Source organism: Dromiciops gliroides, chromosome 4 (assembly GCF_019393635.1).
Source record: "Dromiciops gliroides isolate mDroGli1 chromosome 4, mDroGli1.pri, whole genome shotgun sequence".
Taxonomy (NCBI): domain Eukaryota; kingdom Metazoa; phylum Chordata; class Mammalia; order Microbiotheria; family Microbiotheriidae; genus Dromiciops; species Dromiciops gliroides.
This window is the reverse complement of record NC_057864.1, coordinates 440,159,323-440,303,501: the sequence shown is the minus strand read 5'-3', so window position 1 is coordinate 440,303,501 and position 144,179 is coordinate 440,159,323. Positions and strand designations below refer to the sequence as shown.

At 41.1% G+C, this 144,179-nt stretch overlaps 1 protein-coding gene across 2 annotated transcripts; it reads right to left on the bottom strand.

Moving 5' to 3' along the window:
• Positions 1-25,939: 25,939 nt before the first annotated feature.
• On the bottom strand, positions 25,940-99,264 carry CTTNBP2NL (CTTNBP2 N-terminal like). Of its 2 annotated transcripts, none has more exons than XM_043963307.1 (5): positions 99,219-99,264; positions 72,074-72,181; positions 38,223-38,453; positions 31,833-31,940; positions 25,940-30,636 (listed from the first exon to the last, which is right to left on the bottom strand). In XM_043963307.1, the coding sequence occupies exons 2-5, from the start codon at positions 72,170-72,172 to the stop codon at positions 29,173-29,175; spliced, it is 1,902 nt and encodes a 633-aa protein (XP_043819242.1). In that variant the 5' UTR covers positions 72,173-72,181; positions 99,219-99,264; the 3' UTR covers positions 25,940-29,172. The 2 variants fall into 2 exon arrangements, with proteins under 2 accessions (XP_043819242.1, XP_043819243.1); XM_043963308.1 differs by lacking the exon at positions 99,219-99,264 and adding an exon at positions 80,520-80,635.
• Positions 99,265-144,179: the final 44,915 nt, after the last annotated feature.

Here is a 144,179-nt window from a genome sequence, read left to right as displayed (position 1 = left end):
AGTCTGGATCTCCACTCGAACTAGCGCGTGACTTAGTTATAGGGTTGTTTTCGTGAATCTCTACTATCCTCCTGGTGGTAGTCATTTTCTCTCCCATGATAAGTTGCTGCAGAGATTACCTTCTACCCAGGAGATCTGGAACTATTGAGCACATGAGATTAGAAACTTCCATCTCAGATCTCTGTGCTCAGAGAAAGAATCACAAAGAGGAAGAAGAAAGGGAGGAAGGAGGGGAAGGATCAATGGAAAGAAGGAAGGTAGGAGGGAGGGAGGAAGGAGGGAAAGAAGGAAGGCTGAAAGGAAGAAAGGGAAGGAGGAAGGAGGGAAAGAAGGAAGGGAGGGAGGAAGGAGGGAAGAAAGGAAGGAAGGAGGGAAGGAGGGAGAAAGAAGAAAGAAAAGTAGGGAGGAAGGAAAGAAAGAAAGGGAAAGAGGAAGGAAAGACAGAGAGAGGGAGGAAAGAAGAAAGTAATGGATGAAGGGAGGGAGGAAGCAAGAAAGGGAGGAAGGAAAGAAGGGAGGGAGGGAAGGAGGAAGGAAATAAGCCCTTATATAGTATTTATTACATTCCAGGCACCATAAGTGTTTTAATTATCTCATTTGATCCTAGCAATAACCCTGGGAAATAGGTGCTATTATTATCATCCCCATTTTACAGTTGAGGAAAGGGAGGCAAATAGTGGTTAAATGATTTTCCCAGGGTCACAAAGCTATCTGATGCTGGATTTCAATTCAGGTCTTCCTGATTCTGGACCCAGGGCTCTATCCACTGCACCACCTAGCTCCGGGGACTTTAGATCCACTCCCAGGCTCACTCAGACAAGCACACGTCCTTGCTGCCATGGGCAAGCAGTGATTGTACCTGATACTGATGGTGGGGATGGGAGGTGGAAGGGGAAATGAGAGTGAGGATGGGGGAAAAAGGTCTTATTTGAAGTTTGAGGGAGGAGATAGGCTCTTAATAGAGGAATAAAGCTCACCCTGCATTTCCCCACCACATGGCCATCCTCTCTATAGTGTGACATACCCTTTATGATGCTGTCTCTCAGAATACTGCAGCTCCTTCGGGGCTGAGTTCTAGCCCTGCCCGCATCTGAAATCACATAGCCCATAATGATCTCTCTGGCCCATTGAAGGTCAGGACCACTTGGTATAATCTGACATTGTAGAATTAGTTGTTTTTTATTTGTTTGTTTGTTTGAAGTGTACATTTTCTTTGCTCAACTGGACAGAGCTGGGTCTGATCTCCATGGAGTGACATAATCGAGATTGATTCTGTATCATTTAAAATTATTTGATTATTTTAATCAATTTATTTATTATAATTTATTCATTTATTATAGTGACTATAATTTATTATTTTATTACAGTTAATTGATTTTGTCCTGTATTCAAATCCAGCATCAGTTCTTTGTCTCTGAACTTAGTTCAGAAATTTAGCAGGCCTGTAGTGAGTTAAATCCAGTTCTCTTGCTAATTATTGTTCTATACTTGCCTTAAGGAATTCTGATATCCTTGGAGCATGTGGGTAGACCCCAGGGACCCTGCTCTGTTCTCTTTATACCACCAAGCCATCCTTCCAGGACAACTGGTTTGCTCTCCAAAGAGGCCTGGTCTACCATCTCTAACTCCCTCCTTCCATCCTGTTACTTAAGAAATGTTCAGGGGCAGAAGAAAGAAAAAAGAAAGAAATGTTCATTGTTTGAATCCAACTTCTAGGTTAGAGATGGTAGACCAGGCCTCTTTGGAGAGCAAACCAGTTGTCCTTGAAGGACCTATTCTTCTTCTTCTTTTTTTGCAGGGCAATGAGGGTTAAGTGACTTGCCCAGGGTCACACAGCTTGTAAGTGTCAAGTGTCTGAGGCTGGATTTGAACTCAGGTCCTCCTGAATCCAAGGCCAGTGCTCTATCCACTGCACCGCCTAGCTGCCCCTGAACATTTCTTAAGTAACAGGATGGAAGGAGGGAGTTATTGGTCACCCCTCCATTCCCAGTTTCCAACCAATCATATTGCTCCCTGTACCTCAGCTATGTATCCAATCATTTTGTCTTCAACTCCATGATGCTACCAACACTGTTCTCTTCTTTTTTTTTCTGTACCGCTCAAAACCTATAAAAGAAAATTATCCCCTCATTTAGGGTCTTAGCTTACCGGTGAAGCTGAGATCCAATTTATTGGAAAATTCATGCTTCACTAATAAAGTGATCACACTTGGAACTTTGTGTTTCAGTTTACCTCATTTTTTTATTACACTGGAACATCTTTTATTATACGTGGAGGAGTGGGATAGTCGGACACAGTTTAGCTGATTCCTATTTTGTTGGCAACACACAAAGCATCATATTCTGGAGCAAGTCAGACACAGGCCTTCTCCTCTTCACCAGGCCAGATCAGTGCGCTGACCTTGGCTACACTGATGTCATACAGCTTCTTTACTGATTTCTCGATCTGATGCTTTTTGGCCTTGACATCCACAATGAAGATAAGGGTTTTGTTGTCCTTGATCTTCTTTATAGCAAACTCCATAGTCAAAGGAAACTTAATGATGGCATAGTGGTCAAGCTTGTTTGTCTGAGGGGCACTTTCCTGAGGGTATTTGGGCTGCCTTGGAAGTCTTAGAGTCTTGGGTCGCCAGAAGGTGGGCGATGTTCAGATCTTCTTCTTTTTGTGGCTATGGACACCCTTCGATACTGCCTTCTTGGCCTTCAAGGTCTTGGACTTGACTTCTGTATTGGGGGAACAACCACTTACTTCTTCACCATAGGCACCATCTTGGGGGAAAGGAGTTTACCTTATTTTAAATGTTACACGGAGACATTTAATAACAACATTTTATGTAACACCTCCAGTTTCACAAAGCACTTTACACACCTTCTCCTTTGGTCCCTTCAACAACTCTGCAGGATAGATGCTACTATTAATCCCCATTTGATAGATAAGGAAACTGAGGCCAAGAGTGGCTTATCTAGCATCATCACACAGTAAGTATATGAAGTGAGATTTCACCCTAGGGCTCTCTGACTCCTGCTCTTTGCTTCTCTGGTCAAAGCAGTGGATAATGGTAGGCTGGAGACCTGCATTTGAATCTCTCCTCCCCGCCATCCTATCCAAATAGAAAAAAATAGATGAAGCCCTGATAATGAAGAAGTATAGTCAAGCAAATCTACAAATTAGCCATGTCCTAAAATGTAGATCTCCTGCACCTCGAGTTTCATCAACCCTCTGTCAAAGGGTGGGTATCTTGCTTCATCATCAGTCCTCAGGAGTTAGAGTTGGTCATGACATTTTTTTTGGGGGGGTGGCAATGAGGGTTAAGTGACTTGCCCAAGGTTACACAGCTAGTAAGTGTCAAGTGTCTGAGTCTGGATTTGAACTCAGGTCCTCCTGAATCCAGGGCTGGTGCTTTATCTACTGCACCACCTAGCTGCCCTCTTCATGACATTAATCAGAATTCTCAAGTCTTTCAAAATTATTTTTCTTTATGATGTTGTTATTGTACAAATTGTTCTCCTGGTTTAGCTCATGTCAGCCTGCATCAGTTCATATAAGTCTTCTGAGGTTCTCTGCAACTTTCCCTCTTGTCATTTCTTCCTGCAGAGCAATATTCCATTCCATCCATGTATCATAATTAGCTCAGTCATTCTCCAATTGATGGGTACCCCCCTTTTGTTTCTGGTTCTTTGCCACCACAAAAAGAGCTCCTATGAATATGTTTGTATGTATGTTTTCTTCTTTCTCTGATCTCTTTGGGGTATAGACCTAGTAATGGTATCATTAGATCAGTTGGCATGCATAGTTTAGTAAGTTTTTTGGGTATAGATCCAAACTGTTCTCTGGAATGACTATGCTCTACTTATCGCAGCTCTACCAACAGTGTACCAATGTACCTGTCTTCACCCTGCCCCTCCAACATTTGACATTTTCCCTTTTTGTGAGCTTTGCCTCTCCAAAGGATTTGTGCAGTAGAGTGGGAAAGTAAACAAGTGTCAAATTAGGTACTTACTATGTTCCAGGTCCTGTACTAAGGGCTGGGCATACAAATACAAGCAAAAATGACAATCTCTGTCTTTGAGGAACTCCTTTCTAATGCAGGAAGACAGAACACAAAATAGAGCTGAAAAGTTGGGAGGGATGAAGGCACCCAGCTTGGAGGCATATATTTGAAGCTGATTAAGCCACGAATAGGCCTGGAAGGGGAATGAGGACCAGCCACAAAATGGAGGATCCATGAGAAACTCACCAAATGGGAAAAGGGCTGGAGGAGGCGGGACTTCCATGCACCATGTTGAGAAAGGCTAGGGTACTTGGATGTACCAGGGTGAGGTGACTCCAGGAGATGATGGAAATTCCAGGAAGAGGCAGCATGGTTTGGAAATCTGGGAGTCCCAAATAGGGCTGGGAAGGGAATGATGAAACTTCAAAGTTACTTTAATTTACATTTTTCTAATTATTACTGCTTTGGAATATTTTTAAATGTGTCTCCAAATAGCCTGTATTTCTTCCTTTGAGACCTGCTTGTTCACATTCTTTGACTATCAATTGGAGAATGAGTCTTATTCTTATAAATTTGAATTGGTTCCTTGTATACTTAGAAATGAGACCTTTATCAGAGAAATTTGCTTCAATGATTTTTTTTTTCTTTGCAGCAGTTGGAAACAGTTAACTGTTTCTTTTCTAATCTTAGCTACATTGGATTTATTTGTGCAAAATCTTTTTAATTCAATGTAATCAAAATTGTCCCTTTTATTTTCTACGATCCTTTCTATCCCTTGTTTGGTCATGAACTCTTCTCCTTGGCTCTTCATTTTAAATAGCTACTATTTACCATATTAAGACATGATCTATTTATTCCTGTTTTTTTTTAATTAAAATTTTTTTAGAAACGGGTGTTCTTTTTTGTCAAATGCTTTTTCTGCACTTATTGATACATTCATGTGATTGTTACTGTTTTTGTTAACAATATGATCTGTTATGTTTATAGTCTCCCTGATTTTGAACTAACTTTTCATTTCTGGTATGAATCCAACCTACTTATAATGTGTAATCTTTCTGATATGTCGCTGTAGCCTCTTGCTAATATTTTATTTAAAATTTTTTGCATGAATATTCATTAGAGGACATGGATCTATAATTTTCTTTCTCTATTTTGTCTTTCTCTGATTTAGGTATCAAAGATATTTGTATTATAAAAGGAGTTTGGTAGGACTCCTACTTTTTGTATTTTTGCAAATTGTTTACATAATATTGTAACTAATTCTTCTTTAAATATTTAATAGAATTTACTTGTAAATCTCTCTGGTCCTGAGTTATTATTTTTTTTCTTTATGAGTTCATTTATGGCTTGTTCAGTTTCTTTTTTATGAGAATGGATTATTTAAATTTTCAATTTCTTGTTTGATTAATGTAGATATTTTATATTTTGGTAGCTATCCATCCACTTCATTTAGGTTGCAGTTTTTTTTGGTATATAATTGAGCAAAATAGCTACTTTTAAATTTCCTTTATTTCTTTTTTATTTGCTTTGAATTCTCCTTTAAAAATTTTGACACTAGCAATTTGAATTTTCCTTTTAAGGAGTCATATTCGCTCATAAGTTATCTGTTTATTATTTTCCCCTTAAACACCAAATTCCTAGTTTTATTGATCTATTAAATGACATTTTTAAAATGACAATTTGAACACCTCTTTTTTAAGTTTTGAAATTTCAATTTTGGTGTTTAATTGAAGTTTCTGATTTGTTGCTTTACTAGGTTTTTTTTTTTTTTTTTAGGTACGTGCCCAATTCATTATTCATTCCCTTCTATTTTCTGTTTGTGAACATTTTTACAGATATGTTTTTTCCCCTAAGAACTGCTTTGCCTGCATCCCGAACATTTTGGTTTGTTGACTTGTTGTTGTCAATTAGTTCTGGGATCTGTTCCTTTACTCACCAGTTCTTTAGCATTAAGTTATTTAGTCTCTAATTAATTTGTTTTTGGTGGAAATACTTATTTATTTTCTTCTTAAAAATTCAATTTCACTTTATTTCCAGTTCTAAATTCTTTCTCCCTCTTCCTCCTCCCCCAACTACTAAGAAACAAAGAGAACAAACACCATTACAAATATGTATAGTGATACAAAACAAATTTCCACATTAGTCATGTTCAAATAAAAAGAAAAAAGAAGAAAATATGCTTTAATCTGAACTCTGAGTTAATCAGTTCTCTATCTAGATGGAGACAGCATGCTTCATCAAGTGTATTTTGGATTGTTGTTGGTCATTGTATTTGAACAGAGTTAGTAATCTTTCAAAGTTTATTATCTTTACAATATGGCATTTATTATATAAATTGTTATCCTGGTTCTGCACACTTCACTTTGCATCAATTCATAAAAGTTGTTACAGGTTTGTCCGAAACCATCCTCTTTATCCTTTTCTTTTCTTTTTCTTTTTTTTTTGTGGGGGCAATGAAGGTTAAGTGACTTGCCCAGGGTCACACAGCTGGTAAGTGTTAAGTGTCTGAGGCCAGATTTGAACTCAGGTCCTCCTGAATCCAGGGCCAGTGCTTTATCCACTGTACTACCCAGCTGCCCCTCTTCATCATTTTCTACAGCACAATAGTATTCCATCACATTTATATACTATAACTTATTCAACCATTCCCCAGTTGAGACAATTCCCTCAGTTTTCAACTTTTTGCTATCACAAAAAGAACTGCTATAATTATTTTTGTACATTTGGGCCCTCTTCCTCTTTCTTTGATCTGTTTGGGGTATAGACCTAGCAGTGGTACCACTGGGTCAAAGGGTATGCACCCTTTAATAACTTTGGAGACATAGTTCCAAATTTTCCAGAAAGGTTGTGTTAGTTCATAGTTTTATCAATAGTCCACCTGTTTTCCCCATACTCTTATTCAACATTTCTCATTTTCTTTTCTGTCATCTTAGTCAATCTGATTGGTGTGAGGTAGTACCTCAGAGTTGTATAAATGCACATTTTTCTTTTTATTACTGATTTGAGAAATTTTTTCATATGGCTATTGATAGCTTGGATTTCTTTTTCTGAAAAATGCCTATTCATATCCTTTGAGTATTTATCAACTGGGAAATAAATAATTTTGACACAGTTCTCTATATATTTTAGAAATGAGACCTTTATCAGAGAAACTTGCTGAAAATATTTTTTTTCAGTTTCCTACTTCTCTTTTAATTTTAGCTGCAACAGTTTTGTTTGTACAAAAACATTTCAATTTTATGTACTCATAATTATCTATTTTACCTCCTGCAAACCTTTCTATCTTTTGTTTGGTCATAATTTCTCCCCCCATCCACGCTTCACTAATTTGCTTATGATGTTACCCTTCATGTCTAAATCATATAACGACTTTATTTTGGGGTATGGTGTGAATGCTGGTCCATATATAATTTCTACTGGCCTACTTTCCAGTTTTTCTGACAGCTTTTGTAGAATAATGAGTTCTTGCCCCACAGCCAGGATCTTTGGGTTGGTCAAACATTAGGTTACTTGTGTTTATTTGTTTCTGTATATTGTATACCTAATCGGTTCCACTGATCAACCCTTCTATTTCTTACCCAGCACCAAATTTTCTTTGATGATTACAACTTTGTAATATAGGTTGAGATTTAGTACTGCAAGGCCCTCTTCCTTACCCCATCTTTTTTTTTTTTTTTCATTCCCTTAATATTCCTGGCTTTTTTTGTTTCTCCAGATTAATTTTATTATTATTTTTTCTACCTCCGTAAAATAATTCTTTGGTAGTTTGATTGCTTTTGCACTAAATAAATAAATTAATTTAGATGGTGGTGTAATTTTTATTATATTGAATTGGCTTACCCATAAGCAGTTAATATGTCTCTAATTATTTAGATCTATCTTTATTTCTGTGAAATGTTTTGTAATTATGTTCATATAGTTCCTGTGTGTGTCTTGGTAGGTAGAATCTCAACATTTTATACTATCCGTGGTTATTTTAAATGGAATTTCTCTTTCTATCTTTTCCTGCTGGGTTTTGTTGGTAATTTACAGAAATGCTGATGATGTGTGTGGGTTTTTTAAATCCTGCAACTTTGCTAAACATTGCTGTTTCCATTAGTTTTAAAGTAGACTCCCTAAGTAAACCATTCTATTATCCACAAAAAAAATGATAGTTTTGTTTTCTCTTTGTCTATACCTATTCCTTCCATTTCTTTTACTTGTTTTACTGCTTTAGCTAGTATTTCTAGTACAATATTGGATAATAATGGTGATAATGAATATCTTTGCTAATCCCTAATCTTATTTGAAAGGTTTCTAGTTTATTCCCTTTACAGATAATGCAAGATCTTAATTTTAGGTAAACACTACTTAATGTTTTTGTTTGTTTGTTTGTTTTTGTTTTGTTTTGGTGAGGCAATTGGGGTTAAGTGACTTGCCAAGGGTCACACAGCTAGTAAGTGTCAAATGTCTGAGGCCGGATTTGAACTCAGGTCCTCCTGACTCCAGGGCTGGTGCTCTATCCACTGTACCGCCTAGCTGCCCCCCTACTTAATAAGAAAAGCGTATGTATTCCTCTGCTTTTTAGTGTTTTTAAAAGGAATAGATTTTTCATTTTGTCAAAAGCCTTTTCTGTGTCTATTGAAATAATTATATGATTTTTATTATTTTTGTTATTAATATGGTTGATTATGCTTATAGTTTTCCTAATATTGAGCTAGTTCTGCATTCCTGGCATAAATCCAGCCTAGTCATAGTATATGATCTTGTGATATATTGCTATAATCTCCTTGCTAGTGTTCTATTAAATTTTTTTTGTATCACTATTCATTAGGGAAACTGGTCTATAGTTTTCTTCCTCTGCACTCTCCCTGGTTTAGGTATCAAGACCATATTTGTATCTTAAAAGGAATTTATTAGCACTCCTTTCTCTTTTCACCCCAAATACTTAATGTAATATTGGAATTATTTATTGTTTAAATGTTTGGTAAATCCACTTGATTCTGTGGTTTTCTCCTTTGGAATTTCATTTATGACTTGTTCAAATACTTTTTCTAAGATAGGGCTATTTAAGTGTTCTATTTCCAATTCTGTTGTGGGGCAATGAGGGTTAAGTGACCTGCCCAGGGTCACACAGCTAGTAAGTGTCAAGTGTCTGAAGCTGGATTTGAATTTAAGGTCTCCTGAATCCAGGGCCTGTGCTTTATCCACTGTGCCACCTAGCTGTCCCCTCTTCCTTCTTTTAAAGAATAAAATTAGCTAATTGATTATCTATTTTATTGTTTTATCCCAAAAAACCAACTCCTAGTTTTATTCGTTAATTCAATTTTAAAAAATTTTCAGTTTTGTTAATCTCTTATTTGTCAGGATTTCTATTTTGGTGTTTAATTGGGGGATAATTTATTGATTTCCCAGGGTTGTTTTTTTTAGTTATATGCCCAATTTGTTGATTTTACTCTTTGGGCTGTATCTCACAAAGTTTGGTATGTTGTGTCATTGTTATTATCTTTAATGAAATTATTGATAATTTCTATGATTTATTCTTTGATCTACCCATTTTTATGATACAATTATTTAGTTTCTATTTAATTTTAAATATTTACTTCAAAGACCCTTAATGTAATTTTTATTGCACTATGGTTGGTAAAAGATTCACTTATTATTTCTGCTTTTTTCCATTTGTTTGTAAGGCTCCTATACCCTCTTACATGGTAATTTTTTTGTGAAAGTGTAATGTCAGTTGAGAATAAGTATATTCTTTTCTATTACCATTTAATATTCTCTGGAGAGCTATCATAACTAACTTTTCTAGAATTACCCTTAAGTTTTAAATTCTTTCTTGTTTATTTTTCAGCCTAGGTCTGCATAGGGGTAAACTGAGGCTGTCCCACTATAGTCTTACTGTTCATTTCTTCCTTTAATTCATTGAACTCTTCTTTTAAAAATTTAAAAGCCATGCCATTTGGCATATATATGTTTAGTATTGTTGTTAATTTACTGTTTAGGGTACCTGTGAGGGAAAAATTCATCCTCTTCTCAATAATTCTCAGGAACTCAGCATCAAAGTGACAAAGGCTTTATTTTCTTCTCATGAGAAGGAGGCACCCTAGTGTGCAGCTAGTGGGTGCCCAAAAAGGGGGCTCGCAGGCCCTGTTTTATACCCTAGTCCCTAACGCGAATGGACCTTCCCCTTTTTCATCACTGGTTGGGGTTACAATCTATGTGCAAAAACTAGCTAATCGGAACACAGTATTCCCACCCCTCTTCCTTGTATGGGCATAACTCAGGAGTGGACCTTATACTTCCTTATATGGACAGAACTCTGGAGAGGACCTGATTGAGACCAGGGCTCCTTGAACCATGTGACCTTGCTAACCTGAGGGGGAGGAGGGGATCTGAGACCTTTGTCCTACAAACAGGTCAGGAGAGTATGACTGACTGTTATATCCACATTGAGAGGAGACAATAACCCATTTCTCACAGTACCCTTTTTGAAAAATGTATTTTCGGGGCAGCTAGGTGGTGCAGTGGATAGAGCACCGGCCCTGGAGTCAGGAGTACCTGAGTTCAAATTCGGCCTTAGACATTTAACACTTACTAGCTGTGTGACCCTGGGCAAGTCACTTAACCCCAATTGCCTCACTAAAAAAAAAAGAAAAATGTATTTTCCCTGTTTATTTCTTTTTGCTTTGTTTGAGATTGTGATTGCTACCTCAGTGTTGTTTTTTTTTTTTAAACTTTAGTTGAAGCATAATAGAGTCTGCCCCAGTCCCTTATTTTAACTCTATTTCATATGTGCTTCTTGTAAACAACTATTGTTGGATTCTGGTTTCTAATTCATTCTGGCTATCCTCATTCATTTTATAGGTGAGTTTCTTCCATTCACAATTATGATTGCTACCTATATATTTCCCTTCATCCTGTTTTCTTATACTTATCTTTCCCTTTTTTCTTTACATACTCTTTAAGAGTCTGTTTTGCTGTTGACTAATGTTTCCCTTACTCTATCCTCATTCTTATTCTCCCCTTTTCCCTTAAATCTTTTCCTTCTTATTTACCTGTGGGGTAAGATATATTTCTATACCCAACTATGTGTTTATATATTCTTCCCTCCTTTTAACCAGTACAGATGAGAGTGAGGTTCAGATGTTAACTGCTTCTCCTCCCACTGCTTCCTTGTTGTATAAACTCTTCTTTGCACACTCCATTTATATGGATATTTTCCCTCATTCTTTCTCTCCCTTCCCCCTCTCCCAGTGCAATCCTCTCCCCACCCATTCCATTTTTCTTTTGAGATCATCCAAACACAACAGAATCACATCCAGGTTTTCTGGATTAGACTCCCTCTATGACTCATAGTGATGTAAAGTTCTGAAGGACTAAATGTATCATCTCTCCATTATAGAATATAAACAATTTAATTTTGCTTAGTTCCTTGTGATTTCTCATGCCTTTAATTTTTATGCTTCTCATGATTCCTAAGTCCAAACTTTCTACTCACCTCTGGTCTTTTCATCAGAGATGCTTAGAAGTATTTTATTTTTATAAAGTCCATTTCCTCCCTCTATAGGATTATACTCAGTTTTGCTGAGTAGATTATTTTTGGTTGTAAGCCTAAATCCTTTGCCTTTTTTAATGTATTCCAAACTCTCCATTTTTTATTTTGGTGGCCAGATTGTGGCTCTGCAGTACTTGAACTCTTTCTAGGTTTTTATGGTATTTTGAACTTGATCTGAGAGCTCTGTATTTTAGATATGGTATTCCTTAGTTTTCATTTTGGGTTTTTTTAGGAGGTGATCAATGGAATCTTTCAATTTTTACTTTGTCTTCTGGTTCTAAGATATTTGGATAGTTCCCTTTTATTCTCTCTTGAAATATGATGACTAACCTTTTTTAGTTCATGGCTGTCTTAAATTATCTCACCTCAATCTGTTTTCTAGCTCAGTTTTTTTTTTTCTTATGGGATATTTCAAAATTTTTTCTATTTTTCAGTCTTTCAAATTCATTATTTATTGTTGCATCATGGAACTATTACCTTCCATTTGACCAATTCTAATTTTCAAGGAATTATTTTTTTCCGTAAGGCTTTCTACCTATTTTTCCAAGCTGTTAATTCTCTTTTCATAACTTTCTACTCTAGCACTTGTCTCTTCTGTTTGCTTACTTTTTCTCAGAACTGGAATTTTATTTTATTTTATTTTTTTAGTGAGGCAATTGGGGTTAAGTAACTTGCCCAGGGTTACACAGCTAGTAAGTGTTAAGTATCTGAGGCTGGATTTGAACTCAGGTACTCCTGACTCCAGGGCCGGTGCTCTATCCACTGAGCCACCTAGCTGCCCCTGGAATTTTATTTTTGAAGAGGACATATACCTTTCTGGAAGAAATAGTGGGCTCTTGCTTGGTCTTAATATGTATTAACTGACCGAAGTTTAGGGTCATATTAATACTGACACAGGCTCCAGGTATCCCTAGTTAACTCCTGGTCCATGCTCTGGAAGTCTTCTGTGCAGTATTGATCTTGGATAAGATGCTCTAACAGGACTCTATTCCTAGGGTCTGCAGGGCTATCTCTGTGCAGATCTGGGGAGGAAAATATACTTACTGTGGGGTTTTTTGGATTTATTTAAAAAAATATTTTATTAATTTTAATCAACTAAGCTCTATTTGCTTGGGTAACATTTTTGACCTTTTGTGCCAAACTGTTTGTTCCATTTCCAATTTTTCTTCTATGGCTCTCATTTCTTTTCCATTTTATTCCTTAAGTTCTCTCATTCCATTTATTTGTTTTTGTTTTTGTTTTTGAGGGGCAATGGGGGTTAAGTGACTTGCCCAGGGTCACACAGCTAGTAAGTGTCAAGTGTCTGAGGCTGGATTTGAACTCAGGTACTCCTGAATCCAGGGCCGGTGCTTTATCCACTGCACCACCTAGCTGCCCCTCTCATTCCATTTATAAAAATATTTTTAACTCTTTTAAAAATGTTTATTTCATCTTTTCCAGGAATTTTAATTGAGTTTGTGCCCAAGCTGTGTTTTCTCTGAGACTTTGCTTGTAGATGTTTTGAAGTCATTCTCTTCTTTTTGTCTTGGAGTGTGCTTGCCATGATCCTAGCTCATTATGGTAGGGTTATTTTTTGTTTGTTTGTCCCTTCTTCCAGCCTACTTCCTGACTTTGGACTTGATCTTAGGGTTGGGCTCTGCCATGTTCTATAGGGAAGGTCTGGACTAATCCTATTGCTGCTTTTTTGGGGTATTGAGTGTTGTGTTGTTCAAGGATCTCAGGGAGAGGCTGGGGACCTGCAAGCTTTCAATGCTCCCAAGAGCAGTCTGATCTAGGGCAAAGTCTGATGGCTGCCCCCAACCCCCCATCTGATCTCTGCAAGTTCCTGACCTTGCCTGGGTTTGGATCTGTGTAAACAAGCTGCTGGACCCTGTCTTTATTGGCCATCTGGAAAGCTCTGTTGGTTCAAAGAGGGAGAACTGTAGGCTCCCATTTGCTCTGGGATTCCTGCCTTGGTTATTCCTCTGAAAGCTGAGCTAGATGCTGGAAGTGAGACCCTGCCCTGAGCTTGGGGTCTGAGCCACACTGCTGCTTCTGCTGATGTCTGAACCTTCTCCTTTGTACACAGCCCAAGGTTTCCTATCTGGGGATCCTATTCAACTACACAGGTGCCCTTCTCATTCCTCACTAGATCTGTAATATGGAACTGAGTAGTGGGCAAGAAAGCTACCACTTGTCACCTGTCTCCATCATGATGTCTAGTTATTGGTCTGGTGAAGGCCCAATATGGTCTGGCATTTTCTCATGTCTTGGTACATAGCCACTTCCTGGGTATAGGAATCCTCTACTTGTGGCATGCTTTTGGCCTGTTCTCAGTGTCCATAGATCTCCATGTCTGACTTCCTATGCCAAACTGGGCTAGACCAATGATTCAAGTGTGACCTTTTCTGGATTTCTCCATCAGAATTAGGTCAGATGCATTTCTGCCTCTTTTTCTTAGATTAAACGATCATTTTTGCTGGAGTAGTTATGTGAGAGTTGAGCTATTCTCCTGCCAGTAATTCCATCATTTTAGCCAGAACCCGCTACGTTTTTGCACTACCTTCCTTTCAGAGCAAAGGTGAGGATCCAATGAGGTAATTATGTAAAAGCAGTTTGTAAGCTGTAAAATACCTCACAAAGATCAGCCATTCTTTTTTTTTTTTTTTTTTTTTTTTTTTTTTGTGAGGCAATTGGGATTAAGTGACTTGCCCAGGGTCACACAGCTAGTTAAGTGTTAAGTGTCTGAGGCCAGTTTTGAACTCAGGTACTCCTGACTCCAGGGCCAGTGCTCTATCCACTGCGCCACCTAGCTGCCCAGCCATTCTTTTTTAAATTAGTGCTAGACATTTCCTTAGTGCTTTAAGATTTTGCACTGAATTGTCAAGCAAAATTTGTATGATAGAAGCAACATAAGTGAAATTATTAAAGATAAACCTGAAAAAAGATACCTTTGGCTAAAGTGAGGAATTACTGATGAATAATCCCTATGTTCCACTGGTACTCATGTTAGTCAGTCAATAAGCATTTATTAAGTGGCTACTTTGTGCCGGGCACTGTGCTAAGTGCTGGGGATACAAAAAAGAGGCAAAAGACAGTCCCTTCTCTCAGGGAGCTTACAGTCTAATAGGGAAGGCAACATGAAAAGAATTTTGTACCAACAAGCTAGATGCAGGATAATAAATAGCAAGAGAATTAGAGGGGGGTTTTCAGAATGCTAGCTAGGCAGGTCACCTGTGGTGGATTTATGAGATGACAAGGACAAGAATCATAGAGGGTAAGAAATTTTAGATGAGATTTTAGTAAAGTACTAACAGAAAGGGAGGTGAATATGAGAGTGGAAATGGGACACCTTTCCTGCCCAAGTTTGGAAGCAGTATGGCATTGTAGAAAGTGAAGAATAGGCGGTGGGAGGTCTCGCTAGCTCTATGACTTTGTGACTTAAGTTCTCTGTGGGTCAGTTTCCCCATCTACACAATGAAGGGATTGGGCTAAATGATCTCTGAGATCCATCGCCCTCAAGGGAGGGAATCTCTGATGAGTCAGATCCAAGTCTGTGCGGACTTTGATCCAGGGACTCAATTTCAAAGGATGGGCCACTAGGGGGCGCCGGTTCCTTAGATTTCGTTGGGACTAAATGTCCATTTCCATTGACATATACATGCCTACCTAGGTTGTAAGCAGAACCTAGAAAATCCACTGTGGACATGGAGTTCAGTCTCTCTTCCCATTTCTCCTCCCACTTTTAACTCCAAATTCGATTACATAATGAGCCAATTAGATTTTATTGAGAGCTCAGTCCTGAATACAACCTTTCTTACAGGTTCCGAGGTTTCGGACTCTTCCCTTCCTTGATTAGTACAAGTTATTTGATAGCTCCTCAGTCAAGCTGTTCTCTGCCACCTCCCATCCCCCATACCTTTATCCTTCCAAATCTCACCCATCTTCCAGATCCAGCCCTGGTCACAATTCTTCTTACAGAATTTCAGAGGTGGGAGGGAATCTACTTACTATGTCATGACATCAGTAATGTAATACAATGAAAAGAATGATAGATTTGGTGTTTAGAGGACCCAAGTTCAAATATTAATTCTTGTCAGCTGTCAAATTAATTTTTCTAAAGCACAGGTCAGACCTTGTCACCCCACCCATTCAGTAAACGCCAGTAGCTCCCTATTACCTCCAGGATCGAATATAAAATCATCTGTCTGGGGGCGGCTAGGTAGTACAGTGGATAAAGCACCAGTCCTGGATTCAGGAGGACCTGAGTTCAAATCCGGCCTCAAACACTTGACACTTACTAACTGTGTGACCCTGGGCAAGTCACTTAACCCTCATTGCTCTGGAAAAAGAAAAAAATCATCTGTCTGGTTTTTAAAGCCCTTTCATAACCTGGGCCCCCACCTACCTTATACCTTAATCCCCTCCAAGTAGTCTAAGAAGTAGTGAAATGTATTTCTGTACCCAGCTGTCTATGTGTGTCTTCTTTCTTCTTTATTATTATTATTATTTTTGCAGTGCAATGACGGTTAAGTGACTTGCCCAGGGTCACACAGCTAGTAAGTGTCAAGTTTCTGGGGTTGGATTTGAACTCAGGTCCCACCGAATCCAGGGCCTATGCTCTATCCACAGCGCCACCTAGCTGTCCCCTTCTTCCGTCTTTTGACTAGTCCAAGAGAGGTTGATGTGTATGCCGTTCACACTCTGCCCTGCCCTATCTCATTTGCATAGAGGTCTAGTTATACACCCTGAGGATGTAAAATAATTTTCTCTAACTTAACTTTCCCTTCCCCCTCCTCTTAGTCTCCTTGCTTCCTCTCATTAGACATTCCATCTCCCAACTCCAAACTATATATGTTGTCACTGGCCTGGAATTAATGACTTATGTTACTGATATATGTATATGTAGTCTTCTCCGTTAGAATGTAATCCCTTGGAGAAGAGGGACAGTTTCACTTTTGGTTTTGTATCTGAAACCCTTCCTGCAGTGCCCGGAGCATAGCAGGCACTTAATGAATGCTTGTTGGTTGGTACAACATTCCCCAAAAGGAATCATTCTCCAAGAACTCCAGTGGTGGGACAGAGGATAGTACAGTGGACAAAGGGACAACTGTTAGGAGGAGTTGAATGGGACAGTGCATTGAGCCTTGGATTTGAGAGACAGACAGCAAGATCCATCCTGCCTCAACCTTGGTCGGCTTCAGTTTCCTTATTTGTAAAAAGAGGATAATGATAGCCCCTCCCTCCCTCACCGAGTTATTGTGAGGATTGAATGGGAACCTCACAAAAATCTAGGAAAAGGGCTTTGCAAACCTCCAAGTGGCTCTTTAAATGTCATAGAAGTTCAATTACTATTCAAGTCATTTAATCTTTCAGTTCCCCAGGTAATTCTCTAAAATTACCGACCATCAAGGGAGTTTTCCACACTCAGAATTCTCTACTCACTAATGAAACCGCAGACTTCCCCTCCCTCCCTCCTACTCTAAAGGGGGAAAAAAAGTGTTGGAAAACTCCTGTCCTCTCAAGCCACTCCCTCACCAAAGTCCAAATCTGCCAAAGTGGGAGGTTATTTCACCCAGCTTTCCCATTTTATGGATCAATCATTAATAAGCATTTACTTGTGCCTACTATGTGCTGGGCACTGTGCTGAGGATGCAATACAATGAATGAATTGCCCCCTCCCCCCCCAAGGAGTCTAATGGGAAAGACAAGAAGTACATACACACTTACAGAATGATTAGACAGAGAATGATTGCAAAGTCGATGGAAGGAAACAAGTTGCTAGGGGGCTCAGGAAGGGGTTCATGTGGAAGATGAAAGAAAGAGATTCTGTGACTTGTCGGTGAGGAGGGAGTGAATTCCAGGAATGGGCGACAGCCAGTGCAGAGATGCAGAGATGCAAGATGGACTGTTGGGTTCAAAGAAGAGAGAGAAAGGGAGTGGGGGAGACACACACACACACACAGAAGAAAACAGGGGAGACAGAGAGACAGAAAGACAGAGAAGGGGAGAGACAGAGAAAGGAAAGAGAGAAAGTAGGAAAGAGAGAGACAGAGAGAGCGAGAAAGGGAAGGAAGAGGAGAGAGAGAAAGAGAGGGAGAGAGGAAGACAGACAGAGAAAGGTAGAGACAGAGAGAGGAGAGAGAAAGGAAAGAGAAAGAAGGAAAGAGACAGAGACAGAGAGAGGTTATAAACTGCCTAAGGTAACCCAGCTCCTTAGTGGCTGCACCAGGCCTAGAAAACAGTTTTCCTGGGGCAGCTAGGTGGCACAGTGGATAGAGCACTGGCTGGAGTCAGGAGAATCTGAGTTCAAGTATGACCCTGGGCAAGTCATTTAACCCCAATTGCCTAAAGAAAAGAAAAAAAGGTTTCCTGGCTTCCTAGTTAATATCCTATCCCCTCTCACCATACTGCCTCCCCTGCCCACCTCCAGGGAGCCTTCCTTCATCCCATGCATATCGATCTCAGAATCTAAATCACAGGATTTGAGAATGGGGAGGGGTGTCAGCAGCCACCTAGTCCTCCCACGGGCCAAAGGAATCCCTATTATAGGATGCCCTGGGTAAAGGCCTCTATGCCCCGAAGCTTCAATAGTTAGGGTGCTTTGCCTGTCACGCAGCCTCCATTGCCCTCTGCAGCCTCCTGGTTTTCCTTTCTGGGGCCAAACAAAGCAAGTTCAGCTCCTGTTCCTTATGACCACCTTCAAGAACACATTGATCACGTTGGCTCCCTTCTCCCCCACCCCCCATCCCTAGTTCCTTCCACTGATTTTCCTATGACAACCACCCTGGCCTCGTGTGCTCATTGTCCAATGTATGGCTATCCCAGCTCCGAATACCAAGCATTCACATAATTTTCCAGATAAGGTCTGACCTGGATGAAGGACTCAGTGGGGCAGTCACTTTCCTATTCCTTCCCCAGGTGGTGTGAGGGTCCTTAGGTATTTCTCTGTAAAGAATGACAACTCTCACAAACAATACAGTTAGAGTAAAATAGTCTTTTATTGGGCACTAGAGGAAGTGGCCAAGAGAGAAGTAAAGGACCTGGCGGGGGGGATGGCTTAGAGACATCTTTCTTGTTGAAGAAAAGCCAAAAACTTTTACAGAGGAGGGATGGGGTGACCACCTGACAATGGAGAGTTCCCTTTGGGGTGGGGAAAGCTTGGGTGAGGGGCGGGATGTTTCTTTTGGAATGACAGTCCCAACCTCTGTCTCCTAGCTCAGGTACTAGCCACGCCCAACTGACTTTCCCGCTATAGAATTTAATCTCCCCCTACTTCTTGATATCTAGTTGGCCAGTCTAAACTTTAATAGTCCCTTTATTCCTCAATATGTCTCAACCCCCAGGTCAGTAGGCATAACAACAACTAGCTTTTCCATAGCACTTTACCTGTTATCTTGTATGATCCTTAGAAACAACCCTATTAGGTAGGTGCTATTATAAATCCTGGGGCAATTAGGTGGCTCAGTGGATAGAGAAACAGGTCTAGAGTCAAGAAGACCTGAGTTCAAAGCTGGCCCCGGACACTTCTTAGCTGTGTGACCCTGGGCAAGTCACTTGACTCTGCCTCAGTTTCCTCATCTGTCAAATGAGCTGGAGTAGGAAATAGCAAATCAGTGGGGTCATGAAAAGTCAAACACAACTGAACATTATAAACCCTATTTTACAGATGAGGAAACTGAGGCTGAGGGAGGTTAAGAGACTTGTCCCCTGATCACACAGGTGAGGTGTGAGACAGGATTTCATTTCTGGTTCAAACCCCTGGTCCCTCTGACATTCAGTCACACATCGCTCCATGTGTTGTCTTCTCCAGGGCGTTTCTTGAACACTCTATAATTTACAAACAAGTTGCTTACCTCATCCCTGTAACCTTCCCTGGATACCCCCCACATGACCAGGTACATTCTCAAAGGACTTTAGATTTAGAGATAGAAGGTTATCTGAAAACCATCTAGGCCATTCTCCACCCCCACCCCCATTCTACCCCTGGCAGTGGCTGGCACACTGGACTCGGAGTGAAGGAGACTTGAGTTCAACTCTTACCGCCAATAATTCCTTGTGCCACAACTTATTTGAGCCTCAGTTTCCTTATCTGTAATGTGGCAATAAATAATACCCGAGAGGTATTGCCTCCAAAGGTTGTTGTAAGGAAAAAATGAGAAAAGTATATAAAAGGCTATGCAAACTTTAAAACCTGTGGAGGAAGAAACTGGGCGCAGATAATCTAGGTGACCTGCCTAAAGGCACGTGGGCCATCAGCAGTAGAAGTGGGATTTGAATGAAGGTCCTTTGACTCTTTTTCACTCTTTCTGGGCTGCCTTATACAAATTTAAATCTCCATATCTGCTCAATGAAAAAACAAAATAAAACAATTTATAATTCAATCTCTCTATTCTACTTTCTGTGTGCTCTATCTGTATGTTAGATGGTAAACTCCCAGAGGGCAGGATTGGGTGGTGGGGCAGGAGAACGAGGGAGGCAGTTTTTTGAGAGAGAGTGAGAGAGAGCCAGCTATACACAGAATCAGAGAGATACAGGGAGGTCAAGATCTGAGGGAGGCTTCAAGTAAAATGACTCCTCAATGGGAGCCTTGTGTGCGATTCTACAAGGCGTCTCACTGAGCCTCTGTCTTTGGGAGAGAAAACACTCTAGGGATGAAGAAAAGGCCTGTTTATTTGCTGGTAGATTTCCCACCACCCTAAGTGAATGCTCTGTGTGTGTGTGTGTGTGTGTGTGTGTGTGTGTGTGTGGTGGGAAGGGGGTGGGTCAGGAGGACGATTGAGAGAGGATGGGAAGAATAACAGCTTTAGGGCAGGCACACATTCTGAGGCCAGACCAATTCTGGAAGACTTTGCTTTGGGGTAATAATAATAGATGACACTTAGGATACAGGAAAAAAGAACGTAGTGGATAAAGGGCTTTGCACTTAGGAAGAACTGGGTTCGAGGCATGCTAACTGTGTGACCATGGGAATCTTTTAACCTTTCAGGATCCTAGACAAGTCTCTAAGGCTATAACTGACACATGGATTGCTTGTCTGTATCAGTGGAGGGCTTTGACACACTAGAACTTCTCCACACTGACCAAAAGAAAAAGAAATGGCTTTCAAAGTACATTCCATGCACTATCTCAGTGAATCCGTGCAACAACTCTGTGAGAGAGGTACTATAGCTATTATTAACCCCACTTTACAGATAAGGAAACTGAGGCACAGAGCAGTAATGTGACCTAATGTCACACAGCTACTACTAGAATCTGGATTTAAATCCAGGTCCTCTCATTCCAAACTCAGGATCTGATTTGGAGTCAGAAGATTTGAGTTTAAATCTTGGCTTGGCTACTTACTATGTGACCTTGGGGTAAGTCATAGAATCTCACTGGACCTCAGTTTTCTCATCTGTAAAATGAGGGTATTGGACTTGATGACTTCTAAGGTTCCTTACAACCCTTTTTTTGGGGGGTGGGCGGGAGGGAGGCAATCTGGTAGTTTAATTTGTCCAGGGTCACACAACTAGTAAGTGTTTGAGGTCAGATTTGAACTCAGGTCCTCCTGACTCCAGGGCCAGTGCTTTATGCACTATGGCACCACCTGGCTTCCCCTCAACTCCTATTCTATGATCCTATGATCAGCATTTAACCCATTGCCTGGCACCTAATGGGTACCTAATCAATGGTTATTCACATATGATCTACCATAGCTGATGGTCCGAGGGAGGACAGGTAGTGAACTAGACGCACCATACTGCAATAGGTGACTTCTGAGAGGGCTCTGCACTGTGACCCTCAGGACACAGCCACCAGAACTTACCCTTACCATAGTTAGTGGCAAAGGTAGAGGTCCAGAGAATATCAGGGGCTTGAAGGGTGCAGAGACTCATTCAGGAATGTTGCGGGAGGAAGGATATTAACTCTTTTTTCCCCTCGTATTTCTAGAGGCCATCATGCAGAAGAGAGGGTTCAGGCTTTTTCTGCTTGGCCCAGGAAAAGAAAACCAGAAGCACTTAGAGTAGAAGGTGTGGGCCAGGCAGGTTTCAGCTTAACAGAAGGAAGGGCTCACCCATAATGGGACGCCCACTGGAGCTCTCTAAGTGGAAGCTGGAGGATCACTTGTTGGAGACACTGTCTAGGGAATTCATGCTCTGGGGAGGTATGGATTTAGATCATGTCTTCTGAGTTCCTTTCCAGCTCTGAGATTCTAGAATGTCAGGAAAGGAGAGAAGGGGGACTAGTTTTTCCATTGTCTTTCACCTACACACCCTCGGGGAGCAGAACACACCTTGTGAACCAGTGTTTTCCAAAGTCCATAAAAACTGGGCCAGAGCTTAGTAGACAATACTTCTTTAACCTTCCCCCTCCACCGTCAAACCAGTCCAGGGATGTGAGGACAGAATCTCTGTGGCAAGGAGTCAAGGCAGGGACCAGGAGCTGGAATGTGAGACAGTCTAGGTGTGTGAGATCAAATCCCAGACACCCTGGGAAGGAAGTGGGTTAGTGGAGGAAGGAGGGGCTGGAGGTGCAGTCAGGGAAAGCTGAGAATCAGCCAGATTTAGGACGACTCCCTGAAAACACTTTCCTGACCAAGAAGGAACTAAGCGTGTGTTAGGCTAATGTGATATAACTTGGTACCTCAAAGTGCAGCTGTATGCTCACAGATTCCCCTCTTCCCCACCACACTTCACTGTCACAGAACCGTTTCCAGGGCTAAGAGTTTATGAGTTTCAAATGGAAACCCCATTTGTCGCTCCTCTCAGAAGAATAGAAGACAAAAATCTGCCCTTATTTGTGGCTCTGACTCTCCTTAGTAAGGCTCACACTTTGAGGTGTAGACAGCTGCCCTCAGTCGGATAGGCTGGGTCTCAGGTAATGCTGCCACATAGACGAGGCTTGTCTTTTGTGCTTCTCTCCTCCCACCCCTGCCTCAGGGTCATCTTGCTGCCCACTGTGGCATTCTACCCAGTAATGCCCTCCTTGGACAGAAATGACCCAACCCTTTAGTCTTCTCACCTTTAAAGTTCTTCTAAATTGTAGCATAATATGTGGATTAATTATTATCGGTGTTTTCTCCTTCCACACATTACCTTGTATGTGCTTATCTTGTATCCCACCCCCCTGTAAAAAATATAAATTGCTTTAGGGCAGTGAGAATTTTGTTTTTGTCTTGAACTCCCAGCTCCTGAAGATCCAATTTGTTGTTTCCCACGGGATGAATGACTTTGTCAGATTTAAACTTCATTTATCATATTACTAAATTATTACGTATTCCCTACATTTGTTCAGTCATTTTTCAGTGGTGTCTGATTTGTCGTGACCCCATTTGGAATTTTCTTGGCAAAGATCCTAGAGTAGTTTGCCATTTCCTTCTCCAGCTCATTTTACAGATGAGGAAATGAAGGCAAACAGGGCTAAATGACTTGCCCAGGGTCTCACTGCTAATAAGTATCTGGAGCTAGATTTAAACTCAGGAAGATGAGTCTTTCTGACACTGTGCTTTCAGCTAGTGAGTTTTAGAGGTGTTATGGTAATTCACACTCAAGTAAGAGTGGCTTTAGACTGATAAAATGTTCTCACCCTATCTTTTAAGAATGAAATGCAGGTATAATTTAACACAGAGTGATAACTCTCTGACCTTGGGATTTCTGCTGATTTTTTTTTTTTTTTAGTGAGGCAATGGGGGTTAAGTGACTTGCCCAGGGTCACACAGCTAGTAAGTATTAAGTGTCTGAGGCCGGATTTGAACTCAGGTACTCCTGACTCCAGGGCTGGTGCTCTATCCACTGTGCCACCTAGCTGCCCCGGTTTTCTGCTGATTTGACAAATATAGGAGAGAGATTTTTCCAAAGGGGTCTTTCTTTCTCTGAGTCACACTGGGCATATGGCTGGCTATTCTATCCAAGTGTGAGGCCAATCTTGAAAAGCACTGGGGTATAATGGATAGGGGTCTGAACTTTGAGTCAGTTAGAACTGGTTTCAAAGCCTGCCTCAGACACTTAACCAGCTGTGTGACCTTGGGCGACTGAACCTCCAGCTGCTTGCTTTACTCATCTAGAAAATGAGGGGGAGATGGATGTAGGGGCCTCTAAGGTCCCTTCCATTTCCAAAGCTTATACTTCAGAGTAACTCCTCAGAGCAAAACATTGTGCTTTGGATGATTCCTCCGCTGCTTCTTAAAATGAATAGTAATGCAAACAAAAGAATGATTAATCCGTAGGGAAAAGAAGGGAGAATTTTTTTTTTTTTTTTTTGCGGGGCAATGGGGGTTAAGTGACTTGCCCAGGGTCACACAGCTAGTAAGTATCAAGTGTCTGAGTCTGGATTTGAACTCAGGTACTCCTGACTCCAGGACCGGTGCTCTATCCACTGCGCCACCTAGCTGCCCCCTGAAGGGAGTCTTTTTCTACACAATGGTCTGAGATTAATAAGTTTTTATATGTTTGCCTCTTGTATGCTCTTAGATCATTCCTAGGTCATTTTTCAGAGTTTATTAAGAACAGAAGTATACTCTCCTCTCACCTGCTCCAAAAATGTTCATCCAAAGAGCCCACACTGGCTGCTTCATGGTCCTTTCTAGAGCTCATCAGGCCAAAGATTGGATACATGCTTGTGGGGGGATTTTGTAGAGATGCATTGTGGGTAACCTGCCCTCCGAGGCTTCTTGCAGCTCTGGATCGTGATTTAGTTGTGCTCCTCCAGGCTACTTAAACATAGGATCTCATCAATGGAAATTCTTTAGTTACCCTGGGTCCAACTCCACAGGATCACAAAAAATCCATTCTGGACCATAAATGCCGCAGAGTGAAACAGAGTAGATGCCCCAGGAGACTGGAGATGAGGGATGGTTTGAAAGGAAACATCAGAGACCATCTCCTCAGGGCCGTCTTCTCTGCCCACTCTATTTCTGCCTCCTCTAACCCTCTCCAGTACCACGTCTGTGCCACTCATTGGTCATTGATCATATACTGCCTTGTGACATTTTCAATATTGTGTTGAGTATTTAGCACCCTTGGATCACTTTAGTTCCTTAGCTACTTAAGGACTAGGACTATTTTTACTCTTCCTATTATTTCTCAGTGTCTGGGAAATAGGTGCTTAACTTGATTGAAAAGAGTAAGAGAAAAAAAAAAAGAAAAGAGTAAGAGAACAATTAAAAAAAAAAAATCCAGTATGGGGGCAGCTAGGTGGCGCAGTGGATAAAGCACTGGCCTTGGATTCAGGAGGACCTGAGTTCAAATCCAGCCTCAGACACTTGACACTAGCTGTGTGACCTTGGGCAAGTCACTTAACCCTCATTGCCCTGCAAAAAATTTTTTTAAAAATTTAAAAAAATGCAGTATGATAGGCTTACACTAAAGCTCTGGTGCCTCATCAGGGAAGGGAGGTGATCCTGGGCTCCTAAAAGGGTATGTAGCCTGACTATAAGTTCAGGCAGATCCCACCCAGTCAGAGAAGCTTTGGGTCTGATGCCTCATGGGTCAGTGTAGCCAAGTTCAAAGAGGCTGTTCACCCTATCCAGCTGACCACTAGGGAATAATTTTTTTTTTTACAACCATTGCAATTCATGAAATAATGTAAGGTTTAGGATGCACATTGGTGTGGAAAGTACCCATGCTTGTCAAATCATGGATCTTTCACATACCAGAGAAGCCTATAACAAGTTTTCCACATTGGTTGGTTCTGATAACAGTGCTCTCCAAGAACAGGTATGCTGGTGCTGTACCTTGACTTCAAATAGCTGTCCAGGTCAGAAGGAGACAGTGAGTTATTGAGCAAGAGGTTAAAACCAAATGTGTATTTGAGAGACTCACAGGTCCATACCTTATGGAGAAGTCAATATCCAGGATCTGCGACTTTGTAGGTGTGGGAGTTCCTTGAACTGATGATGGCTGCAACCAGTTTTTGACTTAGTAGACAATTCTTGGTCACCTGAAGCTCTGACAGATTAAATTACTTCCCCATGGTCACAAAGCTGGTATGGAAGGACAGATGTGAAGCCAGGCCTTCCAAGTCTAATACTCTACTCTGCCATGTTGCTTTTGCATATATATTAATTTTTTAAAAAGCTCTGTGAGGGGGCAGCTAGGTGGCACAGTGGATAAAGCACCAGCCCTTGATTCAGGAGCACCTGAGTTCAAATTCGGCTTCAGACCCTTGTCACTTACTAGCTGTGTGACCCTGGGCAAGTCACTTAACACTCATTTCCCTGCCCCCCCCCCCCAAAAAAAAGCAAAAGCAAAAAAAAAAAAAAGCTCTGTGCATGAATTGCTGATGAGAACAGGTGGATAATACCCTCACAAGTTCTGCTTGTTAGTTTTATAGCAATTAAATTAAAAATTGCTCCCATGGAACAATGTTCATTATCTACCATTGACTCATCTTTATGAAAACAGGATCATGTTTACAAGCCAGGGTTTCAAAAGACACTTGAAGTTCTGTTTAATGTGAAAGGATTAAGTATTCCAGGCACTCTTTACAAAAGTACATTTGGGGAAGGAGGGGTGGGGAGGGGGAAGAGACATGGGAACTGGAAACGCTGGAGTCACGAGGAATGCAAACCCACTGCTTGCAAACTGCTGGGCTGCTACCCTCTGAAATCGTGTCTACAGAGTTATCCTCAGGGGGAACTGGCTGAAAAGCTCTGGAAGGCATGGAGACATAAATGTCTGCCCTCCTGTAGGCCAAAGGCACTCTTCAGAGGATCCTGGGATTCTAGAACTGCAAGAGAGCCTTGAGGTCATCTGCTTCGAGCCTCTCATCTGAAGGGAAGCCAGTCAGGCCAGACCACAAGACACAGCAGGACAGAAATGCCACTGGACCTGGGTTGGGAAACCTGGCATTGAGGACTGGTTCTGCTAATAACCAGCGCTGTGGCACCTTTCCTCATCTCCAGAATGAGATGTTTAAAGGCCTCTTCAGCCTCTAATACTGTATGATCTGGTTGTTGATTAAGCATCCAGCCTCTTCCTGGAATCAAAGTACTTTGTCGTTCTCTTACGATGTAAGGGTGCACATGTATGAATGCTGGGCGCACACAAGTGAGTGCTCTCTCTAAATTTCTTCTCTTTCCCTCCCTGTCCTTCCCTCTACCCTAAAGAAAATCCACCTTGTTGCACAACATTTTTTCATTTAGTACAAGTTTTCTTGGCAATATGATTTAACATGTTTTAATGTTGTTTTTGCTATAAAAAAAAATCGAAAAATTCCCCATGAAACATTTGGCTTTATACATGTGTTAATGAACAATTAATGCTACTGTTATGTGTCTGGACTTTATAACCAGTGACAAAGCTTTGCAACAACTTGATTATAATAACCAACATGTGAATCATACTTTTTTTTTTTACTTATCAACACACAATCTACAGCAAAACTTAAATACTAGACCTATAAAACTTAACTGGATTAGTTGGATCCATTGCAATATTTGTGCTTATTGGTCTCAGAAGATAGGCTACTTGCAAAAATACAATTTTCTTTTGCATTTCCCCACCCCATATTACACTGTAGAAGAAATACATTATTCAGTGCATTTCCTAAGAAATAAACTTCATTATAGCATATATCTCTCTATATATCTATGTCATAAAGAAAGAGCATAATGCAACTTTTCCGATTACCATTTAGAGAGAGGTAATAAACATATTCAGAGCTGCAGACCCCCTCTCTAGTTAAGAAAGTTTAGCCATTTATCATAGACATTGTCAATTTGTGCCAAGTATGAGGATGATTGACATTCAGTGCACAGTAGTAGCTTTGGACAATTAACACCCCCCCCCCCAATTTATCAATGAGTAGCTATCTTGGGGCAGAAATTAGAAGCATTGCTATTTTTCTCTTGGTGGCACATGGACTGCCACCAGATCAAACCATGAACCTTGGCAATTTATGTATCAATTTGTAAATAACCTATTGCTTTACAGAGTGATTTTCATTCAGTGGTTTGCTTTCCCCATGAACTGAAGCCAGATAAAGATGGAACAGATTTAAAATTGCAGGAAGGAATTGAAAGTTACACATTCGAGTTTCACAAATGTGGTTAAATACTAAAATGGGGTCCTCAGGGAGGCACGTTGGGGCTCCTATTCTCTGTAGTCATTTATGAAGGACAAAACATTCATCTGTCTAGGGTGGGTTAAGAGCAATCCCGACTTCAATGAGAGGATCGACCCTATTCTTTTTGGAGGATCCCGCCACCTTGACTCGTTTATGCAAAATTAAGAAATGGTCTGCCTTCATCCTCCCTTGAAATGTCTGTACTGTATATCTGTTTTTCCTTTTTTGTCATCTGGGGAATGGGAAAGAAAGCCTCCTTAGAGATGCGTTGCTAAGATGAGAAGCCAGATAACCTTATCCTTCTTCCAGGAACATTTCAAGCTGGATTCTGCTTTGAAATTCAAAGAGCAAGGGGGCCACTCTACCCACTACCCTGTGGGGCCATTCCTCCCAGTGCCTAAAGGGGGCCCAGCAGCACAACTGAGAGCAAGCTGGCTACTTTGGTAGGTAATCTTAATGTGCATTTCTGCTTTTCCTTTATGCAATACTGGAAACTCCAAGAATAGAATCACACTAAAATGTATATTCTATATGCATGTGGAAGGTGTATGTTAACATGTACATGGAGGTGCAGCTATACTGATAAAGGATATGTGCTGATCTAGGCAAATGTTAATTTGGTTCCCAAGTAACAGTCAGCATATGTTAGCAGGCTGGGACAGCACATGTGACCATTGGGTAAAACCTGTGTATTCTGAACTGAAAACATTACAAAATGAGTAACTTTAAGTTATTGCTCTTTGATTACATAGTAAAGAAGGTCCCCTCCTGTTACAAGACATTGATACAGAATGTTTAACAATTTTCCTTTTCAAGTAATAGCAAGATTTTGGACTCAGCAGTTCTACACACGACAGTAGATGCTTGAAGAACTTTTCTGGGGGGTGGGGAGAGCAGAGGAGAGGGGAAGGGGCTTGACCTTTAGCAATTTCATCTCATCCAAGGACTGACGCAGAAAGATGAGCAGCGTCTCAAAGGCTCACTGCTCAGGAGGGGTGGCAGGGGCTTGCTAAAAGCTTGTGTCCAATCTCACCTGGAGAAGGTTTCTGTTCTACTAATGAAGTCTGGTTTCAGAACAGTCTGTATTAAGAACACGCTCAAAGGATTCAAAGCAGTGTTGATTTGGAACATTCTGGAGTCATACAAGGTTTCATTTTCTGCCAAGAGATGACCCCTTTTCATGTATTTTGCCACAGAGACAGAATCATATGGCAGGCAGTCTTATTTCAGGCACTTTTTATACATGTTCATCTGGAATAAAAATCTGCATGAATCATTTCTGCATAATTTAAAGTGAATGTTTCCCATCCCAGAATAGAGAACAAGTTGCCACCTGGTCTGTAAAAAGCTCTTCTCCATCACGACATGATGGCAATTCTTCAGCCTGGAGACATCTCTGAGGTGCCTTTTCCAGCTTCAGGACAGAGATGAGACACAAACCCCAAACTACCCAGTTTCTACTTTAAAAAAATTACAAAAGAGGTGAAAATACACTAAAATGTATCATAAAGAAAATGTCCACGACTCTCGAAATAAATAAGGTGATCTGACCCAATGGTCTGTCTTTAAGCTCTTGGACGAAATACAACGGAACGTCAAACACGGCGTCTCTTAGAGACTAGCTGCTGGTAGGCAGGAGCATCTCCATCTCTTTACCATTGGCTACAACAGCATTGGCAGAGCAGCTACTGGACAGGTCATCTGTGGGGCCTAAAGAGGCTGCCTGTGAAGGAGTTTTGGTGAGTGGAGTGCTAGGGGATGGTGTTGGGGTAAGGCCAGGCTTTTTGGGAGGGATGGGTGGAGGGTTCCCTCTCTCAGCTCTGGGGATGGTAGGCGATTTGATCCCAGGAGACAGGGGGCTCAGAGGGCTGGAGACTTTCCCTGGAGTGGGTGAATGGCTGGTGTCAGCTCTTGGGCTGGTGGTATTGGCCAGATTGCGATAGTCTGTGCCAAAGGGAGAACTGTTGGGCGAAACGGGCTTAATGGGCCCTTGCTGGCTGGTGAACCTGGAGAGCACTTGAGTGACTGTGTTTCGAGCCAGCTGCTTGGCAGCAGAGTTGTCCACAAGGGTGGGCGATAGATCTCTGGAGGGTGGGCTCTGCAGGCCACTGGTCTGTTGGTCCTGATCAGCTTGGGCCTGGAATTTGTGTCGAGCTGCATGAAACCGCTGGTTGATTCCCACTTGGTATGATGACTGGTAGCCGGGGCTGTTGGCTGCTGACCCCACTAAGCGTTTAGTCAGGACTGGTGAAGAACAAGGGGAGGAGGTCAAAGAGGAGGCAGCGGTGCTGCTTGGAGACAGAGAGCTCCCTGTGGATGGGAGGTGAGTGGCGAGGGGAACTGGAGGCTCCATCCCTATTGGAGATCCGCCATTCTCTATCATGTTATCTTGGTTGGACCCGGCAGATTTCTCTCGTGGCGGCAGCAGACTTTCTGTCCCACTGCTTGCTAACATTTCCATGTCACAATGGCCGTTGGTTTTTGCATATGAGTGAGTGGACGGGGAAGGGCCTGGTGACCCGGCGGCCGTGGCCTTGGTTGTGCTACTTGTGTGGGTTTTTTCTGCTTGAAGATTCTCAGTTTGGCAAAGCACAGACACCAGCTGAGGAGAGTCAGTGGCCGTGCCTCTGGACACAGTTCCAGACGTCCTTGTGTGCTCGCTAGGGCTGCTGCTTGGCTGAGCAGCCTCGAGGTCTCTCACCGTCTTCCTCAGACTCTCCATTTCCTCTTTGAGAGTCTTGGTGCGGTTCTCCTCACGCTTCAGCTTGGCCCTCAGCTGCTCCCTCTCGATGTCAAACTCCGACAGCTGCTTCTCCACCTGGGCCTCCGTCTGCAGGCCCCTCCTCCGCTCAGCGGCCAGCTCTTCCTCCAGCTTGCTCGCTCGGCTCTTCTCTTTTTCCAGTCTCAGGCTCAGCTCCCCTGCTTTCTGCCCCTCTTCTGCAGCCTTGCTGGTGGCCTTCTTGCACTCCATCACCAGCATGGAAGAAAGCTGTTTGTGGCGGGACCTCTCTTCTTCCAGTTGGCTGGACAGCTTCTTTTGCTCCTTTTCAAACTTTTTCACTTGGGACTTTTCAAATTCCAACTGGAAAAAATATCACCACACATCTTAATTAGGACAGGAAATGAAAGCATATTGACAACTCTCTTTGTACTTGGGGGATGAGATGATCAATTTAATATTTTGATTTAGAGTTACCATAGAGTACAACTTTTTGAAAGAATTAAAATACTTTTAACAGGAAATAGAAATTGAATGTAGTTAATTTTTTTTCTGATAATTCAGAAGGCACTTCTTGATCTTACACTGAGTGACAGCATTATGAGCATCGATTATAACTATACTATCAAGATATGGTTACTAAAGATTTCTGGTCACCCTGATCAATGAAGGGTATCCCCAAAATCTCAGTGCTGTTTTAAGACTTTGAGGTCACCCTGAAGAATAGTGAAGGCATAGGATCATATAAGTTAGAACTGGATGGGACTCTAGAGACGAATCATCTAGCCTAACCATCTCATTTTACAGATGTGCAAATGGTGGCCTAGGGAGGTAAACTAACTTGTCCAAGGTCACACGGGTCACAGTACATGGCACAGTGGATTCAGAATAATTCTGACTCCAGTCTCAAAAGAAAAGATCAGATAATCAGTTTATATGATAATAATGACTCAATTTCAAGCAGTTTCTTCACATTAACCTGTGAGGTATGTAGTGAAAGCATTATTATTCCCTCTTAGAGGTGAGGAAACCGAGGCTCAGAGAGGTTGGATAACGTGTGTCAAGTCAGACATTTTACAAATACTGAAGCTCAGATGCAAATTCAGTTTGTGACTCTAAGACCAGGATTCTTCCCGTTATACAAGGATTATCTATTAAAGGGGAGCAAATGATTTAAGAGATAGTAATAGATGTTTCAGCTCCTAAGAATAAACAAATAGAAAATGCATTTGACTTTAATTGAGTAGTAGCAGCATTGTATTTAGTGCAGAGATCCCTGGATTTGGATTTAGAGGACATGGGTTCTAATCCTGCCACTTACCTTGTGACCTAAACAAGTCACTTATCCTCTATACATTTTAATTTCCTCATCAGTTTTAAAAAAGGATTGGACTGGATGACTTTTAAGGTGCCTTCCAAATCTAACATTACCAGAATTATTTTTGTGAGTATATCCCAGCAAAGTAAAGATAGTGTGTGTGTGTGTGTGTGTGTTTAATCAAAGGATGAAGATGAAGCGGCTATGCACCCAATTTGACATGCCAACCGTCCTGACATACTTGCTGAGTCAGCCGTTCTCGCTCCTTCTCCAACATATATGTGACATCATCTCCTTCAGCTGTGTCTTGTGCATGCCTCTGTCTTTCTTCCTCAAGATCTAGGATCACCTTCCAAGTAAAAAAAAAATCACAACCAAGTCAACTCTAAATATCAAAATGCATCATATTTTCTTAGAATTTAATCAAGTATTTGTGACCATAAAATAAGATTAAAGGCTATACATCACATATAGATTATCTAGTTCAATCCACATCTGACCGATAAACTCTTTTACTATGCAGCTAAAAAATGATCTTCTAGCATGTGCTTGAAGACTTGCAGTGAGGAAGAACCCATGGCCTCCCAAGAGAGCCCATTCTACTTTTGGGCAGCTGGTTTTTAGGAAGGGTTATTGTCTTTTTAATTTTTTTGAGGGCAGAGAAAGAGAAAAAATGTGTGTGTGTGTGTGTGTGTGTGTGTGTGTGTGACATTAAGTGTAAATCTACTTCTTTGTAGCTTTGACTAATTGCTTCTAGTTCTGGCTGCCTCTGGAGTAAAACAAAACACATCCTAATCCCTTTTCGCCATGATAACCTTTCAAATATTTGAAGAAACCTATCATGTCCTCCATGGTCCTTTTCTTTTTCAAGTGAAACATTATCACTTGTCTCTAATTTACTTAAAATGTGGCAATTGGGACAAAACACTTCGGATGTGGGCTGACCAGGGCAGAATTAAGTGGAACTCTCATTTCCTTGGTACAGGTATGAAGCCTAATGCAATAGCAGCTTTTGTGGCTGCCCTATCAGACTGCAGACTCAAATTGACCTTGTGGTCCACTAACACCCACAGAGCTTTTTCAGGTGAGCTGCTGTTTAGCCATGCCTTTCTCATCTTGTGCTAGTGAAGTTAATTTTTTGAGCTCATGTGCAATGCTTTAGATTTATCACTACTGAGTTTCATCTGATTAGATCCAGTTCAGTCTTCTAGTCAAATTTTTTTTTTTTTTGGTATTCTGTCATCTACTAGCAATCCTGCTGGCTTTGTTTCATCTGAAAAATGGAGAAGCAAGCCATCTATGTCCGTTCATTCCTCTTGAGGTCTTCTCCTGAATCTCCAGACTTCTTTCTCCACCCTTCCCCACCCTGGTAGCCCCTTTCTCTGATTGGTCGGTTCTTACCAGAACCTCCATTTAAGGAAGTGCCAGGCCAGCTGGGTCCACTCCTTCATTCTGACTCTCTGAACCTCTTTCTCCAACATGCCCTCGCCCAGTACTGCCGTACCTTTTCAGCTTTCTTTTGTGTGTTGTTTTCACCCGTTGGAATATAAACTCCAAGTTTGTATTTGTATTCCCAGTACTTAGCATAGTTTATGGTACATTATAAGTGCATAATAAATGCTTGTTGACTCGGCTACATTTTTATCCAGGTCACAGATAAAAATATTAAATAGCTCAGGGCCAAGCCTAGATTCCTTTCTAGCTCACCAAACATTGATGAAGTATCAAATATATGCAAAGCACTGTATGCACTGGGGATACAAGACAAAAAGGTCAGGGCCTGCCCTCAAGGTGCTTAAGTTTCTCACTACAGAAGTCCTTCCAAGTTGACACTGAACCCTTCATTTGAACTTTGACATTGGATGTTCCTAAATCCACAGTGCATGTCAGACTCAAGAAATAGCTTTCCTATTTTTTTTCCCCATAAAACATTCTACTAAAATGCAGTGGTTACATCCTTTCCAGAGTGCCTACCTCAAATCCCAGGTCAATTAAGTACCAAAAATGGCAGAGTGGACTAAGGTAACTAAAATAGGTGACTTACTTACTACCTAAGTACCCTGCTTAATTATAATATGTTAAGAGTTGAAAGCGAACTTAGATCTCATTCAATCCAATGCTCTCATTTTACACATAAGAAAAAAGGTTAAACTTTTCCAAGGTCACACAGCAAGTAGGTAGCAGAACTGTGATTCAATACCACATCACCTGGGGGCAGCTAGGTGGCGCAGGGGATAAAGCACTGGCCCTGGATTCAGGAGGACCCGAGTTCAAATCTGACCTCAGACAATTGACATTTACTAGCTGTGTGACCCTGGGCAAGTCATTTAACCCTCATTGCCCCACAAAAAACCAAACAAAAAACATGTCACTTGACTCTTGGTCCAGTGCTCACTTGACATCATACACGTACAACTAACAAAGTTTATATAAGAACAGAGGAGGCATAAATGCCACTGCCTTAAAACCCAGGACCATTCCCAACATAAAATATAATCTGAATGCTACAATTATGATGATTGAGTTTGTCCCACAAAAAGAGATATGAAAAAGGATGGCTGTCTGCTTTTTCACATAGGTTAGTAGCAGGAACAGTTGGCAAGTGTTCCATAAGGCTTTGTCCCATGTAGACAAAGCCAGTTTTTCCCTAAAGGGTAATGAAACCATCCTTGAGACTAGACTGGCCCAGAGGATTAAGACTCAAAGCACTGAAAGAGCTTCCTGGTAGCTTAAGTACAAAAGCTAGCTTGGGAAGAGTCAGGAGCTCCAACCCTGGCCAGTCTCAGAGAGCCAGGGGAGGTATGCTGAACTGAGTCAGTGCTGTGTCCTTGCTTGATAGCTTTTCCATGTTATATTTTCCTTTTCTTTTTCTTTTCTTTTCTTTTTTTTGTGAGGCAATTGGGGTTAAGTGACTTGCCTAGGGTCACACAGCTAGTAAGTGTTAAGTGTCTGAGGTCAGATTTGAACTCATGTACTCCTGACTCCAGGGCCGGTGCTCTATCCACTGCGCCACCTAGCTGCCCCCTATACTTTTCTTAAGTGTTTTATTTGTTTGAATCAGTCATGATATACTTTCTCACCCTCCCACCCTCAATGTCTCAGTTAAAAACACAGGAAAAACAAAACCCATTATAAACATGTATTGTCAAAACAAATTTCCACATTGGCCACATCCAAAACTACTTGTCTCCTTCTGCATCCTCTGTCCTTTGTCTCTCTATCAGGAGGTGGGAGCATGTTTCATCATCAGTCCTCTGAAATCCTGGTTGGCTGTTACGCTAAAGCATTCCATCACATTTCTATACCAAGACTTGTTCATCTATTCTCCAATTTATGGGTACTCCCTCAGGTTCCCATTCTTTGTCACCTCAAAAAAGTGATAAATATTTTTATATATCATTAGAATAAATCATTCCTTTAATCTACCCTCCTTCTGTCTGTATCGATCCTTTCTCCTTTTGACAAGTTCAGATGACAGTGAAGTTCGAGTGTCAGCCAGTTCTCCCACCTCCTCCTCCTTTTTTGCATGTCTTACCATGTACTCTGATCACGTGAGTTAATTTCCTCGAACCTTCCTTTTCCTTTCTGCCTGGTATATTCCTCTTCCTCTCCATTCTTTTCTTAAGATCAAGACATAACAGAATTATGCCCAGGCCTTGTCTGATTGCATTCCTTCTATGAACCACAATGATGATGATTGGGTTCAAAGGAGACCCAAGTGTCATCTCCCCCATATCTGAATGTAAGCAGTTTATCCTTGTTTAGGCCTTTATTATTTTTTATTCATGTTTAACTTTTTATATTTTTCTTCACTTCTGTGTTTGAATTTCAAACTTTCTTCTATTTTTTCAGCCTTTTGACTTGGATTTAATATTTCCTGTTGCCTTATAAAGTCACTAACTTCTATTTGGTCCATTCTAATTTTCAGGGAATTTGATGTTTGGGCAACATTTTATACCTTTTGTACCAAGCCGTTAATTTCCCTTTCCAATTCTTTTTTCTATAGCTCTCATTTCTTTTCCATTTTGTTCTTTAAGTTCTCTCACTCCATTTATAAAAATATTTTTAGCTCTTTTTAAAAATGCTTGCCTCATTTTTTCTCAGAATTCTAACCAAGTTTGTGCTCAAGCTGTGTTTTTTCTGAGACTTTACTTGTAGATATTTTGGAGTTATTCTGTTCTTCTATGTTTGTCTTGGAGTGTGCCTGCCTTGATTCTACTCATTATGACAGAGTTCGTTTTTGTTTGCCCCTTCTTCCAGCCTACTTCCTGACTTTGGACTTGATCTTAGGGTTGGGCTCTGCAGTACTTCAGTAGGGAAGGTCTGGGCTAATCTCGTTGCTGCTTTTTTGGGGTATTGAGTGTTGTGTTGTTCCAGGATATCAAGGAGAGGCTGGGGACCTGCAAGCTTTCAATGCTTCCAAGAGCAGTCTGATCTAGGGCAAAGTCTGATGGCTGTTCTCCCCCCCCCCCCCTTTTGAGCTCTGCAAGTTCCTGACCTGGCCTAGGTTTGGATCTGTGCAAGCAAGTGTAGCCAGCTGCTAGACCCTGTCTTTTTTGGCCGTCTGGAAAGCTCTGTTGGTTCAAAGAGAGAGTACTGTAGGCTCCCATTTGCTCTGGAATTCCTGCCTTAGTTATTCCTCTGCCTTCATACTTTGTATCACCCATCCTGTTTCCCTTTCTTTCTTTCTTTCTTTCTTTCTTTCTTTCTTTCTTTCTTTCTTTCTTTCTTTCTTTCTTTCCTTCCTTCCTTCCTTCCTTCTTTCTTTCCTTCTTAATTCCTTCCTTCCTTCCTTTTTTTTTTTTTTTTTACAGGGCAATGAGGGTTAAGTGACTTGCCTGGGGTCACACAGCTAGTAAGTGTCAAGTATCTGAGGTCACATTTGAACTCAGGTCCTCCTGAATCCAGGGCCAATGCTTTACCCACTGTGCCATCTAGCTGCCCCACCCATCCTGTTTTCTTAACACTTTTCTTCACTAACAGTTTTCCTGATTGGAGAGTAAAAATTCCCTGAGTGTGGCTCCATGGAAGGCTTAGAGACTAACATAGCTGCTTTGGTGGCTATACTATAACTAAAGTGTAGTTGAAAGAGCTTAAGTTCTTCCACTCAGTAGAGCCCAATACATGCCTTTAGATTTCAAGTGTCCTTTAAAAACCAGATTTAACACACTGCATGTTGCACTGAAATATGATATTATGGAATTTGGTGTTAATTTTAACCCCCACCCCCAACACACACACACACACACACACACACACACACACACACACACACACACACACCAGCGAATCTTTCTAGTGCCACCTCCCTGAATATATGTGTCAGCTTCTGGAGCTACTTGTTTTCCTGGCTGTCAAGTGAAGATGGTACGTTTTGTTGTGCCTTCCTCCCAGGTGGTGTGAAGGTCCTATTCTATAACTAAATAAAGACACTTTGCAAAGTATAAAGTACAATCCAAATCAGCCCCAGTGCCCCTGCCATAATATAGCCTTCAGGTTTTGAGGTGTGTTTTTCAACTGGACCTTGCACCTGGACTCCACTGAGAAGGATGAGAAGACCAGCCTGAGTAAGAAGGTGTGTGGCAGCCAAGGTGTTTAATTCAGGGACTGTCACAGTGACCCAGGGATTCCTGGGCTTCAAGTCACTCAAGTGGTTTCTCCAGGTCCTATGGTCTCCCTCTGTGTTGGCCCCAAGCCAGAATGATACTGAGGAAATGCCCACTCTTGCCAGGGCCTCGAGCGGGCCAACTCTGAGCAGCCAATGACAACAGAAGGGGAGTCGACCAACAGGCACCAGGATTGCAATGGGATGAAGTCAGGGGAAGCCCAGGTCTGCTTTCATGGTTAACTACCTATAGCACTTAGGAGAAAAAGTCATTTCTAACAGGCTGGAAAGGAATGGAAGGTAATCATTACCAGGCAGTGTTTATGGTCTCAAAAGCAAGAAAATGCAGGGAAATTCAAAATAGGGAATAAATGAAAATACTAATCTATGAGGGAATGTGTGTGCACATGTATGTTTATATTCAGGTGACTACACACATGGACTTTATTGGCCACAACTTTCCCCAAATATCTGTTAACCATACACAGTTATTATTTAAGTAAGCAAACAGAGAACACTCTGTTCAATGACCAACCCTGGCCAGTCTCAATGTGCTGCCAAAGCTCAGACTGCATCAGTAGCTGGACAAACAGCATTCTAGAGTGGTGTCACAAGAAGGAATGGTATCTGAAAGAACAGAGCCAGCACACCCTCCAATCTCACATTTGGAATAAGAAAATTCTCTCCACCCCCAATCCCAAGTCCTATAATCTATGGTTCATGGACAGGAGATCCATGAATTTGGATGAGAAAAAAATTACACCTTTATTTAAACTGATCTCTAACTGAAATTTAGTATTTCCTTCAATTGTGAATGTCAGGCAACAAATGGTATTCTAAGAAGGGGTCCATCGTCTTCACCCAACTGCCAAAGGGGCTACAACAAAGGAGAGTGAGGGCCCCTGCTCTGGGTACACTGAACTTCTCCTAGCCGCTTCTATAGGATGCCCGACCGAGCTGTCACAAGAGAGCACAGGGCAATACCATGGCTCCCAGCCTCAATTTCAACAACATCAGGGAACCCACCTTGCGGTGTCGACTTTCTGCAGCGGCCAGCTGGGACAGCATGCGTTCTTGCATGTTTCTGCACTGCTTCATCACCGCCTTAAGAACAGACAGGGGGTGGGGGCTGACAGGTTGCTTATCGCCATGATTTTCCTCCTTGAGTGTTTCAAAGTCCCTCTGTAGAGCCATTAAAGGGTCACTGATGTTATATTTTCCATAGCGCTCTTCAATGAAAGTATCTCTGTGTTGGGCCTGAGAGACAAAAACAGAAACACACACACACACACAAAATCATCAAATGTTTGCTTAATAACATAAAGCAATAATAACCCAGTTTAAGATAAAGGCTGGATAGCTTGGAATTATTCAAACAATGGGTTCTGTGGACCTGTTTGTTAAGAATCAGATCAGGCTGATTCAATGTAGAGACTGGGCCTGGGTCTGAATGCAGACTGGGCCCCTTCCTCCCTGTGTGGCCTTGAGCACAACTCTTTACCTCCCTGAGCCTGAGTGTTCTCATCTGTAAGATAAAGGTAATAATAGCACCAGAGCGCATCCTGTCTTACCTGGGTGCTGTGAGGAAAGTGCTTTGTTAACTATGGAGAGCTGTAAAAACAGGAGCTGTTATTCATGACTATCATGGTGCAAAGAGCACTAGATTTGGAATGGGAGATTCTGGGTTCGAATCCCAGCTCTCTTCTATCTCCTGCTTGTGAGTGGGCAAATCATGTAATGTCCCTGGGCCTTAGCTTCTTCCTTTGCAAAATGAGGGGAGGATGTTAGTCTCTGTGACCTCTTTTATGGCACTGAGGTTCTCTTCTGCCTTAACAGTTATTTCTGTACTTGAGCCTTGTGGCCGGCACATAGCAGGAGTGTCACACGTGCTTGTTGAATTGAATGGTCTCATTTTTACAAGGAACACTGGTTTTACTCCTAACATTCTATCTTCTACACTCAGCAAGACGACTTTCAGAGCAGGCACTTATATTTTTAACTGCACTGAATTCACACTGATGAAATGCACTAAGAAAATTAACGATTATTTCTGAATGATAACATCATCATATGATAAAAAAATAATTTCTTAGGGTACTTTACAAAAGGCATGAAAAGTTAAAATATAGTTAAGGAAACACAAAAGTCACAGCAATAAGCTTTGCTGTAGAAGACAAACATCAATGGTGAATTATAAAAATTCTCATCATTTATCCATTTCTCTTAATTATTTCAGGCCAACTTACTATCACTGCACACAAAGAAGAAACCATTGGTAAGAAAGGGAAATCCACAACTAAAGAGCTATGGAGATGGAATTTTAGTGAAAAGCAATCCTCTTTTCCTTGTCCCCCCCTCCCCCCCCTGAAAATAAAACAGATATGGCATTTATCTTTCAATGGATTCGCAATCCCCTACATACTTGAAGGAAAAGTGCACTTATATATTAATTGCAAATAGATTGTGACCAGAATGTTGCCTCAAATTTTTCTTGTACCTAAAGGGACTCAGGTCCTTTACATGAAGATACTTTTTGACAATTAGAAAGTGTACGATGACTAAGGGGGACCCATGTACCAGCCCTCCTTCTCCTAAAGGGCTAATCACCAAATCTTTAAGAGCTATTAGAGGCCCCTTGGGGTCTACATCTAGTTCAACCCATGACTGAACAAGAATCCCCTTTGATGACATCCCTAGTCTGCAGGCCTCCAATGAGATGAAGAAATGGAACCTACCCCCTCCCGTTCTATTTTGGGAAGGTACTGGTTACTAGGAAGTTTTTCTTTAAATCAAGCTTAAATCTATTTCTCTGCATCTCTGAGCCCCTGCCACTAGTTCTGCCCTCTGAAAGCTAACAGAACACTTTAAACCTTTCTGCCACTGGAGAAGCCTTTGAACACCTGAAGAGAATAATGTCATGTCCACTCTAAGTCTTCTCTATGCTGAAGAGCTTCAGTTCCTTCAACTGATCCTGCTATGATAAGTTTTCTCATCCTCCTGTCATTTTAGAAACCCTCTTCTAGATAAGCTCCTGTTGGACTATGTACCTCTACAAATGTGATGTCTGTAAACTGCACGCTGTACTTCAGGATGACTTGACCTGAGCATGCAGAGGAATTATTCCCTCCCTCATATTGGAAACTACGTTTCTCTAGATATAGCTTAGGACAGCATCAGCTCTTTGGCTGCCGCACTGCTGCCTTGTAATGAGTTTGCTGTGGTAAAATAAAAGTCAACCAGAAGGAGGCAGCTAGGTGGCACAGTGGATAAAGCATCGGCCTTGGATTCAGGAGGACCTGAGTTCAAATCATACTACTTGAAACTTACTAGCTGTGAGACCCTGGGCAAGTCACTAAACCCTTATTGCCCTGCCCAAAACAAAACAGAACAAAACCCCCAAAAGGCAACCAGAAGGTTAAAGAATCACGGTGAACAATTTGAGGTGTGGATCTAGTGGCCTGATCCAATTTTGGTCTCAGGGATAATTTAATCCCCTTCCACAATTCCTGATGATGCCAGTCACCGAACCTTCAGAGTAGAGAAACAGAACTCAGGAATTCTGATGTTCATATCCGGATTTGCTACGTGCTTACACGATCATGTTGAACATGTTATTACAATCTTTGGATAACTTGATTATCTTACTCATGTACCTTCCTTTACCAGAGATTTGGAGACTGGAATGTTAATGATCATCTTTTAAACTTTCATTTAACTGAGTATATTTTTAGAGGGAGAGAAAAAGGATCCTGGTGCTGCAAAGGGGCAAGATAGGATACCTCTTTTCTAGCTTGAAATTACACAGGCAAGCTCCACCAATGATCTACAATAAGTGGCAAGAGGGAGGGTTGTCAAAGAAACAAACATACATACTTGCAGTGGGCGTGGGGGAGAAAAAGAGACAGACACACGTTCCTGAATTAGCTCCCAGTGATAATGTGTTTTCTGCCTATGTAAAAACAAGGCTCTAAGAGACACAAGAACTTGATCAGAGCAGCTCTTAACTCCTCTATAGTTTACTTACTGGTCAATTGACTTCTTATTTTTTCACCAACATCATCTCAGATCTTTTGAATAGAGGTACAAATATACTAGACCAATAACCCACAACTGAACAAATATCAGCTTGCAAGCACAGAAACTTCTCTAAGGGAGTATGTGTCTCCCGAGGCAAAAGCAAGGCTACCTTGCAATCTTTTTTTTGGTGAGGCAATTGGGGTTAAGTGACTTGCCCAAGGTCACACAGCTAGTACGTGTTAAGTGTCTGAGGCTGGATTTGAACTCAGGTCCTCCTGAATCCAGGGTCAGTGCTCTATCCACTGTGCCACCTAGCTGCCCCCCACCTTGCAATCTTAATTTAAGAATAACAATCCACTTTGTAGGAGGGGCCTTTGACTCTTTGATAGGTCAAAGATTTAAAGTTGAAGAGTCATTAATAATGATATTTTAGGGGCAGCTAGGTGGCGCAGTGGATAGAGCACTGGCCCTGGAGTCAGGAGTACCTGAGTTCAAATCCGGCCTCAGACACTTAACACTTACTAGCTGTGTGACCCTGGGCAAGTCACTTAACCCCAATTGCCTCGCAATAAATAAATATATAAAAATATATATAAACCATAAAGCACTCTACAAATGTAAGTTGCTTTGCTCTTAAGGATCCTGTTATTATTGTTCATTTGTTTCAGTTGTGTTCAACTCTTTATGACCCAGGCAAGTCATTTAACCCCAATTGCTTCACACAAAAAAATGATATTTTAGATTTGAAGAAACTGAGGTCCAGTGTATGATAGGTAGGACATGGATTCAAATCCAGATCCCTGACTCTAAATCAAACCAACATGCACAGCAAGATGTACAAGTATGTTTTCCCAGAGTGCAGATCAGCAGATCGCTCCCTGCCCATGTCTCCTCATCTTGCAGAACTTCTCTCCATGTCTTCCCACAGAGCTCTGAGAACATAATTGTCACAACCACTGAGAATTAAGTGCCACCTCCCTGGCCATGAGGTACTGCAGATAGGAAAGAAATTAAACAAAAAGAAGAGTCTAACCATTTCATTTTCCCAACCTGTGAAAAAGTTACTCCTCATCTCTTGTTTGAGATATCATTCTGGGATAAACTGGCAAGGATGTGCCAATTTGCTGGGAAATCTTGGGTGTTCTTGAGGGCAAAGTATATCCCACAGGATATCTGATACTGGATCCACAGAGAAGCTGTCTCTTAGCTTTGCATGTATCTACTTTCTAATTTTAAATAATACAACTTGTTTAAAAACCAACACTGTGATTATCTTGTATAATTTAATAAACATCATGGAGTTACCAGTAATATATGAAGAAAAGCTTCTCTGGCAAGGTCTCAGTTGTTAGGTTGTCTGTTTTCTCTTAAAGTACTTGCACAGTAATTAGATAAATCACTTGCACAGTAATTACAAGGTACATGAAATTGGTGGCTTTGCATGTAAATGAAAAAGAATCTGTGGGAAAAAAATCTAAAAAATACTCATAGGATTTTTATCCTTGGGTTTCATCATCCTGTAAAGAACTCAATCATTTTCAGTATATCCTCAAATGTGATGAAAACAAGAAAGGTGAAGTCAAAACATTGGAATGGTCAATAGTATGGGTGTTTTTAGTTTTGACAATTTTTATAAGCCAGACAGATCATTTAGAGAGCAAAAATAAATCAAGCTGGAACAGCTAGGTGGCGCAGTGGATAAAGCACCGGCCCTAGATTCAGGAAGACCCGAGTTCAAATCCGGCCTCAGACACTTGACACTTACCAGCTGTGTGACCCTGGGCAAGTCACTTAACCCTCATTGCCCCCCCCTCCCCCAAATCAAGCTGGTTGGAAATGATTAGTTTAGCAGCTGGACATGGTCACAGTCTTGATAAGGAAGTATAATATAGTGGGAAGAGCTCTGGATTATGATTCAGAAGTCTTGGCTCTGTCACTTACTGGATTTTTATTCTGGGCAAGTGACTTCATAGCTCTGAACTTCAGTATTTTCATTTGCTGTTTTTTTTTAAAAGATGATTAGAATACACAAATCTCTAGGGTCCTTTCTTTCTAGCTTTAAGATTCTGTAAAATGGGGATAATAATAACACTAATGTCATAGAGCTGCTGTGAAGATCAAATGAGACAATAAATTTAAAACCCCATTGCCAATCTACAAAGCATCCTATAAATGTTAGCTAATACTATTCTGTAATTATGTCACCTCCCACACCATCAATATCATTTCAGGTCAAATTTAAGAGAAAGTTCAAGAGCTTCTACTCAAGGCTTCAAGCTCCAAGTTTTAAGATTTTAATGACATTTTTAGCTTTGTCATCAGTAGGAAGTATTTTCAATAGCCTTGGATTTTTTACACTATTTTTGTAATGAAGTTAAACTAACATCTTGCTATATTATACTTTTAACCTCAATCCTGAACAGAAAATACATAACTTGTCAGAAAACATGATAACCCTTAATTTCAGACAACAGAAAAATAATTGGCTGGTTAGAGAGTTTCAATGAGAGTTGGTATTACTATAACAGACAGCATACTAATCATCTGTTACTCATTTCTGTTACTGTCACAAGCTGAATGAAACATACTCCTGGCGAAAGCTTTAACAAAAATCATAGGGGCGGCTAGGTGGAGCAGTAGATAGAGCACCGGCCCTGGAGTCAGGAGTACCTGAGTTCAAATCCGGCCTCAGACACTTAACACTAGCTGTGTGACCCTGGGCAAGTCACTTAACCCCAATTGCCTCACTTAAAAAAAAATCATTATATGCCCCATCCGGGGATGTTATGTAAGCTCTGTATCTGGAATGCCGGCTTTTAAGCAGTTTCAAGATTGCTATTACTAATTATAGAAGAAAGGATAGTTACACCATAAAATATTATGCAAAGAGGATGTATTCCAATCCTAAAGTAAGAAACCAGCCACTTTATCTTTTCACATTCTTTAAAAAAATTTATTAATTTAGAATTTTCCCTAAGTTACATGTATAAGCAAATTTTCACTTCGATTTTTTTTTTATCTTTTTTTTTTTTTTTTTTTTTTTTTAGTGAGGCAATTGGGGTTAAGTGACTTGCCCAGGGTCACACAGCTAGTAAGTGTTAAGTGTCTGAGGCCAGATTTGAACTCAGGTACTCCTGACTCCAGGGCTGGTGCTCTATCCACTGAGCCACCTAGCTGCCCCACTTCGATTTTTAAAACTATTGAGTTCCAAATTCTCTTCCTCCCTCCCTCCCCACTCCCCTTAAGAACTCAAGCAATTCAATATAACTTATACATGTGCAGTTGGGGAAACACCTTCAATTAATGATGGCAGGTCATGTAATTTTCATTTTTAGGAAATCAGGCTACCATAAATGGGTTTAGGGTGGAATTTTGCTATTTATGAAATGATTGTAAGATGAGGTCACCTATGGAAATATCACACCAACAAAATAAAAACTTGAGTGCCTTTATTTTAGTACCCAAGAAACTATTGTGCAGTACCCAAGATTATTTTTGTTTTGTTACCACAGGCTATTAAAACCACAGATAATTAATTCATTGTTAAGTAATTTACTCTTTGGTGTCTCTGATAAGCCATAAATAGTTGTCTCAAAAAAACGAACCAAGTGATTACTCTGATTAAAGATGGCAATAATGTCACGAAAAGAGCATTTTTTTTCTAGAAAGCCTTTTATCACTAAAAAAAATAGTGGGTTTTTAGGATCAACAGTAATGACGACCAACTGGGAAGGTCAGTAACTTTCACTGTACCTTTCCCCTCACATCCATAAAACTGAACTTTAAGAAAAGGTACAAGGATAGTATGAAGAAGAAAAGTGGAGATTTTTAATAGGATTTTTAAGAATATGCCTAAGAAATCTTAAGTATTTCAGTACATCTATAATCTCTTCAGTATGGGTATGCCTTCTTCCATGGACATTACAACCTCTCCATGCCTGTCCTGTGGAATTCTTGTCCATGTTTTTCCTGAAGCTGCTTCACAGAGTAATCACCAACACAACAGGGGCATTCCGACGTTTTGAGTAGTGCATGAACATGGATGTTACATGTGGGCTGTCTATCTGCTCTCTCTCTTCATTGCTACATGACAGATCCAGCTCCTTTTCTGATCAAACATGTCGCTGACATCTCCATTTGGAAAACTCTACCCACCAACATGTAGAGATGGGCAACTGCTGTGCAACCTAGAGAGTTGTCTGGGGTCATGAGTTGTTCAAGGCCACTCAGTCAGTAGGTTTCAGAGGTTGGACTTGAACATGGCTCTTCCTGACTCTGAGGCCAGTTCTCTGCCAACCATATCAGTTTTGTTACTCCTTGATATCTCGTATGCCACTTTTCCTATGAGAGACTTTGATAGTAATATTCTATGGTTAAATCAACACCCTATGTATATAGCATATGGTCTTTTTGCCTTGTGTATATGAATGCACTTAGTATGACATAATATATAACATATGAAGATGTGAACTAATCTATTATGTTACCATATTGTTTTCTAACAGCATTTATTAAATACTGCATTCTTTTCCTACTTTTATTTTCCACAGATTCTTGGACTTAATAGATTCTCTAAACATATTTTGTATACAGTTAAATCTATTTCTGAATTCTATATTTTGTTCCATTTCTATTGGGTTTCTTTACAAGTTATCTGAAATATGAGATATATAAAATATGATATTTAAATAAATATACAACATATAAGTATAATACATACTATACAGGTAACTATTTTTTAATACAGTACCTTGTGACTCTGATGAAAACAGCTTTATAATAGTATCATAAGGTCATAGATTTATAGAGCTTTAAGGGACCTTAGAGACCACCTAGTTTAACCCCTATTGATGAAGAAATCGGGGCCAAGAGATCAAAATTGCTTATCCAAAGTAATATATTTTAATGTAAAATTTAAATGATAAAACCAAATTGCCCCCTAGAATCTTTCTTCAGTTAAAAATAAAAATCTCCTAGATATTCTTGTCCTTATGATTTCCATATGTATATATATATTTCACTATAACTGTTCAATTTTAAGAAAACCATTGACATTTTTATTGGAACTACATTTAATCTTTAAATTAATTTGAGAGTTACTAATTTTCACTGTTGATAAATTCATCTATGAGTATTGTTATCCATCCAATTATTCAAATCATCCTTTATGTCTTTCAATCAAGATTTATTATATTTATGGGTCAGCTGTGTGCCTAGTTAGATTAGCTGCCAAGTATTTAATGTTTGTTCTGTTATTGTAAGTGGTTTTTATTCTTTATCAGCTGAGTATAAGAACATAAACGCTTTTTAATGGGTGGTTCTTATAACCTACTTTACTCAAGTAATTACAGTCTCACTTAATTTTCTATGTTGTGTTCTGGGATTTTCTATGTAAACGGCCATGCTATCTATAAATACTAGCAATCTGACCTCTTTATTTCCGATGTCAATTCCTCTAATTCCTTTTTTCTAAATCTTATTGCAACTGTTAGCATTTCTAACACTGTGGCAAAGACATAGGATACATATCTGTTTTCAATGAGCTTGCTTCTAACAGTTCTCTATTGTATATAGCATTCACTCTTAGTTCCAGGTCCATGCTATTTATCCATTCAAGGAATACCCACACTGAGGAAAAAATCCAAATGATTTGGATTTTATCAAAAGCTTCTGAATATACTGGATATAATCAGATGGGTTTTGATGCTTATATATCCTGTTAATTCTTTCCCCAAATAACCAATCATCTATCCTTGCCTCTCAGGTTTAAGTCCCACTTGGTCATGAGTAACTTTTTTAGTGTGTAGATATATTCAACATTAATTTTCAATGTTTTTTATTTCTATATTCACTATGAAATGGTCCCTTTTGGTACAGAGAAACATTTCTCTAATATCAGTAATAACTCATATAATTATATGAATCATTTGTTCATATGGCTATAGACTTAAGAACTGGAATGGATTTTAGAAGTCATCTAGTCCAATTCCCTCATTTTATAGATGAGGGAACTGAGGTCAAGGAGATGCTAAGTAACTGGTCCAAAGTCACACAGTTAGTAAGTAGCAGAGCTAGAATCTGAACCCAAGGTTCTGACTTAAGATGTAGTGGTTTTTTGTTTGGAAAAATTCCCTTGTGAATTATCAAGCCTAGAGATGCTTTGTGGGGCAGTTTGTTGACAATTTACTTTATTTCTTATTCTGAAATTGGTTTATTTACTGTTGAGTCAGGTTTGGTATTTTGTATTTTTATAACTACTTCAGTATTTGTTAATTAATTATATATAGTAAATTCTGATGATATTCTTAAATTTAAAAAATCTTGTGATCTTTTTCCTTAATGATTTCGATAAAGATTTTCTCTCTCTTTTGGACTGTCTGCTACTGGTTTGACCGTTTTAGTATTTCCCCAATTTTCCATTCTACTTTTTTTGTTCTAGTTTTTGATGTTTCTTTTTTCTACTTTCCTTTTGGACTATTACTTTATTCCTTTTTTGTATCTTTGGCAGTAGGTTTAATTGTTAGTTGTCTCTTTTCTTCTCTTACATAGATAGGCATTTAATCACCCTCAATTTGCTTCTGAGAACTTGCTTTGACTGCATTCCATAGATGTTGATAGCTATGTTTTATCATTTCTTTTTCAAATTATTTAACAGTTTACTTAGTTTGTAAGTATACAGTCGTATTTTATTGCTTATTTCAAATTGTACTATATTGTTGTTCAAGCATATGGCGTTCTAAATGTGGGTTGCTAAGATCCTCCACTATTATTGCATTTATTTCTTCTAGTAATGTGATTAACTTTTCTTTTTAAAATATATTTTTATAAATTTAAATGTCATGCTGCTTGTTCCATAAGTATTTAAAATTGGTAGGTATTTCCCGTCCACTAAGGTTCTATTCATTCTATGCCTCAGTGTGATGATGACTCTGGATTCCTAAAGGCGATCCCAAAGGGGTGCAAAGGCTGGTAAGTCCTCCTAAGATGGAAAAGTTTAGTCTGTATGTTGATTATCTAAGGACCAGCCTAGTTCAGTTTGGAAAGACTCATCACCTGAAGGTACCTGGACCCTGCCTATGATATTTTTCACACACAATAAACTTACAAAGATTGTCATCAACAAAGACAACTATTGTAGTTATCAGTGGAGGGTATACCCAGAACAATGAGACTGCACGTTTTTGAAGTAAGGAAGAGATAATTATTTTTTTCATGATAACAAGAATAACACTTCATCTCTTTCGATACTTTATCTAAAATTCATCTCTTTGTGAAATAATGAGTGCTGGTCCTCTTTTTCTTGACCTTGAAGTTATACAATCAATTTTAGAATACCTTCACCAAGGTGAAGTAGGAGGGAAGGAAAAGACAGAGAAGAGAAGAGGACCCAGGCCAGAACCCTGAGGGACATCTATGATTAGAGGGCATGATCTGGAGAAGGATCCAACAAAGAAGACTTAGAAGTAGCAGTCAGTTGGGAGGAAACCAAGAGAGAGAGGTGTCCTGAAATCAGACAAAGAAGAGAGTGATCAACAGTGTCAAAGGCTACAAAGAGTTCAAGAAGAATGAGGACTGAGAAAAGACCACTGAATTTGGCAACTAAGAGATCACTGGTGACTTTGGAGAGAGTAGTTTCTGTGGAATGATAAGGTCAGAAACCATATTGTAAGAGAGAGACAAAGTGAAGAAACCTATTGTCAACAGCTTTTTGGAGGAGTTTAGTTACAAAGGGCAGAAAAGAAATGGGATGACAGCAGGGATGGAAGGATCAAGTGAAGGGTTTTTTGGGGGGATGAAAGAGACCTGGGCATGTTTGCAGGCAGCAGGAAGTGGGTCAGTAGAAAGGGAGAGATTAAAAATAAGTGAGAAAGTGGGAATGACAGAGAGGGCTATCTTTTGGAGAAGGCAGATTGGAATTGGATCACCTGAACTAACAGAGGTGGGGTTAGCCTTGGTAAGGAGTAAGGCCACTTCATCATGTGAAACATGCAAAGGAGATAGTGGCAGAAAATACTTGAGTGATGGGAGATGAAGAGGGAGTTCATGGTGAATGGCCTTATTTTTTTTCTGTCAAATGTAAGGAAGGGTCTCTGCTGAGAGGCTGGGAGGAGGGGGAGCCATGAGAAGTTTGAAGAGGGATAAAAATGTTTGGAAGAGCCTCTGTGGAAAGCAGGGTAGTGAGTTGATAAGAGAGGTGGTACACAGTAATACCGACTAGCAGTAGTGAAGGACCAGTTGAGGTTATATAAGATATATCGATAGTGGACCCAGCCAGAGCAGTTGTGTGATTTTTCTCTACCTTTGTTCAGCAGCATTTGTGTAGGAGTGATGGCAATGAATGGTGGTAGTGATCCAAGGCTAAGGTTTGGCTGGGCACATTCAACAATATGATATGGGGCTGCAGGGATTCAAGAAAGGGTTGTAGACTTGAGTTGTTTAATCAAAGAGACAAGATGGAGTGAAGAGGAGAGAGTGGATAATGAAGGGGAGATGGCCTGGGAGAGAACTGAGGGGTCAAAGTACTGAAGGTCACAGTGAGGATGAAGAGTAGGGTTATGTAAGAGAAGGCAGAGGGACACTAGATTAGGATCGGATAAAGGGATTTCAGAATTCTTGAACATGGAGGCACCACGTTTGTAGGAGATAGCAAGATCAAGGGTGTTTATCTTTGTGGGTGGCTAAGGTGGGGTAGAGGAATAGCTCATGGGAGGTGAGTAAGTCGAGGAACTGAGTGGTTAGGGTATTTGAGGGAGAATCAATATGTACATCGGAGCCCCCTAGTAGGAGGGCAGGAATTAGGGAGGAGAGAAAAATTGTAAGCCAGCTATTGAACTCATTGAGGAAGGAAGGGGAGAGCTCTGGGGGTCTGTAGAAAACAGCAACCAGGGTTTTACTGGGTGGTAGATATGAACAGCATGAATCTTAAAGGAAGAGAGGTTCCTGGGTGATGGAATTAGGGGGAAGGCCTGGACTTTGCAATGGGGAGGAGCAAGGAGTATTTCAACTCACCCACCTCAACCAAGTGAGCTGAGAATGATTAAAGGTACAACCAATCCTGGAAGGGTGGCCAGTGAGGCTGTACCAACAGTGGGAAGTCAGGTTTCAGTAAAGAGCTAGTAAATGAGAAGAGTGGAAGAAGATTTAAGATGAATGGAAATCTGTTGCCTATGAAGCTGACTTCAGATTTGGAGTGTGCTATCCTGGTGTGAGAGCTAGTGGAAGGGCTAGTAGAATTAGGTTGAAACTTTGGGATGGGAGGGTTGAGGGGGATGGGGATGAGTAATCAGGGATATAGAATAGGGTGTGGACAATGATCTATAAAATATAAACTTAAAAAATGCTTATGTTGGCTAATATAGTCTGTGCCATTCATTTGGGAAATGGAGAATAGACTGCCATGTGATATTTCTTTTACTGCTTTTTGTATTAACTTTTCTAATATTTATATGGATCTTTTCTAGATCCCTGAGGAAGATCCACTGTCAGTCTGCTAAGTATCTATCCTCTCCAAGAAGTAGTTTAGGATTCTGCATACAGCAGGTTCTCTTTGTGAATGGCTGTTAATTGATCTCTTCTTCAAGACTCTTCCTAAGCTCTCGCACCAGGATAGCACACTCCAAATCTGAAGTAGTAATTATCAACAACAGTTTACTTTCATGTTGGTAGTTTACTATTCACTTAGCAAATGTATCTGGGGCAGTTTTACTTTGTACCCTTAATTAAAGAGAGACAAAAAGTAAAGTATGTTTCAAAGATACCCTTTGGGGTCAGTCTGCAACAGCAGATCTTATCTAAGCCAGTGTTTATTTAAGGATAAAAACATAATAGGCTTGAATAACATACTTAAATCCCAATAATAATAGAGTCTTCTGAACGGGGTTACAGAGTTTATGATAAATTAGTGTTATATGGTTCTTTTGAACTGGTGAATTCAACCCATATTTCTTCTTGTGACTGCTCTAGTTAAAGGTCTCAAAACAATCAGGATGGTTGTTGGAGGCAAGGCTGCTAGGTGGCAGCACTCTAGATCTGAAGTCTGGAAGATTTGAGTTCAAAGCTCGCCTCAGATACTTAGTAATAACTTTGTAACTGAACTTCTCTCAATCTGTATTTGTACAATGGGGATAACAGTAGCACCTCCCTCACAGGGTGATGATCTAATGAGATACTAGATATAAGAAGCTTTGTAAACCTGAAAGTTCTATCTATATGAATGCTAGTCACTGTTATTGTTATTATTAAACATTCGTGGTTCACAGAGTTAGTAAGAACACCTAATGGAAGGGGAAGGGGAATATATGTATGTGTGTTCTTCTTACGTCAGAATCCTAGGATTGGAAGCTAGGATGTATCTTAAAGGTCCTCTGGTTGCACCTTATCATATCATGAAGTTCTTTCTGGTGAGGTCTGGTAAATAACCAAAGTTAGAACTTGTCTCCCTTCAAGGAGAAGTTAGGATTCCTAAGCATGATTTTTTTCTGGCACAAGATCCCCTGTTTCTTGTCCTCTCAGAAAATATACTTGAGAGCATAAAAGAAGTCAATGGAGATCTATAATTTGATTATTTGATAAATATTTACCTAGAATACAACTTTTTAGAAACACTCATAAAAGAGAGTAAATTTGATATACAAGTAGACTCTTTGAGAGAAGGTGGGTGATCAGCACTAACACTGTTTTCCCCCCAAAGTAAAATAAGTGATTAATGTCTCATAGAGACAAAGAGTTGGTCTAAAGTCAAATACCCCGTATTTTAAAATAGGAAACCATCACCCACAATGTTTGACAAGCAAAATAAATCCTGTAGAGTTCTGGAAAAGAAAGTATCTTAGGTACATATGATTTATGGGTGAACAGTATCTTATATCATCCTTACAGCAAGGATTGAGAAAATAGCCTATGGTTATATAACCATTTTCTAAACCATGCTATCAAAGTTTAGGGCAAAACTAAACACACCTTACTTGATCAGAAATTTCAAAGCTGAGTTCCTTACATATATAAGGAAAAGGAAGGAAAAGGCCAACCCTGGAAGTGGGTGGGTTGTAGTGGATAAATAAGATTATCAGCAGTTTAATGAATCACAGGAAACACCACAAAGTTGATTGTAGGTACAGATACAAGAGGGGGAAAACAACCAAATAATTCAAACAGTCATGTTCCGTATTAAACAATATGAATGTCAGCCCACTGATTCAGACACTGTCTAATATCTGGAGTAATTTTTGAAAAGTCTCTTCATTAGAGACACTCAAGTGTAGAAGCAAATCTCTTTGGAGAGGCATCACAGAACCTCAAGGTACCCTAGAGTCACAGTTGTCCAACCTGTACCAAAGCAAGAATTTTCTCTATGTTGTACCCAACAAACGGTCATGCAGACTTGGCTTGGAAACCTACAGTTCGGGAAGACCAATACTTCCTTAAGCATCCGATTCAACTTTTGGATAGTTAAAGACTAAATCCAATCAACTCCAATGGGTCCCTATCACTGTTAGGAACAAATATAAAACCCTTTACAACATGGACACACCTCCTCCTTTTCCAGTCTTCTCCCCACCATGCACTCTAAGATCTAGTGGCACTGGCTTGCTGTTCCTTACACAAGACACTCCATTTCTGGATTCTGAGCATTTTCACTGATTGTTCCCCATGACTGGAAATGTCTGCCTCCTGGTCTCCTTCAATTCCTTGCTAAAATCCTGCCTTCTACAAGTCTTACCTGACCCTCCTTAATACTGGTGCCTTTCCTCTGTTGATTATCTCCAATTTATCCTGGATAAATCTTGTTTCTACATAGTGTTTGGGTGATGTCATTCCCATTTGACTGTGAACTCCTTCAGAGAGGGGACTGTCTTTGCCTTTCCTTGTCACCCCAGTGCTTGGGACAATGCCAGTCACATAGTAGGTAATAAATGCTGACTCTTGATTAGTATTTTCATAGCCTCTCCAACAACAATCATTTCTGTCTTTTGTCATCATTATAATTTGTGGGATGTGAGGTGAAACATCAGATTTATTTCAATTTGCATTTTCATTAATGATGTAGAACCATCTTTCATATGGATGTTAGTAAGTCTGTAATTCTTCTCTTGAGAACTTTTAATTCACATCCTCTGGCTGCTTATCCATGGGAAATGACTCTTGGTCTTATATATTTGTTATCCTTTAAAAATCCTGGATATCAAATGCTTATCAGAGATACGATAACAAATTTTTATTCCCTCTGATGAATTTCCCTTCTCACCCTAGGCTGCATCAATTTTGTTTGTGTAAAAGCTTTTCAATTTAACGCAATCAAAACTGTTTATTTTGTCTTTTATTATGGCTATAGTGTTTGGAGATCTCCCCCTAGCCATGGCTATAAAAGAAACCTGATCTCCTAACCTTATTTTTTTATGATGTGGCCTTTTATATCCAGGTTGCATATCCCCTTTGAGCTTACTGTGGCACGAGCTCTTGGTCTAAAACTAATTCCTGCCAAATTGCTCTCATTTTCCCAGCAGTTCTTGTAAAATAAGGAGTTCTTTCCTAAGATATTTCTCAGCTTTACCAAGCACTGGTTTATTGAGTTGGATTGTTGCTGATCCTTGCTTCTTTAGTCTGTTCTACAGATCTACTTTCCCACTCATTTTTTTCTACTTTAATTGATAGATTTTGTTTTTATAACTTTGACTTGCACATAAATCTTACCAACTTCCCCTATCCAAGGAGCCATCCTTTGTAGGAAAGAATAAAAAAAGAGAAATAAAAGTTCTGTGAAGCTAACCAAGTTATCAACTGAGACTGATATAGTATTCAATATTTCAGATCCATAGTTCCCCACCTATTCACTGAAGGGAAGGAAGCTCATCTTCTCTTCTTCAGGGCTAATCTTGGTCATTAAATAATAGCATTGGCTCAGCCCAAAAGTAAGCAAAAGACAGATGTTGTTCCAGCTATCTCCACACTTTGAACTTGGTCAAACTGAACTTGACTAATGCTACCATTAACTGTAATCATAATAATTGTGATAATAACAGCAACTACTGGCATTTATATAGTTATTTAAAGCTTACAAGACACTTAACATATTATTTAATTCAATAATTGCATTAGACAGTCTCTGAATTCCCTTCCAGCTGTAGGTCTATGATACCATGAGGTAGTTACTATAGGTACTCTCATCTCCTCAATGAGCAAACAGATTCAGAGATGAAGATACTGACATAGTTCAAGATCTGGGAAGTGTTGGAAGCAAGAACTCTGGTTTTCTTGACTCTAAGCCCAGCACTCTCACCATTCTGTTAGGCTGACTGTCTAAATAATCTCTTAGATTTTCCTTAACTTCATAGCAAAAAGGAGAACCAATCTACTTGTGAATATGTGCTAGGCTTCAGATGAGGATAAAGAGGAAGGCTTAGGGGTGGAACAGGAGAGGAAGTGGGAAAGTCTCATACTCTCTTTCCATGAAGTAGTTGCAACACAATTAGGGAAGCCTAGTTTTAGCAGAGACAAGAACAGGAACACTAAAATGGAGAGTCTCTCTAAAAAGTCGATTCTTGTCCAGCCATTTGTGTCATTTTGGAAAAGATTTACATTAGTGTCTGAGATGTGATATTTAACTCCCTGTTGTACATCTTCAATAGTTCATGGAGGAGTTAAAATTACTTATAAGAGGGATAGAAGAGGTTGCCAGAGGGGAAGGGATCAGGAACTGGCAGGAAATTTTCTGAAAGGAAAAGAGCCAGTAGTTATCTTTCTGGGAAGCATCCAAGGGAAAAAAAGAGTTTGGAGATTCTGTGAAAGCCCCAAATCAGTGCATAGAGGGCCCAAAGAGGGAAAAAGTAAAAAATATTTTTAAAAACCCAGGGGATATGTAAAATTGAGACAGGTGCCAAAAGGAGCCCTTAGCTAAAGTCTTGGAAGCAATACCTTACTTTAAATCCACCGTTTGAAATCCAGATAGAAGGGAAATAAATAAAATTATAATATGGTACTTTCAGCTGAAGATTATAAGGCAATCTTTGCAAGTGATTCAGTAATCAGGGGGATGATCACATCTCAATTTGATAGAGACACTGAGGTAAGGAAGTAAAAGGTCATCATTTGCAAGGCAGACAATATGGTCTTTGATTCTGGGGATGAATGCAGATACAGAGTGAACAAAGCCACATATCCCAGCTCTTTGGCATCAGCTTACTACAAATGTTGAAACAAAGACAAAACAGCAATTTCCTGCCTGAAGAACAAATTGTTCTTCCTTGGGCTTGGTAAAAAGTATCATCACTGATTCTGAATGAGCAACAGTAAAGGAAATAGAGCTATCGAGGACGTCAGTGGAAAGAGTACTGGATTTGGAACCAGAGGACCCATTGGTTTGGAATGCTCTCCTCTATACCACTAGTGTGACCATCTGCAAGTTCCTGAATCTACTGGGCCTCAATTTCCACATTTGTAAAAATGAGGGGGGGGGCAGCTAGATGGCGCAGTGGATAGGGCACTGGCCCTGGAGTCAGGAGTACCTGAGTTCAAATCCATCCTCAGACACTTAATACTTAACTAGCTGTGTGACCCTGGGCAAGTCACTTAACCCCAATTGCCTCACTAAAAAAAAAAAATGAGGGGGGTTGGACCAGATGACCTCTAAGGTGTTTTTCAGTTCTAAATCTACAGTCTCCATCTACTTGCATGTGTTGATGACATTAAGCTTACTTAACCGTATTCAAGTACCAGACACTAAAAAAAGTAAAAAAAGGAGGAGAAAATCAAATAAACTGTGAGGATGCAAATCTTTATGAAGAGTGGGAACTTTTTTATGAAGTTTATGAACTTTATTAAGTTATGTCATCATCAATCTAGGAAAATTTAAGTGATATATTAAATGCGATAAATCTATAATGCTTACTATCAACAAAAATTCAGACTTCTGCCATAAATATATCAGGAGGTAAATCTGAAGATACATACTAATTTGTGCTAATAGCTTTTGCCCTTTAAACAGCAACTGCTATTAACCTGTGTCTGGGAGAGGTAGGCAGATGTAGTGCATAGAAGTCTCCTATTTCTGAATCATACTGACCGTGCAACTATGGGCAAATTCTTTAACTTCTCAGTATCCCAGTCAACTTTTTAAGACTTTAAGTTACAGATGAGTTGCCTGCATTGTTGGAGGAATTCCTAAGATTGATGAAACCACAGGTTTAGAGCAAAAAAAAAAAAGCCATGTCTTATTTCAGTAATGAAGAAAACTAGAATCAGAATCACTGAATCCTAGAACTGGAAAGAAATTCAGAGGTCATCTAGTTTAACTCTTGCCTAGAAGATAAACTCCTTATAACAAGGTTCTTAGCCTGGCATCCATGAATTTGTTTCTTTTAAAATATTTTGATAACTATATTTCAATATAAATGGTTTCCTTTGTAATCTTATGGATTTTATTTCTGCATTTAAAAACATTCTTCTGAGGAGGGGTCTAAAGACTTCACTAGACTGACAAAGGGCTCCAAGATACCCCCAAAGTTTAAGAACTTCTGGACCATCCTCAATTGAGGGCCATCCATACCTTCAGTTACAGGACATTCATTAACTACCTCATGGATCAACACAATCCATTGTTGGACAGGTCTAATTGCTAGGAAGCTCTTTCCCACAATGAACTAAAATATATTCCCTATACCTTTTACACATTGGTTTTCATTTCCTCCTTTGGAGCAATGGAAAACAAGTGAAATCTATTTCCTAAACGATAACTCTTCAAATATTTGAAACATCGATTGTCTCTCATCATCCCTTCCTTTCTACAGGCTGACGCCCTCCCCCAATTCTTTTAAGCAACACTTAGATAACAGCTTGGTTTCTAGTCCTTTCGCCATCCTAAGAGTCCTCTTCTGTTGCTGCATTGATAGCTCTGGCTATCAGCATCTTTAAATGTGTGCTCAGAAGGGAACACAAAACTCCAAGTATGGTCTGACAAACACAGAATAGTATGGGATGATCAATTCCCTGTTTTAAAAACTTTTGTTCTTGTTGTTCAGTTGTATCCAACTCTTTGTGACCCCCTTTGGGGTTTTCTTGGCAGAAATCCTGGAGTGCTTTGCCCTTTCTTTCTCTAGTTCATTTTTACAAATGAGGAAACTGAGGCAAACATGGTTAAGTGCCTTGCCCAGGGTGGCACAGCTAGTATGTGTTTAAGGCCAGATTTGAAATCAGGAAGAGTTCTTGATTCCTGATTCCAGGCCTGGTGCTCTATTCACTGTGCCACATACCCTATACTTCTATTAATGTGTCATCTAATACCACAATAAGCTTTTCGGCAGTGGCAGCATACTCCTGACTCATACTGAGTTTTCAGTCAACCAAAGCTATTCTCCTTACCCCCCTCTCAAATCTGATTCACATGAAACACTGTCTAACCACATCTTCCCCATTCTATACTCAATTAAATTTTAAAAATGCAGGCCTTCCTTAATATTTTTACCTATTAAAGTTCATTACTGGGAGATGATTTTATGAGGCAGAAAAGTACATTTAAGTATGATGAAGGAAATTGTGGAAAGGGAAACCAAACTGATGATGGAAGGCATATTTAGAAGGGTTGTCCTCCTCTGTGTGGTAATAAAAGCCTCTTTATTTTCTATTTAGTTGTTGCTCAAGCATATAGTCTAACTGGTCTGCTTTGTTCAAGCTGCATCAGTGATGACTGAAAGTCTGTTTTGAAAGAGAATAATTTAGGTTTTCTGTATGGAAATTTCTATTTGGAAGTTGTGAGACATTTAGCTATTGGAGTAGGAAAGAATCAAAGATAAGTAGACAAAGTGCCTCTCTGCTGGGGAAAAGCTCATGTTTTCCTTTGGGATTGCTAAGTAAGGCCTTTTCTATGCTGAGTATTTCCCACACATGAACTCTCTGGCTTACTTTTATAAATGCCCCCTTTCACTAAAGGGTTTAGGCAATAACATAAGGTATTTCCTCCTATCCTCCAAATCATCCTCAACAACTGGCTTTACTGAAATACTCTGGAAGGTTCTACTGGCTAGGATTTTTAGAAGCAAACCCTAGCCTTACTTTATGGGGTGGGGGAAGACAGGGAGTTGGAAGTAATCTCTGATTAAGCCCAAATCACAAGACTAAAAACATGTCAGGAAGATACAAGTCACAAGAGGAAATGAAAAGAAGAGGAATAAGCCATTTCCCTTTTTAAATTGTTTTCGTTTCCAACTGAATAAATCAAACAAAACTCCCCACCAGCATGATCTGCACTAAGGCTTCTCTTCAATTTTTGGAGAACTGTATGTTCTTTAAATAGCTTTCATTTTGAAAATTAAGCTTCTCTTTTCTTTTCTAACAGCCATCAGACAAACAGAACTGACACGGAGATATCAGTTAAGTGAAGGATTTGCTTATTCTCTTGGAGCTCCGCGGCCCCCCCCCCCCAGCAGTTTGTGATATGAATAAAGAAACAGTGACAAAAGGTTGTAAGGAAATCAGCTGACAGATATATCATCTAACTGACTATTTTTAGGAAATAGCTGCCACATATGGTGCCCACTGCTTTTCTGCATTCCAAAAAGAAGTTTAATCCCTGAATAAGTCAAATCAACAACCATTTATTAAGCACTTACTATGTGCCAGGCACTGTGCTAAGCTCTTGGGGATACAAAGAAGTCAAAAACCAGTCTCGGTTCTCAGGAACTCACAGCACATACACAAACTTCTTCTGCTATAAAGTATGGCTATTAAACATGGCCCATTATAAACAAATTACTTAAGCATAAGTAAAATCGAGTCAGGCAGTCCCATACTTGTTAAGCACCTGATTTACAAGTGACAGGACATTCAAGAGTTGTTGTTTCCTCCTTTGATGTCCCCTGCCTCCATTCCCCCAAAGTCCTTCTGTGGGCACTAGTGCCGTCAAAGAATCCCGAACCTACAATAGACTTGACTTCTTAGTACCTTCAAGTATCTTGACTCCCAGCCTCTTACCCCCAACACCCAGGGCCTCTGCTCCCCAGGAAGCTGCCAGTTGACCTGCCCAAAAGCTCATTCTCATTCACCACAGTGGAAGTTCTCATTACCAGGGTACCCAAACCCTAAGGAAGCCAGGCCAGTCTGAGAAGGATAGAGGAAAGAAAAAAATGTTTTTGCCATTGCTAGTTGGAACTCAGAATGAATTTTTGCTATAGACAATGTTATAACTAGCAGTCTCTCTAGTTTTGCTATGTTATTGGTTAAATAGTCCCATTTGATTTATTCTGAGTAGTTAACTTTTATACATCTGTTTGTATGGGAAAATAAGAGTTCCAAATAACCAACTTTCAAAGGAATTTCAAGGATCTTCCTGCAACTCTACCCAATATTAAAATTGTTTTGTTGTAATGTAATTTGGTTATAATGATTGCCCTGCTGGAAAGCATATTCCTAATCTGTAGGATCTGGAGAAATCAAGTTGAGGTACTGTGTCTACAATAATATTTACAATTGGAAAAAAGTGTTGGGTTTTTTGTTAGAGGATGCAGGTTCAAATTCTGAAGCTGTTTCTTACTTACCTGTGTGACCTTGGGAGCACAAGTTACTCCAACCACCCCAGCCTCTGCTTTTCATCTGTAAATGAGGGGTTTGGAATAGATGGTGTCTCAGGTCCCTTTCAGATCTAATTTTAAAATATTATGACTTCATTACTTTCTTCCAAATCCTCTGGATCTTCTAATATGTTATTTTGTCTGCTAGTGCAGGTAAATTTGGGTAAAATTTCCAGGACAGAATTTAATTGTCTGAGAAGGAAATGATACTTTCGACTTGATGGCAGAACAAACCACACCATGAAGAACACAGCTGTAGCTCAGATAGATTTACTTTTCGTCCCAGGGTAGAAATACCACGTAATTGGACCTGAAAAATCACTGCTTTACGAGGTTATTTCTTTAACAGGGTTTTTTTTTTGTTAAATCAGATCTGTATAATTCTGTTACTCTGGGCCACACTCTAGAAAATGGAAATAGGTCAGTTATACAGAAAACCTTCATTATAATGAGATTTTATCAGTATCTTCTACAAGCTATTACAGACTACAGCCACTCTCTCTCTTCAATAAAAGGCTGCTGAAGGAGGAACAAGTTCAATTAATATATATATATATATATATATATATATATATATATATACACACACACATATATATACATACATACATACACACACACACACACACACACACACACACACACACACACACACACATATATATATATATATATATATATATACTGTAAAGCATTTTCTGGAAGAAATCTTCCTGATACTAACCAGCTACCCTTGGACTTGTGAACTGATCCAGCCATTCTGGAGAGCAATTTGGAACCAGGCCCAAAAGGCTATAAAACTGTACTTACCCTTTGACCCAGCAATACCACTACCAGGCCTGTATCCCAAAGAGATCATAAAAAAGGGGAAAGGACCCACATACACAAAAATATTTATAGCTGCTCTTTTTGTGGTGCAAAGAATTGGAAATTGAGGGAATGCCCACCAACTGGGGAATAGCTGAACAAGTTGTGATATATGAATGCAATGGAATACTATTGTGCTGTAAGAAATGATCAGCAGGCAGATTTCAGAGAAAGACTGAAGGACTTACATGAACTGATGCTGAGTGAGATGAGCAGAACCAAGAGAACACTGTACACAGTGTGATGATCAACTGATAGACTTAGCTCTTCTCAGCAATACAATGATCCAAGACAATGCCAAGAGGCACATGATGGAAAATGCTCTCTACATCCAGAAAAAACTATGGAGTCTGAATGCAGATTGAAGCATACTATTTTCACTTTTGTTGTTATTTTTTGTTAATGTTGTTTCTTTCTTTTGTTTTTTTCTTTTTGTTCTGTTCCCTTACAATATGACTAATGTGGAAATATGTTTAACATGATTATGATATATAACCTATATCAGATTGCTTGCTGGCTTTGGGATGGGGAGAGGGAAGGGAGGGAGAAAAATTTGAAACTCAATATCTTACCAAAATGAATGTTGAGGGGCGGCTAAGTGGTGCAGTGGATAAAGAGCTGGTCTTGGATTCAGGAGGACCTGAGTTCTAATCCAGCCTCAGACAATTGACACTTACTAGCTGTGTGACCCTGGGCAAGTCACTTAACCCTCATTGCCCCACAAAAAGAAAAAACAACCAAAACCAAAACCAAAATGAATGTTGAAAGCTATCTTTACATGTAATTGGGAAAAAATAAAATAAAATACTACTTAAAAAAATAAATACTACCCCTTTTCAATCTCTCCTCTCCTACATACACATAATCCTACCATCACTACCACATGCTAAGTACAAGTGGTCTTTAAAATTTAGGCTTCCTGTTTGGTACTTTTAGAGGCAAATAAATGTCAGTTTTAAAATATTATTTTAACAGTTTGGATTCTATGTTCTTGTTTTTGGAAATGAGAATGGTGAATAGTTTAAGAATAGTGACAAGTCAGGCTCTATAGGGCAAAAATAGCTTCAGTTTATTTTTAAAACTTTTAGTCAAATCATCTTTCAAAGTATCACATAAAGACCAAACATCCAATTTAGTTAAATTGTATAAACACTACTAAACATTGCTTGGGCTTGACAGGGAACAAGAGCAGCAAAATGCATAAGAGACACAGTGTTAGAAGGTGTTTTGTCTCCCATGGTTTTTGTGATTACACAACAACTTTATGTCCAGGGGGGTCTTTGAACAGAATTTTTGATGTAAAGTCATAAATAAGACCAATGTCTTCTACAAATACATAACAACTCACTTAAATGATGTTTTAAGCTTTAGAAAGTGTTTTCCTCTCAACTCTGTGAGGAATGTAGCATGCAGATTCTTTTCCTCATATCTACAAATCAGGAAAGTAAAGTTCAGAGGTGAAGACTTATGTGGCTACTAAAGGTCAATCGGGTCTCCTGAATCCCAAGGATTCTGCATCCTTTTCACCATACCACCTTTCCATGCTCACCTTTTATTGATGAAGTTCACATTAAGATACTGAAAACTAATATTTTCTAAGCAGGAAGTCAGTATATTTTGACCAATACTGACTAATTATTAAGGATCATAAGAGAATCATCATTAAGAATTCTGGGTTAGATGGAATCCTAGCCCATTTTCCACTCAATGTAAAAATTCTTTTTATACTAAAAGCTACTACTTTAAGTGTCTTCATCAAAGCATACCTGTGATATAAGATAATATAGTCCTTTTATCTCCATTTATCAAATGAGGAAACAGACTTAAGTGATTTATCTATAGTCACAAAATTTCACAATACAGGCTCATTTGATGTATGTACAACTTTGTATTTATCTTGTATGTATTTATCAATATGAACCCACACAATATCCAATAAAACGTTAGCTCCCTGGAGGAAGGGGAACACTTGCAGTTGTCTTTGTAGCCTCAGTAAAGTACCCAACACATACTAGGTACTTAGTAAATCCTTTTTATAAGTGATAGAGCTGGGCCTTGAACTCATCCCATGTTCTTTTTCCTGTACCCAATTCCTTTCCTCTTTTTTTTTAAATTTAAATTTTTTATTTTTGAGGCAATTGGGGTTAAGTGACTTGCCCAGGGTCACACAGCTAGTTAAGTGTTAAGTGTCTGAGGCTGGATTTGAACTCAGGTTCTCCTGACTCCAGGGTGGGTACTCTATCCACTGTGCCACCTAGCTGCCCGATTAATTCCTTTCCTCTTAAGGTCTCTAAGACTCAGGTTTCTCATCTGAAAAATTGGAGGCTTGGATTAAATGATCACTAAGGTCCTTTCTTCTGTTGTTAATATTTTATGATTCCAGGTATATTTATTTTTTTAAAACCTATTTATGGTTTCATTCTTTTGATATAAAACCCAACCCTTTACATTATTCATCATGGATCGATCACTTTTGTTACTTAGAGATGTAACAGTATTTTAACAATAGGTACAAAAACATATGATGCCTGTACTTTTTCTGCTGGAAACTATACATAACTAAAATCAAATGGGGATATTAAAGCTGCTGGAATCATCTTGAAAGCAAAACTGGATCTGTATATATTTTTTTTACACTTTCGTGTTTATAAGAAAATGTCTTAGAAACTTAAGAACAGAAAATACTTTCAAATGACTAAAATCGAATATCTACTTGTTCTGTAAGACAAACTCAAATGACAAATTAAGTAATACCTAAAATAAGGAATAATAATAAGGAAATCTAAAAGAAATGTATTATTAATTGAAAGTTTATCTTCCTAAGATCCAAATGCCTGCTTCAGTTTTAGTCATACATTTTCTGCTTCTCAAATACTTTATAACTTTGAAACTAGGCAACTTTGTGAATTTTTTCTTCAAGCAAACATTAACAGCCTTCATAAGAAGTTGGCTTGCCTGCCAACATGAAAGCCAAACTGACCATGCAGCATACAGTCACTCTTCTAGGAACAAGCAGCAAAATGCAGCTGGAAGATCTACTACATTGTATCACCTGCTATTGGAAAAGCCAGTTGGGAAAGGAAAGGGGTTCAAGTTCTCTTCTAAGCAATACAAGGGCAGGAAAACAATTCTGCTGAAAGAGTTTTCTCACTGTCCTCAGAATTTCCTGTTTTTTTTTAAGAAGAGAAATCTATTGTAACATCTGTTCCATGACCACAGACTGCAACCTTAGCCCTAAGCCAGCTGTCACACAAAACACACACACACACACACATTATGTCCATGTATGTATCCATGTTTATATGTTTTTGGTCACAAAGAGGGATGGAGAGGGAGTGGAGATGGGTGAACTCAGATCCACCACCACTGTAAGATAACTCCAGGTTTAAGTCCTCCTAATGAATAACAGTGTATTATGTTGCTTTATACAATTGTGTTTTTAAAAAGTTGTTTGTAATCAAAATTTTATAGATCAAAAAACTTGTGCCAGATGATCTCTAAATTCCCCTTCAGGTTGAAAGTTGCATGAGCACACGATTATCATTTTAAGTCTACTTGGGAATTTGATATATGAAGGAACTTTGTAGTAAAATATGTGCATATATATGCATGCATGTGTGTAATATTTTATTATTTTGGTCTGCACCTATGATTTCATCCATGAAGGGAACTCCTGGGCATGGAAACTCCTCCCACCATTGCAGGTCAGCAACTCATCTGTACCTCAAGCATCTTACAGAGTTACTTGGGAGGTTGACTTACCTAGGATCACATGCTTATGTGTGTTAGAGACAGCACCAAAACTCAGGTTTCTTGATTCCAAGGCTGGTTCTTTATCCATTGTACCACAAAAGTTCTTAAAGGAAAATTCTTGCCATAAAATTAATATTTAAAAAATAAAACCAGATTTGAATGTATCAGCTTTCCTTAGAGAATTGTAAAGAATTAATTGTTATTTGAGGTTTTTATGCCTCAGTGCACACTGGCCTGGGGTTCTGCAAACCGCACAGTGTTCCATCCACTGGTTGTAGCTGTTGCCATGGCGCTGGCACCTCACATCATCACCACTTGCTAATGCCTACATGGGTCTGGCAAAATTATAATGATTGGAAGCCTAGTGAGTGCAGTCATGTGACTGTCAGGGCGGCCATCCAATTGGCTGGGGGCTGTATGGAGTGTGCTGGGAGGAAGGAAGTTTTTTTTTTTTTCCCTGGCATTCTGGCTGGAAGCTGGAAGATGCTAGAAGAGGCTGTGGTGTATTCTCAGCTGATTCCTGGGCAGTGGTATTTTTCAGGTTGTATAATTTCCCTTTCCCCATTTTATTTCCTTTCCCTTGATCTTACTGATCCTGTTTGTGTTTTTTTTTTAAGTTCATTCTTGTTAAAATAAATCCTGTTCTGTTTTGAGGGAGGCTGCTGGTCTCCTTCCTTGCCCCAATATTGCAATGAGCTGCTTAGCTAACACTCCCCAATTAAAAATTGGTCCCCACAGAATAAGAAATGCTACATTCAGTAAAAGCCTGGGAGCCACAGTGAAATGTTCTGATGCCACCAGCAGTTACCTAACTGTTCAAAAATTCTTTGATAACAAAGCAGGGCCCACACTGCTTCATGGACTAGACATTTTGGGTAGAGGAGCGACATCACCAGATCTAGGTCTGAGGACCATGCTCATGAATACAAAAAAATGTATCTCATGTTCTTCTATTCCAGCGGCTGTATTGGTAGACTTCCTGAATGTTTCTGGAACCATTCCTGAAACGTCTTTTATGCTATACTGGAAAGAACACTTGGTTTGGGGCAGAAGACCTGGGCTCACATCGTGACCACTTACTTCATATGTGACTATGAGCATGGCATTTATTTTTCTTGTGCTTTCATTCCCTCCTCTGTAAAATGGAGATAATATTACTCTGTACAACCTGTACTTTGCAAGCTATAAGGTAAAAGATCTGTTATCATTATTATTCAGAAAAGTATAGAAGAAGAGTGAATCAAGAGCTACTCCAAAGGAAAGTTTCTTGCTGTCAGATACAGAAGAGTATGTCATTTCTAGTCTCTTTTGTACTCTCAAAAATCTGAGCTAAAGTTATTTTAGACTTTACAATTTCATAAACACAATGGTATATTTTTTGTCTTTGTTTTTTGGTGAGGCAATTGGGGTTAAGTGACTTGCCCAGTGTCACACAGCTAGTAAGTGTCGAGGGTCTGATGCTGGATTTGAACTCAGGTCCTCCTGAATCCAGGGCTAGTGCTCAATCCACTGTGCCACCTAGCTGCCCCCAGTGTATTATTTTGATAGTGATTTCTTGAATTTAATTCTGAACTGGTAAACATATTTACACTCATTCATTTGAAGACTTTTGTTTAAAATCATAACTTTTTTCTAACATTGCCACTTACTTTTGCTCTCTCAAAAGCAACAAAGTTTTGACTTAAAGGATTACACCTGTATTGCTACTAAGACATCAGAGGGCAGGAATTAGAGACTGCTTATGTTAATTAATATCTTTTCAGAGGTTGTCATACTTTTCTGTGTGTCACTGGAGAAGCAATTCAAGGGAATTCTCCTTAAATGAATTGGTAACTGGTTTGGAGGCCACTTTGTGTAGTACTAAAGTGGTTCTGCATCACAATTCAGGAGGGCAGAAAACAACACATGACTACGACAGGTAAAAAGACACTACTCAATGTGAATTTTGTAAATTGGCCAAGTGCACTTGCACCGCCTGACTTCAAACTAATGCTTTGACATTTTTTAATATGTCTGTGAAGCATAGGTTTATTGGATTTAATAGAGCAAGTTAAGGGGCATCCTTTTGTTGAGCTGCCACCTGCTCCATTTCTGCAACAGTGTGACTTCTTGTGATTGGAGAGCTGATAGATAGGGGAAGATCTTACACTCAAATGAACAGGACCCAAGAAATATGAACTCTTAAGAAAAATCCCAAACAGTTCAATTATGGATAGAAAACCCACGGCCAATGGAACAGTTAAGACTTTAAATGTTGAGAAAACCTGAATACTGTGGAATTTTCTTTTTGCTTCCCAAGTTGCATACCAAAGCAGTGATGACTGCAATAGAAGAGTAAGAGCATTTCTGTTATATTTTGAAGAGAAAAAGAACATAGTTTTAGGGGTCAGGGAAGGAGGGTGGATGAGATCTGGCACTGCCTAGGAATTTGGAGAAATGAATGAAGCCATTTTACAAATGGAACTTTGTAGCTAGGGTTCTGCTTGCATGCTGTGGTAACTCCGCTGACTGCCTCTGGTAAATCCAAGCCTTCCCAATGTGGCTCATTTATTCATCTAGAATCAACAGAACAGTCTGGTCTCTAACAGTGGTTTTGTTTAGAGTCAGAAGACAACTGGGGAATAGATTCTACATTTGGAAAAATCAGGTTGGAAGTGAGGAGGAAAAACCAAATCCCAAGGTCTCCTTCTGAAAAAGTAGTTGTAGATATGCAGGATGAAGAAAGATTTTTAGCAAGCAATCTTCATTTATGAATTAAAGAGAATGTCAAGAATGAAAGAAAAGAGGAAAGAACCACAAAGATTCTGAGATGTTCAACAAATACATGAGTAGAAATGGACTGAGGAATAAATGTGGCCAAAAATTAAGTCAGATCTCATTTCAACTCAAAGAATCTGGTATGGCATTTGTCTTTCTGCTGGGATCCAGTTGTTCGTTGTTTTATCTAATAATAGTGTTTTAAGATGGGCCCCTTCTGGCAAAACTATTCATTTGGCCTCTGGTGAATATAGTTTAAGCCTGGAAGATAAAGTTATCACCTTCAGGCGGCATGTACAGACTAAATACACCACTTGTGTGCTCTACTGAATGGGATTTTGGAGCAAAATATTCCCTTAATTATAGCTACGCCTTCTCTAGTTGTTCTTTCAACTTGTTAGAAGTTGCTTATGGTAAATAAAACTGGATTCATGTACTGCACCCTCCCCACCCCCAAATATTTTTGAAAAACATGTGTAATAAGCAACTAAGCTTATTAACTTATCATCAGGACCAGAAGATAGGGCATAACACAACATATTAGAACAGGCTGTAAAACTTAACACTTCAGAAGCCTTGAAATATTACCGAAGCCACTGAAGCGCAGACAACTCCCCCCCCCCCCAATTTGCCATGGCTTTTTAGGTTAAGTTATATATATGTATATGTATATGTATATGTATATGTATATGTATATGTATATATATGTGTTGATGAGCAGGATGCTATCAGAAGGACATATGAAAAATGCAAACCATCAACAGAGAAAGAACTGATGGTATCTGAATATAGATTGAAGTATGAATTTATTTGTCAGTTCCTCTTTCTAAAGTTATTTTTCTGTTTTCTTTCACAACCTAATGTGAAGATGTTTTGCATGACTGCACAGTATAACATATCGAATTGCTTGATTTCTTAGGGAGGGGTGAAGAGGGAGGGAGGGAGGAAGAAAATTTGGAACACAAAGTTTTAAAAAATCAATGTGAAAAAATTTGGTTTTTTTTAATGTGTAACTTGGGGAAAATTCTAAATTAATTAATTAGTTAATTTAAAAAACAAAACCCAAAAAACTCCAAAATCCAGGGCCATCTCCAGCCATCCTGATATATATTTCCCACTGGATCCAGGTAGCTCTGGAGGAGAGAGTGAGGTTGGTGACCTTGCATAGCCATCTCTCACTTAAATCAAATTCAGTGCAATTCATGACTTCAGCTCAGGATGTCATGGTCCTCTTTGAGAACGAAGGACAAATAACAAGCATCACAAGCATTATATAGGAGTGAGGAAATATAGTCCCTATCCTCAAGGAATCTACAATCCAACTGGGGAACAAGAATACACATAATACAATAAAAATTTATCATGGTCTAAAATTAACTGTCAAATTGTGTAATCCATACTATTGGAACAGTATCTGCTGACAGGAGGTCAGTAAAACTTTAACTTAGACTTAAGATATATTATCTACTGGAAACTGGGTTTTTGGGTACTTCATTCATTTTTATAGAAAGAAATAAAATGATAAGAAAATAAACTCCTAACAAAATATTTTTTAAATTAAAAAAGTTATATATATATATATATATATATATACACACACACACACACACACACACACACACACATATATATATATATATATATATATATATATATATATATATGTTAAGTGATGCAAAATGAGAGATTCCATGGGGATAGTTTTAATCAAAACAAACTCATTCTTTATATTGCCTAAGGGAAGGCCGACCACAATTTAGGGAATTGCCATGGAAAAATTCATTTGCAATTGAGTTGTCTGAAATAAGATTTCAGTTTTGCAACAGGAATAATGTTATAAATGGTAGCTAGGTTGCCAGGCCAGGCTACATGAACCTATTTAACATGTGATGTACTTAGACTTACCCACTTTCTATAACAATGTGTTTTAGGGGAAAATGAGTAGATAAGCCCCAGTTTAGACTTGGGGTAAGGGAGGAGGGGTGGGCCAGAAGGAGCAGGAACCTCTGCTGTAGTGCTCCAAGGCACTAATACTGGCTCCTGGGACTGAATAGCAGTTCTAGCAGAGGATGAATTTGAGAACTGGGACTTGGGAGATAAAATCTTAGTCTCCTCCATCCTTTTTTCCTTTCAGCCATCGATGATCCCATCACCAACCATGTTCCCATGGAAGAAAAACCATGTGGGTGGGGGGAATTGGAGTTTGGGAGAAAGGGGAGGGCAGCAGAGAAAGGGGTGGGATGGCATCAAGTGGCAGTGGGATGGAGGTAGTTAGTAATCTTGCATGAGCAGGCCCAGAGGGAAGTGGAGCAGGCTAAGTGTGTTCTGAGCTGACTTTCTAAATAAAGCTTCAGCCAGGTATCAGTGAATCAGAGGCACTGGTTAAGTGCCCACTGGGTACACAGTGCTTTGTGAGGCACTGTGTGTGGAGGGAGGGCTGGGAAGGGGAGGGGAAGAAGGATACAAAGAGAAGAGCGGACCCTATGCTTGCCCTTGGGCCATGTGGACTGGAAGAGTCCTATCTAAATGAGTTCATTTTACAGGTGAAGAAATCCAGCCCAGATTGGAGGGAGGGCTTGCCTTAAGTTAAACAGCCAGGGAGTGTCTGGGACCTGGTATGACGTGTGGGCATAGCACAGCATCAGAAACCAGTTCTTCTGACTCTGCTCTTTCCAATAGATACAGGCCATGCTGTAGTGGATAACGAGCATCTAAGTAGGGTCAGTTCATATAACTAGGGCGGCCAGGCCTGGAGTCAGGAAGACCTGAGCTCAAGTCAGGCCTCAGACTCTTAACTAGTAGCAGGGCCTTGGGCAAGTCACTTATTCTCTATTTGCCTCAGTTTCCTCATCTGTAAAATGGGGATAATAATAGCACCTCCTTCCCAGGGTTGTTGTGAAGATCAAATGAGAAAAAAATTGTAAAGCACTTAGCATGGAATCTGGTACCTAGTAAGCACTATATAAATGTTAACTATTACATATTAAGAAAAATAATGGCACGAATCAAATGAAAACTCATCAATACAATTCAAAGTGAAATCATGGGAAACATGACTGAAAGCAGATGGAGGCAGAAAGAAAAGAAACAGGACAGTCTTCTCAAATGGATGAATTACTCTAACAAAAGTGCCACCAATTAAGACATTGCTGCATGAACTTGTACAGAAATGAAACTAAGATGAATTACTATAAAAACACAATTATACAAATAAATGTGGAGATAAAGAGGGAGCAATATTTTACAATAATTAGCAACACTGAAAGGCATCTAATTGCATTGAAATTACTCACAGGATCACTATTAAGCTTTTAGACTTGCAATAATAACTGCCTATAGGCATGCATTTCCACCCAGTCTCAAAAGCCATAAATTAACAACTCACTCCAAATATATCAGAATACAGAAGTATAGAAGTGGATTTTATTTTTATCAGGCTTGTAATTTTAGGGTAATCCAGGAAAGGATTATATAACCATGGCTAAATTGCAACCCTTAATCCTAAAGTATCCACTGTGGGAGGGGGCTGACGAGGAAGGTTAAGGAAAAGAACACTACTGTTTGGGGAATGGTCTCATTTAGTGGCCAGTGTTTCCTATTCAGGCAGGAGAGAGGGAATGATTGGTGTTGCTATAAAGAATCTTTGAAAGGATAGCAAGAAGTTAATATATGTACAGGACTGATAGAAATACACTTTTCACTTAATAAGAATATAAAAGAATTTTGGCTACACTAAAAATAACTGCAATATTGTGACAACTTGATTTTCATATAGCTTTTAATAATAACTTATAAGATCTAAGTCATTACAAATGTCACACAATTTAGAACTGAAAGGGATTGTAGATTTTGAGTCAAAGGACCAGAGTTCCAATGCTAGTTCTGTCACTGATATCTATGTGACCCTGAGCAAGTCTTGTGACCTCACCTTCAGTATTCTCCTCTTTAAAATAAGGGGGCTGGCCCAGATGATCCCTTCCTGGTCTCAGGCTGTGATACTACGGACTTGGGATGAGAGCCAATTGAGGGGAACCTGCAATCCAAACTCACCAGCACCCTGGACTATGAATCCAGCTCTTTCTTCTAAGTGTTGAATCGAACTGAATTTCTACTATATGATGCTACCTAAGAGTAGGCTATAGGGCTCAGAACCCAGGCCCTTGGACTCAAAGGCCAGTGTTACGAAGACCAACTGTACCAACAGGGCAGCCGGTGCCACAAGGGATAGCGGGCCAGACCAGCCATGTGTCCCTAGGCAATTCCCTTCACCTCTGTCAGCTTCAGTTTCCTCAATTGTAAAATGGGAATGACAGCATCCGGCTCCCAGGGTTGTTGTGAGAATCAAACAGGATAACATTTGTAAAGCGCTCAGCACGTACTTGATGAGGATTATTCCCTTCTCCCCTTCCTCTCTAAAGGCCACCAGCAGGGCCAGGCACAACACAAAGGGGAAAAGTTTTGTCTTTAGCATCCCTATTCCATTTCCCTTTTTAGACTTTTCCCTGGTTTAGTGTTTCTCCCTTTACCCACTTGCCCTTGGGTAATCATCTCATTTACTTAACCCTTCTACTTACTATTATTAAAACATGGGCTCAGAAAATAGCTAAAACTCAGCGATAAGACATAAATGACTAATAACAGACTCCTCCCAGGGGGAGAGACATTTTTAGTAAGGATCAGAGCTTTAAATAAAGGAAGAAAACTCTAGGGTAGAGTTTCAAAAATTAGGCATTAAGTAGGGAAAGAAGTGGATGAGGTGACAGGGCCTTTCCCAGGTTCTGACAGTCACAGCCCAGAGATGGCCACGCGTTCCCCTTTCCCCATCCCTCACTTCATTGGGGACTCTGCAGCATAACAATATTTGGGTTAAGTAGATTCTACTGCTATACCAGCCAGGAAAAAGGAACCACGACTCTCAAATCATACCTTTAAAGCTTCAATGACAAGATCCCTTGCTTCTAGTTCACCTTCTAGAATGCTGAAGAGGGTCAGGAGCTCCGGCTTGCTGAGTTTTTCCAGATTCATCCTGAATGCCTGAAATAAAGACAACCATTAGGGTAAGCGACAGCGTAGTTTAAAAAAAAAAAAAGGAAAAACTAAAAGAACAACAATGATGATATAAAATGCTTTAAGGGGAGAAACAGTACATTTAGTTTGGAAATAGCAATGAAGGGTTTCTGGTTTTAATGAAATAATAGAGAAAAAAACCGTACTTTCTTCAAGAATCCAAAACTGCTTATAATGACCATTAAATTTTTTTTCCTCCCTAAAAGAAATACAGATACACATCTTAGAGAGTTTAGTTAGACACTAAGGAGAAAATCTCTTTCTAGAGGTGCTTTTTAAGTTCTAGATAATGGCCTATTAATTTTTGTATGTTAGTCCTTCTTTGAGCCAATTCTGATGATATTAAGCAGTGTCTGGATATGATGAAACCCGAGTGATGGGAACTGGGTTGTAGACATTAATTGGAGCCAAATACCCTAACAAAAACACAAAGGACAAATAATTGTTTTCAAACAATCAATCATAAAGCATTTTTCAAACTCTTACTGCATGCCAGGCATTGTACTAAGTGCTAGGTAAACAAAAAACCCACAATCCCAAACAAAACAAAAATCCCTGCCCTTAAGAAGCCTACGTTTTAATGGAGAAGATAAAATGTACATGACGGGGTGTGTGGAAGAGCCAAACAAGCTGGCTGGAAGGCAAGCTTCCTGTAGAAGGTGGTGTCTGAGCTGAATCTTGAAGGAAGTCAGGACTCAAAGAGGCAGAGAGGAGGCAGGAAAGCATTCCAACCATGGGGCCAATATACTGAGATGGGAGATGGAGTGTTCTGTCAAGGTCACAGCAAGGCTAGAGCATATATAGAGCCTGCAGGGCAGCAGAATAGAAGAAGACTGGAATGGAAGGCAAAGTGCAGGTGGTAAAGGACATTAAATGCCAAACAAAGGGTGAGTAAAGGGAGCCACAGACATTTGTTGAGTAGGGAAGTGACCTGGTCAGACCTGTGCTTTGGCAAAATTATTTTGGTAGCTGTGTGGACTATTTGGAATTGGGAGAGACTTAGGAAAGAAGATCAGTTATGAGGCTACTGCAATAAATCCAGATAAGAGGTAATAAGGACCTGAATTAGAGAGGTGTCTGTGTGAACAAGAGGAGGGAAAAGGAAGACGTTAAGGAAGAAATGACAAGATCTGGCAAATGATTGACTACGTGGGGTGAGTGGGGAGTTGAGATGATACCGAGGTTGTGAGACTAGGTGCCCAGGAAGGCAGGGTTGGGAGAAGATCATGAGCTCAGTTTTGTCCAGGTGGAGTTTGAGATGCCTATGGGACATCCAATTTTGAAATGTCTAATAAGTGATCAATAAGACATCATTCAATAAATGATTCAGGACTGGAGTTGAGAGGAGAGACTAGGGCTGGATATGTAGACTAGGAATTATCTACATAGAAAGTGAGTTAAGTGAGAGACTATCAAGAGAAATGAGAAGGAGGACAGAGCCTTGGGACACCAGAGATAGTGGGCATGATACAGATGAATATCCAGGAAAGAAGTCTAAGAAAGAACATTCAGACAGGTTGGAGGAAGATGAAGAGAGGGCATTGTAAAAGGAAAGAGTATCCAGGAGAAGGTCAATGGATTCAGAGAGGTCAAGAAGGATAAGGATTGAGAAAAGACTTTTAGATTTGGCCATTAAGAGAAGGTTACTTTGGAGACTGCACTTTCAGTTGAATGATGTGGTGAGAACTAAGATTACAGAGGTTTTAGAACAGAGTGGGAGGAGAGGAAATGAAAGCATTGAGTACAGACAATTTTTTTCAAAGAGGTTAGCCAAGAAGTGCAGGAGAGATACAGGGCAATTGCTAGGAGGGAGAGTAGGCTCAAATGAAGTTTCTTTTTAAGAATGGAGGAAAGCTCAGGCATATTTGTAGGCATCAGGGAAAGACTGAGAAGGAGAGACTGATTATTAGAGTAGGGATGCTAAAGGGGTCAACATAGTGGAGAAAAGAGGAGGGATACCATCAAGGATGCATGTTCTGTAGAAGGGTTGGCCTTGGCAAGGAGAAAGGCCACCCACCTCCTTTATCTCCATTTTCAAACTGTCCACCATGAAGTTGGGGCAGCTGCCAAATACCACATTATAAAATTGCACCTAGTTACAAAGACTTAATCATAGACATAAATAAGTACACAACCTTATGCTTTCAAACTACTTTCTATGACCAATACTATTTATTTGACTTAACCAGTTCATATCCTCATGCTACTTTACAACTTCTGAAATGTTGAGGCGCATCTTGTATGGCAGACATTTAATATTTTCTACAAGATTAGTTGCCCCCAAACTACACATAGACTGCTATACACTCTTTGAAGGGCCTCCTTTAGGTAGGATAGCTTGGTTCGGGAGGCAGAAATCTGCCTTTTTCCTCCTTCACTCTCCTTTTTCAGTTCTTAATTGACTTTCCCATAAACAGCAACACCCCGTACTTGGTTCATGTATTCTTCAGTAATCCAAAGCCAATTGCATTTTGATGTGCCTTTAAGAGGTTTGCAAAAGAGTCTCTGAGGTTCTCATCTATAAACCGAGGGTTTTCAAAATTATTTCCACTTAATAGATGAAGACACTGAGATTCAGATGGGTGGTCAAATGACTAGTCCTTAGTTACACAGCTAGTGTGTGGCAGAGCTGGGGGAGCAGTGCAGGGCAGAATGCTGACTCCTAAGGAAATCAGAACAAGACGGGGAAGATGAGATCTCTGACACTAGGAATGAGCTTCCATTGATTCTTGTGTGATTTAAACCTCATATGGAAAGGATTGGAAGCAATCTACATTGAACACAGTAAAAGACTAAACCAGACCAGGAGCTGCCATTATTTGACTTTTACATACATGGGTCTTATATTTTGGATTTATGGAACAATCACTACATGCCCACCATTTGGCTACACAAGTACTAAGACAGTAGGAATATATATGGTAATCACAGATTTTTTCAAATGGGACTGGACTTAGGAGAAAATCTATGTTTGAACCTGTGATTATAGGCAAGTAACTCCAACTCTCTGGGCTAAATTTCTTACTCTATAAAATGAAGACACCAAAACCCACCACAGTACTTAACTCTTGAGGGTTGTTGTGAGGAAAGTGCCTTGTACTATGTGAGGCATTTTGTAAATTTTTATTATGCCTTCTATAAACACCTTTACCTAGAATATGCCAGTCAATGGACTAGGAGCTGGGGTTCTGTTACTAACTCAGGCATGTCACACAGTCCCCCAGTACCTCATTTTCCTTCTCTGTACTATAAGGGTGGCAGTGATGAACTCTCAGGTCTCTTCTAGCTTCCAAATCTATTATTCAATCACATAGGAACGAAATCTAATTTGTCACAGTCCAAAATTTATAAAGAACTTAGATCATAAAAACATCAAAACTGTTTCATTTTTACATTTACGAAAGGAAGAAGTACATTTGTTACAATCTTCAGGGTCACTTAGTCAGAAGCCAGTGATGCCTTACGACAGAACAAATAATTTTTGTAGAAGGACAAAGACAGCAATAGTCTTACTTGTTGTCTGGGTACCATGTAGATCCCTTATGCATCCAAGTTTCAACATCTGGAACACTTTTCTACAACTTAAAGTGACCTCATTTAGTCTTAGTATGTGTATGCAGAAAATATAATTGAAACTTGACAGAAGAGGAATCACAACAATTCTGCGTGCATACCTTCACAAGAATTCCTTCTGTAACACAGCTGAGAAGTGGTCCCTCAGTCTTTGCTGGAAGTCTTCCAATAAGGAGGTACACACTACCCTCTCCAGCTAATCCTTTCCACCACTGTATCATTCTAACTGGTTAAGAAACAGACTTCTTAAAGGAACAGTGTAAATTAAAGAATCAGCTGACTTGTACCACATTTTTATAGTTCCTCTCCCTTTTTACAAAATGAAAGTATAAGAATTTAATTTCAGAAGTATGGGGTTTGCACCTTTACAGAATACTATATATCTGACTCTAGTATGAACATACTGTAGCTCTACATTAATATTTATTTCCTACTTAATTATAAATGAAAAATGGCAAAGATAGAAAAATGGGACTTTGAGGACAGCAGTGATATTCTTGGCTTGGGACTGGACCCAATAACTGGCAAAGCTTTACAGCTTCAAACAAAACAAAAGCTCCTAAAGGGGAAATGTAAGCTCATGTGGTTTTGGTTCAAATTCAAAGAAAATGGGTTATTTTTTAAAAGTCTGCCAGCATGGTTGTAGCAATGTTTAGTGCTTCAAATAATTTTATCATCCACATAACTTTACCAAACAAAATTTGGCACACCTGAGAAATGTCGGATTTCATCATTTCTAAATCATTGGGAAAACTATAGTTTTGATACTGACAAGAAATAAGAAATCAACTAGACCTCTATGTAAGATAGAATAAGGTTAAATCGGATCCTTCCATGCCAGCTAACTATCATGCTATTTATCTTTTGCCTTTTGTGATTAAACTTCATGAAAAAGCCATCTACATTAGGTTCTTCTACTTAATTCCAGTGCCTTCTCTTTGTTAATTATTTTCTGTTTATCCTGTACGTAGCATGTTTGTATATATTTGTTTGTTGCCTCCCCTATTGGATTATAAACTCCTTGAGGAAAGGGACTGTCTTTTGTTGTTGTTGTTGTTGTTGTATACCCAGCACACAGAGCCTAGCGCACAGTGGGTTTAATGATTGACTGACAAACATCTGAAAGATTATTTTTCCCTTTCCCAGCTATGGTCAGGTAGGAATAGTTTTTGAAACCACTCTGATTTTAGGATAGCTGCTGCCATTAAAAAAAAAAACCAGACTAAAATTTAAATAAAAATGAAGAACCAGGACAGACATTATACCCTGAATTAAACAAATGTACTTTTGTTTGAGTGACCATGACTCTGTGTGAAGTGCTCAGGAAGAAAAATACTATTAGCTACAAGGGAGCTTTTGAGACTGCCAAATTAGTGTATGGAAAATTCTTATTGAGAGAGACACAACAACAACCCCCAAACACCCCCTTAAAAACCCCACTTTTAACTTCTCAGTTTTAACTGATGCTGATGAGTCACTGACTACTCACACCCGATTATTTATTTTCAAATGTGAAGTGCTGAATTCTATACTTTTTTTTCTGTTTTCATAACCAAGTATACTAAAACAAAATTGTGTCTTAGGAAAGTAAATTTTGAAAAAATTCTTTAATTTGTTTAGCCTACAAACTGGAATTTTAACTTCAGGCATCAACCTAAAATAGTATACATTAAGATCTATATCTAATAAGCTTTAAAAAATGTAAAAAAGGGGGCAGCTAGGTGGCTCAGTAGATAAAGCACTGGCCCTGGATTCAGGAGTACCTGAGTTCAAATCCGGCCTCAGACGCTTGATACTTACTAGCTGTGTGACCCTGGGTGAGTCACTTAACCCTCATTGCCCCACTAAAAAAAAACAAACAAAAAAAACCCCAACAACAACAAATGTAAAAAAGGAAACATAGCTACCATCAAAATTTGTTTGACTTAGCTAAGAGTCAGCCACTTCTCTTAGTTGGTCATAGTTTTATATGTCAACACGTACTCTTCCTGTCCTCTCAGGGGACTATAAGCTTCTAGAGGGAAGGGACTAGTTTTTGACTTCGTATCCCCAATGTCTGGCATGTGGTTGATAAAGTGAGGGACAGAAAAGGAAGTGAACATCCCAGTCTGCTATTCATGGAATATTTTTTAAGAGCTCAGAAATTACATTGGTAGGATCCTACATCCTGAGACACTCCAACAGAAGCTGACTCAAGGGAGATGGAAGGCTCTCCAGATTAGAATGCAATGAGAAAAGTTTTAAGTTGTCCAAAAAGAATGAAGCGTTTGAACAGGTTAATGACAAATTCAGATTTTTAAAGGACTAGACGAAGAGATACAAGAGATGATAGGTAGCTGAAAATGAAAATAAAGAGTGCTAAGGTCCTGTAAGAAAGGCTAAAATTTTGTGTGAGGAAATCCTGGTGTGAGAAGTATCTCCACTAACAGACTGCAAGCCATCTATCTACATCTTAAATCTTAAGGAGCTGTCTGAGGTACACAGCTATTGGCAAAGTCACTTCATCTCTCGGAGCCCTACTTGCCCCATCTGTAAAATGGATCCTATCTATTATCAATGACTTTAGAGCTGGAGGGACCCTCAGAAGCCATATAGTCAAACCTCTTCATGTTCCCTTCTCCTACTTGCCCAGGGACACAAAGCCAGTAAGTTTCAAAGGTAGGATTTGAATTCAGGATTTCTTGACTCTATCAATTATCAATTGTCAGCATTCTATCTATTATTGTGCTGCATCAGTAAGATACTAAAGACAAGTAAAAGGGTTTTCTTTTAAAGCTATGTTGGTGACAAAAGGAATTATGATGATGAGAGTTCATACCCATATAGCTTTTAGCCAGTCAGAAAAAACTGAAAAAACAAGGGTAGATTCTTGTTGGACTTGGATGGGAAAGTAATAGACAATGGAGAGAAGATAGAATTCTTCAAATTCTATTTTGCTTGTTTTATCTTTCAAGGAGAATGTTCCTCAGATTAAGGACAGAGCAAAAAGTGGTTAGCAGGCAATTGAAACCCAAGAAAAGCAGGGAGATGATACTTAGCTACTTTCATTGAATTTAGGTTACTTGACCTGGATGGATGTTTGAACTGATATTGGTGAAATAGAAGAATCTGGAGTGACTAAAAGACATGCCTCAAGATTGAAGAAAGGAAAAGGTTCCAATTTTCAAAAATGGGAAGATGGTAGAAATATCCAAGCTAGAAAACTTGATGACTCTTTGGAAGTATTTGATGTTGTGGTTCACTTCACCATTCTGGATGTCAATGTCTTTGGCTTACCAAGTGTCACACTCTCCTGCTTCCCTTCCTACCTGCCATTTCTCTATTAACTCCTTAATCTCTTCCATTGGGTTCTTATCCTTAAGCAGATCCCTTAAAGCCTTTCCTAAGGCTCTGTTCTTCACATTCTTTCCATAGACTTCCTCACTTGGTGATTTCACTTACTCCCATGATTTTAACCATTACCTCTACACAGATGATTTTCAAATCAGTTTTCCAGCCCTGACCTCTCTCTAAAGCACCAGACTGACATCTATGACTGCCTTCCAAAAAGTCCCACAAAACCTCAAGTTCAACACTCCCAAACCAAGTCTATCATCATTCCCATCAAATCTTCTTTTGACTAAAACTGCTCTTTCTGACTTTTGTAGTTCAGGCAGTGATATCACTGTTCACTCAGAATGTTTTTTCCCCTTTTCCCCTCAAGGTGGGGAAGGCTGAGTAGGCCCTCATTAGAAGAAGCCCACCTCTCATTATAATATTTATTCTCTCATTACCTGTTAACCAATCTGAGTTGATTTCCACCCACAGGGACACCTGCTCTTCTAAGTGTATATAAGCACTGAGTGGGTTTCATGAAGGAGTTTTGGTTTAGGAGAGACAGCCAATTGACTCTTTCTTTAATTAATTACCCACTAGGCATAATTAATAAAATGAATGTTAATTATCCAGAAATTATGTCTCTTGAACTTTTTATACACCACAACAGGAAGTGGGAACAACTCATCAATGCCTGCCCTCCTGGGCTCACAGCAGATACTCCAAACACATGGTCACTGACTGATGTCACTAGCACTCTGATGATATAGTGCTAACATCCTAATGAGGGAGTCTTTTTGAGAAACTTTGTCTTCAAAAGGTATGAAGGGGGACAAATAAGGATCTGGGAGAGGAGAATTGGTTCTTTTGTTAGGATGAGGGGAAATAAAAGGGAGTTTAAAAGGAATATACCTGTCTGGAATGTTAGAAAAGGGGAGTTGGAACTTGCTATTTTTTTCTGCTGCATGAGAAGAAAAGTATACATATAGGGAAGGTGTATGGGGGAGTTAGTGTCAGGTGAACTTCATTCTTTATCTGAACCAGAGAAAGGAAGTTTGAATACATACTAAGAGTGAGGTGTAGAAATACACCAAATTCAACAGGAAAAAAAGGCATAGAAGATGTTGCTTAAGAGGGAAGAACAGTCATAAGCAAAACAAACTTCCTGATCCTGAAGAGGACATTTAAAGAAGAAAAGGAAAGACATGGAAATTTAGAATGTTCCCATCAACCAGGAAACATTTGAACAAACTGTGGTATGTGCATGTAATAAAATATTACTGTGTTTAAGAATATGAGATTATATCAGAGAATCCTTGGAGACTATGTCCTGCTGCAGAGTGAAGTGAACAAGACCAGGAGACAAATTTATTCAAAATAATAACATCAAAAAGAAAAACAACTTTGAAAGACTTACCTATAAGACAATTAATGATCAGTTATGTCTCCAGTGGACCTATGATGAAGCACACTACCTATTTACTAACAGAGAGCTGATAGAATCCAGGTGTGGAGGGAGACATACATTCTTGGATATGACCACAAATGAATTTGTTTTGCTTGACTATGATTATTTCTTACAAGGCTTTTTTGCACCTCTTTCTGTTTTTAAGTGGTTGGGAGGGCAGGGAAGAGTGATAGTAATGGTGATGCCCAATCCCTAAAAAAAGAAAAGAAAAAGAGGAAGGTCACAGAAACATTTCTAAAAGTTCATAAATCAATAGAAGAGAAGAGGAGGAAGTTCGGAAGGAGGCACAAACAAGGACAGTTTCGAAAGTAACAAGTTGAATTTATTACATACTTAAAAAGAGTTATAGAAAAAGTCATAGTTTCACAGACAATTCTTTTTATATTCTACTTTGTATACAGAAATGCTCATTTTTGAATAAATAATAAAAATAAAAAACTTAAATTAAAAAAACATGAACAAAAAGAGATAGTATGAGGTGCTCAAAGTCATATTTTTCTTTTTTCTTTTTCCCATTACAGAAAAGAAAGATTTTTCAAACTTGGAAGTACAGAAAGAATGAACAGGAAATTAAAACACAAGATAAGTGGGGAGACAAAGAGCACCTAACTGAAACATGACGTGCATTCAGCAGCTCTGGATGAACTACATTCCTAGGGTACTGAGAGAACTGACATGTGATGCTGAGCCATAGTCAGTAATCATTGAAAGACCCTGGACAAATAATTTGACCTCTCAGCCTCAGTTTCCTTATCTATAAGGGGGGGATAATAACATTTACCTTACAAAGTTATTGTGAGGATTAAATAAGTGAACAGATATGAAGTTCTTTGCAAACTTTTAAGCACTATGTAAATATAAAACAGGAGAAGTAAATCTTGTCCAACTTTTCAAGAAGGGGAAAAAAGTATATTTTCAGTTTATAGGCTAGTGGTATGGATTCCATTTTCTATTCAAATTATTGATGGGATAGTTTTGGAGCACTTAGAAAAAGTAGGAGTGATTACTTTCAGCCAGTGTGGGTCATCAATAACAAGTCATGCCTCTCAATTAACTTTCTTTCTTCCTTCCTTTCCTCCCTTCTTTCTTTTCTTTCTCTGCAAGGCTACTAGATCTGGAGACTCAGCAGTTCTGGATTTCAGCATGCTATATGACAAAGCCTGACACAATGTGGGCTCTTTGTGGGATAGTATAGTTAGATGTATTTGGAAAGGGATGAAAAAACTAGTCTTAGAGAATGGTGGTAAATCAACTGATGTCGATCTCAAAGACCTCTGTCCTTGGTCCTGCTGTAATCAACATTTTTATCAATGACTTAGATGGAGGTACAGCACAAATTTGCAAAGATAAAGATAAAGTATATTTTAAGTATGGGGAATATCTTCTGTGTATGTATAAGGATAGAAAGTGGAATATCAAATTCAAGAACTAGTCAGTCTAGTTTGGTTGTAATAGAGAACAGAAGACTAGTAAGGAATGAGGATGGAAAGGTAAATGGAAGCCAGGTAAGGGAGGATCTTAGGTATTCTCTAGGCCATAGGGAATTCCTGAGAGGTGAGCAGGGGAATGATATGATCAGGCCTGTGGTACAGGAAGACTCTTTTGGCTACTTGTCAGCCACAATTTCAAATGAGATAATATTTGTGAGGTACTTAGTACAGTGCCTGGCAAAAAGTAAGCACTTGGGGCAGCCAGGTGGCACAGTGGATAGAGCACTGGCCCTGGAGTCAGGAGGATCTGAGTTCAAATTTAGCCTCAGACACTTGACACTTATTAGCTGTGTGACCCAGGGCAAGTCACTTAACCCCAATTGCCTCACAAAAAAAGTAAGCACTTAATAAATGCTTGTCCCCTTCTCCTTCCTCACTCCCCTTTGTGTAAGATAGACAAGAGAAAAGAGAGATTGATTAGAAGGATATCATAGTAATCTAGGTGAAAGATGCTGATATCCTGAATTGAAGATAGAGGCTCTGTGAGTGCAGGCAAGGGGATGGATATGAGAGGTGTTACAGAGGAGCAATCAATAAGATTTGACAAATGTTAGCTATAGGGTCAGCAGTGATATGTAAAAGAAAAGCTAAACTGTTGTTAGGCTTATTTAGTAGTATCAAACTCTCCAAAGTGAAACAGGTATAATAAAGCTTGTATTCTGCTCTAGTTAGACAACATCTGAAATAACACATCTAGCAAGTTCACTGAAAAACTGAAAGATGTCCAGAGGATGGTAACCAGGATGGTGAAAGGACTCAAAACTGCATGAGAACTGGTTGAAAGAACTGGGTATTGGGGCAGCTAGGTGGCACAGTGGATAAAGCACTGGCCCTGGATTTAGGAGGACCTGAGTTCAAATCTGGCTTCAGATACCTGATACTAGCTGTATGACCTTGGGCAAATCACTTAACGCTCACTGCCCCACCAAAACAAAACAAAACAAAAATCACAAAAAAAACCAAATAAAAACAACCTCCCCCCTCCAAAACCCCCCCCCCCAAAACCTGAGTATTTTTAGTCTGGAGAAGATAGGACTGGGAGGGGGATGTACATGACCACTGCATTCAAATAAATAGGAGGTTGTCATAGGTATTACAGACTAAGACTTGTCCCATTTGGATCTAAAGAACATAACAAAAATCAGTGAGTGGGAAAAAAATAATACAGACTTTGACTCAACATAAGGAGATATGTACTAACAATTAGAACTGTCTAAAAACGGTGCAGTTTAGCTTAGGGTAGTGACTTATCTGTCACTAATGGTCTTTAAGTAGACACTAGATGAACATCTGTTAAGGATACTACAGAAGGCATTCAGGATGTGTCCTACATGACCACTTATGTCCCTGTAGCTATAGGGTTCTATTGACGATCCTTTGAAAAGTGTAGTTTATCATTCTAACTGTCTCATGAGCTTGTTGCCTGAATACATTGCCCTGATCTATGAGCTGTGTGTAATAGAGCTGTAGCTATATTCAGCCTCATAGATTTCCATGAAAAACAAAGCTACCTACAAAATCTTTGTTTAAGGTAACTATATTTCAATACCTTGGGATAGTATATCCATTTAAGGGCTAAGTATGAGCCTCGGTTTGAGGGCTCTACAGGCAGTTTCTAAAAATGAGCTTTACTAGCATGCCATTCTTCCTCCCACCAAGCCAGGGCCAACAGCTAGACAGACTGCAGAAGCATCTGTCTCAGGCTGGGGCTTGCAAGTCTTCCATACCAGGAGCAAGAGCGCCATGGTTCTCCTTGAACTACCACAGCTGCTTTTACTGGGAACAATTCTGCTGTGGTCATTTATCTCTTCTGCCTGGTATTCTTTCTCATTCATCTGTTCATTAAACAAATGCTGATTTAAATCCCTCCAGTGTGTCAAGCAAGTGTTAGGTGGTAGGGAACCTATAAAATTTTAACCCAGATTAAGTTCAATTCACATGGCACAGTGGATAAAGCACCGGCCCTGGATTCAGGAGGACCTGAATTCAAATTTAGACTCAGACACTTAACACTTACTGGCTGTGTGAACCTGGGCAAGTCACTTAACCCTCACTGCCTAGCCCCTCTATATCTATCTATCTATATGGAGAGAGAGAGAGAGAGAGAGAGAGAGAGAGATCAAGCAGCTACTCTATGCAAGTCAGTATGAACAAGGCACTGTTAGGCCTTAGGAATACAAGTACAAAAAGGAAACAATCCCTGTCCTTGGAGATCTTTCAATGCGGTAGGCTAGGAGGACACAACGTGTACATAAGTAACTAGAAGGTGCATCCAAGTCAATAGAAACACAAAGCCATTTCAAGAGGAACAAAGTGCTAATAACTGGGGTGGCAGTGGAGGGGATGGGGGGGAAATGTCAGGTCAGGAAAGGCCTCCTGAAGGAGAGGGCACCTGAGCAATGCCTATGAGGGAGAGGGAGGGAAGGGATACATTTCAGACATGAAGCACTTATGGAAAGTTACAGAGATCACAGGTGGAATGTCATGTATGGGGGCATTCAACCAGAATAGAGAGGGTATGAAGAGAAAAAGAAGACTGGAAAGGTGGGTGGGAGGCAGAGTATTTTGTATTTTATCCTAGAGGCAATAGAGAGTCATGGTAGATTGTATCAATAGACTGTGTGTTTGTAAGGGGTCGGGTGGGGGAAGAAGAAGGAGAGAGGCTCAGACTTCTGTCATCATTCCTTTCCTTATCTACAGAATGAAGGGGTTGGATTAGATGAGCTCTGAGATCCCTTCCAGTTCTAAATCTATAATCCCATGATCTGTCTCAGGAATATCAATTTGGCCACTATGAGGAAGCTGGATGGGTGAGGGAAGAGACTGGAGGAGGCTGGAGACTATAAGCCTCAAAAGCCAGGGATGGCTGTGAGAGAGGCAGCAGAGAAGACTGACAGGCATTAACTAAGCACCTCCCAGGCCCCAGGCCCCAGGACACAAAAATGGCTTCTGTCTCCTCATGGAGCTTTCAATCTACAGTGGACACAACCTGTATCTCTGTGGGCAAATACAAAATGAATACAAGGTCATTTGGGTAGATTTCTGGACCCTGGAACTTGGGGGGGGTAGGGGGAGAAGGGTTGGTCAGCAAAGGCACCTGAGCTTAGTTAGTCTTGAAAGAAAACAGGGAGTCTAAGAGGTGGAGGGGAAGAGGGACTGTCTGCAAAGGCATGGAGATGAGAGATTGATTGCCTTGTGTTAGGAACGGCAAGAAATCCCATTTGGCTGGACGGTAGAATGGATGAAGGGCAGTAATGTATAATAAGAAAGCCTGAAAAGATAGGTTAGAGCCATAGTGCAAAGTCAATGCCAAATATAAGAGTGTATATTTGCTCTGAGGGTAAACGGGGATCACTGGTGTTGGCTGAGAAGAGGACTAACACAGTCAGGGGTGTGCTTTAGGGAAATCATTTTGGTAACTGTGTGGGAGATTGGATATGGGGCCAGGAAAACTGAAGAGTCAAGGATGAGGATGTCCTCAGAAGACATAGGAAACTTTACAAAGGGATGGGTCTGATAAGAAACACGAGTCTTGTTTTAAACACGTTGAGTCTGAGATGCCGCTAGGACATGCGGGGAGAGATGTCCAGCAGGAATTTGGCAACATGAGACCAAAGTTCAAGAAAGACTTTGGGGCTGGACATATAGATTTGGGGGTCACAGGGTGAGAGATGAATCCATGGAAGCTGATGAAATCTGCAAGGCGGAGAAGGTAGAGAGGGAAGAGAAGCAAGTGTAGAGGGATAACAAGCTCACACACATTTCGGTTCTTCTCCCTCTCCAGATGCCACTTTGGCTGCATTTGTTCTACCTATGGTTTGCTTCTTTCATGTTTCACAGGAGATGATATGGAGGCCTAGCTCGGAGGGAGGGGTTGACTCCCCCTGGACAGGTTTACTGAGCTGCTCTGTTTCAGATGTACTTTGGGCAGCAAAAAAGGAAACACCCCAAACAAAAGCAATGGCTAGGTACTGGAGGGTGTGCCAGGGTGGAGTACAGGTAAGATTATATGTTTGTGTGAGTAGTATCTGGGTGTGTACGTCTGGAGAAACACAGGCCTTCCCTCCCTCCCCCCTCTTCTCTCCACCTCTTCCCCCATGGCCTGCCCCTCCCCACAGCAGACAGTGAGGAGAAAAAGCTTTGAGAACTATCCTAGACAAATGATTGATTTTTCAGAGCTTAAGAGTAATTCAGGAGAACCTGAATGTTCACCCAAGCAGTACATTGCTGTGCTTAATAATTAGTTAGGGCTGGTTGTTTTTAGTACTAAGAACAGCCTTAGAGTGGAGGGGAGCAATCCCTATCTAGAAAAAAATTCTATCTCATTTTGATCTTTCAAAAGCATTATTACTTCTAGCTATTACAGAGAATAAATCAGATAATTAAGAGATCTCTTTTTCCAGAATTGTTAAATTCGCCTCTTAGCACATATTCAAATAAAATTAGGAAAGTCATACTTGGATTATAATTGCATAAGCTGAGACTAAGGACCATATAGCAAGTATTTATAACTAGCGATTGGAAAGAGTGCAAAATTTAGGAAAAGCTAGTTCACTCAAAAACTAACCATTTCGGCAGCTAGGTGGCACAGTGGATAGAGCATTGGCCTTGGAGTCAGGAGGACCTGAGTTCAAATGCGGTCTCAGACACTTAACACTTACTAGCTGTGTGACCCTGGGCAAGTCACTTAACCCCAATTGCCTCACCAAAAAAAAAAAAAGAATAGTAAAATTAACAAAACAAAACAAAACAAAAACAAAAACAAAAAGGGGCAGCTAGGTGATGCAGTGGATAGAGCACTGGCCCTGGATTCAGGAGGACCTGAGTTCAAATCTGGTCTCAGACACTTAACACTTACTAGCTGTGTGACCCTGGGCAAGTCACTTAACCCCAATTGCCTCACCAAAAACAAAACAAAACAAAACAAAACAAAAACTAACCATTTCCCCAGGACATAGCCATAGTCCCTTTAATGAACAAAATCCAAACACTGAATATTAGCTATTTCTGAAAACCTGAAACTGTCCTTATCTGCCTCTATATTATAAAATATGAATTTGAGCAGTTAAATAACTTGTTTCTGTGAGAAAACCAGAACAGAAAAGAAAAAGATAATCTTATTGATTTATGAACAGTATGAAACCTAGCCATCATGAATATTCACCCAAGCAGTACATTGCTGTGCTTAATAATTGGTTGGGGCTGGTTGCTTTAAGTACTGAGAACAGCCTTAGAGCAGAGGGGAGCAATCCCTATGTAGAAGAGGCCGACCATCTCCCCAGTACCTCTGTCAATGGATGACTGCCCACCAACTGGCAGGTAAGTACAGGAGCTCCAGCCCAATACCCACAGCCATTAGAGGGGAAGGTACCACCTGCCACCTACGGAGCAGGCAAACTAGCTAGCTGAAGATGCAAGGCACTGGGCATGGGGGTGAGGGGAGACAAAAAGGAGCATATAACAGTAAAGTCAAACTATTATCACCTTTCCTTGGAACCCCAGGGAGACAGCCCAGAGCCCGAGAGCCTTCTCTTTGAAAGAGCAGTGCCCCCAGGACCACTGGCCTAAGCCTCTACCCCTAGCCCTGAGGCCATCATTTGGGTGCAACAATCACTGCTGACCAACTGCCACTGTTGGGCCCCTTCACACAGAGGAGCAATGGGGAGTGGCAGGACCTTCCTAGCCCAGGTCCTATACCCATCATCCTGGATGGCAACCCCCATGGGGATGCTGTCTAGTGTCTGCTTATGTGGGTAATGTAGTTACACCTACTGAAGACTAAGAAAAGAAGGTTTGCACCACAAAAGTCCTTGGCACTTTCAAATGGTTCAAGATCAGGAACTGTTATGATGTTATCGGTTGGAATGACACTAAAGAAGAGGCACTGCAGTCTGCTTTGCGGCTGTCCCCTAAGGACCACTGAACCTTTCCACCTGACTGGTAGCAGCTGCATCCTTCATTGAACATGAGCTCTTTTAGAGCAGGGGCTCTCTAACTTTGCTATTTGTATCTCCAGGACTTAGCTCAGTACTTTCCTTGTACACAGTAAGTGATTAATAAATGCTGACATCACTTACATAATGTGAGTTATTTATTTAGAAAACAGTCATTCTCACACTCAAAAGGTCTCTGGATCCCAGTAAAGGTCATATTTGGACACTGTGAGGCGAGACATTGAGTTGCTCCCCAAATGGATGCCCTCATCTCCCTTTCAGACTCAACCCTAGTTAGCCCTGAAGTTCTGCTCTGAAGATGGTAAAGAGAAAGAAATAGTTTAAAATGGTAACAAAAGCTCTATTTTGTGACAGGATCTAGATAGTGAACACAGCGTTTAATTATGAATGTCCAAAAGAAAAGTAGTCCTACTCATGCTATTTTCACAAGTAGTAAAATCAAGGCACAAAATTAATTTTGTAGTTAAAGACTTCCCCACAATATTTAGCCACAGAGTTTAGCACCACTACTTTCTTTTCTTTCTTTCTTTCTTTCTTTCTTTCTTTCTTTCTTTCTTTCTTCTTTCTTTCTTTCTTTCTTTCTTTCTTTCTTTCTTTCTTTCTTTCTTTCTTTCTTTCTGCAGGGCAATGAGGATTAAGTGACTTGCCCAGGGTCACACAGCTAGTAAGTGTCAAGTGTCTGAAGCTGGATTTGAACTCAGGTCCTCCTGAATCCAGGGCCAGTGCTTTATCCACTGCACCACCTAGCTGCCCTTCGCACCACTACTTTCAAACCAGCCTTTTCTGAAATGGAATTAAAAGGTATGCTGGGGATACTCCTCATATGTTAATTAATAGCTAATTTTTAAGACCTACTAAACTTCAATCTAATCTTTCATTTTACTGTCAAAAGTAACATAACAGAACCTTTTATAGAATACCTTGCTTTTTTATTACTCAATTAAATCTACATTTATATCTAGGCTATAGCATAAATATGAAATAGAAAAATTTGAGTTATTAATTTGAAAGTCATAAATTTCATGACACATTAAGGGGAATACTTTGAGCAGATCATAGGATCTAATAGTAGCAGTGTTATTACAAGCAAAGTATAAAATGGTCCTTAGAAAAAGATGTCTGCTTACCTGATATTATCACTATAGATTTTTACAATAAGCCTTTGAGAGACAAACACTATGATTAAGTAAATATTCTTAAACATCATTATTTTACTGCTGAGCTACTCGATTCAATACCCATGCAACATAAGCAGCATCCTGGTCTCCAGATCCATATTCAGTCAAGAAAGGCAAAGATAACATAAATAATGATAAATCGATCAAATTTCTTTGTAGCATATTTCCTAAGAAAACCTCAAACTACTTGCACCTCTTTCATTTCATTTTTCACTAGTTCTAGGGATCCTGGGGATTAGAAGAATCTTAGCTAATATAATTCAATTCATTTTATTGTGCAATTTGACCAAATGGATTAGCTTTTCTCATATGCTAAATAAAACAAGATGACAAGAAGGAAAACTACACAGAAAACTCACTAATTCCCCATCAATACTCCCAGGGATCATATAACACTAGAGTTGTAAAAGACCTTCCTTAGAAGCAGTCTGCCCAGCTCCTTAATTTGATGGATGAAAGGAAAGGTTGACCTGGAGGAAGAAGGACTCAAATCAGATCTCCCTTCAGTCTGGTGCACCGAATACTTGTAGTGCTTAAAAACTTATGTTTGTGTACTGAAGAAGGGGAAGAAAGAGAATTGGTTTCAAATGCAGAACTGTAAACATTCCCCTCCCAATCAGGGAAATAAGCAAAGCCATCAAAAACAAGTCTATCTACTTAGATATCTGTTTATAGTCCTAAGTCTTACTTGAAAGAGATCAGACTAGAAGAACAATACTAGTTAAATTGCTGGAATGGTTGTTAATGAGCCATAGTTTTTAGGAAAATAAGCTACAATTAAAAATATATATACGTATATTTATATCTATAAATAAATTACATATATATAGTATATTTATGTATGTGTGTATATATGTATGTATGTGTGTACACACACACACACACACACACACACACACACAAATTCCACTTGTTTGATTCTTACCATAACCTGTGAGAAAGGCAGGCTTGGCAATTTTCCCCAGGTTACAAAACTTTTAATAGTGGCAGGGACAGAACTGAAACCCAGACCTCTTGACTTTAAGTCCAGCATTCTTTCCACTACCCAATGTTGTTTGACCTGCTCTGATTATTTTTATAAAGTTTCATTTGTCTTCATCCAGTTTAAATGAAATCAGCCCTATACAACTACACCAATTCATTATAACAATTTTAACTGGACTTCTACTCCCTGAATTCAAGACTTTCTGAAATAAGGGTGCTGTGATTTGTGACACATCTTTGACTTAAATAGAACATGTCAATTGATTTTAGATGCCTTTCACTTCCAGTAAAATGATTCATGGTTCATGATTCTAGAGGCAGTCTGGAATACAAAAGACTTTCCAGTCCTAATATAGGATGAAGTCACTGCTTCCACCAAGGGTTTCATAATAGGGTCCAAGATCCTTTTAAGGATCAATGTTCCAAACAGTAGAAAGACTCACCTCATAGCTATTCAGGAAGTCAACAAGGCAGTCAAGTATGGAATGGAAGATCACCCCCCTGCCCCCTTTTAGGGCAAAATAAAACAAAGGGAAACGGGAAGTAGCACTCCCTTGTCAACTGGCTACAGAGCTCTGGAGTTCATGCTCCTGGGCTACCTGAATTACCAATCTAAGTCCAAGTAGCTGCTTTTTGGTGGAAAACTCTCCCCTCTCCCCTCAATGAATAATAATAAAGTTATTAATTTACTATTAGCAGTAGGTTGCTGCTATGGTGACTAACTTAGAGCCTCTGAAACAAGGCAGCCATTTTTTTTTTTTTGCAGGGCAATGGGGGTTAAGTGACTTGCCCAGGGTCACACAGCTGGTAAGTGTCAAGTGTCTGAGGCCAGATTTGAACTCAGGTATTCCTGAATTCAGGGCCGGTGCTTTATCCACCGCACCATCTAGCAGGGCAGCCACTTCTAAAGATTACTCATTCTAAACTGGCTAAAATTAGCCAGAGAACTATAGATTCTATGCTACCTCAACAATCATGTAAATCCAGTGCTTCCCAAACCAAACTATACTTCAGATTAGTGAAATAACTAAATCTTCTACTATAGACTACTCTGGCCTTTAGTTTTAGCCTGGCTAATTTGAGCAGTTTCAGAGTTTAGAAGAGAGAGCGGGGAAGAATAGGGCTGAAGGAAGATAGGGAAGAGAAAATGGCTTGTAAGTTTATAGGCTTTAAAGTAAGATGGTTAGTAATAAAAGCATAAACAAATGGTAAAAATTTTCTGTGGACTGGTGTTACCTAACATTTAGTGAATACTTATGTAGTCCAAACCCTATCTAAAACACAAGTTTCCTTGACAATATCCCCCAAAATGGTCATCTACCTTCTTCTTGAAGAACTCTAGTTGTGGGACCTGAAGGTCTCCCAAGGCAACCCATTCTATTTTTTGATCTCCTCTAATTTTATGTGATGGGTAAAACTAAGTGTGTGTGTGTGGGGCCCATATACTGTCTCATGCTCATTCAGCAGGGGGCCCCTGATAATAATATTTTCACAGTTAGCAAGTTCCTCCTTCTATTAAGAACTTTTCCTCTCTCTAACTTCCACCTATGTGGTTCAAAGGGGGAGAATCTAATAAATTCCTGAAAAAAACTAGGTATGTCACCAAATACAGTGACTGTATTTTCAAATCTTGGACACGAGTTTCCAAAGGATTTTATCTGTAACATCATGTCCATTCTACATACAAAAAAAGTGTGTGTGTGTGGGAAGGGCAATTGTTCAGTGTACAGAAGTGTAGTCTTCCTGAGCTCTTGGCAACTTAATGTTGCCAATGGTCACACAACTGGACTTTGTATACATAACTATGGACATGCGATACAGTATTTTTTTATGCAAATAGTTTAGTAATTGTAAACATGATGTTTCTTTAGACTGTGAGTCTCCATATTTTGGTTTATTCTTTTGTGACCTGTTTATTTTTATATTGTAATGACCTGATTCATTTAGTTACCATTTGCCAAAATATTGGGACTTTGGGGGATGTTCCCATGGTTTTGAAAAGGATATCTGAAATCAGCATTGTCCTAAGAAGTCCAGGCATTATGCCCCCAGGAGCATGCACATAGATCACTGATGGCTCAAATATTTGACATGATACTAGAGAAGAGAAATCGCTACTTTCTGTTTCTTTTATATGGTATTGACATGTCTGTCTTTCAGCTGAATTTCTATAATTTCTAATTAAGTCACATGTTCAACCTGTAATGCCTGAGAAACAGCTGTGATATTTTTTGGAAAATAGATTTTATATGTTATACCAAATGCATAATGGATGTAAGAAGAAAAAAAATGTTCTATATGCTAAATGCCTGCCTCTTCTAAAATTTACTGTCAACATCCCAAAATTCAATTGGATACAATTCAAGTCAGTAGACGTTTATTAAGTATCTATGATGTATCAGACACTATGCTAAATGTTGGGGATACAAAAAAAGGCAAAAGACAGTCTGTCTTTAGGGAGTTTAAAACACAATGAGGGAGACAACATCCAAACAAATATATACACACTAACATAAACAGGCAATAACAGAAGGATGGTTCTGGAATTAAGAGAGGGTGGATAAGGCTTCTTGTAGTCGGTGAGATTGTTTCTATGAGACTTTTTTTTTTCTTTTAAAGCATCTGAGTCAAGGATGGCCAGATTCACTGATGCTCTAAATAGAAAATAATGATTGTCTGACTTGATTAGAAATATTTCTTGAGTATCTACTATGTTGAAGGCATTGTGCTAGGAACTTTGGGAAACATAAATAAGTATAAGGTAGTCTGCCATTTTCAATCTTGTATTTCTATAACCTAGCACAGTTCCTTGCACATCATTGATATATAATAAACGCATATGTATAAAAAGGAAGATATGTACAAAGATAATTATTTTAAAAAAATTTTTTGTGTGAGGCAATTGGGGTTAAGTGACTTGCCCAGGGTCACACACCTAGTAAGTGTTAAGTGTCTGAGGCAAGATTTGAACTCAGGTCCTCCTGAATCTAGGGCTGGTGCTTTATCCACTGCGCCACCTAGCTGCCCCTACACAGATAATTATAATACAAGTTTTAAATGATTCCATGCATGGGGATGCTCAAATAGGTTGGCATAAAAGATTGAAGAGAAGGATGGGGAGATGAGGCTGGTGGTTAGGCAAGGTGTCATGGTGTCATTGCTTAGAAGTGGGGGAAAGACCCCTGTTTTAGCATCTGTTGGGCACTAGAGTAAAAGTACATTGGCAGAGGCAAGGAAGAGATAAAGGAATTCAATTCAATAAACATATTAATCATCTACACTGAAAGAGGCACAGCAGTAGCCTCTGGCAATGAATACTAAGGGGAAAAACAAAAAACAAAAAACCAAAACTAGTTCCTGCCCTAGAGGCACTTCTTTTTACTGAGGAAAGTGGGGGCGGGTCGGCGGAGGGAGTGTCTGGGGCATAAAAAGATAGAACAAGGACAAAAATCTAATATAAGGTAAACCCAAGATCAAGGGCACATCCTTCAGATTGGCTGGATCACTTCATAAAAACTGATAACATTACAAGCCAGTGTCAGGGAGAGGGAATGGGTGAATACGAGAAGTAGCTAGGGTTGAGAGAATGATGGAAGCATAGGATGAAGTCAGATTGTGGGGGGCTCTGAATGCCAGAGTGAAGAGTTTAGACTTTATCCTGTGAGCAAAGAAACGCCACTGACGGCGTTGGAGTAAAGGAATGAAATGATGAAAGCGGTGTTTTAGGCAGATTAGTCTGGCAGCTTCCCCATGCATGGGGGGTGGGTGGGTATGATTGATAGAGCAAGAGAGGCCACTGAAATAGTTCCCGAGTGATGTGATAAGGCCCTGAAATAGTCCACTTCCCCCCCCCCCCTCCCTGCCCCATTCATTAGCTCCCTCTCTAGTATATCCACAAGTAGAATCTAAGGACTGCATCATGCCTCTGTGGCTCCTGCAATCAACCTGGGTATGGCCAAGATGAAGGGTTGTTGTTGTTTGTCCTTCATTCCCCAAGAGATGATGTCATGACTTGTAGTGAATTAGATTTAAGTGAGGGAGGGCTGTGCAAGGTCACTAACTCCTCTCCTCCAGAGCCCTCTGGGTCCAGTGGCAGGATGACTGGAAATGCCTCCAGATGCTTAAGACAATTGGGGTAAAGTGACTTGCCTAGGGTCACACAACTAGTAACTGTCTGAGGTGAGATTTGAACTCAAGTCCTCCTGACTCCAGGGCCAGTGCCCTATCCACTGCACCACCTAGCTGTCCCAAGGTTAAGGGTACTCTGATGAAAACCTAAGCTGGCCAGCCATTAGCATCTGTCTCTCAAACTGTTTCCCCCATGTCATATAATCCAACCAGCGATAGTTCTTCCCTGTAAGTATAGGCAACTACCAAACCTATAGCTCAGGATAAAAGTTCTGGGGCTCAGGACAGAAGTTTGGAGTGGAGGAACTGGCCGGAAGACAACATTTTTTTTTCAAGCAAAAAAAAATTCTGTCAATCAGATTGTATTTGCTTTAGATCCAATAGAAAAGGGGACTGAGAAAGTCCTGGAACTAAAGTTAGAGGTGGCTGACCAAGTGCAATTTAGTCAAGCCTGAGTGCTCTGGGTTTCTAACCAAAGAATTAGATAATTAGGACCTAGTTAAAAAACTCAGATGGGGAGGGGAGAGGGGGGGGGGAGATCCAGGTGAGAGAGAAGGGTTAAGAACAGCAGGATGAGATTCCTTCTTCCATAATGAAAAATAATTCACTAAATTAAAAAACCCGCAAAGACAAAATTAATTACAACCCCCCCCCCCCAAAACAAACCCACTAAAACTTCTCAGGATCAAATGTCTTACACTTGACCCCTTCTCAGGTACTAATATGATGTAATAGAATATACACACACGGAAGATGTTGCTTTTAGTTTATCTTTCCTTTGTTGTCTTGGCTTATATTCACTGATATATGTAAAAAAGCAAGTTAGGGGCAGCTAGGTGGCGCAATGGATAAAGCACTGGCCTTGGATTCAGAAGGACCTGAGTTCAAAGCCAGCCTCAGACACTTGACACTTACTAGCTGTGTGACCTTGGGCAAGTCACTTAATCCCCATTACCCCGACAAAACAAACAAACAAACAAAAAAGCAAGTTAATCATTTTCCTATTAGTTTTTAATTCTCATCTTTTTAAATGATTAAAGACAAAGGCTGGAATACATATAGTTAACTCCTCCATTACCTAGACTTAATTCATATGCAAACTGACAAATAAGCCGTTTTTAAACTGAGATGCTTTGAACTGGAACCTATCCAGTTAGCATCAAATCTTCAGGAAACAGGAACAAATGTGCTTTCAAAACAGGCTGACAAGTCATTTCTGGGGTCAGCTTCCACAGATAGCTCTACTTTCCTTTAGAAATAAATCTGTGTTCCTTGTCTCGTGGCATGATCACCGACCAGTCCACTGGACATACCTAGAAGTGCTGCTCTGCTCGACTCAGAAAAGCCAAGATTTCCACAGGACGAATTCCAATTCTGCTCTGCAAATTAACTGGCAGTACTGTAAACTTGATTCAGCTAACACACAAGCTCATTGTAAGCTGAGCATGTCAGAACTTCTGTGATCAGCTTGTGTGAACTAGAGTCTATTCTAGTTAGAAATCCAACCACTGTTCTATAAACACCCTTATAGCACTAGCATCATTTATGAAAGTTTAAAAGGCAATTTGAAGATCCATTAAAAGGAAGGAAGGAAGGAAGGGAAGGAAATGAGAAAAGAAAGATGAAACTACAACACCTATTAAGGAATGAAATAAGCAGACACTCAATGTCTGAAATACTTTTCTAAACTCATATTCACATTGGATTCTTAGAAAAGAAAAAGGAAACCCTGAAATGACTAGCACTGATTTTATTTTTAAGTCTAGCCCAGGTTCGGAGAAGTGTAATTACGTTGAGGAGAGAGAGAGAGAAAGCAAAAAATGTTCTTGTGGATATTTCAATCACTGGGTGGTGATTAGGCTGAACAAGTTCCTTCAGGCAGACCAGATAAGGAAAGTAAAGGTAAGCACCGGGTAAAAAAAGGAGTGGATTGTTTATAGTATCATGATGGGCCTCCTCTTATCAAAAAGTTATCTTTGTAGGTCTACACCATGGAGACAGCTTCATAATCTTGCTCCGAGATTAACCAAGACCAAACAGGAGCTGTAAGGATAACCAAGACACATAAAAGGCCAATTTTTATTTACTCTACCAAAAAATACAATAGCATGATGGGCCTTAGCAATTAGTTTCTTTGGTTTTGTCTCAACTTTATTTTCTGTTCTGCATCTTGATGAGCCTGACCATTCCCTTTCAATTTCTGTAGCTCTGGCTGAGGGGCCCATGTGTTAATATCTCTATATATGTCTGTGTACATAGTATACAACTCTTGAAGTGCTTCCAACCAGCCTCTGTTTTTTTGTGATCTTTCTGAAGACGTCTGGGAATGATCTTTTTTTTTCTTTTTGGAATGATCTTTAAACAGATCTCTGTAGAAGAATTGAAGGCTCCATATCTATAATTCATTACCCTCCACAAATTCGAAATACACTTTGTAATTAGAATTGCCTTTCTTAGTTTTTCCAAAACTTTGCACAGTTGACTGTGTAACTATGGGCAAGTCACTTAACTTCTCTGTGTTTCAGTTTCCTCATCTGTAAAGTGAGGATAATAATAGCACCGACTTCACAAAGTTCTAAGAGTCAAATGAGAACATCCGTAAAGTGCTTTGCCAATGTTAAGATGCCATAGAATTGCTAGCTATAATTATTAGCACACGTTGTTGCTCAGTTGTGCCCTACTCTTCGTGACCCCATTTGGGGTTTTCTTGGCAAAGATACTAGAGTGGTTTTGCCATGTCCTTTTCCAGCTCATTTTACATATGGGGAAACTGAGTCAGACAATGGTTAAGTGGCTTGCCCAGGATCACACAGCTCTGTAAGTGTCTAAGGCTGGATCTGAATTCAGGTCTTCATGACTCCTGGCCTGGCACTGTGTACTTCAACACCTAGCCTGCCCTATTATTTAGCACATATAGTAGATACTTAATGATGCTTATTGACTTGACTTGTAAGTAAAAGCATTAGTTAATATTTACTGCAAATATACACCCTCTGTGACTCTAATTCTAAGCACTTTGTCACAATCAACACTACTCCAACATTACACCATCATGAAGGGTGACTTACGAGTGAGTATTAAAGAAGTAATGTTAAAAGATATGACGAATTTTTATAGATGCAAGTGTTACCTCACTGGATGTCCAATGACAATCCAATGGTATTCATGCTAATGCCAATTCCAAAAGTGCAAATACCATATATTACAGTGAGTGGAAAGCACTAGACTAGTAGTCAGAAGGCCTGAGATTGTGCCACTTGTTGGCTGTTACTTTATGTAAAATGAGGGGATTGTACTACAAGCTCTCTAAAGACCCACCCACAGCTAATAAGGGCTGGGCAAGTGGCATAGTGCTGAACTTGAAGTCTGAAAGACCCCAATTCTCCAAATTCTCTGGCAGACACCAGCTCTTCGATCCTAAGCAAATCATTTCATCACTTTGCCTCAGTTTCCTCAGCTGTAACAGGGGGATAATAATAGCACCTTCCTCCCAGACTGTAGTGAGGATCAAATGAGATATTTGTACATTGCTTAGCACAGTGCCCGCTGGCATGGAGTAAGTGCTTAATAAATAAATGCTTGCTTCTTTCATGAATGTATACTCAAAGAATATCCTTGAACTTAGTTACAGTTGTGGCATATGCAGTTTACCTTGGTCACCATAGTTTGCTTTTTCTATTCTGCAGGTGATCCTATTCTGGTAAAAACCAAACGACATCGTTGACCTAGTAGTATTTGCAACTGTAGAAAAGACCTATAGCATCTAATAGTGGGTGTGGATCGAGAAGAAAGCAACCAAAGGCCATTAAACCAGATTAATCATAAACCCACAGACAACTGGACCAGGATTTTCTTGAAACACTTCCTGGCTTTTGTTTCAAGATTTACACCTTTTAAGGTTATTCAAGTCTCCCAGAGCAATTTAGTCACTAGACTAATGGTCCTTATTTACCTTTCTATAGAGCGTCCTAAGGAAGGATCCTAACTTATTCATTGCCTGTGTGTATTCTCCACACCGGGTCAAGTTCATCATTTAGCCAACTTCTGCAACAGCATCGGGGCTCATGGAAATAAGAGGGAGAATCTCACGTTTCCTGGGGAATTCGCGGAGGGAACAGGGTGGTGGTGGTGAAAGACAGAAGCAAACCATACAAAACCGTACCCCGGGGACCAGCCTGGGTTCCCCCCCAAGGCGAGAATGGAGGAGGGAGGAGCAGCCCTATGGCTTGGGAGACTCCATCTGGCCAGTCCATCGAGATGGGCTTCTCCCACTGTCCAGCCTCAGTCCTCCAGCTGAAAGGGGAGGGAAACCAGGGCTTCCGACTCGTGGGAGAAGAGAGGTCCAGGGGGTTGACTCTGGGCAGGGCAGGACGGAGCGCAGGGGATGGGAAATAGGCTGGCACGGGGATGGGGAGGCCTTTTTCATTTAAGGATGCAGGTGGGTGTGAGGCTACCAACGTAAATGGGGAGGGGGCAGGGGAGAGAAGCACTCACTATAAAGAGACCGGAGGGGGGGACTCCAGCTCCCCTCTGAGCCCCGGCGAGCTGGGGCAGGTGGCGGGGAGGGGGGAGGGGACTGTCGGGCCCGAAGGGGGAGAGGGGAGGGGATGGGGGGGAGCCCCTCTCTAAACGAGACGCGGAGGGGAGGGGTCCCCGTACAGGGTGGGTGGGTGAGGCACAGGGGAAAGGGTCAGCGGCTAGACAGGAGCTGGGGCAGGTCCGGGGATCTCCTCAAAGGTTGGGGCGCCGCCTCCTCCGGGAATGGGGGGCGCGGGCAGAGGAGGAGGAGGGGCCCCGCCCCCTCGGGGGATGGGGTGCTAGGGGTCGGGGGGTGGGGCGGCAGTCCCACCCTCACCTTTCTCTCGAGACCCAGGTCTCCCCTCAATCCCTGAGTACCCGGCCCACGGCTCCTACCTCTCCCCGGTGCTCCGGGCTCCGCTCCCCGCCGCCTCCGCCTCCCGCTCCCCATCCACAGTCCCTCGCCTCCCCTCCTCCTCCCCCGCCGGGTGCGCGCCTTGACAGCTTCCCCGGCCAATTGTCACCTCAGCCTCTCGGCTCGCTGACCAATCCACGCCGGGGGGAGGCGGGGCTTCTCCAATGTCATTCAGGCTCCTCCCGGGGCCCCAAGATCCCTTTTGTTTGGGGAGAGCCGGGCTGGAATTGAGCTCGCGTCACTTCCGGCGGGGAGAGCCCTCCTCCCAGTCTGGCGCGCGGATCGGCTCTCGAGCCGCGACCCGCCCGGGCTCTGTAGCTGCTCACCCTCCAGCTCTGTCCGCGGCTAGGGGCGCGTGTGCCTTCGCCCGGTCCTCGCCGAGCGGGAAGCGCTTGGCTCTCGATCCCGGCCTGGTGTTCCCGGGTTGCAGTTTCGCCCCGCATTGTTCGGGCTTTAGCATTTGTATCCCATCGCCCAGTTCACTAGCTACCCTCCAATTTGTAATCCCATTCTAGTTCTCACTTTAAAAATGGGAAGCCCCTCTTTGTACGTGGCTGCCCCAACGGAGAGCGGCGGAGGGGGAGAGCAGATAGCCCTTTTGGGTTTGATCCGGCCTTGGCTGTGGCCTGACTCCACCATGCAGCAATGGGGTGGTGCTGGGGTAACCTTGCAGTCCTCTCCCCTAGAATCGAGTAGAATGCAAATTCCTCGAAGGCAAAAACAGATCCTTTTTTTTTTTTGGGGGGGGGGGAGGGAGGTACCTCTCAGGGCCTAACACATAACAGGCATAGATCAGATGCCTACTATGTGCCAAGCACAATGCTAAGCGCGAGGCATACAGAGAAAGGCAAAATACAATCCCTGCCCTTGAGCTCACGATCTAACCGGGTGACAACGTGCAAGCAGTTATGTGAAACCAAAACATAGAGAGACCTGCAAACATCTATGTCTATATACACACGTGTATGTAGGTAGGGAAATATACATAACTACATACATGTATATATTATAGATTGAGAGAAATGATTATTAATAACCAATATTTGTTATTGGGGGAGATTTGGAGCTCTCCCCTTTTCCCGAAGTCCTGATTTTAAATGACTCTTGAAGGAAGCCCATTGTGTTCTACTTAAGCTTGGTTGGAGACAGATCCTTTTGTCTAGAGAGCCCAAGGCTGGGGGTGGTCTGAGTATATAGTTACTCCCTCCACGGGTGACATGATGTCATTCTCAGCCTCTCATTGAACACTTAGTGTTTGAAGGGCATATAAACTGTGAGCCCACTCATGATGGTCTTCAGTCTACCAGAGACTTCAATCCTTTTATTAATAATGTGCTTGGCTTTATCAGTGAAATGATTAAATTACCCAGAAACTATGTGTCTTGAACTTTTTAAATCAGACAATATGGAACTCGATCTAATGGGTGACAACATGCAGACAACTTCAAAAACAAGATATATGTTCATATCATTTATGTATATACACGTGTATATATGTGTGTATACACATATAAGGATGTATCATACACATATGTAGTGTGTACACACATATTTTGTTTTTGCATGATGTATACATGTATACATATATATGCATATCCTATGATAAATAGGAATTAACCAACAGAGGAAAGACACTAGAATTATTGCTGTTTGTCTTTTGTTCTTAAAGAGAGCCATGCCATTGTCAGGTGATGTCATAACTTGCAGTGAATTGGATTTAAGTGAGGCAGGGCTGTGCAATGTCATCAACCTTACTTTCTGCCCCAGAGCCATCTGGGTCTAATGGCAAGATATATATCAGGATGACTGGAGATGGCCCTGTATGATTAAGGCCATTGGGGTTAAGTGACTTGCCCAGGGTCACATAGCTAGTATGTCTGAGGTGAGATTTGAACTCAGGTCCTTCCAACTTCAGGGCCAGTACTCTATCACTGTGCTTGGGAAAGGCTTCTTATAGCAGGTGGGATTTTAGCTGGGACTTGAAGGAATCCAGGAAATAGAGGAGCTAGAGCGTTCTAGGCATGGGGGACAGCCAGTGAAAATGCTCAGTGTTAAAGGATGGAGTGTATCCCGGAAGAACAGCAAGGAAAACAGTTGCTGGAGTGGCAATTTTGAGGAGGGGCTGCAAGGTATAAGAAGACGGAAAGGTGTGTTTGTGTGTGTGTGTGTGAGTGAGTGAGTGAGTGATCTGAGGGTAGGTTAGAAAGGGCTTTGAATGCCAGGCAGAGGATTTTCTATTTGATCCTAGAGGTGATAGAGAGCCACTGGAGTTAATTGAGTGATGATGGGGAATGACTGGACATGTATTTTAGGAAATTCACTTTAGTGGATGAATTGATGATTGATTGGAGTGGGGAGACTTGTGGCTGGCAGTCCCACAAGCAGGCTGTTTCAATAGTCTAGGGGTGAGGTGATGAAGGTCTGCATTAGAGGGGTGGCTAGGTGAAGAAGTGGATAGAGTACCTGAAGTCAGGAAGACTCCTTTTAATGAGTTCAATTCTGGTCTCTGACACTTATTAGCTGTGTGACCCTGGGCAAGTCACTTAACCCTATTGCTTTAGTTTCTTCATCTGTAAAATGAGCTGGAGAAGGAAATGGTAAACTACTCTCAATATCTTTTGCCAAGAAAACCCCAATTCGGGTCAGAAAGAGTCATACAGGACTGAAAAAACAACTTGACAACAACAACAATGAGAGGAGGGGGTGATATGTTGCAAAGGTAAAATTGACAGTCTTTGGCAACATATTGGACATGGGGGTGGGGTGGGGGTGAGAGATATTGAGGAATCCAGGATGACTCCTACTTTCTTCATTTTTTAAAAATGAGAGAATTGGATTAGATGTTCTGTAACTTCCCTTCTAGCTCTCATCTATTCTTTTGTTTGTTTGTTTGTTTGTTTTGTTTTTTGCAGGGCAATGGGGGTTAAGTGACTTGCCCAGGGTCACACAGCTAGTAAGTGTCAAGTGTCTGAGGCCGGATTTGAACTCAGGTACTCCTGAATCCAGGGCCGGTGCTTTACCACTGCGCCATCTAGCTGCCCCTCATCTATTCTTTTTTTAAAATTTTTTCTTTCTTTCTTTCTTTTTTTGCAGGGCAATGAGGGCTAAGTGACTTGTCCAGGGTCACACAGCTAGTAAGTGTCAAATGTCTGAGGTCATATTTGAACTCATGTCCTTCTGAATCCAGGGCTAGTGCTTTATCCACTGTACCACCTAGCTGCCCCTTCTCATCTATTTTTTATGATAAATTTCTATTCCTTGAAATCTGCCCAAACTTCTACTACTCTTACTCTACTCCCAGAGACCCAGATAAGGGATCTGTAGATCAAAAGGACCTTAGATATCTTCTAAAATCTAATCCCTCTTCTATAGTATCAGCTCTTCAAATACTTTAAGACCTTTCTAAGTGTTTCCTTCTCCCTTTCCGGGAACAGCTGGAACGAAATCCCTGCTGGTGTTTGGAAGTCTACCATTGAGTAATGGAAGAAAGAAGTCTAGAGTAAGATTGCTTTTTTGATCATGGTGCAATAGAGGTGAATCTCAGGATTCCATGGTGGAAGATTGCACCTTCCAACCTGTTTCACCTGTCTATGCCATTGATCACAAGAGGGACAGAGTGGGAAAGCATAGTGCAAACCTAACACGACTAAACAGGAAAACCACTCAGTGTGAGAGCCAACTTGTTTGTGGAGGAGTAATGGTGTCACCTTTGGATATGAAGGACAGCAAATTCATTCACCTGTTATGTAATTCTTGGATACTTTCAGATGAAGTATAATTGGTAAGGGGAAAATGACAGAAGCAGAGACCACCCTTCTCTACCCATTAGTCTGCTGTTTACATGCTGATCTGAGGGGCCACGGAAAGGACTGGAACCTCAAGTCCTAGGGGCTGCTGGGAATATAAAAATGAATGTTATGGATTCTGCCTTCAGGGAGCTTAATGTTTAGTAGGAAAGAGGGGTGGGCAAACGATTGAAATGTTCAAATACAGGTTGTTGCAAAAGTTTTAGTTCAGTTTTATGTTTTTAAAACTTAAAAGGCTTTGGGGACCCCTTTGCATAAGCAGGGCTAGGTGCTTGTATAGATACTGGACCACAAATAGTTCCATTTCCTCCTCCTCCCATTTGCTCTGCAAAGCAATGAGGAAGTGCCTCATCCCTTGACAATGGAGCCAGCGTGGGAGAAGCCCTGGCTATTTTCTGCCGATTCCTGAATCACCAGGAGAGCAAGCCTGGTGAATCAGTCTTTCCTCCCCACACTTGTTGCCGTTGACCTCTCTCCACCCAACCTTTGCTCCACTGCAAGGGTGAGTAGGAGTTCTGTTTTGTGGCTTGTTTCCTTTGTAGCAACAGGCAAAATCTTCCCAGACTTCCAATGAGTTCCCTTCCTGCCTCTTCCTGGACTTGTGTGGGAGAACCCAACATGAATGATATCAGCTCTGCTTGGCATTTTATGGTTACTTGTCCTTTTAATTGATCACTCCAGGGGATAGTGAGTGGGTAGGAATAGTGTATAACCAGGCCCACAATTGGAAGAGCCCAGGCTTTAAATGCTTTGGGGGAAATAAAAAAAGAAGCAGAAGGCCCTTGGGGCCTTAGGGAGCACCCAGTCTTATGGGAGTAATATGATGCCTACAAAAGAACTTTGTAAAGAAATTTAGAAACTATGCAAATGAGCACATGTAGTATAAACAGCATAATGACCCAAACCGGGAGACTTACCTTTTCAAAGTATTTTCATATCTCTTACCTCTTACAGATTTACAAATTACAAAGCTTAAAAAAATAACCTGATAAATTAACTCCTTTAATCCTCATCTTGGTAGAGTGGAAAAAATATCCTTTTTGAAGGTTCATGTACTGGCTCTTCTATTTACCTTGGACAAGTCACTTCCCTTTTCTGGGCCCAATGTCCTCATCTGTAATTTTTTTTTTTTAAGGAGAGGAAAATCTCCAGCTCGAAGCCTATTATCAATCAACCAACATTTATTAAGTACTTATTAAATACCACACTTGTGCTTTCCTGTCTTGTTTATCTCCAACTTATCCTGTATATATCTTGCTTCTACAGAGCAGTTTTTGTGCTATCTCCCCAAGCTTCCTTATGGCAGTCTGACTGGCTTTAAAAAAATATCCTGGGGGCAGCTAGGTGGCACAGTGGATAGAGCACTGGCCCTGGAGTCAGGAGTACCTGAGTCCAAATCCAGCCTCAGACACTTAACACTTACTAGCTGTGTGACCCTGGGCAAGTCACTTAACCCCAATTGCCTCACTAAAAAAAAAAAAATCCCCAGTTTTTGTATCTGTCACATAATAGGTGCTTAATAAATACTTATCAATTGACTGATTTGTGAACAGTCTCAGGGGACTTCCCTCCCCTCCCCAATTTTTTTTTAGGAAACAGAATTTGAACTCAGCTCTTTTGGCTTCATGTCTAGAGGGCTCTCTGGTCTACCACAGCAATAAGAGAATCACTACAGTTTTAATCTATCACCAATAAGCATTGATTAAGTATCTACTATGTGCCAGGTACTGTGCCAAGTGATTTATAAATATCTCATTGGATACTCACAAAAACCCTGGGAGGTGGGTGCTATTATTATTCCCATCTTACAGGTCAAGAAAGGTTAAGTGACTTGCCCAGGGTCACACAGCTAATAAGTATCTGAGGTCAAATTTGAACTCAGGTCTTCCTGACTCCAGGCCCAGAGGTCTATCCAATAGGCCACCACGTTGCCTCAAATGGACTGAATCACAATACTTTCATTCTGGTACTAATTCTGTATGACCTTATGTAACAGAACCTCTTTGGGCCTCATTTTTTTTTTTAAATCTGTTAATTTAATCATCCAAACAGCAAGTATTTATTAAGTGCCTGCAATGCGCAAGGAACTGTGCTAGGAGCTAAGAACACAAAGAGTAAATCGACAATCCCACATAGAAGGAACTTTCATTTTATGGGAGGAGATTCTGTGTATATGCAGGTATCTTCAAGAAATAAACACATTGCACTATGGGGGAGGGGTACCAGAGGCTGGGAACAGGGGAAAGTGGGAGTAGAATGTGAAAGTTCTCCTTATCTGGGAGGTAGCTTTTGAACTGAGCTTGGAAGGATACCAGAGGTAAGGAGGGTGCATGCTCCAGACATGGAAATAGCAAAAAGGCCCCTTTGGCTGCATCACAGAGAGGGTGACGGGGAGTGAAGTATGATAAGCCTTGGAAGTTAGATTAAAGTCAGGATGTGAGAGGCTCTAAATGACGAACAGGGGAGCCCAAAGATAATAGGGAAGCCGCCTCAATTCATTGGGCAAGAGAATGATATAGATAGGTCAGTGCTTTTGAACTGTCACTGGCAGCTGTATGGAGGATGAAGAATCGGAGATGGGAGAGACTTGAAGTGGGAGACCAATTAGGAGTCTAACTGAAGCAGTTGGACTGTATGATCTCAAAGGTCCTTTCTATTATCCTTTGCTATATACTTTTTGCTATAGCCTTTGCTGCCTCCCCTCCCCACAGTCTATAGGCATATAATGAGTGCTTAATAAACAATTCTACATTGGTTAATTAATTGTATGATCAGAGCTGAGAGGGGGAGAAGCATATTCCTGGAGTAGGTGTGAGATTTGAACTCGATTCAGAAGGAAGGGAAGAGGCTAACTAAAGATATATAAAGGCAAGAGGATCTGGCCTGAAAGACTATGAAGTTGAGACCTGGGGAAGGGAATTAAGTGGCTAATTCAGCCCAATATTCTCTGTGAACTTCTGGGGGAAGCTAGGGGGATGCTCTTGCACGTGTGTGTGTGTGTGTGTGTGTGTGTGTGAGATGAATAGCATCCCAGTTTTCTAATTTAATCATGAGTAGTTATTATGTCTTTTCCCACTTGGTCCCACAATTTAAAGTCTCTTACCCACAGAAGTACCATGTTCCTTCATTAAGACCCTGCAGAGAGCTAGGCAGCTAGGTGGCCCAGTAGATAGAGTGCAGAGCCTGAAGTCAGGAAAACCAGAGTTCAAATGTAGCCTCAGACACTTACTACCTATGTGACCCTGAGCAAGTCACTTCACCCTGTTTGCTTCAGTTTCCTCATCTGTCAAATGAACTGGAGGAGGAAATGGCAAATCACTCCAGTATCTTTGCCAGGAAAACTCCAAATGGGGTCAAGAGGAATCAGACACGACTGAAACAATGGAACAACAGAGAGCTAGAGGCCAACGTATCAGGCTCGTCTTGTCCTGGGAATGTAGGGTCACTCTCAGGGCGCAGAGCACCGAGGGAGTATCTTTGGTTGGGGAGCAAGGTAATTGTAACTTCGTATGTTCTTGTGGTATGAGGCTGTCTCTGAGTGCCTTCTCTGTTTGCATGTGCCTCCTACTCCCCCTTGTGCTAAATAATGAACACCGCAGCTGCCCCGCGTCCAGACCTGGTTTAAATCATTCTCTACCATTGATAGACTTGTTTCATTTCCCTTTTCTGTGGCTTCTGCTGGGAGGAGGACTATTCCGCTGGCATTCTATGCTCACAACCCAGTCAAGCTGGCCCAAGGCACTACTCCCTCAGTTCCTTCCTGCCAGTCTGGGATAGCAGTGACATAATTAGAAGGCATGTGGTCTGGGAGGGGAAGAGTCTAGAACACTTTTGTGTGGGAGGAAGATGTCTTTTGTCTGGTCCAAGGGATTGTGAAATCAAAGGACAATTTCTTCTGTCTCATTAAGTCTTATATAGGGTTTAGTAATTTTTTTTTTTGAGGGAGAGGGGAAGGAAAGAAAGGAAATGCCTTTGGAAAGAGGTTAGGGCTTGAGATTGAGGGAATAAACAAAACCTGGTTCCAGCAATGACAACCACAGGGAGTCCTGATTCTGACACTTAGTAGCTGTGTGATTATTTAGCCTCTCTTGGTCTTAGTTTATTCATTTAAAAAATGGGGATAAACATGCTTCCATCACCTAACTCCCAATGTTGTTATGGGGGAAAGTCTAAAGTGTGAAGGGTGGGGGAAGGGGGCACATCTTAGATCCATTTCAGAATCATAACTAGGAATTCTAGTACCTGGGGCTGATTCAGAAGTTGGGGAATGGAAATGAAGCCCTCCAAGGCTGGGTCTCATTGATCTCTCTGATGCACTCTGTCTGCCTATCACTTTCAAACTCCTCATCCCCCCTCCCACTGAAACCTTAGATTATGACTCTATAACTTCCTAGACTTGGATAGGCGAGCTTTTACCTTATTTTGCCTGGAAGCAGGTCTCCACGGGTACTCTAGGTCTCTGTGTCACTTCCTGGATATATCCCAACCACTCCAACCCCCACTTTCTGGCTCCCTTTCAGAATGTAAGTTCCTTGTGGGCAGGAAAAGTCTTGTTTTCTTATATTTGTATCTCTAGCACTTACCATGGTACCTGGCACACATGTTGTATGTTGAGTTGTTTTTCCCCATTTGGGGTTTTCTCAGCAAAGGTACTGATATGGTTTGCCATTTCCTTGTCCAGCTCATTTTACAGATGAGGAAACTAGAGCAAGGAGGGTTAAGTGATTTGTCCAGGGTCACACAAATAGTAAATGTCTGAGGCTGGATTTAGACTCGCAAAGAGACTTCCTGACTCTAAGCCCTGGCACTTTATCCACTTTGCCATCTAGCTGCCCTCCTGGCACATAGTAAGCCCTGCATAAATGCTTTATCATCATTGTTGTCGTCATCATCATCACCACCACAACCATCCTCAACTCTTGGGAGTGGGGGTTGGGGAGTGGTGGAGTATATTTTAAACCTTTAGGGTGCTAATGTGGGGGATCCTCCCTATACCAGCACTTGTTGATTGGAGGGGAAGAAAAGCTCTGTCTGCTTCATACACCTCCTCTATTCTACACCATGTTTGTGTAAGGAAGCTCTTCCTTCTTCCCTTTCCCCCCTCCCCCCTCCCCCCTGCCACGACGGTACCTTAGGGGGAAAAAAACTTGGTAATGATGATGATTCTGTTCTAATCATGGCTCTGTGTCTAGTAAGGTGTATAATTTTGTTGGAGGACTGGCTGGCGTGAGGAGGGAGGAAAGCGTAACTGGAGTAGAAAACTCCCCAAAGAAGGTTAAACAAATTCCCAGGTTACTAACAGCATTGGATCATAGCACTTCACATTTGCAAGAACCTTCTCCATCAAACAAATCATCTAGTCCAATAAGTACCCCCCCCAAATCAAAATCTCCTCTACAACACACCCAACAAATGGCCACCCAGCTTTTGCTTAAAGCTTTCTAGAGACGGGGAGCCCACTACTCCTTAAAGCAACCCACCTCACTTTTTGAATAACTATTAGGCAGTTTTTCCTTCAATAAAACATGTTTGTCTCTTCCCAGCACTCACACATTGTTTCAAGATCTGCCTTTTGGGGCCAAGCAAAACAAATGGACTCCCATTTCACATGACAGCTCTTCAAATACTTGAAGACAGGTATCAGGTTCCCCACCACAAATGTTCTCTTCCCCAAGTTAAATAGCCCCAATTCCTTCAGTTGATCATTATATGGCATGGACTCAAGGCACTCCCTCAATCTGGTTGCCCTCCCTTAGACATTTTCTAGCTTGTCAAAGTCCTTCCTAAGTGTGATGAACAGGCCTGAACATTGCTTACAGCTGGGGTCTGATGGGGAATGAGCACTGGGACCATCATCTCCTCATTCCTGGAAGCTATGCCTTGTTCAAAAAAATGTAGCCCCAAACTGAATGAGAGTTTTGGCAGTGATATCACACTCCTCACTCATATTGAGTCCAAAGCTTTGACCCAATTTAGCTCCCTTCTCACTACTGGAAAAGGACTCATTCAATACCCCAGGACCTTGTAGAAATGCTTCATAGCTCATGGCCAGTGATGGGGAAGAGTCAATACCTTTTCCCTTTTCATTGTAATCTTGGGAATAAACAAGGTAAACACCTTCTGTTGTAAAATCTAGGTGAGTTCATTAGTCAGTGAAATTACCCATGTTGTCTATCTTAATCCTAAATGTAACCAGTCCCTATGGAGGTTGAGGGGGTAGGAAAAGGTGTGTGTGAACTGCTAAGGATTTTGTACTTATTTGCAAGGGGTCATCAAAGGTGAGCTTCTTGCTATTCTTTTCTCCATTTATTCCTTTCCTTTCCTTTCCTTTCCTTTCCTTTCCTTTCCTTTCCTTTCCTTTCCTTTCCTTTCCTTTCCTTTCCTTTCCTTTCCTTTCCTTTCCTTTCCTTTCCTTTCCTTTCCTTTCCTTTCCTTTCCTTTCCTTTCCTCTCCTTTCCTCTCCTCTCCTCTCCTCTCCTCTCCTCTCCTCTCCTCTCCTCTCCTCTCCTCTCCTCTCCTCTCCTCTCCTCTCCTCTCCTCTCCTCTCCTCTCCTCTCCTCTCCTCTCCTCTCCTCTCCTCTCCTCTCCTCTCCTCTCCTCTCCTCTCCTCTCCTCTCCTCTCCTCTCCTCTCCTCTCCTCTCCTCTCCTCTCCTCTCCTCTCCTCTCCTCTCCTCTCCTCTCCTCTCCTCTCCTCTCCTCTCCTTTCCTTTCCTTTCCTTCAGTTGCCTTTAATCTCAGGTGGCCTTTTTCTCCAAGCAGGTGAAGCACCAAGGCTCTCAGCCCTCAGACTTACTAGCTATGTGACTATGGGCAAGTGACTTAACCTCAGGTAACCTTATCCTGTTTCTTCAGCTTTAAAATGGGCATAATAATACCTGTCATACCTACCTCAAGGGTTGTTATTAAGCTCAAGTGAGATAAAATACAAAAAAGGTCCAGCAAATCGTACACTACTATACTAACATTGATGAGTATTACTAATATAACTACTGCCAGGAGGGCAGCCCCCGAAGGTGGACTAATTTCCTTCCCCCACTCCCACCTCAGTCTGACCCTGCAGAGCAAACAATGGGCAGGTGATGGTGCCAGAGACTGAATTCTTGCTCTGCCAGTCTGCCCCACAGTCTCAAGTTGATGAAAGCCAATTATGTGTTTCTCCTGCTCTGTTATTACAGCTGAAGTAGCCACACAGTTTGCTGAATGCATCATTGTTGCTCACAAAAGGAGTGAAATATTTGTAGGGAAAGATAATGACCCGATTATAGCTACACTGTCATTTCTAGGCAGTTTCCCCAAAAATGGTCCTTTGAAGGAGACTGGTATTAGCAGCTTTCCTCCTCTCCATCTAAAACACTGTGGCTGTGTGATCTGATTAGAATGACCTTCCAGTATGATCAAAGAAGCAATATGTTGATTCTGGACTTTCTGTGAGGGACCCTGACTTCTGCTTTACATCTGTGAATCTGCCGCTAGTCTCAAGTCCTAGGGGTAATATTGAATATTGGTCATTGCTGCGGGGAGACGTCCGTGCCTCAGTTTATGTAATTGTGAAGTGGGAAAGGTTGAGTCCTCTACAGGGTTTGGGGGGTCGCCCGGTGCCAGGAGAAGCACGTAATATTACAGCTACTTTCTTCCAGCCCCCAGCTCCTGGGTTATGGACCCAATGAGGAATCCCTTGCAAGCTATCATTTGTCATGTGGCTTTACCTGGGAAATACTGTCTGGTTAGGAGAATCACTTCAAGGCGCATGTATTAAAAGTGCTTGATGGTCTCTAGGATCATGGGACCAGATTTAGATCTGGTCATCTAGTACAACCCTATCATTTTTCTTGGACCTATGGTTTAGGATTCAAACTCTAGACTGATATAGAGTGTCTCATCATGGGGTATCCCCCTTGAATAATAACTTGGCTCTTTCTGCATCTACCCCAAGTTCCCTTTGGGACCTCTCAGCAAATAATAAAAATATAGCTCATGTTTAGCTCTCCACATATCTACAAGGATCCTAAACTCCTACACAAACACACAAGGTCATAGTGCTAAACATATATTAAGTACAGGAAAGCCTTTAATTTGCCCCATGGAAAATGCATAATGGTCTACCAGTAGCCTCTAAAAAATTGATATGATTCTTCTTCCTCTCTGGTGAATACCAATTTCCCCTGGAGTTCTACACAGTCCTTCAGACTCATAGCACCACCCTGGATTTGGGATTCCTCTTGGAAGGTAAATGAATTTGGGATTGCCAGAGGGGAAAGTCCCTCTTAGAAACCCACCGCACAGGCATCTACTTTTATGGTACTTCCCTGAGGGCTTAGAATCCCTCAGAAAGAAAATTTGCTTCTACAGAGCCTTTTCTCTTGCATTTGGATCCACACTATCTAAATAACTCATGCTAATAGCTGAGTGAACAATCTAGGTCTTTGGCTTCCCCATCCCTTGGTCCTGGCTGATTTTTGAATTCTAAAGGTCACCTGCATGAACTTCTCTCTAAAAGACTGGTGCTGCCCCCAAAACTTCCTCTTTTCAATGTAGAAGGATTGATTACAGAACTCAAGAACTGGCATGGAGTGGGCAGGGGGAGGTTGGCATCGTCTAGGAACTCCCCTTTATCTTTCTGAAATCCTGCATTCCAGAACTCGGCATCCAGCAACTATCCCCTTGGGTCATGTAGTTGAGGACATATGCAATTCCCATATGCCTTTGTCCAGAGGCTATCATAAGTGGCTCTGTTGGGTGGGCTGCTCTTTATGCATAGGCTTCCAGCTGCTCCTTTGGGATCCAGATTGCTTCGTAAGTCTCTTGCTCTTTGGGGTCTTCTTCAAAATGGAGGTGGGAGGAGTTGAAGGGCTGATTCTGTACAACTTTATTATAGGTTGCCTTCAATGATCTGAGCCAACCAATAGATCCACAGTAGCCCAAGCCAGCCAAATCATTCCTAAAGGATAAGATACAACCAAAGACCTAAACAAAGATTCTGAGAGAAATGATTATTAATAACCAATGATTTGGGGAGATCCAGAGTTCTCCCCCTTTTTTTAAGGTCCTCATTTCAAGGCTCAGCCTCTGAAGGACAGGACTGATGATAGCAGATAGAATTAATATTCTCCTCAATCTAAATATTGCTACCCCATCCAACCTTACAAGGAATGTAATCTAAGGTGAAACTCCCAACCCCTTGTGTTCTATTCAGGCTTGGGTGAGGGATATAGATCCTTTGTCTAGAGGGTAGGTTGGGATGGGCTGGTGATTTGGAAGTAAATGTATGGCTACTACCCCCATATATATATAGGTCCACCTTTCATTATAGTATTAATTTTCTCATTAATTGTTAACCAATCAGAATTGATTGCCAACCTCAGGAACACCCACTCTTCCAAGGGCATATAAACTTTGAGCCCATTGCCATGATTCATCTTTGGCATTCGAGAGTGTCACTGACCCATTTTATTGGTAATATGTTAGCGTTATTAATAAAATGGTTAATTACCCATAAATTATGTCTCTTGAACTTTTAAATTGTCACATTCATCAACAAGTTGATCAGGGAATTCCCCTCAATTACCCTACAAGGAATCTGAGGTAGAGGGCAGTCAAGTGATTTGCCCAAGGTCACAAAGCTGAGAGTTAAACCCGTGTCCTGTGCCTTCTAATCTAGGGTTTATGTGTGGGTTTTCTTGTTATAAATGTTTATATGTATGGGAGTGTGTACCTGCGTCTGTATGGGTGAGTTCCTTTGCTCTGAGATCACATTCTATTTACACTTTGTATGTCTTGTATGCTTATAATTCATTTCCTACCAGTCCTCTGGACTTCTCCATCATTACCCAGTGCCAGAAACCTCCTCTCCTTCCTCCCTTTTCATTTTCCGTGTGTGTGTGTGTGTGTGTGTGTGTGTGTGTGTGTGTGTGTGTGTGTGTGTGTGTGTGTGTAGTCTTCTTCATTTGAATGTAAGCATCTGAGGTCAGGGACTGTCTTTTTTGCTTATTTTCTATTAAACACTTAAAGTACTTAATATATGCTTGTTGATTGAATGACAGTTGTATGCATGTTTTCTTCCTCATTAGAATGTGAATTCCTTGAGGGTAGAGACTGTATTTTTGCCTTTCTTTGTGTACCCAGTGCTTAGCACAATGCCTGGTCCATTGTTGTTCAGTTGTTTTAGTCATGTCTGACTCTTTGTGACCCCATTTGGGGTTTTCTTGACAAAACTACTGGAGTAGTTTGCCATTTCCTTCTCCAGCTCATTTTACAGATGATGAAACAGGCAAACAGGGTTAAATGACTTGGGCAGGGTCACCCAGATACCAAGTGTCTGAGGCTGGATTTGAACTCATGGAGCTGAGTCTTCCTGACTTCAGGCCTGGCACTCTATATCCAGGGCTCCCCTTATCCCCCACCTCCCCAGCCACCACATTTATTAAGTGCTTAATAAATGCTTGCTGGCTGACTCTAATTTTGTAGGTATGAATATCTCCATTTTTGCATGTTCTCCCCTTCTTGGATCTCTCTATTCTTTGATTTTGCCACTTTCTCTCAAATGGACCCAGAAACAAGTGGTTTCTATTTGCTTCCGCAACAGGGTGCGTTTCTTCATTACTTCAAATAGAGTTTTCATGAGCTAGGATAAACACCTGGTGGGCAGGAGCTCTATCTCAGGACCATTCCAATCTGAATTCCATTATTTCCTTCTGCTAACCTGGGGAGGGGAAAAAGAAGTCTCCCCCAATGCGACTTTCCTCTTACTGCTTCCTTCCCCAGATTCTGCCATTAGATAACAGCAGTTCTACAGCTGGTTGCATCTGCTCAGAATACCAATTTCAGGCAGCTTAGAGTAGTGGCTAGAGGCCTGAGGGAGGGTGGGGAGGAGGAAGAAGGCTGGTTTTAATTATAGTAGTTGACATTTATAGAGCATAGTTTGCAATGTACTTTACGTGTGTTATCTCATTCGAGCCTCACAACAGTCTCCCGAGGAAGGTAATGCAAGCATCAGGTCTGGTTTATAGACAGGATGCTTTGATTCCCAAAGGTTAAGGAAAATGCCCAAGGTCACACAGCCCTTAGAGCTGGGACTTAAATCCAGGCTTTTGGATCCAAGTTCAGCGTACATTCCACTATACTGTCATGTAGTATTTCACTGTTTCTAAGATTATTTTCTTGGGATATTGAAAGCTGTGGTCCCTAGAATTCAAGTTGATGGAGATTTACTGAGTTTACTTATTATGTGCAAGTCATTATTTGGGGATTATAGATCTAGAACTGAAAGGGACCTCAAAGGTCAACTAGTCCAATCCCCTTATTGTGTAGATGAAGAAAGTGAGATTAAAGGAGATTAAGTGAATTGTCCAAAGTCACACAGGGTAGTAAACACTAGAGGAGGGATGGGAAGACCAGTGGTCTTTCCACTGCACTATTGGTCCCAGGGGATATAAGCACAGAACCGATAGTACCAGCTGTTTTTGTTCAGTTGTGCCAGACTCTTTGTGACTCCATTTAGGGTTTTCTTAGCAAAGATACTGGAGTGGTTTACTATGTCTTTTACCAGATGAGGAAACTGAGGCAAACAGGGTTAAGTGACTTGCCCAGGTTCACACAGCTAGCAAGTGTCTGAGGTCAGATTTGAACTCAGGAAGATGAGTCTTCCCGACTCCAGCCCTGGCACTTTATGCATTAGGGTACCACCTAGCTGGCCCATAGCCCCAGTAGGAATTTACATTCTAGAGTGGCTAGTCAGAAGTGTACACTGCCTGCCCCCAGGCCTTTACCTTCTGTCCTTACAACAGGAGCAGAAGGACCAAACCTGACAGACCTTGGCTTCCAGGCCTCTAAGGAAAGTGTTTTGGTGCTTTAGACACTACTAGTCTCCTCCCCACTCTTCCTATCCTGAAAAGCTACACAAAGTAGAGGTCATCCCACAGGCCACTATGCCAGTCTTAGTTGTACTCTGGCTAATCCCACTCTGGGTAGGATTTCTCTCTGCCTTAGGTGATTGAACCTGAGCCTTGCTTGAATGGTAGGAGGAAGTGGAAAAATCTACTAACTGGAGGGGGAGCGGGTCAAGAGTCTCAAGTTCTACTCAAGCCACGAGTCATTTAGCATCTTTAAAAATGAGAATTGGAGGTGGGGGTGGCTAGGTGGCGCAGTGCATAAAGCACCGGCCCTGGATTCAAGAGAACCTGAGTTCGAATCCGACTTCAGACACTTGACATTTACTAGCTGTGTGACCCTGGGTAAAGTCACTTAACCTTTATTGCCCCAGGGCGGGGAGAGAGAGAGAGAGAGAGAAGGAGAGAGAGAGAGAGAGAGAGAGAGAAGGAGAGAGAGAGAGAGAGAGAGAGAGAGAGAGAGAGAGAGAGAGAGAGAGAGAGAGGGAGGGAGGGGGGCGGGAATCAGTGGAAGGAAAATGCATGTTTAACTTGGAGAAAAGGAGGGGAAGGTTCTCATGTAAAGGAGAGATTGGACTGTTTTGTTAGACCCCAGGGGGCTCAACCAGGAGTAATGGATAGAAGTTGCAAAAAAGAGAAATTTAAGCTCAATGTCAGAAAACACTTCCAAAGGTGGGATGGAACTGTGGTGGTGGTGGTGCAGATGGTGTGTGTGTGTGTGTGTGTGTGTGTGTGTGTGTGTGTGTGTGTGTGTGTGTGTGGTACTTCTCCTTGGAGATAGTTAAGCAAAGGCTGGATGTTCTGTTGTTGGGTATTTTTTAGTAGGGATTTCATTTATGTGTATGTTGGACTAGATAGGGCTAAAGTCACTTCCAACTCTCCAAATTCTGTGATCCTCAGCTTTAATTTCATCATGGGGATTAAAAAAATAAATCTCCCCCTCCCCAACCCCACCCCAATACGCTTGTTTTGAGGCTTACATAAGAATTACAAGCTCTCAGAGTTGGAGGGGAACCTTAGAGACTTTCTCATCCAGATGCTTTGTTGTTTAGTTGTTTCAGTCGCGTCTGATCCTTTGTGACCCCGTTTAGGGGTTTTCTCGGTAAGGATGCTGAAGTGGTTTGCCAATTCCTTCTCTGACTCATTTTACAACTGAGTAAATTGAAGCAAATAGGGTTTAGTGGCTTACCCAGGGTCACACAGCTAATAAATGTCTGAGGTTAGATTTGAACTCAGGTCTTTCTGACTCCACCCCACCACCAGTGAGAATCCTCCCTACCATTCAGCAACTAATCAATAAGCATTAAGTGCTAGGCACTGGGAAACAAAGGCAAAAATGGAAACAGTTCTTGTCCTAAGGTTGGTTATATTTTATAGGGAGAGGAGAAGTAAGAAAGGATTTATGTAGAATGTGGCTCTTGGGTTGAGTTTTGAAGGAAACTAGGTTCCCCCCATGCCTGGAATTTACTATCTCCCCATTTCCCAGCTCCTAGAACCTCCTAGTTTCCTTCGAGTGGCATCTTATCTATGAGAAACCTTTCTCAATCCCTCCAAATGGTAGCACCTTCCCCAACCCCTCCCCTAAATGATTTTGTATCTTTTGTATTCATAGATGAGGAGAGTTAGTCAAGGGCCCCTCGGATCAACCTTTTAACTCTCTAATCCAGTAGGTGAAAGCACAGAAGAGACAATTAGAGACAATAAGCATTAACAACCCCTTTAGGAAGCATGAAGTTTTCCTAATGAAACTGAAAGGCAGTTCACCATTGGCTGGATCAAGATTGATCATGCTCCTGGTGTGCCTAGGAGAACAGAGAAAGTCAGTGGACAGATCAACAAAATTCCTAACTGCAGATAAGAGAAACAACTCTGGATTCCAGAGGGAATTAGTCCTGACCACAGGAAATCAAACTAGAGTTTCCAGCCACTGGCTTTGCCCCACAAAGACACTGCATCCAGGGAGGAGCCAGACAGGACACCTGGCGAAGAGAAATGATCTTTGGACCCTGTAGCACTGGGGGTGGGCTAGGGTGTGAATCGCCTTGTCTACATGGACTCCCTACAGATATGCCTTCTGTACCATTGTCTCTATTCTTCCCACTCACACTCTGTGTGTTTGTGGGAGAGTGTAGCCCAGGTTTAAGGGGGTAGGGGAACGTTATATAGCTACCATTCTCACTGTGACAACTCAGTTTTTACTAGGAAAGCGAAAACTATTGCTTGAAGACTGATAGTGAGGGAAGGTGAAAGGAAGGGAATAAGTATTTATGTAGTGCCTACTATGTGTCAGGCACTGTGCTTAGCACTTTACAAATATTATCTCATTTTATTGTCATAGTAGGTCCTGTTATTATCTCTTATCTTACAGTTGGGGAAATAAAGGCAAACAGAAGTTAAGTGACTTGCCTAGGGTCACACAGCTAGTAAGTGTCTGAGGCGAGATTTGAAGTAGTCTTCCTGATTCCAGGTCTAATTCTATCCACTGCATCACCTAGCTGCCTATGAAAGACCCAACCATCTCCCAAGATAGCCCAGTCCACTTTTGGATAGCTCTTTTTTTTGGCGGGACAATGAGGGTTAAGTGACAATGCCCAGTGTCACATAGCTAGTACCTGTCAAGTATCTGAGGCTGGATTTGAACTCAGGTCCTTCTGAATTCAGGGCTGGTGCTTTATCCATCATACCATCTAGCTGCCCCCTGGATAGCTCTTAACTACTGGCATCCCTCAGAGATATTGTGGGTTTGGCTCCAGACCATCACAGTAATGCAAATGTTGCAATAAAGTGAGTCACAGGAATTTTTTTCGTTTCCCAATGCACATGAAAGTTATGTTATACTATACTGTAGTCTATTAAATGTGCAATAGTATTATGTCTAAAAAACTAAAAAACAATTTACATGCCTTAATTTAGAAACACTGTTAAAAAAAGCCTTGTGTTGTGTGACCCTTACTTAGCAAGTCATAATCTTTCTGTTAGTGGAGGGTCTTGCCTTGATGCTGATGGCTGCTGACTGATCAGAGTGGTTGTTGCTAAAGGTTGGGGTGGCTGTGACGATTTCTTTTTTCTTTTTAACGGGACAATGAGGATTAAGTGACTTGCCCAGGGTCACACAGCTAGTGTCAAGTGCCTGAGGCCGGATTTGAATTCAGGTCCTCCTGAATCTAGGGCCAATGCTTTATCCACTGGGCCACCTAGCTGCCCCTGGTGTATTTTTTTTTTTCAGGGCAATGAGGGTTAAGTGACTTGCCCAGGGTGACACAGCTAGTAAGTGTCAAGTGTCTGAGGCCAGATTTGAGCTCAGGTCCTCTTGAATCCAGGGCTGGTGCTCTATCCACTGAACCACCTAGCTGCCCCCCCCCTCCCCATTTCTTAAAATAAGACAACAATGAAGTTTGCCACAGCCATTGACTTTTCCTTTCACTGGAACACTTAAAGGCCATTGTAGGGTAATTAATTGGCCCAATTTCAATATCTTTGTGTCTCAGGGAATAGGGAGGCCCCAAGAGAGGGAGAAAATAGGGAACAGGGAATGGAGAATGGCTGGTTGGTGGAGCAGTCAGAGAGCATACATAACATTTATCGAGTAAGTGGCACCTCAAAGCAATCACAATAGCAATGTCAAAGATGACTGATCACAGATCGCCATAACAGATATGATTAATAATGAAAAAGTTTGAAATACTGTGAGAATTACCCAAATGTGACATAGAGACATGATGTGAGCACATGCTGTTGGAAAAATAGCGCCCACAAACCTTCAATTTGTAAAAAACCTCACTACCTGCGAAGTGAAATAAAGTGAAGTACAATAAAATGGGGCACATCTGTATTAGGAAGTATTTCCTTTCATAGAGTCTTAAATCTAGGCCTCTGGAACTTCCACACATTACTCTTAGGCCTGTTCATTTGGAACTAAGCAGAACAATCCTAATTGCCTTTCCGTGTAACAGCCCTTCAAATACTTGAAGAAGGCCATCATGCCACTTCATGCCCACTTTCTCTCTTATCCCCCTCTCCCCCCCTCCCCCAAGCCTTTTCTTCCTGAGACTAAATATATCCATTCCTTCCACTGATCTGATCCTCATATGTCTGGTACTTAAGGCCCCTCCACATCACCCTCCTTTGGATTTTTACCATTTATCAGTATCCTTCCTAAAATATCATACCTAGAATTAAACAGAACACTGCAGCTACTGCCCGACTAGGGCATACTTCCTAGTCATGGACACCGTGCCCTTCTCAATGCAGCTTAAAATCACTTTTTTTTGGTTGAAAAGTTAATCGTGTTGGGCATGTAGAAGATGAAGATGGTAAGTTGACTTGACTTCATGTTACTGGCCCAGGTAGATCAGGGCCTTTGACTTAAAAAAAAATTTAATTTATGGAATAAAAGAAACATTTTCATAACACAGTACAACAAAAAGAGGATTGATTGCATACGAAACTAGAAATCTGCTCTGTACACCTTGCTCTTCCTTTCCAATATACAACAAAATTATTGTGTAAATTTCTTTTTTCTTCCTCCAGCTCCCACCCTCGAGATAGTTACCATTAGACTTTTTGAACATGGAAGCTACCCTGCTTGAGTCTGATGTGCTCCCTCAACCCAGGGCTAAAACCAAGACGAGCCAGATAGTTGAAAACTCAGAAGTCAAACAACAAGGGACGCCCTGTAAACTGAGACCCCAGTTGGACAGCATTCAATAACTTGCGAAGGCCTCTAAGATTGTAATGCTTTGTCTGGAATACAGGGTGGGGTTCACCCAGACTCTTTTGATCTTTTCTCTTGTACTGAAATCAGAGTGGCTGCACAGCCTGAGAACCTCCGGTGGCATTTTAATTAAAATATCTTAGAAAAAGCTGAGCCCATCTCCTGCCCCTCCCCCAGCCGTTTCCGTTCCAACCTTTGTTGTTGTTTCCCTCTTTTCTTAATCCTGTTTTTCATTTTCTCCTTGGATTGCTTTCTTGGACTAACTACTTCGACAGCTGGGCTAGTGCAGTGGTGCTTTACTTTTCTGCCTAACCAGATCCAATGAGAAGAAAATGACGATATTCTCTTCTACTTGGATCCCCAAGACCATTTAGTCTGGGGGTTCTTAACATTTTGTCTGTCATGGACCCCTTTGGCAGCATAGTGAAACCTGTTGACTTCTCAGAATAATATTTTAAAATGCATATGATAAAATACATGGATCACAAAGGAAACCAATTACATTGAAATATAATTATCGAAGTATTTAAAAAAAGGAAACAAATGAATGTTTTTTCAGGTTAAGAATCCCCGATGTAGTTCAACCCCTTTATTTAACAGATAAAGAGACAGGGGCCCAGGGCCCTGAGATTTGAAATCAGGCCTTGTAATGCCAATGCCCATTTTATTTCCACTACACCATGCTCCTGTAACCTTTGTGTCTAGGACTCTCTTACACATAAGTCCCAAGTAAAAACTTCAGGGGATTTTCCTCACTCTCTTGAATCATAACCTTCACCCCCGAAACCTGGAAGAATTGCATGACTTTGGTATATATGAGACTGACTCCCGCTTTGTAAACATAACGTTTTACAAAATCACTGTGAAAGGTTATAGTCAAAGCAGAAAAACAAAATAGAAATCATGGGCTGAGCTATGAGAAGTCCCAAAGAAATGTGTAAATTCTCGGTTACAATCAGTGGTATGAGGGTTCCTCTGGCAGAGGCCCTTTGCCCATAAATTCTGACTTGGTAGGCTGCTCCTTAAGGTGGGGGACCGGAACAACTCTCCTCTTTCTCCCATTCTTTGTGTCTCTGGAGCATATCAAGTGGGATGGAGGTAGGAGGGCTTGGAGGGGTTGAAGTGGGATGGAAGAGTGGAGAGGGGATATAGCAAAGGTCTACTGATTCTCTGTATCTAGTCTTTTGGTTTCTGCTGTGGGGTGAGTGCACGATAGCTTTGGGGTTCTTTGGTCCTCTCCTGAGAGGTACCATCCTCTTCTAGAAGATTTTTCTTTCCTATCTCTCCAGTTACTTCCCACCTGCAAGCTCTACCCATCCTCATGGGATCCCTTGGGGGCAATACTTTATTTCTCTCAGTTATTCAAGTGGGAAAAGGAGAGGAAGCTCCCAAATCCCATCACTCGATACACTACAGATTCAGAATAATCAGGAGTTGTTGGCAAACTGGTATAGTTTTTGTTTCCTGACTAGGAGCAACTTTGCATATCTCATTTGGCTACTTCTAAAACCCATCACCTGAACCAAATCTTGGTGATAACACCTTGGAAACAACGAAGCAGAACTGTTATGGGTGGGGAGAAAGCAAAACATGGTCCATGATGAAAGCCACTGCCTCCTCTTTTCTCTGGAGCCTCAGTTCCCCCCCTCTGTTGAATGGGGATGCTGCTGCTACTGTTCTCCTAGACCTGACATAAATACTCATTACCAAAGCCATGATTCTTTTTGGCCTAATGGATCCTCCCCCTCTCCAGGAACATGGCTTACTTGGTGTGCTTTTAATTTAACTCCTTGCCTAGTAAGGCGGGGTTAATTCTCTTGATCATGGTATGGCAGAAATGGCAACTAACTGGTGGCCAGAAGAATGACTGTTAGCAAATTACTCTGCTTCTCTGGGAAGCCAGTGTATTCATCTGGAAAATGACATTCAGCATGCTATATCAGAAATAATAATGATAACAACAACAACAATATCTATAATTTCCATAGAAAGACCACTGGATTTAAAGTTAGACGATCTATGCTTATATCTTAGCTATGTGACCTTGGACAAATTATTTCACTCCTCTTGTCACTTGTAAAATACTGGGGTTAGACTGGGTGATCTCTAAAGTTCTTCCCATTTGCCACCTAACAAGACTGAGTTTATGTTTTCAAGAAGATAGAAACTGAGGCCCAGAGAAGGGCAGGGAGGTGACATAGGTCATGACCACACAGCAAATGCATGGATGCAACTCTACCGACCTTCTCTTCTGCTGTTTTCTATCCAGAAAAAGTATCTTTAGGGCTGTCCATGCCGGCAAGGATTATCAACAAACAGTCCAGGACTGGTCAGGCAAAGCGGCAGAGCCACCCCCAGCAGGTGGCAGTGTGGAGCCATAGAACACCAGCAGCCTTTGTCACTGAAGCTTTTCTCCTGGCTTCAGCTCCTAGGAAACTGGACAGGTGCCAGGTGGAGGGTGGGTGTCATCTCCCAAGGAGGCTGGGTTCTTCAAATTGAGCTCAGCCATGGTCCAGAGTATCCAGGGGCTCAGGTGACAGTGGCTCCTTCTTTCCTTGGTAGAAGGGTACAAAGTACAGGGCACCCAAGTAGCCTCTACTACCTTTTGAGAGAGGTTCACCCTGGCCCTAGGGAAAGGAAGTAACAGGAGACCCAGAACTTGCTAGTTATTTCTCCTTTCCTTTCCTTTTTGATTAAAAATATTAAATTAATAAGCCTTTATTTTTCTATCTCTTCAGCACCGCCCCCCCCTTTTCAAAAAAGCAAAGCAAAACTCTTGTAATGAATATGCAGAGTCAAGCAAAGCAAATCCCCATTTTGGTCATTTCTTCTTTTAAGCCCATATCCTTGGATCCCAGAGCCTTAATGTTCAGCCAAAAGCAGGTGGATAGCTGTTGTTGCGGACTAGGGAGGGTGGGCAGCAGAGGCTTCTGAAATGCAGTTTGTATGATAATTTGTAAGAGAATTGGAGAAATTATATCTTCTAGGTTAGATTCTATAACTAACTCCTTGAGGGTAGGGGCCATGTCTTATTTCAATGTGTTTCTCTGTCAGTGCTCTGCAAATAGGAGGTGCTTAATCAATGTTTACATTGAACTCGTGGGGAGGTAGAAAATTTACAGCAGACTCTGCCCTTGTCCTCATAGGGGGCAGGGAGCACATAACACTTGCAGATAACAAACATACAATGATAAATAGTATATCCATCAATCAACAGGTGCCTCCTCCATGCCAGTCACTGAACTAAGCCCTGGAGACATCATTGAAACAGGGGCTTTTCTTTCAAAGGACCATTCTTGGGCAGCTAGGTGGTGCAGTGGATAGAGCACCAGCCCTGGATTCAGGAGGACCTGAGTTGTTCAAATCCGACCTCAGACACTTGACACTTACTAGCTGTGTGACCCTGGGCAAGTCACTTGACCCTCATCGCCCCATAAAACCCCCCCAAAACATGCCTTTTTTTTTTAAAAACACAAACTATTCTGAGCTTAACAAGAAATAAAATGAGCATCTCCACATACAAAGTAGAACAGAAAAAGAAGAAATATGAAACTGAATCTGTTATGTAATCTTTCTTTTCCTTTTAGGTATATAATGAATTCAATGTGTAACTTTCAAAGCTTAAGGAGCTTACATTCAAACAGAGGAGACAAGATCTTTGCCTCCCAGGCATCTAATACAGTGCCCAGCACAAAAAGGCACTTGATAGGTGCTTGTTGATTTATATTCATATGTGGACACCCTGAGAGAGCTGAATAATGAGACTGCATTTCCAGAATTGAGAAGTCAGCAAATTACATACAAAATAGGTAGGAGGTAATTTGAGAGGGGGAGACACTAATAATCGAGGGGACCTGGAAAGGCCTCCTGGAGAAGTTGGGGCTTGAGCCAAGTTTGAGGGGAACCGAGGATTCCAAGAGGCTGTGAGGAGGGAGAACATTCTTGGGGGGCAGGGGAGGCCTAGCCAGTACGGTGAACAGGGGTGGTGGTGGAATGGTATGCCATATGGGTAGAATGGAAAGTAAGGATAGCAGGCCACTATAGAGCAAATGTTGTTGTTTGTTCTTCGTTCTCTGAAGTCAGGAAGTAGAAATGAGGAGGGAGACCATTTCAGGCATGGGATGGGTTAGCCAGTGGAAGTGCTTGGGAGATGGAGAGTCATATTCTAGAAACAATAAGGAGGCCAGTGTCATCGGATCTTTGTGTATATGGAGGGGGATAAGGGGTGAGAAGACACTTAGAGAAGGGGATAGAGGGCTGGAAAAGTCAAACAGGATTTTATATTTGATCCTGGACATAATAGGGAGTCACTAGAGTTTATTGAATAGGGGTGACATGGTCAGACCTGCATGTTAGGAAGGTTATTTTAGCTATTAAGTGGAAGATGCACTGGAGTGGGGAGGGGAGACAATTATAAAAACTGACCAGAATGCTAATGCAGTTGTCTAGGTGTGAGGTGACGAGGTCCTACATCAGGATGACTGATAGGAGGAGAATTGAGAGTGTGTTTCTCTTTTTCTTTTTCTGTCTTTCTCTGCAACACACACACACACACACACACACACACACACACACACACACACACTCTCACACACAATATGAGCATATCATGGAGGAGAGAGTGTCAGATGCTGCAAAGAGGTCAAGAAGGATAAGGAAGGCCATTAGATTTGGAAATTTAGGAGATTTTTTATAACTTTCGAGAGATCAATTTTCATTGGATAATGAGTTCAGAAGCCCTATTGCAGAGGGTTTAGAAGAGGGTGGGAGGAGAAAAAGTGTAGATGGCTTTTACAAGGAGATTGTCTAAGAAATGAAGGAGTCAGATTAAAAAAAAATTAGCAGAGATGGTAGAATCTGAAGATTTAAAAAAAAAGAATGGAGGAAACTTGGGTGTGTCTGTAGGTAGAAAGGAAGGAACCAGTAGATAGGGAGAGTTTTAAGATGAAAGAGAGAGGGGGGCAGCTAGGTGGTGTAGTGGATAAAGCACCAGCCCTGGATTCAGGAGGACCTGAGTTAAAATCTGACCTCAGACACTTGATAATTACTAGCTGTGTGACCCTGGGCAAGTCACTTAACCCTCATTTCCCCACCAAAAAAAATGAGAGAGGGAATGTTTGTGGGGGCAATCTGCTAGAGAAGACAGGAGGGGATGGGATCAAGGGGACATGTAGAGGGGTTGGCTACTACTTCATCAAAGACTGAAGTAAAAGAGAAGGTAGCATGAGATAATGTAAGGGGGATGTAAGATGAAGAAGAAAAGCAAATGGTTCCCAAGGGAGAGAAGAGTGGTTTCTGAGGACTGAGGAGAAAAGAGGATGGACCATTCATTACAGAGAATGGGATAGAAAATCAATTATGGAGGAGTGGAAGGATTGCTTTGCCGCTAAGAGGATCCAGTTGAGATTAGATAACAAATTTGTAGTGGACCCACTAATCACAGTTGTATGACTTCTTCCAGCTTTATTCATCAGCATGTGAGTTAAGGAAGTGGAAGGAGAGAATAATTGAAGGTTGGGAATTGGCAAGTGGTGATTTGGTCAAAGAAGCAAGAGATTGGGGAGTAGAACACAGCATACAGTTGAAATGTTTCAGTAAGAGGTCAAGCTGGGGGAGGGAAAAGAGTGTAACCAAAGAAGGGAAAATGGCCTAGAAAAGTGCTGAGAGATGGAGGAATTGGAGATCACACTTAAGGTGAAGAATAGATTTTAGAGCAGAAAGTCATTGGGAAAGATAAAATGATAAAAGATTATTATCAGGTAGTTCTTGAACATGGAAATAAAACACCTGTGGTTAATGACCAGCTTAAGGGTATGGCCACACCTATTTGTAGCTTTGTTGAGGTAGAAGAATAGGTGATGTGGATTGAGTAGATTGAAGATTTTAGAATTGAGGCTATTCTAGAGATTATAAACATGAACATTGATATTTCCTAGTATGAAGGCAGGAGTGAAATGGAGAGTGACTGTGTAGCTCAGGCACTAAACTCATTAAGAAAGGAAGGAGAATTTTTTTTTTTTTGGTGGGGCAGGGAAATGAGGGTTAAGCCTAGGGTCACACAGCTAGCAAGTGCCAGGTGTATGAGGTCGGATTTGAACTCAAGTCCTCCTGAATCCAGTGCCTATGCTTTATCCACTGCGCCACCTAGCTGCCCCCAGGAAGGAGAATGCACTGGGGTTTCGGTAGAAAAATAACTTCCAGGATTTCAATTAGGTGCTGTTTGGATAGAGTGAACCCTAAAAGCAGAGGGGATGCTTAGTGATGACATTGAAGAGAGAGTCTGGAAATGGTAGTGGGAAGCAAAGAGTATTGGAGCAGTGAGTATTATGGGCATCATGGATGAGGTGGCATTTGATCTGGACTTTAGAGAAGGAAAAGGTAAAGAGGTAGAAGGAGGCCATGCTAGACAAAGGGAACACTGTGAGCAAGGTATGATGTCAGGAAAGCAGAAGGCTCAAAGAATAGTCCATTTGGCTGGATTGTAGAGTCCTTGGCAAGAAGTGATAGGAAATAAGCCTGGAAAGATTGGGTGGTGCCCATCCATGGAGGGAGGCACTGGCAGCAGATCCTCCTTAAGGGTTCTCTTTCTCCCCTCCCCCTCGCCGACCTTTTGCTCCTTCCACTACTTTCCTCCTTTCCTGTTGCTTCCCAGGGCACAGAAAGCATTACTTCTATCTCTTGAACACTTAATTACACCTTTCCCTGAAAACGTTGGCAAATGCAAATTAGTTTTGTCAAACCAGAGGGCCCTGAGCTCCCCAAACAGACAGAACATTACACATTCAGCTGTTCCTGCTTGTCCCACATGGCTCTTCTGTTTCTCTCTGCCTCCCCCACCCCCCAAGGCCTGGCCAAGGCTTCTCCTTGGGGATCAACCATCAGATAGTTATCTTTGCACCAGGACAGCCATTCTGACATACTAGGGATGAAATCGACTCTTCCATTCCCCATCCTGTCTGAGGAGCCCCTCTCTACCCTCCCAGCTCCAGCTTGCACCCCTTGCTCTCTGGCCTCAGGCAAAAGCTGCTGGAATTTGTGGTTTGGCTTATCAGGATAAACTGGAGGGAGATTTGCATAATTTCTAATTTACAGAGCGTTCCCTCTTACATCAATTTAGACCAAAAGAGACAACGACTTTTGGATATGAAAGTGGAGAGGTATAGATGGGGCCCTGTATCCCATCCTCTACACCTTTGCCAATCCCCCACATCAAAGCCTTGGGTATAGCTTGGCAGGGGTTGTGGTAGTGGTATGGAGTGGGGAGTTGAGGATACTTGGACTGAGCTCTCCTGTTGGGAATGCTTTACTTGGGCAGGGAAGCTGGGAAATAGCAGAGTTCTAGCCCCTGATTTAAAACCCAGGGTACTAGAGTATCTTTTCTCCCTACTTCCCTCACCATACACATGAACAGAGAAGTTTTTCTGACTAGGAAGTTTGCCTGAACACCTTCCCCTCCCCGCCTCAAAAAAAGTGTCCTTAAGGATTAATTGAGGTGAGGGACAGAAACTTGTTGCTGTCAGTCATTGGGCATCCTCCCATTTTTTGGAGAGGAAAATGTAGACACATTTGGATCCCAATGGCTTTTCTTACAAGAAATATAACTGTGAATCAAGACACAAATCAACAGGGGTCCTACCCAGTATGTGTCTTTCCAAGTTTAGAGCTTCCTCAGAGGCAATTTCTCAGTCAGTATTAACTTCCTGTGAATCCAGATCCCTGGGCAGAGCTGCTAACAGGGTCTAGAAGCATGTTACTAGCTCTGGGCAGAGCAGATCATGGTGGCCAAGATGAGGCCCTGAAATTTTGGAGGCTGCCCTGTCGCCATAGCTACTTACCAGCTGTTTCTAGTTTACTCACAGGACATTGTAATAATCACTTTGTACTAGACAGCTCATCATTCACAAGTTCTAAAAGGAGACACTGTCATCTCATAAAACTAATGAGCCATATTGATTATCCTGGATAAGGACATGACCCCAAGCAGCCCTGGATCCTTTATTGCTCTTGTGGTCAAATCTATATTCACAGTGTGGACTGGACACTGATTTAGGAGCAGGGCAGAATGAACCCAGAGACTCCTGGATCTTTTGCCTAGTGACCGAAGCTTCTTCCTCAAAGGGTGTCTCCATTCTCTCTCTCCTGCTGGCACAAGCTCCCCAGAGGCAATGGATGCCCCCTCTTGACTTTCTAGGCTAGGTGATGGCAAGTCTTCATTCGTCTGGGACCTTGTGTTTTTTTTTGTTTTGTTTTGTTTTGTTTTTAGTGAGGCAATTGGGGTTAAGCGACTTGCCCAGGGTCACACAGCTAGTAAGTGTTAAGTGTCTGAGGCCAGATTTGAACTCAGGTACTTTTGACTCCAGGGTCGGTGCTCTATCCACTGCGCCACCTAGCTGCCCCCTACCTGGGACATTGTGGGAGACCAAAAAAAGCTTTACTAAGAAATTAAGGCAAAAAGTAAAATAAAGCAATGCATAGGACTGCCCAGCTATGAAGGCTTAGAGGTTTTTTTGAGTTTAACCCTCTTTGACCTTACCAAGGACTGAGTCTTGGCTAACAGCCTACTATATTCCCTGGCTATTTCCTTACATATAATAATGATTATAGCTAACATTTATATAAGGGCAGCTAGGTGGCAAAGGGCCTGGAGTCAGGAAGACTCATTTTCCTGAATTCAAATCTGGCATCAGATACTTACTAGTTCTGTGACCCTGGGCAAGTCACTAAACCCTGTTTGCCTCATCTGTAAAATGAGCAGGAGAAAGAAATAGCAAACCACTCCAGTATCCCTGCCAAGAAAACATCAAATGGGGTCACAAAGAGTTGGACACAGCTGAAAAAACAACTGAACAACAGCATTTGTATGCCACTCTAGGTTATTTCATTTGATCCTCACAACAATCCTATGAAGTAGGTGCTGTTTTTAATTCCTGACAGAGGTCAAGGGCTTTACCCAAAGTCACATAGCTAGTAAGGGTCTAAGGCAGGATTAGAACTCAGATCTTCTCAACATCAGGTCCAGCATTCTACCCACAGCACTACCTAGATGTAGTTTGAGTCTCCCTCACCTCTAACTGGATCTTAGCCAAATGTAGGCCCAGTCCCTGTGGCTTTAAATGGTGATATTCAGAACACTATACAGCCCAGAGCCAGAACCTTATGGCGTTCCCTTAGCAAGACTGTCTTTATTTTAGGAACCTCCTTTCTGGTACCTTCCACCAAGTTCCAGCTTCCTTTGGGTATGAGCTTTCTGCTCATTTGGAAGAGCAGGAAAAATGGACACAGGATTGTTTCTGCTATGGGCCAACGCCTAGACAGACATAGAAATTTTTTTTTTTTTAGTGAGGCAATTGGGGTTAAGTGACTTGCCCAGGGTCACACAGCTAGTAAGTGTTAACTGTCTGAGGCCGGATTTGAACTCAGGTCCTCCTGAATCCAGGGCCGGTGCTCTATCCACTGTGCCACCTAGCTGTCCCAGAGAAATTTTAATGGTTGGCACAAGGGTTTGCTGAGGGACTGATTCTAATAGACTGGGGTCCTTGAAACAAAAGCATCAAGGGTGATTCAAAGGTGAAACATTGACAATCAGAACGGGTAACCAAGACGGAAGCAGTTAACAGGACATGAACTCTCACACACTGACTATGGGTAAGTCATCTAACCTCTTTGGGTCTTGGTTTCTTCTGTTTAAAGTGGATTTGATGATCATTGCCTTTCCTACCTCATGACTATTATTGCAGGTCCAATAAACATTTCCTACCAGTTTTGCCTCAGGTGTCCACTCTTGCCTCTTCCTTGCCTTCCCTAGATGATGAGGCCCTAGACTCTCGAGAAATGGCACTTGGGAAAGTTGATGGTGCAAAGAGTTGGTGTGTAGGAAAACATGGCTTGGAATCCAGCCTTTTATGTTTATTAACTGAGTGATCCTGGGCAAGTCCCTTAACTTGCCTAATTCATTAAGCCTTCATTTTTTCATCTATACAAGATGAAGATAAAAATAAAATCCAGTTCACGAGGTTGTTCAATAAACTCCCACAAGCATTTATTTTTCCCCCAACATATTTTTATTTTGTTAAATATTTCCCAAGTACATGTAAAAATTTTTTAACATTAATTTTTAAAAGTTTTGAGTTCCACATTTTCTTCCTCCTTCCTGTCCATTCCCTCTCCCTAAGGAGGCAAACAATTTGATATCAATTATGTACCACAAGTATTTATTAAGTGGCTATTATGTAGCAGGGGGTGGAGATACAAAGACAACAGTGAAATACTTCCTATCCTCAAGGAGTTTACAGTTTACCTGGGAGAGTCAATATGTGCATATATATTATATATGTATATATATATATATATATACACACACACACACATACATACATACACACACACACAAACTGAGACTTAAAAGAAATCAGAGGTCATAAGAGACAGGTGTGAGAAGGGAATTCATTTCAGGGATGATAGTCTGTCAGTGGAAAGCTGGATAGGAAGGAGACAGAGGGCCATGTATATATATCAAGGCTTGAAAGGTTGGGGTAAAGTTGTGAGAATCAAATGAGATGTGGCATGTAAAATCCCTCATAAGACTTAAAGCTCTATAGAAATGGCAATGCTATTATTCTGATTATAATCCCATCTTACTGCTCTATAATATTCCAATATTTCACACATCCAGCAAGAACATAGTCTGCATTGGCATCAATGGAGTCAGTGGTCCAAGCTCTTGAAAATCCTGCCTGATGCTCCAGCAGTGTTGGGGCTGCTTTGTCAAAGTTGTGTCAGATTCTCCCTCTCTTCTACTCATTACTTTTCTCTGTCCAGCTCTAAATCCAATGATCTTGGGTTCCCTTTTGTTATTCTCCCAGCAACCTCCACCCCCTACCTCAGGGATTCTGGGAATTAAGTAGATTTAAGGCGCTGCTCAGTGTGGTAGATGGGGCATTAGACTTGGAGTCAGCAAGACCTAGGTTCAAATCCCACCTTAGACTGTTACTTTTATGGGACCCTGGGAAAACTCCTTACCTTCTCTGGGTCTCAGTTTCCTTATCTACAAAAGGAAGAGGTTTGAATTGATCTCTTTTAATGTCCTGTGTGGCCTTAAATCTATGATTCTGGAATATAGCAGAAGGAAATGAATGAGACTGCAAATGGCTTCCACCCCACACTCCTGCAAGCTGACTCCTTTGTTTTTTCCTCAGTGCTGTCTTCTTCTTCTTCTTCTTCTTCTTCTTCTTCTTCTTCTTCTTCTTCTTCTTCTTCTTCTTCTTCTTCTTCTTCTTCTTCTTCTTCGTCTTCTTCGTCTTCGTCTTCTTCGTTGTCGTCTTCTTCTCTTCTTCTTCTTCTCCTTCTCCTTCTCCTCCCCCTTCCCCCTCCCCCTCCTTCTTTTTCTTGGTATCCTGCAAATGGCTTCCGCTCCACACTCCTGAAAGCTGACTCCTCTGTTTTTTTTCTGTGCCATATAGCTGCCCCCTCAGTGCCTTCTTAAAAGCCTGAGGACATTTCCCTCCTTTCCTGCTAACTGTCTATCCTGAGACTGGGTAGTGAGAAAGCACACCTGAATTAGAAAGAATTCATTGTTATCCTTCTTCTGTTGATGCTTCTCAAATCCACAAATATGTCTGCAAGGCTCAGATTCTTCCTGTGTGCCTGATAGGAAGATGAGTGGAAATGTTAGGACCACACAGAAACTTTACACCATCATTTCGGATCACCTGGTTTTCCTTTTCTTCTTTAAAATCCCCTTCAAGAGGGGAAGCTAGGTGCTGCAGTGAATAAAGCACTGGCCCTGGATTCAGGAGGACCTGAGTTCAAATCCAGTCTCAGACACTTGACACTTTCTAGCTGTGTGATCCTGCACAACAAACAAAACAAAACAAAAATAAAATCCCCTTCAAAACATCCCTCCAGAAAGCCTTTCCTGACCACAACCATACCTTTTCCCAGTGCCCTTAGCACTTACCTGCTCTCAGTCTGTACTGTTAGCTTGCACTCATGTATGTCATTGGGTTATGTGGTCTGAGTAATTTTCGCTCATGTATCTTGTGTCTTCCATTAAAAAGGGAGATCTTCCATGGTGGTGGACATCTAGGGGCACTTTGAAACTTGAACATTACCTGGGTTGTTTCAGCAGAATCTGATATGCAAAGTGCTTGTACAGGATCTGAGCAAGTCTAGGGAAACCATTGGTGTACTTTTTTTTTTTGGCGAGGCAATGGGGGTTAAGTGACTTGCCCAGGGTCACACAGCTAGTGAGTGTCAAGTGTCTGAGGTCAGATTTGAACTCAGGTCCTCTTGAATCCAGGGCTGGTGCTCTATCCACTGTGCCACCTAGCTGCCCCTGAAATGCTTTTTCTTCTATTTTTTTGAGATTCCTCTATGCAGGAAGGCCTGAATCCTGTTCATATCTTGTTGGTCCCAATGCCTGGTCCCTGAGGCTGTAATTAAAAGAGAAGCCAATGCTGACTTTGACAGTACGTGTCCTAAAAATGGAAGGGTACAAAGAGTATTAGTTAGCATGGTCTCTGAACAAGGATGACACAAAACCATGAAGTGTTCCATTTAAAAAAAAAAGAGAAGACAGTCACAAAGTCAGTAAATGTTTGTTAGGTGTTTACTTTGTGCCAGGCATAGGAAGTGAAACCTTAAGAACTAGCCATAGAATCACAAAATCTTCAAGTTGGAATGACTATAGCTTTAGAGGTGAATAGGACCCTGGAGGTCATGGAATTCAACCCTTTCATTTTACATGTAAGTCTGATCACCTTGTAATTGCTCATCCAAGTGTACTTGCTGGCCAGAGGGACTTTGGGCTAAGGAACAAGACAGAAAAGAACCTGATGCAGCTTTGAGAGAAGGTCAAGGTTAGAGAGGGTCAAGAGCAGCTAGGTGGTGTGGAGTATACAGCACCTGGCCTGGAATCAAGGAAGACGCATCTTCCTGAGTTCAAATCCAGCTTCAGACACTTACTAGCTGTGTGACCCTGAGCAAGTCACTTCATCCTGTTTGCCCCAGTTTCGTCATCTGTAAAATGAGCCAGAGATGACAAACCAAGTCCAGTATCTTTGCCAAGAAAACCCCAAATGGGGTCACCAAGTCAGCAAGGTCTGAAATAAAGGAACAACAACAACTAAGACTGGAGAAATATTCTAGAGTAGTACAGCTGTGGGCTTCTTTGCTGGGAATGGCTATTAGATCTATTTGCTCTGTTCTATACGAATGCTTTAGCCTGGACAAGAAGGAGATGGAGGTCCTGACCAACAAGGTAAGCGCTGTCCTTAGGACCATCTGATTACCTCATTCCCTTATGAAGTGGGTCCTGGGTTAGGCATTTCTGTGTCACCACTAAAGATAAGCCCTACTGAAATTGTGATTCAAATATCTAGAAGGTAGTCCTCTGATTATCTACAGAAGAGTGGCCAGGAGGAACTAAACAAGCAAATCATGCATTTCCTGGAACTCTTGAGTTTGTTTGCTTCTCTGCATTATCTGGGGTCTAGGAGAGTGCTGGATGAGTAGAGGTAGCTAGATGGTACATTCCTAAAGAAGAATCTGCTCTACAAAATCCTGATGAGGAGTTAGCCAGCTTCTGTTGGAAAACTACAGGTATGGGGAACCTGCTACCTCCCAAGGTAGCCCATTTCCACCTTGGGACAGCTCCAAATAATATGAAGTTTTTCTTTACATCCAGCTTAAATTTGTCTCTCTTCAAGTTAAACCCATTACTCCCACATCTCCTCTCGGGGACCAAGGTATGCATGATAGATCTTCAGAGAATTGACAGTTATGTCTTCCCCCAGTCTTCTCTCCTTCCAGCTACATATCTCAGTCTATTCATTGATTTTTGAATGGCACGGTCTCGAGATTTCTCACAATGCCAGTCACTCTTTTTTGGATTGTGCTGTTGTGATCAGATCTCTTCAGCTTCTCAATGTGCTTCCCAATACATAACTCCTGGAACTGAACACAAGACTCCAGATATGAGTTTATCAGGGTAGATGCAGCTGTGCTAGAATGGATAGAGTAGTGGATAGAGCCCAGGACCTGGGGTGAGGAGGACCTGGATTAAAGTTTGACCTCACTAACCTACTAACTGTGGCATCCTAGGCAAGTCATTTTATCTCTAACTGCCTCAGTTTCCTCAACTATGCAATGGGGATAATAATGGCACCTACCTACTAGGGTTGTTTTGAAGATCCAAGGAAGAAACATTTTTTGGGGTGGGGCAATGAGGGTTAAGTGACTTGCCCAGGGTCACACACCTAGTAAGTATCAAGTTTCTGAGCCTGGATATGAACTTGGGTCCCCCTGAATCCAGGGCTGGTGCTTTATCCACTGTGCCACCTAGCCGCCCCCAAGAAACATTTGTAAAGTGCAGTGTCTGACAGATAGTATGAGTTTTATAAATGCTTGTTTCTTTGTTCCAGGGCCAAGTGCAGAAGTTCATTCAACTCCTTTTTTTTCATCACTATGCTGCTATTAATGTAGCCTGAGATTGTGAAAGATTTTTAGGTGGCGGCATCATAGTATTAACTCAAATTGAGTTTGTAGTCTACTAAAAGCCTCCAGATCCTTTTACTCAATCGTGATACTTATGCCATTTACTTAGGCAAACAAACTTAGAAAGTTTATCTTTGAACCCGTGTACAACTTCACATTTATCTCAATTAAATTTTGGGCTGTTGGATTCTTCCCAGTGTTCAACCTATGCAATTCTTTGTGTCTATATGTAGTACAAGATAACTAGACAATCCATATAGAAAGGCACTCTCCCATTATTTATGTCTGCTTCCAATATTCTCTGCTCCCCACAGACACACATCTGTTTCCTTTGTTGGACAGTTCTCAGAGAAGGGAATCCTGGACAGTTCCCTTCTCTTCTGTTCCTCATCATTTCCCTCCCAGTCTGGCCCTGCCCTTTCTCTTTTCCCTTGAACTCTTTCATATCTCACCCACCAGTCTCCTCCCAAATCTCTCCACCTATTCCAAGGCCTGGGAAGAGAATAAGGGGAACAAATATCTAAGCCTTTTAAGCAGATTTCTCAGAGTGAATCTCCAAGCTGGTTGGTGAGAATATTTTCTGCTTTCATCAGCCTGGTCATGGCCAGTGTTATTTATTGTCAGATAAATGTATATCCAAATAAAACAGAAAACGAACAAATAAACATGGTGACAGAGCTGTAAAAATCCTGCCGGCTCATTCACTTGAAGAAAAGCTTGTGTGACTAATTAACCCGGGCAGGCCTCAGTAGTGTTTAGAAACAAGCTTGGAATTAATATCATCCTTCTCAGCCAGTGGTGCTGGCCTCTAAATCTTTTATCAGGCAGGAACAAGGGAGAGACATACAGAGAAAGAGACCGTTTTATATATATATATATATATATATATATATATATATATATATATATAGAGAGAGAGAGAGAGAGAGAGAGAGAGAGAGAGAGAGAGAGAGAAACAGAAATGTAAATATGTCTACGTCCATAACTATCTACAGATGTGACAATGTTTCTGAGAGTGAGAGGCAGAGGGAAAAATATAGAATTGGTCTCGTACAAGTACATTCTGTATCTGTGGCATTGAAATCAGAATGTCACAGGCATTGAATTGCAAGGGACATTTGAGAGGTCATCTAGTTAGGGTTTTTGAGAGGTCTAGGTAGTTTTTTTTTCTTGTGCAAAGCCCAGTCACCCAAGGCTCTCCCCAATCCTTTGTACAATTCAATTTGGCTTATCTTTGGGAGGATGACTCAGTTAGTGGGAGCATGGGTAAGGGACCAGGAACATGACATGAAAGAGATGATCTGACGGAAGTGGCTTCTCTTTCTCATCTTTTTGTTGTAGCCTCCAGCCTGTTATCCTTCTGTCCTTTTCTACAACCCCTCAACCTCACAACACTGCCCTAGCTGCTTTTGGTGACTTTGCTGGGAGCAGGGAAGCTATTTGTCAGGAACCAAGGGAGAATAATTCAGTGAACATTGTCCTTGGATTATCAGGACCAATTTCACAGAAACACTGAGCTTTGCCTCAAAGCTCCTAACTCTGCATGACTCCAGATTCATCTCAGGAACAAAAAAGATGTTTGGATCAGGGACAGGGGAAGGACATTCTTCCCCTATCCCTACCAAGACATAGGAGGAGGAAAGCAAGAGCTGATAATACTGTGACTCTCCCTTAAAAGCCTCCCAGGCTTTGTCCCTCTGTTTTTTGCACTTGTCTTGTAGGGAGGGTTTGGGTCCCTGGAAAGCCTGCCAAGTGGCCTGGTGTCATTGAGCTCTGTTAGCTTCTATTTTGGGAAGACTGTACTGTAGGTTCTCTATATTCTTCACATATTATAAATGAAGATGTGGAGAGATCTTGGGTCCCTGTCTCAGCCCTAAGAGCAGAGAATTCCCCACTGAAGTTGGGTTATGGGTGAGGTATGGAGCAGAAACCAGGCAGAATGTCTGCCATTTTCATTCCTCCAATTAACCCCAAGAGCTCTTGGATTAGGCCCAGACAATAAAGGGGGGCACAGTAAGGAGGAGAAAACACAAATAAAGAAGTAATGTTTTTTTTGAAGGAGAAATTATAAATTGCAATTTAATCACATAATCACTTTGACACTCTCAAGCAAGCTAATTTCTTCCCTTGCCTCATTTCATCCACTTGGTGAGATGAATCTTAATGAATAATGTCCCATGAATATTTAATTTTTGATCAATTTAAATTTTCTCTTGTGTACCTGCTGGAGACATAAATCAACTCCCTTCTCATTGGCAGAGCAGACCTGGACTGGAGAGTTTAGGTGGATTGCTACCTCTGGCCCAAGAGCCAGTCTACCTGAAAAATTGGGTAGTGCTGGCTTGATACCACTAATAGGGCTCATGCTGGCCTATGGGCAGATGGATATTGCTGCATTTCTATCCAACTGACAGAATATTTATTGACTGCCTATTATGTTAAAGACACTATGCTTGGCTGATTCTGGAAGTGGAGAGTAGTGTCCAGAACAGAACATACAACAGGCTCTGGATTGTGATCCTGGTCCTTTCAACTCTGACCCTTTCATTCAATAAAGACCCTTTCCCGGAAGAATCCTCCTTCCTGTTTAGACAGACCTATCTGAATCTTTTCCAGGACTAGGGCTGTCAAAATCTGCAGAGGGAGCACAGTGGCTAGCACTGACACAGAATTCCAGGATGACCTCGCAAGAGGCAGAAATGGGCAAGAATTACTCACTGCTGCTCCATAATCTGGAGTTTTGTGACAGACGATTTCTGTTTCTATGCATGGAGATCCATCCATCTTCTTTTTGGGAAAACCAAGTAGACAAATGAGGAAGGTCTTTAAATTTTCATGTCCCCAAGCCCAGGAATGACTCTCTTCCCTCAATCCTGTTAAAGAAAGTTTTGCTATGGACACTAGAGAGAATGGAAAGGTAGAGGATGGAGAGACCATCACAGATGTCACTTTCCTATTGCTGCTGCTGTTGTTTTGTGACAGAAAGAGGAGAGGTATTCATTACTGGTTGTTTGGGATTCATGTATGAAGTGGTTGCATCCATAGGCAGGGGAATGGACTAAATGACCTCCTGAGGCCCCTTTCTACCAAAGAATTGATGATTTGCCAGTACCAGCTGCTACAGGGAGTGGCCTCTTCCCCCTTCAGGCTTCCTCTGGAAATAACTTCAGCTTTGTTTTCTTTAATTGATGAGCTGTGATATTGGCAGCAATAGTAGCTGCACTGAAAGTTTGATGTTCCAGAAACCAAGGCTTTCCCTTTTTATTCTAGGTTTTCCCCTTGTGAGTCTGCGAAAGAGCGTGTAATCTTGGATAAGACTGTAACCAGGAGAGCTCTGGCATCAGAGACTGGAATTTATGGTTACTGCTCCTAGGTATGTTTGCCTTTGGGAAGAGCTATGGCACTTTGGGGAAGGTTATTGACACTTGAATCCTGAGGTCGAGTCTCCTTGTGTTCTGCTCCTCCCACTTACCTTTTTCTTTTAGAAAACGAGCCGCGGGGGCAGCTAGGTGGTGCAGTGGATAAAGCACCAGCCCTGGATTCAGGAGGACCTGAGTTCAAATCCGACTTCAGACACTTGACACTTACTAGCTGTGTGACCCTGGGCAAGTCACAAAACCACCATTGCCTTGCCAAAAAAAAAAAATGAAAAAGAAAATGAGCCGCAAATAATATTCTTCAGGGATAGAATCCTGTGGTACTCTCCTAAACAAAGTGGGGGATTAGACAAGAGTTTCTTCTCTCATCCTCTAGACAAAAGAGTGATGGAGCAATAGTTCTGTTGCTGTTGCTGAGTGCCCAGTGACCCCTTGCACTTACTGTAGTCTTTCTCTTGGCATTATGAATATAAAATCATAAACTCTTAGAGCCAGAACCCATGTCCTATCTCTTTGCCTTTGCCAAGGTTGTCTCTCATGCCTGGAATGTACTTTCTCCTCACTTCTGCCTTTTAGAATTTCTGGCCTCCTTCAAAGCTCAGCTCAACTGCAAACTTTTACCTGAAGACTTTCCTGACCCCTTCCCCCTCATTGTGTTTCCTCCCCCCATTACCTTCATTGTCTAGATATTTATTTTATTTATTGTCTGTATCTTTTGTATATACATATATGATATATTGTATGTGTGAAACATATGCAAAATATATGTAGTACATATACATGTACAAACGTAGATATCTATATAAATATCTATATGTCTGCCTGCCTGTCTGTTTGCCTCTTTCTTTGCTCCAAGTTGTTTCCCCAACAGAACATAAGCTCTTTGAGGGCAGGAGCTATTTCAAGTTTGTCTTTGTTATCCTTTGTGGTTTTTTTTTGTGTTGTTGTTTGTTTTGTTTTGTTTTTGTGGGGCAATGAGGGTAAAGTGACTTGCCCAGGGTCACACAGCTAGTAAGTGTCAAGTGTCTGAGGCAAAATTTGAACTCAGGTCCTCTTGAATCCAGGGCCTGTGCTTTATCCACTGTGCCACCTACCTGCCCCCTATCCTTCATGCTTAACTCAGTTCTGGATTCATGGTAGATAAAAATGCATGTTGATTCATTGATTTATCTTAGGGGGCATCTAGTCCAACACTTGCCCAAGGCATGAACCTCTTTTTCATTATCTATCAAAAGTGGTCATCTAGGATTTGCTTGAACATTTTCAATGACCTGAACCCCATAGGATTTATCAAGCTTTCTATGTGGATGTTGTCCCATCTTGAATGGTAATAAGGACCCAGTGGGTTCTTGGCTTAATTCTGACTATTCTCTACAGCAATTATTCACAGAATTATAGAGCCCTAAAGTTGTAGAGGAGCTTAGAAATCACCCATCCCAACCCCCCTCCATGTTGGAATTCCTTTTTATGACATACGTGACAGATAATCTCCCAACTTCCACTTAAAGTTCTCAAAGAATGGGGTGTTATTTTCCTGTTGAGGCAGCCTAGTCTCTTGTGGCCCAAATAGATTTTTATTAGAATATTATTTTTTCTTGAGTGGAATTTTCCCTCGCTGTAACTTTCATTTATTGCTTCTGTGTCTGTCCTCAGGAATGGCCAAAGAGGTCTACTCTTGTTTTCACATAGCAACCCTTTTATTTCCCACAAAGAGGGTTATTGTGTCAGCTATTCTCTTTTCTAATTCAATTACAGAATTACTAAGTACCTGTCATGTGCCAGCCATTGTGGTTAGGTGCTTGGGATACAAAGTCACAAATGAAATAGTTTATACTCTCAAATAACATATTGCATTGGGGAGAATCAATATGTATGCAGAAAATTAAATACAATATATATATGAGAGGGGCAGCTAGGTGGCACAGTGGAGAGAGCACCAACCCTGGAGGCAGGAGAACCTGAGTTCAAATCCAACCTCAGACAGTTATTAGCTGTGTGACCTTGAGCAAGTCTCTTAACCCCAATTGCCTTCCCCCAAACCAAATCAAAGCTATAAATATGCATGCACACACATAAATTTAGGGGTGGACGGCATAACTTTAATGTGAAGGAAAGTTTGTTACCAGTATAATGGGAACTTCAGAAGGCACTATAGAAAGGGTAAGGACATAGGAAGGATAAGGTTGGCATGGATGGCTGTGAGGGAGTGGAGTGTGGCGGCCAGGCTAGTGAACTTCATCCTAGGCAGCTTTCAAGTCATTACAGGTATCCTTATGTCATGGAGAAAATGGGGTAAGAGGTTAGGGATAAGGGGTAGGGGGTTTGGGATAGGGCGTAGGGGTTTGGGGTCCTTAGGAATTCCTCTTTAAAGAATTACACCCTCTTGCACACAAAAGCAATTAGAATAAGATGGTAGTTTATTTTGGGGCTGAGGAAGGGAAACCATGAAAGAAATCCTTGGACTTCTCATGGGGAGAAGGCATGGCACAGAGCGTGGCTCTGAGATACCAATCTCCTCGAGCAGGAGACTGACAGGTATTTTTATAGAGGACTGATGGGGGTGACCATCTGACTGTGGGAAGTTCCCTTAGTCAGGGAGGACCATTCCCCACCGGTGGTGGCTGGAGGAATTGGGTGAGGGGTGGCTGCAGATCTCCCAAGTCATCTCCTCAGGCCACAAAGGCAGCAGTCACAACTAATCTTATGTCCCCAGGGTTGAGGGAGACTAGAATGAGGGGTCGGGGTCGTGGAACTAGTTCAGTCCGATCTGGTTCCACTTATCTCTTTAGGAGCATCTGTCCTTTGGATTAGTTTCTCAAGGAGAAGGTTCTTTGATGTGCCCCAGAGAACTTCTGGGGTGCCCTGGGCCCATAACACTTAGCAGAATGATAGGACAACAGATTGTCATGCCCTTCAGAGAAACAGTTGTATAGGTGATTTTATGCTCAGTTCCTAAATAAGGGTTAGCATTTGGTTGGGGGATGGTTATACATGCAGTGGCAGGAAAGGTGATAAGTACTTCCTGATCCTTCCTGATGGTCAAAGCAGGGATCTGTGGAATCCTGTGTTTGAGTGACTCACTCCAATGTAGAAAAGATTTTGTGCCCCACTGCCCCACTCCAGGGTTGTGGCTAAACATTCTCAACTTCAACTATTTCTTATGACATGGTTTCCAGAGATCCTACCATCCTGGCTGTCCTTTTTATAGCATTTTCCGGGTTATCTTTTGAATTGAATCTATATCCCCTCAACTGGAGAGAATACTGTAGATAATTCATCAGCAAAGAACACAATAGGATTAGCAGTTTCCTTGATTTAGTCCATGTTTCTATTAATTTGGTCTAAGATTTCATCAGCTTTCTCTCTCTCTCTTCCTTCCTTCCCTCCCTTCTTCCCTCCTTCCTCTCCTCCCTCCTTTCCTACTTCCCTTCCTTTCCTTCCTTCCTTTCTTCCCACACTGCATATTGCTACCAAGCTCCTAATAGGCAGACATCTAACCATTATTCAATATTTGGTTAAAGTTCCCCAGTCAGCTGCTGTCTGATTCCAGACACTGCCTTTGAGAACCAAGTCCTATAGTGAGCTCCTAGCAGTATGGAGAGAAACTTTCTTCCAGCACTAGGGCCCTGGGTTTACTAGCTCTCCTTTAATGCAATGTCAGGTCATCCTGGTAGGCTCAATGTTCCCAGAGCCACATGCTGCAAAGCAATACCAGAAAATGTTTTATTTCAAGCTTCTGGGTGGCGAGTCTGAGTCTGAGAAGCTTTCCCCACTGCACATCCCCAGAACAGTCGGCATCTGCCTGTATTTACTCTTGCTGTTGATTAAAGCTGACAGCTGGAGCACCAGGAGCCCTGACTGCAGGCCCAGAATTGCTGACAAGAGGAAAGGGAATCAATAGAGCTGGCTAGACCTGAAGATTTCTGCTCCCTACTTTTCCATTGCAAGAATCCCAACTGTGAGAGAGGGACAGTCAGTCTGAGACTTGGAGATGAGGAGAGAATTGACAACAGGAACATTCATCGCCATCTAGGCAGGGAGTAGACACTGGGTCTTCATTCTGTGTAGAATGGAAGGGTGGAACCAGAAGTAACACTCTACAGGGTACAATGGAAGTAACATTGACTACAAAGGGCAATCACACCTAGTGGAATGTGGCTGCTTCTTTTGTACCATCTCCTTGGGAAGTGGAAGCAGAAGTGGTTGAGATGATGGAGATCTTTTTTAAGACTTCAGTTCATCAAGTCTTTATTGGGTTCTGGCATCAGAAGGCTATGCTGGACTATTTATTTGATCAATTGATTTGATTTATTTGATCAATTTGTTTAACAATTTATTTGATCAATTTATTATTTATTTGTTTAATTGAGGGGAATTGTTGAATTGCTATGGCAAGGTTATTCCTTGCCACAGTGGAGGTAGTAGTGGATTCTGGAGACCCAATTTCTCCTAGTAATAATCAGAACTACCCTTATAGAGCTAAGTCTTAACATACAGAAAGAGAGAAATATTTTTCCTGATTTTAACATTTTTCTTAGGGAAGCTCTAGTTGGTGCCTCCTTGCAGATAATCTTTAGATCTAGCCCAGTACTTGACAGGCTGGTAGCAAAAATGAGGGTTTGATTCATTTTAGGATCATAGGTCTAGCTCTTTGGTACTAGTTGGGAAGTAAAGGAGAAGAAGAAAGATGGGGAGTAAGGAGAGGGATTTTCACTCCTACATGTTAATATTTCAAGTTTAGGCTTATATTTCCAAACCATTCCAGATGTCAACCCACTGACTGTATGGGTATGGAGGGCAGGATTGAATGTTAGGAGAAGGTGGGACTCACACCTTTGTCCTTTTTGAGAGTGAGGATGCATAGAGAAGTAGCTTTAGGAGAATTGGAGAGAGAAGGAGATAGGAGAGAGCTGATATTATGAAGAGACGGGGAGTCTGCTGGGACTGGCTTTCTGTGATGCAGCTGTGCCAGGAGCCCTGAATGAACTCCCTGTTGTCCCATATGGTGTGTCTGGGGTTGGGGGGCGGGCTGCTTCACAGGCTGCCAGTCTGTTGTCTCGGCAGGATTAATTAGCACAGGAGTTGATTGCTATCGAACAAATCTGGGAAGGGCTTTCTAGCTCGCTGCCCCCTGCCAGGGAGGATCTAGCTCTTGATACATGTTAAGGGGGCTCTATTACAAGAAGAGGGGGAGCCGCCCACATTCTCTTTATTCTCACAAACACCACAAAATACCCCTACATGGCACTTCGCACAGAGGAGTTGTTCAATAAATGTTTGATGATGATAATGATCTGCCTGAAGAAGAAAAGAGATTTTAACCAAAATATGTCCAGAGAGGAGATCTTCCCTACAGGGACATGCCAAAGATCTAAGAGTCTAAGGGTCTAAGAAACACAGGAGACTTGAGCTGAAAAAACCTCCCACTTAAATCATTATATTAGATGCAGGGAAATTGGAGAAGAAAAGGACAGTTTCTTGCTGGATCTAATCCTGGGTGTTAAGGGAAGATCAAAGAGGGGGATGAAGGGAGAAGAAGAAGAGAAAAGATAAGGAGATCCAGAGGAGACCCTCTCCACAACAGTCACCCAAATTAATTCTGTTTTGGTGGCTTCCTGGGAAAGTTACAAGTTGAGTCTTTGGTGTTCATACACAAGTTATGTAAAAGATTTTCTTTCTTCTTTTTGCTCATTCAGACTATCTCCTCTTTCTTCCTATATATCTGTCTGTTTTGGAGATCTATTTTTATCAATTCTCAGTGTCATTTCCCCTATAAGATTTTTTTGGAGGGATGGTATCCTTATTGCATGATAGGTATGTTTATTAGGGAGTCATTCATTCATTGGTCCATGGGTTGGGGTCCTGAACTGAGTTGAGTTTCTAAGGAGCCACATCTCAAGGTCAGATCTCATCCTTGCAAAAGAGAAGATGATAGGAAACCAGCTATAAATAACTCACCATTTCTGCAGGACTATCATTTGGGAATATTCAGGAGGATATCTTACATTACAACCTGGCCCCAACCAGGGATATGACACATATTGGGGATATTGAGGAGGTAGATAAAGAATTATGAGAGTTGTCCAGGTTTCACATTTTTATGGACCCCTCAAAAACCAGAATATGAGGTAGAGATTTTTCCCAGTCTTATATAGTTCCTTCTAGTTTGTGATCAGAGTCTCCTGCTTAGATATATCCCTTAGTCCAAATGGGGAATGAGATCCTAGAGTCTGAGTGAACTTTATTTTCTGGGGAGTTTGATGAAGATATCCCCATGGAGGAGAGGAAGGATCATGAGAGCCCATAAAGACCAAAGTCCTCAGAGGCCTCTATCTTCTCCAGATGAATGGGAAGAGGAGGTATGGGATATGTGTTCTACCTCTCCTGTTCAAATGTCAAGAGGTCCTAACTGGGTTTTTTTTTTCCATAGGAAGGGTCCATTGTATGATGAAATTCACAGATGTCCCACATCTTTTTTCTCCCTTTAATACCCATATGGGGAGTTTTGCTTAGTTCTGGGTAAGACAGTTTATTGCTAAATTGAATTGTTTTCAAAGATGACTTACCAGGATGATGGAGTAGAGACCATAACATATAAATGAAAGAAACTAGTGATATTTAGCTAAGGGAAGAAAAGATTTGGGGTAACTTGGGGTATCTGATAGC

Coding starts and splice junctions, on each gene's coding strand:
- CTTNBP2NL (XM_043963307.1), bottom strand. CDS start 72,172: ATGAATCTGGAAAAACTCAGCAAGCCGGAGCTCCTGACCCTCTTCAGC. Junction 31,941..38,222: donor CAGAAAGTCGACACCGCAAG/GTGGGTTCCCTG, acceptor TTTACTTGGAAG/GTGATCCTAGATCTTGAGGA. Junction 30,637..31,832: donor GAGAACGGCTGACTCAGCAA/GTATGTCAGGAC, acceptor TATTTTTTCCAG/TTGGAATTTGAAAAGTCCCA.